This window comes from Aedes aegypti, chromosome 3, assembly GCF_002204515.2.
Source record: "Aedes aegypti strain LVP_AGWG chromosome 3, AaegL5.0 Primary Assembly, whole genome shotgun sequence".
Classification (NCBI taxonomy): domain Eukaryota; kingdom Metazoa; phylum Arthropoda; class Insecta; order Diptera; family Culicidae; genus Aedes; species Aedes aegypti.
In genome coordinates, this window is record NC_035109.1 from 41,382,040 (window position 1) to 41,526,218 (window position 144,179).

The 144,179-nt window shown below is 39.3% G+C and overlaps 5 protein-coding genes and 1 long non-coding RNA gene across 13 annotated transcripts; 3 read left to right on the forward strand and 3 right to left on the reverse strand.

Moving 5' to 3' along the window:
- Positions 1-939: 939 nt before the first annotated feature.
- Positions 940-2,128, forward strand: LOC110679278. Its single transcript, XR_002502354.1, has 2 exons — positions 940-1,103; positions 1,950-2,128. It is a non-coding gene; the product is annotated as an uncharacterized LOC110679278 (long non-coding RNA).
- A 5,152-nt stretch (positions 2,129-7,280) lies between these two features.
- LOC5570550 (transcription initiation factor TFIID subunit 12) lies at positions 7,281-16,686 on the forward strand. 6 transcript variants are annotated; one of them, XM_001653162.2, is made up of 3 exons: positions 7,281-7,389; positions 7,791-8,175; positions 16,381-16,686. In XM_001653162.2, the coding sequence occupies exons 2-3, from the start codon at positions 7,812-7,814 to the stop codon at positions 16,506-16,508; spliced, it is 492 nt and encodes a 163-aa protein (XP_001653212.1). In that variant the 5' UTR covers positions 7,281-7,389; positions 7,791-7,811; the 3' UTR covers positions 16,509-16,686. The 6 variants fall into 6 exon arrangements, with proteins under 6 accessions (XP_001653212.1, XP_011493437.1, XP_021706979.1 ...); XM_011495135.2 differs by having other exon boundaries at positions 7,287-7,389; positions 7,788-8,175; XM_021851287.1 differs by having other exon boundaries at positions 7,306-7,389; positions 7,653-8,175.
- LOC5570554 (peptidyl-prolyl cis-trans isomerase FKBP2) lies at positions 16,649-17,339 on the reverse strand. Its single transcript, XM_001653160.2, has 2 exons — positions 17,071-17,339; positions 16,649-16,986 (listed from the first exon to the last, which is right to left on the reverse strand). The coding sequence occupies exons 1-2, from the start codon at positions 17,230-17,232 to the stop codon at positions 16,729-16,731; spliced, it is 420 nt and encodes a 139-aa protein (XP_001653210.1). The 5' UTR covers positions 17,233-17,339; the 3' UTR covers positions 16,649-16,728.
- Positions 17,340-23,697: 6,358 nt separating this feature from the next.
- LOC5570553 (E3 ubiquitin-protein ligase Nedd-4) lies at positions 23,698-89,879 on the forward strand. Of its 3 annotated transcripts, none has more exons than XM_021851284.1 (10): positions 23,698-24,665; positions 57,375-57,536; positions 58,334-58,657; positions 58,722-58,976; positions 70,205-70,320; positions 70,416-70,677; positions 70,997-71,470; positions 87,919-88,217; positions 88,281-88,973; positions 89,028-89,879. In XM_021851284.1, exons 1-10 carry the CDS (start codon positions 24,480-24,482, stop codon positions 89,128-89,130), a joined length of 2,874 nt encoding a protein of 957 aa, XP_021706976.1. In that variant the 5' UTR covers positions 23,698-24,479; the 3' UTR covers positions 89,131-89,879. The 3 variants fall into 3 exon arrangements, with proteins under 3 accessions (XP_021706976.1, XP_021706978.1, XP_021706977.1); XM_021851285.1 differs by lacking the exon at positions 23,698-24,665 and adding an exon at positions 57,056-57,264; XM_021851286.1 differs by lacking the exons at positions 70,205-70,320; positions 70,416-70,677.
- Positions 67,404-69,337, reverse strand: LOC5570557 (leucine-rich repeat-containing protein 23). Its single transcript, XM_001653158.2, has 2 exons — positions 69,055-69,337; positions 67,404-68,996 (listed from the first exon to the last, which is right to left on the reverse strand). The coding sequence occupies exons 1-2, from the start codon at positions 69,069-69,071 to the stop codon at positions 68,000-68,002; spliced, it is 1,014 nt and encodes a 337-aa protein (XP_001653208.1). The 5' UTR covers positions 69,072-69,337; the 3' UTR covers positions 67,404-67,999.
- A 7,748-nt stretch (positions 89,880-97,627) lies between the features above and the next one.
- LOC5570555 (enhancer of mRNA-decapping protein 3) lies at positions 97,628-115,039 on the reverse strand. Its single transcript, XM_021849561.1, has 2 exons — positions 113,360-115,039; positions 97,628-98,372 (listed from the first exon to the last, which is right to left on the reverse strand). Exons 1-2 carry the CDS (start codon positions 114,612-114,614, stop codon positions 98,059-98,061), a joined length of 1,569 nt encoding a protein of 522 aa, XP_021705253.1. The 5' UTR covers positions 114,615-115,039; the 3' UTR covers positions 97,628-98,058.
- Between the last annotated feature and the right edge of the window lie 29,140 nt (positions 115,040-144,179).

Consider the following 144,179-nt stretch of genomic DNA (forward strand, 5'->3'; position numbering starts at 1 on the left):
TGGTGTTTTTGTCGAATAAGCGAACGTCAAACATGATCAAAAGTGTCAAGGTTCATTTATGGACCAAATTTTTAAATTAAAGTTTAAACATGATATAGCCATTATTTGAGCGGGAAAAATTGCTAAAGTAGTTACAGTAACATGCTTTTTCATGTTATTAAATAAAATCAAGATTTCATTAAACATTTTAGGACCCAATTGATTTGATGACATCTCTGGCGAACTTGTTTGTGTCGTCTTGAAAATCTCGTCAGCGGGAAACTGACAGAACAAGGAATCATCTGAATGTTTTCATTGGTGTGTTTAGAAAGAAAAACACTGTGTATTTGGCGTTTGAAATTTGGTTGCCGATAATAGTCGCATGGTGCCGAAGCCGTAAGTCTCCCTATATATATATATATATATATATATATATATATATTTTTTTTTTATGGTATTCAGTTGGAGCTGCCTGACAGCTTAATTTGTCAAGGCCGAACCCTCGGTCTGGCTTTTGCCAAGCTTCCCCTCTACCAGGACCAATAGTCAGACGGACTAGGCTATGATGCCCACATGAACACTGTTTTTTATTAGTATTGTGACGTGGTAGTTTTTGAAAAATTCCCATATTCCCTGGCTTATTTCCAATGGAAGAGCTTTAAAATCACCGAATCCGTTGCTTTGTACAAGTACATTGCGTGTTGTTTATTCGTTCAAACCGATTTTATCGTCATCTTTTAGTGTCTATATGAGTCTTTGAGAGTTTCTGTTGTATTAACCAAGCCGCGATGGATAAATAATGTTGAGTTGAGAAAATAACAGTTGCTAATTAGAAATTATTATTGCTAGTTGAGTTGAAAGGTGTATTTGAATATTATTTAGAAGAAACGAATTAAGCTTATCTGAAAATAAAATTGAAATCCAGAAATACTGAAAATGATAATCTCATTGTTTTCTTACCTTATGTCGTTTTTCTTTATTTGCACCGCCTGCACCGTTTTCCCACCGGTGTAGCAAAAGTTGCACCCAAACCGTTCTTTTATTCCGCAGGTAGCACACCGTTTTTACACTCGATTGCCACCGGTGCAGAAAATCCTACACCCTGATCGAGCTGGGTGTAGCAGGTAATGCACTCTTTTTACCAATACATGTATGGTTTTTAACTGTCAGTGGTGTTCTTGTTTTGGTCGTTTTGGTAGATTTTGTTGTTTTCGGTAACGAACAAGCAAGATCTTCATTTGCGCTCAATTTCGACTACGCAGATAAAATGGATTTATTTCGGAATTGAATATTCTTAGTATTTATTATTGCTACAATAAATACAGGTTTTATAAGAATAATAAGATATACTGAGTATGTTTCATCAGTAGAAGCTTTTACGGCTTATATTAAAAAAAGGAAGGCTTCTCTCAGATGTTTGGATTGCATGTATACCAGTACTACAGTAATACATTAAAAACACTTTATTTCGGTCAAATTTTCCGAAATTTGCTCATGGATGCCAACAAAACAGAATAAGCAGCGGCTGGAGCTGTATGTTCCCGTATCTTAAGCACGGAATTCAAAATCTCTGGTTCTATGTTTTTCAAAAATATTGACGAGTAATCGACATTGATTTTCCAATAGAATTAAATTCTAATGATGATTGATTTCCGTTGCTCTCTTCGCCTTATTACAAAAAAAAAAATCAGCTTTTGCATCGTGAGCTAGAAACATTGCGGAAGTATGAGTTTTGGCGAAGTTATTAGCCAGAGAGATGATCGATGAAATTAAATAAATCCTTACAGTATTGAAATATGAAAATTCTGATTTTTTTAGCATATATTCATGGTATCAATTCCCAGGAAAAATAAATAAATGTTCATATGCCAAACATTTATTTAAACATTTTACATTCAGCCAGTGTTGTAAACACCATTAACAAACTATCCAAAACCCGAACGAATCTAATGTTTCCGAATCCCTTACAGCAAATCATGAATAACAGAAACAGCTGTTCTATCTGTTTGAAGAATGACATTTTGTTTTGATTGACGCCTTCACTAATACTATCATACGCTGTCAAAATATTGCACCGAAACCGTTCTATTTTCCGGTGTCAATTGTTACACTCGCACGGTGCACCGTCGGGAATAATCGAAAACGACATTAAATTAATTTCATATTCTCTCTTGGGTGTTGGATTGTTAGATGCAGTTTATATTGATTCGTTGTGTAGTGTTTTAGTTCTCATCCTCTCCTTCGTATGATATTTCTTCTTCGCTGAATCCATAAAAGACCGAGGGTGTCAACGAACTATCATCACTGTCCCAATCTGATCCACTGTCTTCTCCGTACTCCGACTCGACCAGTATATCGTAGAGCTTTTTCGTCTGTTCTTTGATTTTTGAACGATCTAAAGCTACATCTTGCCAGTGGGGTAGGGATACACCAGTTCTTTCAACGTCTTGTCGAATACAGGTCCTCCATGTATAAGCCGGTCTTCCGATTTTCTTTGGTTTGTCGATCTTATACTCTAGTGCTGACTTTAGGATTCCGCCATGTTCGCTCCTAATTATGTGCCCGTAATAGTTGAGTCTTGCTACCCTTATTTTGTTGTTGATGGTGTACCCTTTCAGCAGTTCAGGGGCTTCTTGCTGGAATGTGTCGTTGTCATCATTTTCGATTTCAGACTGGTCATCCGATGAGTCTCTGGGATTTGATGTCTCCATATTCTCATGATTACGTTCCTTGTCCTTTTCTTCCACACTTAATCCTTTTAGTGTTTTTAGCATCTCATTTTCCATTTTTCGAAGGGCATCTCTATTGCGTTTAATTATGGTTGAGACTTCCATCGAATACGTCACAACTGGAGTTATCAGACAGTGGTACAGTTTCAGTACTACCGCCAATTTTAGAGGGTGTTGCTTCAAAAAGCTACAGAGATGATGGAACGCTTTCTGGGCTTTTCGTATACGATCAGCCGTCGTTGCGCCTCGTGTTAAGCTGCTAGTTATTTGTGCCCCTAAGTTTTTAAGTGTGGTAACCACTGGAAGTTCATATTTACCAAACTTTCCCATTTTCTCCGGAGCTACATTGTTTGTCAATTCTGGATCTCTGTACAGCACTTTTGTTTTTTTGACATTTATTTCCAAACCAACCGAATGTAACAATGGTTCAAGGATATCTAGCAGCTTTTCTACTTCCTCTTCGGATCGGCATATGAAAGTAACGTCATCCGCATATCCCAAGATACACGGTGGTTTTATTGATCCCTCATCCCGCATAGAAAATTATGGTTTGCCTTACTTTCTGAACAGTATGGTTCTTTTATCTGTAAAAGTTAGTGTACCACAAACATTTGCTTTGATGTTGGACAGTATGAGACCGAAAACTTTCGACTGTATAAAACGTTTTTCGTAACCTCTACCAAATAGTGACAGTTCGTTACAGTGTCCAAACATTGTATAGAGATGTATGCACGCGAAATATTGTTATAATATAAGATCACAATTTGTCATTCTGTTTGTGCCTATTTTTGCGGATCAAACTTACACAGATAACTATCACTATTTGTTACTCTTATCCGACAGTTCGACAAATAGTTCCAAGTATTAATACACATCTGAAAAATACTACAGCGACTGAGTGAATTTCATACAGTGATTAACAATAATTTGCATTCTCACACAATTTTAACAATAAAATTGAACAACATTGTTATTCAATCCGCATTGTTTAACTTTTTTCAAATGAAAAATTCTTTTATTCATCCTGCATGAAATACTTATATTCAAAAACCTGTGGACTGTTTTGAGCGTGTATGTTTTGGTTTGTCTGAGAAAAAAATAAAAAAAATAATTGGCCGATTGCACAAATCGAAAGTATTGAAATGTGTTGAAAGTAATGTTTTAAAAATAATCCCGGTTATTTTGGTACGTAATACAGATTCTGATGGGTGCGCTAAAGCTATTATCAAAAGAAAATTATGTGAAACTAGCCCGAACGGTGGTCGTACTGCTGCCTTTAATGTGCCCCCAATGGGAGAATCACTACGGAATCCGATTTCAAATAGGGTAAGGTTGATCGCGACCGGATCAGCCGAAATCATCGGAAATAACAATCAGGTAAGTTTACGGATCCTATCAATAACTAAAATAAAATGCCCAAAACTCGATGTCCCTATTTACCATCACATTTTCATTTCTTTTCACACCGGCAGGACAGGTCCCATCTGGAGGATTTTCCCAAAAAGAGCTGAGCTTTGCTGCGGAGAAAATTGCAATCACCCGCCTCAGAATGTTTAGCTGTCGAATCCGATGCGATCATGTTGCATTTAGAAGGGGAAGCTGTGTTCGGTTAATCATACTTCTATTTAAGCAGCAATAATTCGAACACCATTGAAAATACAATAGCATGGCAAGTTTATTCTACGCTTAATCCTACAGCTGAATAAAAGTAAGATTCATTTATTTAAAGATGGTTGATTGTTTCTTATTTGTCATATTCGTGTCGGAAAATGTATTAGGCAAAGTGCAAAAATAGTATTTTTGTTCGTTTTGTTGCGTTTCAAACTTTTAGTTTTGATGTTTGAAACTTTTTTTTTTTGAATTTATATGCATTACCGCTTTAACGCAACAAAATGTATAAAAATCTATTTTTGCCCATTGCATAATCCATGATCCGATGCGAAGAAGGATATTGTTTCTTATGTTTTAAGCACAAAAGAACATTACATCAAAGAGTGGAAGTACTGTATGACACCGTATATGAATAATAACACATACACTATTCGGTTTGAATCCAACTTAATGGTTCAAATGTATCAACATTATTTGGTTTACAGTAAACAGGTCAAAAAATGGAGAGTATACCCACCGTTTCGTAAATTGTAAACGAAAAAATTTGTTCGAGAAAATCGTCGTTTTTTTATGGTTACATAACTTAACCGCCTATTCCCCATACTGTTATTTTTTCAATTACCATTTATGAAACTGTGAAACCCGTTCGTGGTAGGGTTGCTTTATTGTTAATTTGCATCTCATACTAAATTATTCTGGTATTGTTACAAATGGTTGTGGATGTTTTGGGAAATGACTCTTGTATGGTTCCCAATTATGCGGGATGTGTTAACTTCAGTTCAGGGATGAATTGTTGGACAGACACCAACACATGGTGCAACATTAGGATAAACAACTGTGGACTCAGGGGACAGCCTTGCTTCACCCGCATAAACAAGAACTATATCAGTACAGTTTCCCGAAAGGTTCACAACAATTTGCAGCAATATCTGAAACATTTTGGTTACAATGAAAAAAAACAATATATCCACCATACCCGAAACGTTTTTAACAATTCGACAAACGGTAAATAGGAAAATCACAATGTGGGGAATAGGCGGTTAAGTTATGTAACCGTTTGAAAACGTCGATTTTCTCGAACAAAATTTCTCATCAACAGTTTCCCAAAAGGTAGATATACTGTCCATTTTCTGGCAAAATTAATGTAAGCCAAATAGTTTTGATAAATTTTGAACCATATGTTTCTAAGGGAATACCGGATACATAATATTATTGCTGAGAATAAGCAATGTCCATCTCCAGGAATTTTCTTCACCATCACGGCTCCTCCTTCGTAGTACATGTGTTCCATTTTAGCACTGCTATTGTTTACCGAATACTGATGTTATTTTACTGCTACCCTAAATAATGTCGTTAGTTCAGGAATGTATAACTCGAATGACTATTTTATTGTATATTTGGCAAAAGCGTTTCAGAGCTGATTAAAAAAAAAGTTTATATTATTATTGATCATGCATTACCTTAGTATCAATCCTGCCGGTCCGATTCAGTTCGGTTCGCCACCACTTACCACTGCTTTTCGATCAATATGTAACATACGACTTGCAGTTGCACTTTTCAGTTTCGTAGATATCCGTGTCCCGGGTTAGTATACAGATGCAAATGTTGATCTCAAAGTTGCGTTGATTTACATGCAGAAGTAGGGAGAGAAAAAAGATATTAGTTTTAAGGATTAACAAGATTTTGGATTAATAACGTTAAACCACTAAATGTGGTCTAACGACATCAGGAGTCATCACCGTTCTTTTAGTTGTCCCTAAGTCCTTGTGTTATTTTCTGTCCGGCTAGTGTATTAAACGTTAACTTATATCCCTGTAATTGTCACAACTCTTTTCTTAGGTATATGCTAATGTGGGCTTCCTTTGTCCATAATTTGTCTTCTAGGCTTTGTATTTGCTATCTGTTCTTTTCTTCATTTGTCTACCATTTCGTTATTGCTAATAATTACTGTATTCACGTTAAGATCGTCCTATTTAAATTATTGTATTTGATTCTGTGGTTTCCATTTGCAGTGACAATTGAATTTTTACTCGTGATTGTGTTATAGATCTACAGTGGGAGACAGGTCAGGTTCTTTACAGTGGGAGACAGTGTCAGGTTTTACTAGGTGAATCCTTAGTCATTGTTGTGGATTGTTGTGGTTTTATGATTTGTATTATATACCTGCAATAATTGAATTGAAGCGTGGCCGGTAACAGCATATCTGTTGGTTCACATCCGTGAAATTCATGCGTCTATGCCTGATGATTTATGACGCGGCATTGAAAAAAACCTATCCTGATGTGATACCACCACTAATTGACATGTCTTTGGTTCCCATATAAGTGCTAATGGGGTAAGCCCTCCCATCGCGTCAAGATTACATATCCGTGGGGAGGGCTGTACAGTATAATATAAATATATAATAATAACATCACAGATTATGTCTGTAGTAACATCATTTATATTAGGACTTAATCCTGGTAAAAATTTGGGCGCAATTATTTTCGTCTACGGTGTTTTTAATAGGAAGGAAATCGTCATACAGACTTCTCAAAAGTCGAACCTCTGCCGACTCTCCTTTTTCCGTAAATTTTATTTGACCGGCCTTTTTGTCCACTTTTTCTCCACTAATCCAGTTAGCGTATAACTAGCTACAGTTTTACTGTTTTCTACCATGCAAACATGGGCAATCTAGCCCAGTTCCATTTATAGCTGAATGGTTTTGTTCACAGATTTTTAACTCGTCATCTCACATGAAGATACTTGTAATTGCTTACTCGACGTGTTGGCATTAAAAATGTGTTTGTCATGATTTCTACCAGATTCATAATTATTTTTCATTTTTATGCGATTAGATTACAATACTCCCTCCTTGCCGACCAAAATCCTTTTCGACTTTCGTAACCCGAACCCTTTTCTGGACGCGAACGTCACCTTTGTTTATCACTAACACATCTACACGCACATCGAATGTGTGCGTGAAAGCTGAACATCTGGTGGTTTGACAGTACTGTTTTTAGCTTGTCCTGAAATAAGAATCTGTCCTGTTGTTTAGTGGTGCTTCGGACGCGATCCCCGAGGAACATAGGTTCTATAATCTACTATTTCAATTGATTCTCTGTCGTTCTCTTCACTCAGCACTTTGTAGTGATTGGTGTTATCGTTTTAGTTTGAAATTAGACCCAATTTAGTGGGGAACGGCTATATGTTGTTCCGTGAAAATTGACCCGAGGCCAAACCTCTACTCTTTAGAAGCTCTTCTCCGTAGTTCGGTAGATTTCTGATTATGATTTTGGAAACAACAGGTCCTATTCCACTATAACCGGTATTTTTCTTTTTTGGATTATTTAGGTTTTGAGTTTACGCACCTTCTGTCGCTTAAAGTACACATTCAAAAAACACGAAATCTAGTTTATATTAACCCACCCACCAACCAAAAAAAACACAAGCACAATGTCCATAATAGGCAATAATATCGATTACCAGCAGAACGCTGACTTTGACCAGAACATGGCATCGCCCTCGCAGGCCAGTCCTTTGGCGGGAGCCGGCGCAGGAACCATGTCCGGAGTGGCGGGAATTCCGAACAGCACCGCCGGAAACAGCAGCAGTCAAAAAGCTTCGGCAGCGGCAGCAGCTGCTTCCGGTTCCAGTGGAGCAGCTCCCGACATGGCAACACAAATCCTCACCAAACCTCGTCTCCAGGAGCTGGTCAGGGAGATTGACCCCACCGAACAGCTGGACGAGGAAGTAGAGGAGCTACTGCTGCAAATCGCCGATGACTTTGTCGAGAACACGGTCAACGCGGCTTGCCTGCTGGCCAAACATCGGAAGGTGGCCAAGGTTGAGGTTCGCGACGTGCAACTGCATTTAGGTAAGGTTACCTTAAGGATTATTGATTTTATAAAGTGGACGGACACCTTGTGCATGAACCAACTCAATAGTACTATACTAGAGAGGGAGCTTAAGAATCATTATCAAAATTTTATTTTGAATCCTCTGCAGAGCTTTCTTTGTGGTATTAAACAGCTAATCCATATTGGTACAGCACACAACATGGCTGGCCTGAAAATTTGTTTGAATATCAAAAGCTTGTTCTTAAGATAAAGTTTTGATTTTCTATTAATAAGGGGATAGAGACATTTTACATATTTGTTACATTTGGCTTGAATGCCCTCAATGTGATTTTTGAAAGTTAAGTTTTTATCTAGCATCTGACCAATTTGTTGGAATCCCTCTCATCGTAACAACATGTCTACTTTTAGGTTTCAGATCAGGAGTTTTTATGTAGGAATATTATAAGTTGAGTTTTGGAAGTATTAGGAGAAATCTTCCATTTTTGCAAGTATGAAGAAAAAATATCCAAACTTTTTTGCAATCTACTACAGATGACACGCAGGATTCGTTTTTTGGCGGAGATGCCTGTGTCATCCGCAAACAAAGATTTTTGACATCCCTGAGGTAATTCAGGTAAGACAGATGTGAAAATATTGTATAATATTGGTCCCAAAATGCTGCCTTGGGAAACACCAGCTCGTACAGGAAGTCTTTCAGATCTGGAGTTCTGATAATTAAACTGAAGTGTACGATTTGACAGATAGCTTTGAATTATTCTAACAATGTATGTTGGAAAATTAAAGTTTTTTTTTAATTTTACGATCAAACCTTCATGCCAAACACTGTCGAATGCTTTTTCTATGTCTAGAAGAGAAAGACCAGTAGAATTGCCTTCAGATTTGTTGGAACGGATCAAATTTGTTACACGTAAAAGTTGATGAGTGGTCGAATGTCCATGGCGGAATCCGAACTGTTCATTGGCAAAAATTGAATTTTCGTTGATGTGGACCATCACTCTGTTCAAAATTACCCTTTCAAAATATTTACTGATGGAGGAAAGTAAACTTATTGGACGATAGCTAGAAGCTTCTGCAGGATTTTTGTCTAGTTTTAAAATTGGTACAACCTTAGCATTTTTCCATTTGTCAGGAAAATATGCCAACTGAGTTAAACATATCAACTAAGAATGATAAGCTACTTTCTGAAAGTTTCTTGATGAGGATGTAGAAAATTCCATCATCGCCAGGGGCTTTCATATTTTTTTTTTTTAAATTTTTAATATAATAGTTCTCACTTCTTCCAAATCAGTCTCCCAGGAATTTTCGAAAACGTTCTCTTGATTGAGAATATTTTCGAAGTCCTGAGTAACTTGATTTTCAATTGGACTAGTAAGTCCTAAATTAAAATTGTGCGCACTTTCAAACTGCATAGTTTTTGAGCTTTTTTGCAATTAGTTAGTAATAATTTGTTTGTTCCTTTTTCAATGCCGGTATTGACTTTTGAGGTTTTTTTTTTCCAAAATTTTATTTAATTTCCAAAAGGGCTTTGAGCCAGAAATCTTATTTTCAAAATTTTTGTTTCTCAATTGAGAAAATCGTTTTTTAATTTCTTTCTGCAAATCCTGCCATATAATTTTCATAGCACGATCGCGAGTGCGTGGAAATTGCCTTCTCCTCACGTTTTTAAGGCTGATCAAGAGTTTAAGATAATCACGGATTCAAATTTCAGCATTTTGGAATTGCAATGCTTCTGGCTTCAATATTAAAAGCATTGTAAATATTAAGTTTTGATTGTAAACATATGTTAACATCAATATTAGAGTCAATATATGTTTCAAATATATTCCAGTCGACTCGAAAATAATTAAAAGTGGAGTTCATAGGATTGAGAATCGCTTCATGGGATATTTGAAACGTAACAGGGACATGATCAGAATCAAAATGAGTGACCAGTTGGCTTCAAAGGTGGCTAGAGTCGGTTAAGGCCAAATCAATCGTAGATGGATTTCTAGAAGAGGAAAAACATATAGGGCTACCAGGGTATTGAATTGAGAAATATCCTGAAGAGCACTCATCAAATAAAATTCTGCCGTTGGAATTACTTTGAGAATTATTCCATGACCGATGTTTGGCATTGAAGTCACCAATGACAAAAAAAAATGACTTATTGCGAGTCAATGTTCGCAAGTTAGTTTGGAGCAAATTAACTTGCTGTCCAGAGCATTGAAAAGGCAAATAGGCAGCTATGAAAGTATATTTTCAACCTTCAACTGAAACACCTAAAGTTTCAAAAACCTTAGTTTCAAATGACGAACAGTTGATTATACGCCTATGAATGATGATTGCAATTCCCCCACATGCTCCATCAAGTCGATCATTACGATAAACAAAAAAGTTAGGATTTTTATTGAGTTTGGATCTAGGTTTTGAATATGTTTCAGTAATAACTGCTATATGCACGTTATTAGCTGTAAGAAAATTAAACAGCTCGTCCTCTTTACCATTCAGAGAACGAGCATTCCAATTTAAAATATTTAAATTGTTATTTAGATCCATTAGAAAAACGTAATCCAATAACAATTTGATTAGTAAATTTTACACCAACTTGGACTGCTTCAGTCATAGTGGTGGCTTTGAACATTGCATCAATCATTAGATTCAATTGTTCAGTTAGAAAATTAAAATCAGAGGCAGACATATTACTTGAAGTGCATACATTATCTGATGATTTTCCGTTAGAATTTTCGGTAGACGAAGAGGCGGAAGTTTTTTTTTTTTCATTTGATTTGAAACAATTATAACTGGTACTCGTAGTATGAAAAGGGGAGGAGTTCAAATTACCTGCTACGATATCGGCAAAGGATTTTCCATTCGAAATTTAAAGATTCCAACGGGTACCGGACGGATTCAAATTAGTTTGTGAATGAGCATGATTATAATCTTCCTTGCCTCCGCAATTTGCGCATACAAACTTTTTGGTATCTTCCTGCACAGGACAGACGTCCTTAACGTGAGAAGAACCTCCGCAAAACAAGTATTTAGCATCCATGCGGCAATGTTTTGTTCCATGACCCCACTTTTGGCACCGACGAGTGGGGTTCTGGAAAGTTTCTTCCAGGTTTCTGGAAATGTTCCCATGTCACACGGACATCAAACAAAAGTCTTGCTTTTTCTAAAGCTTTAATATTATTTAGTTATTTTTTGTTAAAGTGAACTAAATAAAATTCTTGAGAAAGTCCTTTTCGAACAATGCCAGATTGGGTTTTCTTTTCATTATGATTACAGGGTGTCCATCCATCCGGGAAATCCGGGAAAACCGGGAAAACCCGGGAATTACAAATCACCGGGAAAAATACGGGAAATACCCGGGAATTCAGAGGACACCCCGGGAAAATATGTATTTCAAACGTAAGACTACACGCTCAAAAAAGAGTTCTGGAAAACGTGAACTGTCAAAAATACACCGTGAACTACCATCATCGTTCTCGGAACTATGCAACGCGTTCATATAAACATGATCTAGTTCACGGTGTATTTTTTGCTTGTTGACGAGTTCACGTCTGCTGTTCACGGATACAAGAATGGATTTTTTTCTGTGTACCGGTTTGTTTAAATTTCAAGTCGTATGTTATTCGTACTTCACATTATGAATAATTTTTGATAAATAGGATCTTTGAAACATTTCTAGAAGGGTACTAAGGATTTCTTTCAATCATCCAAAACAAATTTCGTGACTAGATCTTTGATAAATAAAAAATTAAAGAGGCCATTCTTGACTAGATTTTTGTTAAGTTTTTGACAAGATTCTTGATGTCTTCATCAAATCTTTTGAAGATTACTTGGAAAATGCAATCTTGGATTTATGTCAGAAGTTTTAGCCAGCTTCATAGGAGAACAGTAACATGTATTTGGAAATATCGTTTCTGTGATTTTTTCTTGGATTCAACATGAGTTTCATCAGATCAACTACAGTATTGGACGAAACATTTGCAACTTTTTCGATTTTCCATACAAAATGATCAACTTTGGTAAGCTAGAACTCAGTTATTTATGGACCGATTCGTATAACATTTTTCACAGAACAGCAGCCATAACTTGAATTTTAACATATATTTTTTAATGATTCTTCCAATCACGAGGGCTTTTAGTTTTAACACTGGGGTTGTTCCTATCTGACATTTAGGAAGGGACACGGTAAACAAAATATACCCAAGATTTGAGTTTAAACCAAGGGGTCTGACAATATCTCAAAAACCGTAAAAAATGTTTTTTGGACTCAGCGTTTGGTACTAACATTGGCACAGGGCTTTAAGACCCTATTCGAGGGGGTCACGATCTTTTAGATATTTCAACAAATATTTTATATCTTTCGATCTTTGATAATTCATGAATAAGTTAGTTCAAGTCTACCAAATTTTTCCATATCGTATGAAAACCAATAAAAACAAATATACAGAGCTCTCATTTTGTGGCGTGTGCTAACGTAAGAACTAAACGACACAAACAAGACGCGACGCGAGACAAGACATAACACTTATCGTTCTTACAATCGATTACAATCAATACGATTGTAAGAACGATGGTGTTATGTCTTGTCTCGCGTCGCGTCTTGTATGTATACAGAGCTGTTACAAAAACTTCAAAATGTTATCCGCGAAAACCGCGACTTCTGAAATTCGATCCGCGTCTGGAAGCACCAATCCACGCCAAAAATATATTCCATTTGTCATTGAAATCTTCATGTCACAATATCCAATCAATTTTCGTAAAAATATCTTAACATTGTTGTGTAAACTTAATTGTTTTAACAAATTTCTGTGTTCTTACCGTAATCCAGGGGCGAAATAATCATTATAACTTTCTGTTATATTATCCTTAGAAACTGAGATATTGTCAACTTAATTTCGGCAAAACCAGTACTTCGTTGATCTCCATCAGTGCATGTAACTATTTTTTAGGAAATAATATTGAATGTATCATAAACCTAGCATGAAAATTAGAAATTGAAAATGGTCCCCTGGGGCGAAATTTATTTTCATATAATAAAGTAAAAATAAGAATAATAAATGTCTCCATCTACTAAATGTGGGTCCCTTAATACAGAAAATGACGTAAAAAAATCTTACAGCTTTTGCATTTGACCATTTGATTGCAAAGCTTAACTTTGGAAACCAGAATAATATACTTGAATGTAGGTTATTCACCTTGTAATAAGCACGTTTTCCTAAAATAAACGGTTTGAAAAACTACGCTAGTTATGCAGTATGATTTTAAAATCGAGTTCAATAGTTGACATTAAAGCTGACAATTGCATAGTTTAGTAATGACTTTTCCAACAGTGCTTACACCTAAAAAAACTGTTATTATTTCTGTGCAAAACTATCCTTATGAAATAAAAACTGTTTGAAATCTTGGCACATATGAAGCATCCTTAAAAGATATTGCTCTTTGATACCGACCAAATTCGCCAAATGACCTGAATTACGATAATATGTCATTAGTCCGACAGTAATTGGCCAATATACAGTACATTGCATTAAACATTTAAAACTCTTTCGACGTTTTATAAAAGATGTGTGAATATTTTAACTCGCAGATCCTTTCCTTATCCCACAAACCCAATGTTCTTTCCACGGAAACTGTGAATATGCAGAGGTATACTCGGTCTCTAGTAACAATGGTTGTCTAACATTCTTTCCCTTCCTCGATAACCGTAAGGACGTGGCCGCCACCGTTATCGACTTTTAAATTATGAGCTTTCGGATTGTGCATTTTGAGAATGGTAGCAAATTGTTTAACTGACATTTTTTCAGATATTATATCTAGATACACAATGAATCCTAATCATCTTAGGAAGTGCCTTTAGATTTTATATTCTTTAATGTTTTTTTATTAAATGTCGAATTACAGACGAAATGTTATCGCTTTTTATATTTTCCTACACCACATTTTAACTTTCAAGAATCCGTCATCGTAATTATTGCCATCATCGAAACTTCACAAACAGTTTTTCTGTTTAAAACTGAAACTTATACGATGAAATTGTGTTCACTGTGTTTCAGTCGGAGAATTGAATATATTGAAAGCATTTTCTTATAAGTAAACTTTCTTGATTTTGAACAAAAAAACACGCTATTTTCTCAAATCAATGACGGATTCTGACCCCTTAATATTCGAAATGTTTCAAATTATTGGAGAAAAACAAAAAAAAAGACCTGCAAAAATTAATAACTTAACAGCAAAACTGGGCCATAGTAACTAAATTATAAAGTGCACTTTACAGCACTCAATGAGATGACGAGAGTTTACAGTTTTAAATACAAATTTCCTAATGATGAACTGCATAACTTGTGTCAAAACAATTTATTGGCGATTTTTGTAGCATTATTAGGAAAATCCGTGATTTGCCCGACATAATTTTAGTCATTCGTAATTCTCGCGCCTGGCATACCAAATCCGCGAAAATCGTGAAATTCGCGACTGGTTTAACAGCCCTGATATCGAGTCGCAGGACTTTTTTGTAATTTGTTTTGTAATTTCTTGGACATCCGGGAAAAATCCGGGAATTTGAAAACTGATTTTGAATGGACACCCTGTGATTACTTGGACTGGAGAAAATCCAAGTAAATCACTTATTCCATTTTTGATCTCTATAGTCACTTATAGACCAGAGGCGCGTGCACGTTCGAAACCATGGGTAGGACAAACGTTGGTAAATATTTTGTGCGCAGTGAAGCTAAAAAATGTCAAACCCTGGACTGTAAATTGAAAATCATCATATTTGAGGGGCTCACACACAAAGGGATGTAAGTGATATTTTGATCGGTTTTGAGTAGAGTTGAGTTGAAGAAATTCTACTGTTGCCAAGCGTTCTAACGATACTCTCAATTGATTTTTTCGCTCAACAAAAAAAAAGTTAGAAGCTTGTTTTTATTGGTTTCAATACAATGTGTATAGAATGAAAAATTGCTGAAAATACTTCAAAGTAGATTTTTTTAAAACTGGGTTTTGTCACTTGTCATACCCCTTTGCTTCTTTAATTATCCCTAATTTTCATGCCAGTCCTTACCACAAGACTAAGACCGTTTTTCATCTTTTAAGGGCTGGTGAATGCCTTAAAAATAGAAAATTTAAGACCTCTTGCCAGAAAAAAGACTAAAAATAGACCTTAAGGAAACCAAAAAAGAGGCCGAAAATAGACCAAACAGAAACCAAAAAAACAACACGAAACCTAATAGAAGCTAGGATAGAGGAGTCCTATTCTTTAAAGCTTAAGGGCAGACATTTATATGAGATCTAAGACTTTTTCTTTAGAATTCCTAGTGGGGTTTGGAAGGAAACATTGATTCCCCTTAATTCAAGATATTTTGCCTAAATCTACCAAATTCGGAACAACTGACCACGATAGGCGGCACTCTTTGCTTCCTCACTTGAATCAAAGAGCCTGGGTGTTCGGAAAATTTGTCTTAAGTATCGAACTGAATGCTCAATTCGATGCTGATAAAATTAATCATTCCACCCTTGGAAGAAATCGCGCATTCCGGAGAATTGTCCTTACTCTCATTATTGCCATTTTCATGGTTTCAACCATGTTTAGTGAATAAACGAAAGAAGTAGTGACCTTCTAAGAGGTTTTTCTTCCAAGACGGTGTCCAAGAAGAATACCACCGCTAGCTTTCATCAACAGGTCCAACGGAAAATCGAAGGCACGGGTCCAAACAAGGATCGTAAAGGAGTCAATAATAGGAAAATAGAACTGAAAAGTACAGTTTTCTTGCTTTAGGTAGTTTTAAAAACGTCCAATAGCAGATATAATTTTTGTACGCACAGCACGAAGGTACGGTGCGCACTCCTTGTGGGTATCTTTTTCCCAGAAACTTCGTCAATACTGTTGATTGAAGAAAGATACATTTTTTCTTATAACTTCTACGGTAAATCTTCTGAATAAGTTTCAAACTACCAAAAGTCTGTTTGAAACTTCATTAAATCTCTTAAAACTAAACCCCATTCGAGAAAATTTGAATATTTTGTTTCAATATTTTGCTGTCAATAGGGTCCTGAAGCCCTATCTCAATTTTGTCCTAACGCTCGAGGCTTGTAGTGTGAAAATATGTTCAATTTACTTATGCTTTCTATTGATTTAAGCCCAGAAAAACGAATTCGGTGTCCACTTTACAAACTGAACAATCCTCCACTCATTCAATCGTTGGCGGAATAACTCAAAAAACATTTTTTTTTTTCAGAGCGAAATTGGAACATGTGGATTCCAGGATTCGGAACGGATGAGTTGCGACCTTACAAACGAGCCACGGTGACTGAAGCCCATAAGCAGCGTCTGGCGCTGATACGGAAGGCAATCAAAAAGTATTAGATTTAGTTTATCGAGTTTCATGTAGAATCGCATCAGACATTACCCTCAAGATCTACTAAATAATCTGGAAGTGTTCACCATTGACAAACTTACACATACAAAACAGCTACCAGATGTTCTACCGAACTCCCGGCAAAAGATTTGAAATAAATTACGGTTTTATTCCATTGCAGTAAAATCTCCCCCGACTTTCTTACTTACCTTGTACGCCCACCCCCTACTAGAGCTCCGTTTTGCGTTCGATTTTCACCAGTTCCACCTCGAAAACCAGCACGGAATTGGGTGGGATCTTTTCACCGGCACCGCGTGCTCCGTATCCCAGCTCCGGAGGAATGATCAGCTTGCGCTTCTCCCCTTCGCACATATTCAGCAGACCCTGATCCCAACCCTTGATAACCTGGCCCATGCCAAGGGTAAACGTGAGTGGTTCCCCACGTGGAATGCTACTGTCGAATTCGCTCCCGTCTTCCAGTGTGCCCTGAAACAAAACCATCCGTTCAGTGTGCAGATCAGCTTAATTGATAATCCAATTTTGTCCGGATGTCGGAAGCAAGATACCCACCGTGTAGTGCATGTGCACCAAGTCTCCCTTCTTGGTGCGGAGAGTGCAATTTTCTACCCGCTTTTTGACGCCGATTTTCAGCTTTCCTTCGGCACTGGCATCAGCTAAACACACCACTGCTAGCAGGAAAGCTATGGAAGTTTGAACTGCTGAGATTCTCATTGCGGTTGAAGATATTCTGGATCGAAAAATGTTTCTTTTGAGTTTTGCGGAACCGCTCGGTAGAAAACAACGAAACGAACGAAACACACGAACGCGTACCCGTGTCGAAACGTCACCGGTGTCAACGTCGAGGGGGTACGCGTTGAAACAGGTTAGTCTCATTTGGCACTGCCATGGATATTTGGTGGTGCAGTACTAGAAGTAAATCGAGCAGTTAAGGTATTAGTACACGATGATAAATCTTCTTCCTTCCCCGATCAACCAGAGATTTTTGATACACTGATAAAAAAAATATGTACAGTGACTCAATCTCATTTTCGTACGGGGCACTGTTTCCATATCAAGTTGGTATAAATCTATTAAATGGTGCATGGACTTCGATATACTTTATCAATAATGAAGGTTATAGGTGTCATCTATTGTTTGACAATGACAAACTGTATTCATTTGCTTAAATCTTCGGAATAATGGAAAAGTATTGAAATTGTGTCTATAATTGACCCAATTCCATATTCGTACACCTAACAAAAAAGAAATATACAGCATTCAAAACTAATTTTTAATGGACTAGATGATTACTTAAGCTCTTCGTTGTGTTGTTCAGATGCAGTAGAATACATTTGGAAAATTTAAAAGCGGACATATTTGAAACTTAAGTAAATTTAAGAAAAATACCAGTTTTCCCATGTTTTTTGCTAAAATATTCGGTAAGTCGAACAATAAATTGCATTTTTTCCAACATCACTTCCTTAAGAATGATAACTGCGAATATTGCACAAGTTTTAAAAAAATATAATCAGTTTGAGAGTAGCTAGGAGTGGATATCGACAACTTATACTTTTGAGTCTTAGGTAGTATAACATTTATAACAAATCCAAAACCAAAAATTTTAGTCAATTTCTTTATGTTTGGCTCCCAAATGTATATACTTAATCCATAGTTAATGTTCCTATCAAAACATTGCGTAATTATCATTTTTTATTTACATTTTACTACCGAACATGATTATAGAGATTTAAAGGATAAATATTATTGCCATAACCGCACCACAAACGATTTTTTTAAATGATGAAAACAACAGGATATATTCTATTAAATAGTATATCAATGCTCTCTGCTCATTCAAGTTATTTTGTATTTTTCTAATAAAATCAATAAATTGCAAAATAGGGTGCTATTTTGAATACAATTTGAATGTTATTTCAAAGATAATTGAATATTACGATGACATCAATTATGTGGAGGTATATACAGCGTAGTTTAGAGTACTTTATTGTAAAACGAAGTTCGTAGTTCAAATTATTTTTACAGACAAATTCAAAATTAACATTTACCTGTTGTTGAGAATTAAAATTTGGTTTACATTGATTAAAAATATAATTTTAAAAGAGGTTTGAACTTATGGCATAATAATTTTCTGAACTCAAAAGGGATGAAAACTGTTTATGATTTCTGTAAACTATATATATTTCAACTAAATTTCTATCAGAATTTACGAGTATAATCTATAGATTGGATCCAATGACAAAAATAAACGTTATCCAGCCTTTTACGAGCGCTAATGGCTGCCGCAAACAGGCTCACTTTCTGGTAGGGATTAAACGATTTCACGTTTAGCTTGGGTCCGTTTGATAGAAAACGACCCAAGCCAAACGTCAAATCGACATGTCCCTACCAGAAAGCGAGTCTGTTTGCGGCAGTCATTAGCGCTTTTAAAAACCTGGATTGTTCGAATTATAGGATTTAATAGCAAAAATCATTGGAAAACTGGCATTTCTCAGAACTTTACCTAAATTTCATATATGTCCACTAATAAATTGTCCAAATGTATTTCACTACATCTGAACATCATAATAAAGCATTTCAGTAATCAAATAGAGCTTCTAAATTTAGTTTTGAACATTGTGCGTATGAATTTTGGTAGGTGTAGGAATATGGAATTGGGTGAATTTTAGACATCAATTCTCGCATACTCTAAGATAACGCCCTAAAAGCCATTGGTAGCAACGTGTGTAGCTCGTTGTTTCTGAGCAAAAGAAAGAATAAGCATCAAAACCAACATCACGGACAGGTAGATAATGATCCTTCCTTTCTCATAGCGTTGTTGAATAACATGAAAATCCATTCAAATGCTCAGAAACAACGAGCTACACACATGGTTACCAATGGCTTTTAGGGCGAGATCAGAAGTTATGCGAGAATTCAATACTCGCATAGTCTGAGATAACGCCCTAAAAGACATTGGTAACCATGTGTGTAGCTCATTGTTTCTGAGCAAATTAATGAATAAGCATCTGTAATCACTGTAATCACCACTGTAATCTCCTTATTATTGACAAAACATAATGGCGAATACTAAGAGACGATAAGTTTTTTCTAAAAACATTAATACGTTTTAAAACAAGTTCAAAGGTTGCATCTTTATATAGAATAAGATAAAAACAGGTAATTGCTAATGTTCATAGTCAAACAGTGTGATTTGCTCGTCTTGAACAGCGAAAAAAATGGCATCCGTAGAAGCAAACAGTTGTTATCATAAAAACACATGCCCGCGTTCAATAATCATGCTGCGTATGGATTAAATTATTTAGTTATTACTGATCACAAAACATCTCTTCTGTGTCGATATCTCAAAAAGTTCTATTCAAATTATTGCAGTCAACGAAATTCTTGGTAGCCAGAAGCGAGAGCGTCCGGAAGAGTAAATTATCTCCTGGGGCTAGGACTTTCAAACTGGAATTTTGCGGCGCCCCAACCTTTCGGCGTTCAACCTCTTTCTCGTTCGCCTTTCATTTTCAGGGACTAGGATCAACAAGAGCACCACGTACACGCTCAACTAGTGGTGAAAAGAATCATGTCGTTTACAAACTGAACCAATATAAAGGTGATTATAAAACGAAGCCAAACTTTGAATTTTCAAGTGCACAAGACTGGAGAATCTGACAACGGTTCGCGTTGAAAATCAATCAAATTGCTTGCTTGCTGGTGGTGACCAATGGGATAAATTTTCAACGCGGAGTGCTGTTTGGTTCTCAAGTCTTGTGCTCTTGAAAATTTGAGAGGTGGCTTCAAACCAACAGCGACCGATTTGCTCACAGATTCTTGCATCGGAGAACCAGAACAAAACAAATGTAAAAAGAGCGTGATAGCTGGGCGGAGCAGCTCACAGGCGTTCTTTTTTCCGTTCGTAGCTATTTTTGTGAATAATTGAGTGGACTATGCTTATAATAGATAGATTGCGAACTAATGTACGACAGTATTGAGAAAATTGACCGATGTTGTGCTCTGCAAGATAAATCCACGTAATGCGTTTATATGAAAAGGTCGATATACCGTCGCAGTGATAATAAAAATCACCAAATGAAGAATGAAAAAAATCCAAGCCTACTTGAGTTTTGACGTTTCGTTTGAATTGCGCGCATATCTTCTGCGCGTTACCGCCGCCACTAGATGTGGATTTAAAATGAGCGCCGCAATAAAACTTTAATTTAAAAAGGTTGATTCATAAATGCACCTTGACACTTGAGATCATGTTTGACGTTCGCTGAGTCGACAAAAATACCACAGGGGTTTTAGTTTTAACACTGGGGTTGTTCTTATCTGACATTTCGCAAGGGACATGGAAAACAAAATACACCCAAAATTTGTGTTTAAGCCAAGGGGTGTGACAAAATCTATAACATAAAAAAAGTTTTTTGTACTTAAAAAATGAAAAACATTAAAAATTGAGTAAACATGTGTTTTTGGCCTAAACTTAAGCGTTTGGCACTAAAATTGGTACAGGGCGTTAGGACCCTATTGAGAATCCAAGATGGCGAGTTCCGGTTTGGGAAAATCACTTGGAGTCTTTTGGAACGGGGCCGACGAGTAGATGCCGGAAATCGATGTCCGGTGTCAATTGAGAATCCAAGATGGCGACTTCCGGTTTGTGAAAATCACTTGGAACTAATGCAATATGGGTATTTTGGGAACGGGGCCGACGAGTAGATGATGGAAATCGATGTCCGGTGCCATTTGGGAATCCAAGATTGATTTTATTCATATTTTTGACGAAGTCTTAAAGTCTATGATAACACGGATTTTTGTTTGCACGGTTTCTCGAAATAGCACGGATTTTTTTTTTCACGGTTACTTTCACGGATTTTTTTGCACGTTTTTTTTTTACACGGTACGTATCGCCCGTGCAAAAACAGAATCGGGTGTATTGAACTCGGGTGGGTTTTCTTGGTCAAACCTGTCACAAATGTGCGGAAAATGGCTCTGTGGGTTTAGGTCGTCTGATAAAGAAGACTAAGATTATGAGAATATAGAATATAGCATACGACTGCTTCCTTTGAACCTTAGAAATATATGATGCATTTGACAATATTGCTTTCCTTGCAAAGAAACTACGTTGATAAAAGCAGTTGGTTTCCATGCAAAGGTTTCGTTTTATTCCTGGTTCAAGCAAAATTTTCAGACATCTCTGAATATATTTTATTGAAAACAATTCATTAAAATACGAAAACCAGCAGACAATTTGTTGAAGAATAAGAATCTTATGTTTGCATATTGTATTTTTTGGTTAAATCCAGAATGCGATCGCAGCTCTGTTTGGAGCTGCGAACTTATTTACACAGTGAGAGAAAATTGCTCAGAACAAAGTCTAGAAACTCTCTTGATCTCTAACACCACATGCAGCAAAACAAATGAGACTTCACAAAAATTATCAATACTCCTTGCCAAATTAGAGTAATGCACATCATAATTGATCAAAATAAAACAGTTTTCAGTGAAATTTCGACGTCAGAAATATTAATTTCACAAGCTGCATAACATTTCATTGAAGTTCGTCAATAATGACTTAGTGTGTAAGAGGTCAATTTAGCCGCTTATTTACATCTGTGGAAGCCGCCCGAAGTCGTCACAGCCGCCGTCCCATTGTTTCGACTTTGACATTAGCTTCGCATTCAGAAAACTTCGCATCACATGAGCAGGTGCGATTACGGTTTAGTGCTGCGAAGTCAATATATCTCAGGAGCCTGACCATTTAGAAAGATAGGGCCCATTCACATATTTCATAACGCTGAAGGGGATGGGTGGGTGTCTTCAAGATGTTACAGGTCATACAAAATTCGGAAAATATTCTTATAAAATGCATTATGAGGGGGTGGGTGGATGTTGAAAATGGCCATTTTTGGCGTTATGAAATTTGTGAATAAACCCATAGTGTCTTCGGCAAAGTAGTTCAGTAACTCAAGGGCTATCATTATTTGAACCAAGAAATAGGCCACCAGGCGGTGATTTTTTTGTTTTGCGGATACTGCAGGATCGTGACTTTTTAGACAGGCGCCTTTGGCAAAGTTGTTCAGAAGCTGTCATTATTTTACAAAATCTCAAACTTTAAAGATTAAACAAAGAAAGAATTTGAGCTACTGAAACTCTGCCGAGGATGCCATTTTTCGAAGTGATCAGGTTCCTGAGATATTTGCAAAATAAATGTTTTATGCTCACTAGCGCCGCCTAGTGGCCAAATCCCGGTTCTTTTGGCTAAAATAATGATAGCCCTTGAGCTACTGAACAATTTTGCCGAAGACGTCATCTTTCTAAGTGGTCAGACTTCTGGGATATTCGCAAAACCAAGGGTGTTGTACAAAGTACAACGCGCGACTACTCACGTTACAAAAATTTGCGCGATGACCGAAAGGTTAAAAACTTGTTCACACGCTAAACTTCATCCGCTCAGAAATGAGTGCCGAGTACACAAAATCGGCCTATCTTCATGCAGCACAGATTCTGTGCAAAGGGGGCTGTACACAGTTTTGTGCAAACGGTGGTAAACAAACCGAATGAGTGAAATGCGCACAGAGGAGGAACGCTTGGAATGCGGAATACGCTTCCATTTTTGTTTTTGCTTCTGAAAACATTGAAAATACATTCAAATTTTAAAGTTTTCAGAGATTTTTTCATTTGAATAGCCGAAGCGGAAGCAAATGGGGAAAACACTTCCGCATTTGCGACCATCTTCAGCCTTTTCGCCTGAAAAAATCCCGGAAAACTTTGCATCCTTCCAATGGCCAACTGTTTGCTGCCGCGCGGGAGATGACTGACAGTTCCATTTCAATCGATCCGCGCACAGCCAATGGCCAACACATCGGTTACACATAGCATGAGTGCGACTTACACAGAATTTTCACTCAGCCAGAGAGTCCTGCATTGGTTGCCTCATTCTGTGTAGTTTTAACACATGCGCTGCGTTGAGCAGGCTTAGCGTGCATGGTTCTCATTACTGCAACGCTTGTTTCAGTGAAGATGCTTTTCCATTTTTCTTCTATCTTGTGTGCCTAACCGTATGTGCCCTTAAACTGCTCGAATGCGCCAGTTGAATGTGCAGTTCAAAATGATACCAACCTATACCGCTTTCTGACAGTTTTCTTTTTGCGACTTTGCGAGAGTGCGGTCGGCGAGCGATCAGCAGAGCAACCAAAACAGTAAACAAAAGTCCGCAGACGACATCACACAGTCACAACGCGAAACGTACGCAAACGGAACGAAACTGAAAAAGTCTCTTTTGTACGGTACTATCCGCGGTTCAGTCAGAGAGTGGAGAAGTGGATTTTGCAGCTTGGGTGATTAATCTTTCAGCTCTTGTGCTCTGTACGTATAGGTTGGTACCTGCCTGCGAACAGGTTCAGCTGGTGCCCTCTAGTAGAGCTACACGGTTCGGTCGTCGTCTTCGTTGTGTCGGTAATATTCTTTCTCGCGTTCGTACACGCCTTCTGGAAGTGGAAGTGCCATTCGATTCGACTGGTTAGAAGACGGCGGATAACTAGTGTGAAAAAGTGTGAATTTGACGTAGCTTTTGTGTGTTTTGCATTCTTGTCGAACTGTTCTGCGATTTGCAGTTTTCCTCATATTTTCAGTGCTAAAAGTCGCTTTCTAGTGTCCAGTTATTTCGGTGGGGAGGGGGATTGGCTTTGAGTGCTTCCGGACGTGACAAGATGCGTCATTGTTTTGGGTTCTGATTCTGGATACGACGTAGAACCGGATTTGGCAAGTGAAAAGGCTAATAAGCACGAGGAACGGTCCTTGAGAGTTCGAGGGTGGAATCAGGCAGATTTTTTTTTCTGCTGGCGACGAGAAAAGTGATTGAGTAATTTTCTGTGCAATCCTCCGATACGGGAACGAAGTGAATACCGAAGAAAAAGATAATCACACATGTAAATACAAGCTTGGGCTGGTTGCCTCGAACCGATACTCCTCCGGTGATGAGATCGCAGTTTAGCAACTTCAACGCATCGCTCATCATGCCCAGCGGAAGTTCCGCCTCTTCGTCGTCGGCGTCGATTCCAACGCGGCCTCCCCGGCGCAGGGCTCAATCCGTGGGCAATTCGGGATACGGCTCGTCGCTGGCGTTGGCCTCTTCTACCCCGAGGGGTTCCTTGTTCAATGCGGTAAGTTGCTTTCGGTGCTTGTTGTTCTGCAATTGGTAGGGATTTTCCAGGCTTTTATGTTACGACATTGGCGTTCGTGCAACAAAATAGGGACCGTGAAAATTAGCAGCAGAAGCAGAACAAAGAGCCACGATGTCATTCACTTTCGTCGTTTGCGTTTGGTCGCAGATCGGCTAGAGAAGTCTTTATCGAGCTTGCTCTCGTTGGTGGTCGGGTGATTATGATTGCATTGAATACAGTGGGATTCTGATTTTGGCGTGCTCCATTTTTGACATCCCCGCAGTCAGTTTTCTCGACCTGGTCACTATAGGTATCCATTTCTGTACGGGTTTGGTTATCCGTCCTTATGCACTGTGTCGAAATTATAATCGCATTCCAGTGTCCAAAACCTTAATATTGTCGTATTTTGCAATGCGAAGTGTTAAAACCTGTGAGGAAGGCACAGATACTACAAAGAAAAATAGGAAACAATTTTTTTTTCAAACTGCAAGATAACTCCAACTTGTCAACGACACTCAAGGCAGATTTGAAGAAAATCGCAAGTTTTCTTGTGTTGTGTACCTTCGATCTTTCCGGACAAACATGGAAAAAGGGCCATAGTTTTCTATGCATTTCTGGACAAACATTTCAAAAGGACACATCGACATTGGTAAACAATGGTTTTGCAAGACGCTGTGGGGCCCAATTCAACTCGATCACACTCACCAATACCACTATCAGGAAGAGCTAACACTAATCTTCTTGATAGTGGTGTTAGTTTGCGTGGGCGGGCTAAAATGGGCTCAACAGCAACGTTTCCGAAAAAAGGCTCAAGCCCTCTTGAGTCCTTTTCAAATGTTTGTCCAGATTTAATTTTCATTTTCATTATTTTTATTGGAAAAAGTGAAAAGATGCGTATTTAAATAAATAAAGTATCATCAATCCGAATACAATCTCGTGACATTACTTTTGAATAAGCATGAATTGATTTTAATTCGATTTTAGTCACCTATAATGAAATGCGAAAAAGTGTTTTGATCAATTCAAGACCAACAATTGAAAAGGCATCAAGTCCAAAATGTAAACAAATCGGGTTTCTGCTGATTTTAGTGTAAAACAGTCTATTCTTACTGATACATACATTAGCCATTCAAAAATATGCATGGAAGTTGAAAAAATAACATTTTTCTAAAAGGCCCCATCTCATTTCCCACTAACTAGGATATTCATCGCAAATGCGGCCTTTTCCTAAAAAGGCCTCATTTCTATATTCAACTGGAACCGAGTTGAGGCCCATTAAACAAACTTTCAAATTGCAATTAAGATCGCGAAAAACGTTCCAAATTCATTAGGCAGATGCAAGTTATACTACAGCCGCTCCGCTCTTTATATTATTTTACCCAGCGATTGTCTCAACGGCGAACATTATCAAGTTTCCCGTCGGGTTTCTGTAGAGTGATGTACGTTGTATCATACTGCTCAATAATACCTGTGTCCGCCTGTCTGTACTTCACGACTTGCTAACAAAAACACGACTTGGTTATAATTGCATGAAATATAACGTTCAATTGAAATATCAATTTAATTGAACTAATATTTCCATACAATTTCTCGACGACACAGTCGCACAGAACATACATTATGTTCATGGATGACGATGATTGAATAAATCACATATTTAATTGACCGCATGAATCTTTTCTTGCTGCAGACATTCCATGTATCTTACTTTACCACTTAACACTCTTCTACACTTCAATTTTATTATTCTATCATCAATTTTTAATGATTTAAAAAAGGCAACATCTGAGGATGGTGAAAAAATAAGCCACAACTAGAAGGCCTCAACACATGTTAGAGTAAACAAAGGCGTCGCCTCATCAGCGTCGGCCGGCGTCTATGGGCATAAATCGAAAGGGCTGCATAGCTTTTGGTGAAATAAAAGCCTCATTACTTTCAATTCGTTTTTTTAGTAGGATTTTTGGCTAAAATGATAGTAATGATTATTCATTGCTATAAATCAATTTGTTCAGCGACTTTCTGGACGATAAAATCACATACAATGTTTCAATTTCTAATATAAATTTGATTCATTGTTTGACAAACTAAGATTGCGGTTTTCTCATTGTTTACTTTTTGGAGATGGGGCCTTTTCAATTGTTAGTCTTGAATTACGCGCTTTTGTCATGTTTGTCCATTGTTTAAGATCCCGGCTCATAGTGACGTACAGAAATTTCGTATCGATTTCTCTCTCCTTCATCATATATCTGGAGTATAGTGAAGTAAAAAAGTTAATTTTGAAATCAAACTCATAATTTTTTAACGTTTAATGATCCATTGTCATCATCGAAACATCCAAAGCACTTCTTCTATTCAATACAGAAAAAAAATGTTGAAAATGTGTACACTGTGTTTCGGTTAGAGAATAGAATACAGGGTGATTACTATATCCTGTCAGTAAAATAAGTAATCATAGAAAAAAAAAATGGTTAAATGAATTTTAATTACCAGTGCATATCCAGTTTAGGGCATCTATAACATTTGTCTTTGCTATACGTAGATAACAAATTAATTTTTTCATCTCAATTTCCAGCCACAAGCATTGTTTCAGAAGCATTACAGTTAACACGCACGTTATTCAAAAGCATATATTTTAACCAAAAAATACATATTTTTTTCGCTAAAATTTTCCATAATCAGTCTCATTCTATTCCTTAGTAAGTCTAAAAGATTGTGGTAACATGTTGTTTCAATCAGCATTTTCAGCGAAGTTAAGTCAAAAATACATATCTGTGGAAAACGTGCGTGCCAGGTGCAATGCCTTTAAAACAACACATATGACTAAAAACTAAGGTAAATGAAAAAAGATTTCATCTTTAATTTGTCAAAACAAACTTTATAGATGCGCAAAACAGGATGTACACCGGAAATTAAAATTCATACATACATCTTTTATCTACGAACATTTACTTTACTGACAGGAATTAGTAATCACCCTGTACAGTGAACACATTTTCATGTAAATTTTCTTCATTTTCCTGTTATTGTGACATATCATCAAAAACATATATTTTATTACATTCAGTATACCTATATTCAATGTCACACTATGTTCGAGCATTGAAATTAAGCTCCCTCCATGTTAATGACACTGCACGGTACTCTCAGTTTGTGTGACGCTGGACATATGTATAAAGAAAACTAATTGATGTTCTGTCACGATTCGCAAACATATCAACATAATCGAATGATTTTTTGCCAGTTTCGTTTTCTCGTCTGTCGTAGTTGGTCAATACTAATATAAATGAACCAGTGTTTTCCAACTGAGCCAACTAGTCGCAAAATAAGGAATGAATTTGTTGATTTAAGTATACCCTACAATTTCCATGCCTTGTAAATAAATTTCCCACGAATCTTCACTTATACGACGCAATTATCATAGATAGATTTTTATGCTGATGTTAAGTATCTAGTATAAAAATTTGGGAAATTTTACATATAATTAACACTATAAGAATAATCTTCTGAACTCCCCATGTCATAGAGTATGAGCGTACCTGCCACACTATATTCGAATGCGAAAATAGTCTATTGGCAATGACAGCTCTCAGTTGATAGCTTTGGAAGTGCTTAGAGTTCTAGCTGAGAAACAGGCTCAGTCCCCGATGTGACGTAAAGTCAGAAAAAAGAAAAATATGAAAGTATGTATTCGCAGCATAGTTCATGATCATCGTATGGTTCACTAAGAATAACGTAACGACATCCTAATTATGTTCCTAAAACCAATTATTTCTAAATAAATCAGAGAAATTTAGTTCCGTTTTTGGCAACTGAGAATTTTGATTTTGTTTCTAAAAACGTAACCCCACTATACCTCATTTTTGTCGGTCAGCCAGTAGATATCAGGACGACACGGTTGACATCATGGGCTTAGCAATTGAATCGAAAAGGGGATTCTTCTTGATGTCGCTACTGCTCTTGTAGGCGAACGTAGAGAGTTATTTAGCTGCAATCGTCGCAGGTTCGCCCGATAAGATAACAGCTACTCGCATTCATCGTGCTTGAGTGCACTCTTAAAGGCACGGAACGACGCAAATGTGAAAATTTGTAATTACTGAATTACTATATGGAATTTATAATACAGTTAATTTTGGAAGGAAGGGATTTTCAAAGCATTCATCTTAGTATTTGTCATAGAGCTAAATCTCCAGGAATGTTTCAACAGATTCCTTTTGGGATCCTTGAAATAAATTTCTGCAGAAACTATTTCCTGAATTTCTCCAGGGATTGTCTCAGGGACACCGTCAATTTTTTTCACGAATCAATTCATGTTTTTTTTTCTTCAAGCTTCAAGCAATTATTCCTTTCAGATTTCCCTTATGTTCTTCTTTAGACATACTCCTTGTAATTCTTCTGTGATACTTCCATGAATTTTCTATGAAATACATAATTTTTATTTCGTTTAGAATTCAAAAAACATTTAAATAATTTTCAGGATAGAGTTTCTTCAAGGATTTTTCTTGAATTAGTCAAGAAATTCCAACAGGTACTCTTCCAAGGATTTGTCGAAACATATTTTTAAAAATATGCCGTCGTGTTCCAGTAGTGGATCAACTGATGGAAGCATTTTTTTAAATAGATGTATACAAATAAAGAAATATCCCAGCGATGGCTTTTATGCTTTATTCCAAAGAAGTTAGTTGTTGCTCCGAGGGAAAAATGTTGAACCTATGTAAAAACCAACTATTTAGTTTAAAATTCTTTGCCTAATTATCACTAGCAGCAGTAGCGCAACTACTGGACCAAGTGTACCAATGGTGGCACAAACAATTTTGTGCTCAAAAACTATACTTTTCTCTTATAGTAGAGGTTAAAATCTTTCGATTGAAGCCGAATAATCCCTTTTAGGACTTTTGATTATATTGTTATGTTTTTTTTTCAAGTTGATCCATTATTGGCATTTGCACCCTACCACCAACAAAGTAATATTTTTAACCCCATCCTTCTTTCCCCTCCTCACCCCACAGCTCATAACGTCTTATCAGTGCGTCTCGCTGTGTCTTTTTTCATGATGTATGACGACTTGCGTCTGCTTTCAAGGTCGTTTTCGTCTCGTAAATTAAGGCTACTGTGTTAGTCGTTGGATGTTCATTCGGCATTGCACGTAAATCGCCACCCGTTCACGTAGTTCCGTCGTTGTTCGTTTGGCGTTCACGGGATTGGGAGCTAGCACTAAGACTGATTGATTATGTTATCATGGGTAAATACAAATAACTAGTAGGGTCACCACACTGCAGGGAGACATGATACGGTGTTGGCCCAGTTCTAAAAACCTGACTTAATCCACCGATGGTGAGACTGAACCCTTCTTACATTTCCATACAGGTATGAGATAATTATTATTCATCATTCATTTGGAACCTTGTACCAGTACAGTGGGGATTCGCTCGTTGGGGTTCCGCTACATGGAATGACTCGATGGTTAGATGTTCGCTGGTTGGTAAATATTCCAATTAAAAGCACTCAAATGTCAACAGAAAATGTCAAACTGACTTTGACGTCTGAGTATAGGCCTATTCACATGACGTCTCAAATCAGCTGATCGGGAAGCACTTTGACAGTTCTTCTATGAAAATGACAGGCCCGTGTTAGCACCGGTCCTCCACTGATGTAAACAAATCTCGCGTAACTTTTCAAAACGTCCTAAGTAACAAATGTAAACAAATCGAGATTATCATTGCAAATCATTTGCGTTGCACCACTTAGCAGCACACTAGAACACTCGTTCTGCTATATTAACAACAAATTTATCTATTAAAAGCTTAACAAAATGACCAATGTTCAAAACTGCATAGCTTTTAATCAATTGTTACATTTGACCATTGATCAGAGAACCAACCACATGTCCTATGTAACATTTATGAATAAACACGATTCTAATGTTACATTGGACATTCCTGAATAAAGCTTTGTAATGGAGTTTAAAAGGTAGAATGATTTGTAGAAGCGTGTCTGAGACACTTGGGTTTATTCTACGACTGGCGTGAAGTGACAATTGTCGGTCTCGTATAGCGAGGTGACAATTCTCGACTCGAGTGAAGTGACTCTCCATTTGATTTACACGGCGAGTCACTTCACTCGAGTCGAGAATTGTCACCTCGCTATACGAGACCGACAATTGTCACCTCACGCCAGTCGTAGAATAAACCCAACTACTTAGATGTATAGAATGCCATAATAACTGCTTCTCAATCATTTCAGACGATATTTTCAGAGTCGCACTGCCTCGCAAAATTGAAAACGCTCAAGTGACAAAAAGTTGCCAAACCATGTTTTACCGTTTCGCTGGATTGGATCAGCTGCAACTTCTCTTTTTTTATATTATTAGCGCATTGCGTGCATAGGGAAATTTCTTGTTTCAACCGACGGCTGGTGCTGATTGCAACACAGCCGTCACCACCACCACGTCATGCAGTGGGAAACTCACACATGATCATGTGGGCGAAACCGTCATAAAAATGGGGGGAAAATTGAGGGAGAATCAGTGAGAGAGCAAAATGTCCTACATACAGCTCAACGTTTCCCCTCCTTCTGTTGTTACATAGGACACATAGACGGAGGTGAAGAAGTGACGTCGTGGGATTGAATGAATCAAAACAAAGCACAGCTGGTGTCTCCGATTAGCACACCGCTACAAAATGTCGATATTTTCAGAGTCGCTCTGCCTCGCAATATTGAATACGCTCACGCATGCGCGACTTGCGCACATATATTTGCAGAGCAATCATTCACCGAAGAGCGGAGAAGCTGTATGTATTTGTTTGGCATTGGTTTCCTACAACAAAATCGACGGCGCCGTCATCGTCATCATTTCCCACCGCTATTTCTTGTTTGCGCCGACGGCTGGTGTCGAACACAACACAGTCGTCACCACCCGTCGTGCAGTGGGTAACGCACACACGAACAAGTGTGGGCAAAACCAGCATTGAAACGGGGGGAATATTGAGAGAGAAACAGCGAGAAAGCAAAAAGTCCCAAATACAGCTTAACCTTTCCCCTCCTTCTGTTGTTACATAGGACACATAGACGGAGGGGAAAAAGCGAATGAATAAATGAATTTTCTTTATTAAAGAGACTTTCAGCCCTTGGCTGGTTCGTCTCTCAGGGGGAAAAAGTGACGGCGTGGCATTGAATGAATCAAATTGCTGTTGCTCGTGAGAGACTTTAACCCGAAGGTCATTCGTCCCTTCTTCAAATAAATCAAAACAAAGCACAGCTGGTGCCTGCGATTATCACACCGCAACAAAATGAGCAGTTCAACTTGAATGTTGAAGCAGTTCAACGCACGTGGATACAAAATGAAATAAAACATGCTTGTTGTGTGCTCAAATCAAAATGTCCGATGTTACTATAACTGAAACAATATGACCAAAGTGAATGTCCAATGTAACAATTGTTGAAGCAGAACGACCTATGTGATTTATCCTATGTACATATTTTTGGTCAAAACGTCCTATCTGATGTTTTTAAAGATTTCAGTGTAATTTCCAAATAAATTGACAAAATTTCATTTCATACGTTGAACTCTATTACACTGCTTCCCTCTACAAGCAACACAGTGGGGAAAAATTGTTTCATTTTGATACAGTTTCAAAATATATTTTCACAACCTTCAAGCTCGATTTACTCGAAATGTGTGAATTGTTAGATAGGCCGTTTTGAAAAGTTACGCGAGAAATGCATAGACGGATCTGTCACATGAAAAGGCCTATCGTCGCTTTGAAGTCTCCATATATAGAATAAATGCGTATGTATATGTGCGTTTTGTGGCGATTTGCTGTCCAGATGCGTTCGTGTGGAGCATTTTCACCAGCTGTCAGTCTTTCCTACTAACGGGTCGGATTCGCTAGATGGAAGGCAGTCGTGTTCCAACCAGCGAATCCCCGGTGTATAACTAAACTTTAGGATGTTGTGACTATGTTCTATCTGCCCTAATAGTTTAATGGTTTGCGAAAAAGTCCAGGAAACTGCACGTCAAAAGGCGGATATCGAACTTTATTAGTTTTCATACGCTTATTATCATAGTTTAAGAGGGTCTATAAACCCATGTTGCCATCCTGTAAAATAATATCGAAAAATGAAAAATTGATGTCCTAAAATGATTTTGCCAGCGATTTTTTTAAGATTTATGTGCAGGTTTAAATTAAAAAAAGGGGAATTTTAGAGATTTTTGAAAATAATGATTTTTATCTCTGTAATTTATAATTCGATTGCAATATGGTTGTGAATGATATTCGAGCTTTCAATCGACGAAAAAAGAGCTTAAATTGGATTTAAAATAGCTGAGAAATTGATCAAAATGTAAAAAAATGAATATTTCAGAGAAATTTTTTTTTTCCAGTACTTAAAAAAATTCTTCCAATGATATCTCTGAAACTAGTAATCCGATTTCAATGAAAATTTGAAGGCTTATGATTGAATGTCAGAGCTTTCATTAGCCGATAAAAGAACTTAAATTGGTTCAAAAATGGCTGAGATATCGATCAAAATGCAGACAGTTGAAAATATTAGAATATGCTTTTTCTAGTACTTCACGATACTGTTTGAATCATAACTCTGTAACGAAATGTCCGATCGCAATGAAATTCAATAGCGTTCTATGGGAATGTTGTAGCTTTCTTTTAGAGCTAAAAGTGTTTAAATCGGTTGACAAACGGCTGAGATAATTGAGTGACATTTTTTGTAACACACACACACATACACACACACACATACGCACACACATACACACACACATACATACGCTATAGATGCCACGAGTACGGCCATCTTGCTAGATTCTGCAAGGGGCCTGACAGAGGTAATTTATGCAGAAGGTGCGGAGAAGAAGGCCACAAGGCGCAAGCCTGCCGGAAGCCTCCAAAGTGCATGATCTGCGCTAACGGAGAGAATAACAACCACGTTACAGGAGGCCTGCGATGCCCGGCCTTCATAAAGGCGACTGCTACCAAACCACAGTGGAGGTAATTCAAATTAACCTCAACCACTGTGACACAGCACAACACTTGCTGAGGCAATCTGTGGCGGAGTACAAGTGCGATGTGGCTATCATCTCGGAGCCATACCGTGTCCCGGCCGGCGATGGGAACTGGATAGCAGACAACGCAAAATCAGTGGCGATATGGACGGTGGGAAGATATCCTTTCCAGGAAGTGGTACATCGTGCAGATGAAGGCTTTGTTATAGCCAAAATTAACGGAGTCTTCTTCTGTAGCTGCTACGCACCCCCGCGATGGTCTATTGACCAGTTCAACGAGATGCTCGACAAGCTGACGGAAGAGCTCACAGACCGCAGACCAGTCGTCATAGCCGGCGATTTCAACGCGTGGGCCATAGAATGGGGCAGTCGCTTCACCAACTCAAGAGGGAGCAGTCTACTGGAGGCCTTGGCAAGGCTAAACGTCGATGTCGCCAACGATGGTACCACCAGCACATACCGTCGGGATGGTCGAGAGTCAATTATTGACGTAACTTTCTGTAGCCCTGGGCTGTCAGGAAGTTTGAACTGGCGAGTGAGTGAGGAGTATACGCACAGTGACCACCAAGCGCTTCGATACAATATTGGTAGCGGACGGCAGTTGGAAGCGCGTGCGATTCCATCAAAGGAGCGAAGGTGGAAAACGTCGCAGTTTGACAAGGAGGTGTTTGTTGAAGCGTTGAGACTGGAGCGCAATGCTCAGCACTTTACTGCGAATGAGTTGACAGCGGCATTAGCACGAGCGTGCGATGCAACCATGCAGAGGGAAGGTAAACCGCGACATGGTCGCCGCCCAGCTTATTGGTGGAACTCGACGATTGCCGATCTGCGTACAAGCTGCTTTCGGGCTAGGAGAATGATGCAGAGAGCCCGCAACGACGCTGAAAGAGCAGATCGAAGACCAGCGTACAAGGCGGCAAAAACCGCTCTCAACAGGGAAATCCGGCTCAGCAAGAAAGCCTGTCTGGAGGAGCTCTGTCGCAACGCCAATTCAAACCCGTGGGGTGACGCCTACAGAGTTGCAATGGCGAAGTTGAGGGGCCCAGCTGTACCACCCGATAGGTGTCCGGAGAAGATGAAGACCATCATTGAAGTGCTGTTCCCCCGGCACGAACCGACGAGCTGGCCGTCCACACCTTACGGAGCACAAGAGAACGACGAAGAAGAAGCCCAGGTAAAGAACGATGAGCTGATCGCGGTGGCAAAAGCCTTAAAAACCAGGAAGGCTCCGGGACCAGACGGTATCCCCAACGTAGCTCTGAAAGCAGCAATCCAAGAAAACCCGGATATGTTCAGGATTGTGCTGCAAAAATGTATCGAGGAGGGTAACTTCCCCGACATTTGGAAGCGACAAAAGCTGGTGTTGCTGCCTAAACCAGGCAAGCCTCCTGGAGATCCTTCAGCATATAGACCGATATGTCTGCTGGACACAGTTGGCAAAGTGCTGGAGCGAGTAATCCTAAACAGGCTTACGAAATACACGGAGGGAGAAAACGGCCTGTGCGACATGCAGTTCGGCTTTCGGAAGGGTAGATCCACCATCGATGCCATCCGAACGGTCGTGGAAGCTATGGAGACGGCGCGGAAGCAAAAGAGGAGAGGAAATCGGTACTGCGATGTGGTCACTCTAGACGTAAAAAATGCCTTCAACAGTGCCAGTTGGGCTGCGATCGCCGAATCGCTGCACAGATTGGAGGTTCCCGAGTACCTTTGTAAGATTTTGAGGAGCTACTTTCAAAATCGTACACTGATCTATGAAACAGACGCTGGGAAAAGGTGCACGACAGTCACAGCGGGCGTCCCACAGGGTTCTATTCTTGGCCCGACTCTCTGGAACGCTATGTATGATGGAGTGTTGAAGCTGAGCTTCCCCCGGGGTGTGAAGATCGTCGGCTTCGCGGATGACGTGGTGCTCGTAGTCATCGGCGAATCACTAGAGGAAGTAGAGATACTTGCTACCGAAGCAGTAGACGCCGTGGAAGAATGGATGCGAGGGAAGAAGCTTGTGTTAGCCCATCACAAAACCGAAGTTGTGATGATAAGCAACCGAAAGGCAGTGCAGAAGGCGAGAATCTCGGTTGGACAGTGTACCATCGACTCAAAGCGGGAAGTCAGACACCTAGGAGTGATGATCGATGATCGGCTGAGCTTCAACAGCCATGTCGATTATACATGTGAGAGGGCCGTGAAGGTGATATCAGCTCTATCCCGGATCATGCCCAACAACTCAGCGATCAGCAGCAGCAAGAAGCGACTACTGGCGAGCGTGTCGACGTCGGTACTCAGATACGCTGGCCCCGTGTGGGTGACAGCACTGCAGACGAAGAGGAACCGCTCCCGGCTGAACAGTACGTTCAGACTGATGGCCATGCGTGTGGCGAGCGCGTATCGTACGATTTCATCGGAGGCAGTCTGTGTGATTGCAGGATTGATCCCTATAAGCCTTCAACTCGAAGAGGACAGCGAGTGCTACAGGGACCGAAGCACGCGGGGAATTCGGAAAAGAGCCCGGGATGAAACCATGAGGAAATGGCAACAGCAGTGGGATAGCGCTGAGAACGGTGGATGGACCCACCGTCTAATTCCGTGCCTGTCGACGTGGGTAAACAGAAAACACGGAGAAGTGAATTTCCACTTGACGCAGTTTTTGTCTGGTCATGGCTGTTTCAAGAAATACCTCAATAGGTTTGGACACGCAAGATCGCCGTTATGCACCGGGTGCGGCGATGCTGACGAAACCCCTGAGCACGTGGTCTTCGAATGTCCGCGCTTCGAGCATGAGCGAGCCGAGATGACATCCGTCGTCGGCAATGACGTTAATGTGCACAATATCGTCCAACGAATGTGTGCCGACGAAGAGAAATGGGACGCGGTAAACACGACTATCGTTCAGATGATGTCTCTTTTACAACGAAGATGGCGAGAGGAGCAGCTGAACTCAACACAGCGGACAGCACATGGCTCTGAATCGTTGGGGCAGCCGGAATCGGCGGACCGACCTTGGCGCTTGACAAGCCAGCCTGTTGAAGCGAGCATATGAAGGAGACCTACTGGCGCGACCGGAGTAGGCTAGATCCTCCGCCGGGGACTAGACCGAGTAGAGCGGGAGTAACGTAATATCGGTAATAAGTCGTCGAGGCGCCTGCAAACCGGAAGTCATTCTCCAACCGGAATTGCAGGACCGACCTCGGCACTTACCGACCAACATCGCGTCGGAGTAGGCTATGTCCTTCCGCCGGGGACTAGCCGAGTAGATCGCGAAACAGCTCCGGCAAATGGTCGTCGGGGCGCCTGTGAACCGGAAGTTTCCCTCCACCGGAATCGCAGGGCCGACCTCGGCATCTGCCCGGTCAGCTTCGGAGTAGGTTAAGTTCACCGTCGGGGACTAACTGAGTAGAACGCGTAGTTGCACCGGCAAATGGTCGTCGAGGCGCCTGTGAACCGGAAGTTTCTCTCCACCGGAATCGCAGAACCGACCTCGGCATCAGCCCGGAAAGCATCGGTTCGGGAGATCTTCCGCCGTCGGGGAAATCTTCGTCGGAGTAGGATAGATCCACCGTCGGGGACTATTCTGAGTAGTCCGTAGCGAGTCACCGGCTTAAGTCGTCGGGGCACCAGTGAACCGGAAGCCATCCTCCAACCGGAATCGCTGGATCGACCTCGGCACTTCACCGGTCAGCAGCAGTGAAGCGGGAACAAACGCGTAACGTTAACGGTTTCGGGAGACATTCCTACGTTAGGAACTCTCCGCTGGTGTAGGCTAGATCCACCGTCGGGGACTATGCCGAGTAGCGATCGTGACAACCACCAGTTTTGGGTCGTCGGGGCGCCAGTGAACCGGAAGCTACCCTCCAACCGGTATCGCTGGACCGACCTCGGCATCCAACTGGTCCAACCTGGAGAACTCGAGAATCGGCGAATTAGCAGCAGGCGCAAAAGTTGCGCAGGGCTCTGGCGAGATGCCAGCCCCAAACACGTCGCAGTAGAGCAACGAAGCGTAGCAATGACAGAAGCGGCAGTAGAAACATGGCCCTGGCGTGATGCCAGCAGTACGAAGAGAGCAAGGGAAGTACAGGAGCGTAAGAAGCAAGGAGCAGTGCAGTGGTTAGCACAATAGCCTCCCCCATGAAGTAATGCCAAGAGGCAGTTCCGGGGGGAATGGCTCGTGGGCGAAGGTGGACTTTAGTCGGTATAAAAGAGTCCGACACTCTGGCGCACGATGGAAAAAAAAATCGGATTACTAGTTTCAGAGATATCATTGGAAGAACAGACAGGACACGGATTACGGATTACACACCACATTGCGACACAGAGCTGACAGTCGTGTTATTCTATTCCCCGAGTAAGGATGGGTGATACCATCTTGAAACGGCGAATAGGCTAATGGTGCGATTGCCCCCGTCCCGGTAAAACCTTGGCAGGCCTCTGGATACGTTCGGATCCCGTCCATCTTAAGTGATGAGTACTAGGCTCGGATGACTAAACCCCGATCTACGCCGATCCGGCTCTGAACACGATTCTCATAAGGGATCGTGTCAACCCTTGCATGGCCTCCCTGCTTGCAAAGATAACCATGGGATCATGAAAGGCGACTACGTACGGCGGGAAATGATAGCGGCCCAGAGGGGGGACCCTGAAGAATGGAAGAGAGTATAATTGAAATCGAAGAAGGCGCGGCGAACCCTTTCGCCAAAGGTGGCTTAGTACGGTCACCACCATCGCAGCTAGGGCAGCAGCAGCGCAATCAGGAGGAGCAGCAGATACAGCGGCAGCTTCAACAGCAGCAGCAGCAGCAGCAGCCTCGAGAGCAGCAGCAACAGCTTCAGCAGCAGCAACAGGCTCAGGCCAGTGCATGGTCGAAGGTGCCAAAGCTACCGAGAGTTGTAGCAGCCAAGAAACTGGTGGACGAATTGCACGAGTTCGTCGATAAAAGAAGTAATGTGCACAAAGACATCAAGACTTTGGTGTTGAAGATCCAAGGAACCCTTGGACTAGCTGTCAAGGAATGGACGGCCGTTGCACAGAAAGTGGAATCGACTGAGAAGGAGTTGTCGGCGGCCAAGACTGCCTTAGAAATAAGGCAAGTGCCGATTCAACAAACGGCGGTGCCAATTACTTTTGCGAGCGAAACCAACGCAAAGAGGGACAAATCCCAGAGGACGGAGAGCGTGCCCTTCACACCGAAGAGGCCAAGAGCATCACCAGGAGATGCAAGACCGGGTGGTTCCAAAAAACATAAGGACACTCGCGTCAACGAGTCAGGCCCAGCGAACGCAGCAACCACCAAGGAAGGCAACGATACCCCATGGGAAATCGTCAAGGCAAAAAATCGGAAGACGAAAACCAAGAGCAGGTCCGAAAAACAAAGCCTCTTCAAGGGCCGGAAGAGAGGCGAGGCGCTTATAGTCAAGGCAAGCGATGACTCGTACGAGAAGGTTCTCCGTGCAATGCGGACAAACCCGGAGCTCGAACAGCTGGGGTCAGACGTGCGGAAAGTCAGGCGCACCCGCACCGGAGATATGATCCTGGAGCTAAAACGAGACCCGATGGCCAGCAGCTCTTCCTACAAAGAGCTCGCCGAGAAAGCCATGGGTAATACGGTAGAAGTGAGAGCCGTGTGTCCGGAGGCAGTCCTTGAATGCAAGAACTTGGACGCACCCGGGTGTGTGTATGTGTGTGTGTAAAAAAAAAAAACACACATACACACACACATACACACACGGACATGTGCTCAGTTCGTCGAGCTCTATCGATTGGTATATGAGACTTGGCCCTCCGGGCCTCGGATCAAAAGTCGGTTTTTCAAGCGATCTTTATACCCTTCTTATGGTTGTAAGAAAGGTAAAAAGGGGAATTTTAGAGATTTTTGAAAATAATGATTTTTATCTCTGTAATTTATAATTCGATTGCAATATGGTTGTGAATGATATTCGAGCTTTCAATCGACGAAAAAAGAGCTTAAATTGGATTTAAAATAGCTGAGAAATTGATCAAAATGTAAAAAAATGAATATTTCAGAGAAATTTTTTTTTTTCCAGTGCTTAAAAAAATTCTTCCAATGATATCTCTGAAACTAGTAATCCGATTTCGAAGAAAATTTGAAGGCTTATGATTGAATGTCAGAGCTTTCATTAGCCGATAAAAGAACTTAAATTAATTCAAAAATGGCTGAGATATCGATCAAAATGCAGACAGTTGAAAATATTAGAATATGCTTTTTCTAGTACTTCACGATACTGTTTGAATCATAACTCTGTAACGAAATGTCCGATCGCAATGAAATTCAATAGCGTTCTATGGGAATGTTGTAGCTTTCTTTTAGAGCTAAAAGTGTTTAAATCGGTTGACAAACGGCTGAGATAATTGAGTGACATTTTTTGTAACACACACACACATACACACACACACACACACACACACACACACATACGCACACACATACACACACACACATACACACACACACGGACATGTGCTCAGTTCTTCGAGCTCTATCGATTAGTATATGAGACTTGGCCCTCCGGGCCTCGGATCAAAAGTCGGTTTTTCAAGCGATCTTTATACCCTTCTTATGGTTGTAAGAAGGGTAAAAAGGGGAATTTTAGAGATTTTTGAAAATAATGATTTTTATCTCTGTAATTTATAATTCGATTGCAATATGGTTGTGAATGATATTCGAGCTTTCAATCGACGAAAAAAGAGCTTAAATTGGATTTAAAATAGCTGAGAAATTGATCAAAATGTAAAAAAATGAATATTTCAGAGAATTTTTTTTTTTCCAGTACTTAAAAAAATTCTTCCAATGATATCTCTGAAACTAGTAATCCGATTTCGAAGAAAATTTGAAGGCTTATGATTGAATGTCAGAGCTTTCATTAGCCGATAAAAGAACTTAAATTAATTCAAAAATGGCTGAGATATCGATCAAAATGCAGACAGTTGAAAATATTAGAATATGCTTTTTCTAGTACTTCACGATACTGTTTGAATCATAACTCTGTAACGAAATGTCCGATCGCAATGAAATTCAATAGCGTTCTATGGGAATGTTGTAGCTTTCTTTTAGAGCTAAAAGTGTTTAAATCGGTTGACAAACGGCTGAGATAATTGAGTGACATTTTTTGTAACACACACACACATACACACACACATACACACACACACATACGCACACACATACACACACACACATACACACACACATACACACACACACGGACATGTGCTCAGTTCGTCGAGCTCTATCGATTAGTATATGAGACTTGGCCCTCCGGGCCTCGGATCAAAAGTCGGTTTTTCAAGCGATCTTTATACCCTTCTTATGGTTGTAAGAAGGGTAAAAAGGGGAATTTTAGAGATTTTTGAAAATAATGATTTTTATCTCTGTAATTTATAATTCGATTGCAATATGGTTGTGAATGATATTCGAGTTTTTATAGGACGAAAAAAGAGCTTAAATTGGATTTAAAATAGCTGAGAAATTGATCAAAATGTAAAAAAATGAATATTTCAGAGAAATTTTTTTTTCCAGTACTTAAAAAAATTCTTCCAATGATATCTCTGAAACTAGTAATCCGATTTCAATGAAAATTTGAAGGCTTATGATTGAATGTCAGAGCTTTCATTAGCCGATAAAAGAACTTAAATTGGTTCAAAAATGGCTGAGATATCGATCAAATTGCAGACAGTTGAAAATATTAGAATATGCTTTTTCTAGTACTTCACGATACTGTTTGAATCATAACTCTGTAACGAAATGTCCGATCGCAATGAAATTCAATAGCGTTCTATGGGAATGTTGTAGCTTTCTTTTAGAGCTAAAAGTGTTTAAATCGGTTGACAAACGGCTGAGATAATTGAGTGACATTTTTTGTAACACACACACACATACACACACATACGCACACACATACACACACACATACACACACACATACACACACACGGACATGTGCTCAGTTCGTCGAGCTCTATCGATTGGTATATGAGACTTGGCCCTCCGGGCCTCGGATCAAAAGTCGGTTTTTCAAGCGATCTTTATACCCTTCTTATGGTTGTAAGAAGGGTAAAAAGCGAATTAGCTATCCGAGAGTTTGTTGGTGCTTTTGGTTTATATTTTGGTTAGACGGTATACGGTATCAACAGATTCAGGTACTCCATGATCGTCGTTTATCGTCTTGTTTGGTGGTATTTAAGCAAACCAATTTTTTTTTATTATATTTTAACGATGATTAGAGCATGGTTTCCCCAGCATGATGCAGTGTTTTTTCGTCCTCTTCTTCCACATCGGCTTGGTGCGTTAGGAGTTAATCATCAAAGTAAACTTCCTTCATTATTCTTGCTGGCTTTACGTTCCAACCAGCTTCTCAGTGTTCTTATGAGCACTTCCACAGTTATTAACCGAGAGCTTTCTTTGTCAATGTACCATTTATTGCATTCGTGTATCGTGTGACTAGCACGAAAATACTCTATGCTCTGGGAAGTCAAGACAATTTCCATTACGAAAAGATTCTCGACCGGTGGGATTCAAACCCACGACTCTCAGCTTGGTCGTACTAAACTTGTTGTGGCCTAGATCAGGATTGCTCAACCTTTTTGAGCCGTGTGCCAAAACCTAGAAGCAACTTCGTGCGGAGGGCCAATTTTTTTTCGTAAAATCGAACGGAAATGAAATAAAGTTTCATTGTTTGAATTGAACGAAAATGATAAACGCTGCTTCTTCTTCTTCTTTCTGGCGTTACGTCCCAACTGGGACAAAGCCTGCTTCTCAGCTTAGTGTTCTTATAAGCACTTCCACAGTTATTAACTAAGAGCTTTCTATGCCAATTGACCATTTTTGCATGTGTATATCGTGTGGCAGGTACGAAGATACTCTATGCCCTGGGGAGTCGAGAAAATTTCCAACCCGAAAAGTTCCTCGACCGGTGGGATTCGAACCCACGACCCTCAGCTTGGTCTTGCTGAATAGCTGCGCGTTTACCGCTACGGCTATCTGGGCCCTTGATAAACGCTGCTAAGGATCGTGAATCAGAAGAATGCAAAAAATGCTCGCAGAAATGTTAAAAAATTCCATAATAATATTGCCAAGGATTTTGCAAATTTTGCGCTTAAGATTATGTCACAATTTACTCGAGGTTTATTTGAAAAATCCTTCTATAGACTTTGTGAAAATGGTATCCTAGATTTTATAAGAATCCAACTTAGAGTTCTGTAGAGTAATTTGAAAATTTGGCCCAGGATACCGTGACAAACCTGTTCAAAATTTTGCAAGATTCCTTCATATGGTTAAGTAGAAATCCTTTACATTCGTTGAAATTGTTCCTGGAACTTCGACAGAATCTCGTACAGCATTCATTTCAAACTACTGGAATATGTGAAAATGTTGTCTATAGTCAAAATGCTGCGTGAATTACGTTCTGGGACCAATGGTAATTTTGGCTAGGATTATGTAAAATCCTTCCAAAGATTCTATCAAAATCTTGTTCAAGTTTTCCGTGAATTCTGCACACGTTGATAATCGTGAATTGTCCTGCACACGTTGATAATCGGCATAGAAGTTTGTTTCCTTTGTAGTTCTGATGAAGATATCCACTGTTTAAAATATTATGTTACCTCGAATTCTATTACCAATTCTGATTATCAATTTGTTACTAGTGGCTTTTCGTACACATGTTGCGTACACTAGAGCAGCGAGCTCGATTTGGCGCATGGAGGTCATCTACACCTAATACCTTTAAGGGGGACCACTTAGCGTCCACGTACGGACTTCAAATTTTTACCTGATTTATTTCTTACCAAAACGAGCACTTTACAATGACGAACTTATAACATTTTGCATTTTCGAAAAATAAGGGACGGCCTAGTGTACAGCCTCGGAGATCGCGCTTTGGCCGTCGTATTTTGCTTATCATAGTTATTTGGAGTCACTACCTTCTTGTAAGTCGACAGTCACACTCGTTTTTAGCTCTATTTGCGGCATCTCGGAGAGAGAGGTTACGGTTCCGCTTGAAACTACGACTACTGGCTACTATCTTTGTCGTCGCAGCGGCTTCCGGTTTTCGATTTCCCGATCAAGGCTTCCTGAATGTCGACAAACGTTCCCCAAACACTTTAATTACATTTGTAACGGTTGATTTGACAACATTTAGTGGTTTGCTAACTTTACGTGCGAATAGCTCGGATTTTCGCGATGTGCGAGCAAAATTTTGATGCACTGCTCTTCTTGCTTGGACGGTAACAGAAAACTGAAGATTTAATTTTAAAACCCAAATAGGAGCAACATTTTTTAAATGCAAAATTGAAAGAAGTTAAAAGTTAAAATTGACCAAATTTTGACCGTATCACCCTTTAGTTCAAGGATCTTACTTTCTTAAGGAGAAGTTCTATCTTGATAGCCTTGTGAACCCATGTTTTGCTACTCTTTCAGCAAATATGAAATGGTACATGATGAATCATCCTCTACGGTTGGTTTCAAATGAATTGTCGTAATTCAAAATGAATTGGCGCAAATCTTGGATTATATAATATAGGCAATCACTAAAGCTTCATAGTGTCTACTAGAGCAGAAAAAACACTTTGCTTGAAAAGAAAGTTTACGAATTGTCATGTATCAAATGAGGATGCTTACCTGTGAAAACTACAAGAGGGACTCCATGGCCGTATTTTGATCGGGCTAGATTCACAAAACAAGGTAGACAAAATTGAAACAGGGACCAAGCATTCCACTGGACCAGAGTCGTTCAAGTTGACTCGCAAGGCTTGAAAAAAAGCTTTTCGATCTGCTGAACGATCCGGTTAGAACAAAAACTTTGTTACCAACGGTTCCCATGACTGTGCTTAAGGTTCTACTTGATGTTGCCTCACTATACATTAGGGCGGTTCAACATCCAAAAAATTTAAAATCTCCCATATCTGTTTTTACCATTTTTCTGGGTAAAAATAGTGTTCTGAAATTTTCAACTTTTTGGAGGTGATTAGAAGGTGGCCCAAACATGATGTTGGTTTATAGTACTGTAATGTAAGTACAAACTTATTATCTTATAGTGAAAACCTATTCTTCAAACCCTATCAAAAGAAGTTGCTGAAGATTCAAAGCCTTTTTGGGCTAATTTTGTTTGGGATTTTTGCAGAAGCTTGCAGGCCTAAAATCATATATGGAGCTAGATAAGAGCAAACAAATTCATGAATAGTGCTTCTCTCATTCGTCATATTGAATTGCCCTCTTAAGTAACTTCCTTTATTAATCTTAGAAGAATGATTTTTCACTAAGAGATGATTAGCTTCTACTTGAAGTACAATAATAACGTGTCTGAGACATATTTCAAAATGTCTCCACAGTGATTTCAATATAAACCTACATACCATGCCCACACAGTTACGGATCACCCACAGTGACGGATCACTTTGGCGTTCAACATCGGATAACTCGCTCAAAACATAAACGTTGACGTAAAACATATTTTTCTCATATTATACTATTTGTCTTCTACCATTTGTAATGTTAAGCATAACATTCAACCGCTAAATAACGGTGTATTTGACAAATGTTTAGTTGGTACCACACAGCTATCATTATATGGTCGTTTTCTGTAAGAAGTGCCGTCAGCATTCATAAGCTCCCACAGGTGATAAAATTCAAATGTTATAGCATGTTTTATGCTCGTTCGCTTCAATTTAGTATGATTTCATCTTTGGAAAACATTTTACTTGAATTTTTATTCTAAATACCAAATATTAGTACTTCTAACTAGTGATCCATAATATGGACCAGGATAGTTATGGATCACTTCCAAAGAATGTAGATTTCTGCTATTTTATGCATTGGATTCGACATTTTCGGACAATAGCACTAAGGATAAAACTAATAAAACATCAAGGTTTGTAAATTTCATTTTTTTGCAAACAAAAATGGGTGGAAAACTTGGTGTGGAGCGAAAACAGTTCATGTCTCAGTTACTACAATGCAGTATCACAATAAAAAGGGCATTTTACCCTTGTTTCCAGCTCTAACACTGCTATTTTTGGCAGTAATATATGACACATTGTTAACATTCGCCATACCATGCAATACAGATGCATTGAGTTGAAAATCTCTTGATTTTGCGCACTGATCCGTAATATGTCACAATTTGATCCATAATATGAAAATTGATCCATAATATGGTTTTCAGGAACCGACACAATTTTTAATTTTTATGCAATCCTATGTAAAAATTACACTTAAAACAGTTTACTAACCGAAGTTCCAATTTGAAATGATTCGATTCATGCTTTTAAATTACAATCTTACGTTTTCCATGTCGTTTTATTGAATTTTATAGGTTGGACTCCACACTATTTGATCCATAACTGTGGGGTCATGGTATTATATGCCAAGGGTGGAGGGCGGCTGTCAACTGGGAGTAAAATTGAAAAGCCGCCAACCTAAGTCCAGAACCAGTTTTAAGGCTTAACGCGGAAAAGTAAAAATCATTCTTCGCAAAATTACAGGTAATCAATGCGCTTGAAAGAAATTGTTTGCAAGCAGTTATTTGCTACGTGCTACTGCAGTGCGCTGTTGGCAATTTAATCAGAAAATTCTGCTAAATTCCCGAAAAAGATGTTTGCGAGAAAATTGATTACGCCGTCACCATTGTTTGGTCGTTATTTTGTATGGTTGTTTACATTTTAGAACCAGCGACACGTCGGGGTAGCAATAAAGAGCCGCCAGTTCCACCCTTGTTATATGCGATCTCCTATATACATGGGACTGTTATGCGAATATGAGCAGTGTTGTTGGTGTATACTCTCGCTAATATTGCACTCATTTGGTATACACTTCACTGTTTTTCAGGAACGGCTCAGAATTTGCTCATATGCGTGTTTCAGTCAGCACTTAACCCTCAAGAGCCCGGGATTAGACTTGACTTCTTCGAATGGATCGTTCTTAGAAACTAGCCAACCGAATTACGAAATTCTTGAAGCTACAAGGAAAAGAGTGGGGCCCAGGGTAGAGGCCACCTGTCATTGAAATGTCGTATATTGACCTTGTTTTGCAAAACCATGAAGTTTGTGCTGTGTCGCAAGGAAGGTTTCGCAATTATTCAAAAGGAGGCTTCTTCCCTAAGGGCACCACATTCCAGGACTATGCCAAGAGGTGGCTAATGTCGCCAGAAGTCTTTGAAATTGAACTTGTTTTGCAAAATCATGAAGGTGCGTCGCAAGGAAGCTTTTAACATTATTCTAAAAGTAGCCAGTTTCCTGAGGGCATCGCATCCCCGGAATATGCCAGGAGGTGGCCAATGTCGTCAGAAGCCATTAAAATGTCTTCTGTTCATGAAGTTTGATGTGATAAGGAATGTTTCAGAATTATTCTAAAGGTAGCCACTTTCCTGAGGGCACACATCCCTGAAATATACCAGAAGGTGACCAATGCTAGAGGTCGTTAAAATGTATTTTATTAAACTTGTTTTGTAAAACCAAACAAGGTTGTGTGTGTCGCAAGGAAGGTTTCAGAATTATTCTCAAAGTGGTCACTTCCCTGAAGGCCCCGCATCCCCGAATCATCCCATTGCAATCTTTCTCAATTATATTCATCATGCAATTTTCTTTGATTCACTTCAACAATTCTCTTAAGGGGACAGGATTCGTCATTGATTTCAGAATTTTCGAAAGCAGTTTTTTCGTTCAAAATCAAGAAAATTTACAGTAAAATGTATTCAAAGTATTCAATTCTCCTATCGAATTCTTCTTCTTCTTCTTGGCATTAACGTCCCCACTGGGACAGAGCCTGCTTCTCAGTGTAGTGTTCTTATGAGCACTTCCACAGTTATTTACTGAGAGCTTTCTATGCCAAAGTTACCATTTTCGCATTCGTATATCGTGTGGCAGGTACGATTATACTCTATGCCCAGGGAAGTCAAGGAAATTTCCGTTACGAAAAGATCCTGGACCGATCGGGAATTGGACCCAGACACCTTCAGCATGGCTTTGCTAGCCGCGAACTCTAACCACTCCTATCGAATTACAGTGAACAAATTTTCATCGAATAATGTTTGGTTTTGAATAGAAAAATTGCTTTTGAAGTTTCGATGATAACGATGATTACAATGGCGGAACGCTGAACCTTAAGTATTTTTATTCATTCCCAGACGATCTTCAAAGAATCAATCTTTTGATACTTCTCAATCTAGGAATTTCCTCGAATACTCGTACCAAAAAGTACAGTGAAGTGTGTAAGTGAATTTTCCAAGGTGTTTTCTTCCATGTCCAATTCATAAAAGAGTAGTTTCTTAAGAGTTTTTTAGTAAGTGATACTGCAAATCTCAAAGATTTTCCCAAGAAAAGCTCTACAGATTTATTTGAAAATAACACCAGGTATTTTTCATAGAATTTTATTAAGGAATTTGCCAAGAATAATTCTTGAAAGTTGTCTGGAAGCATTAATGAATTCCTAAAGTAGTTTTTAAGGAGAGGGATTCCACGGAGGCATGCAAGTCGATTCTGATCGACCATTTCAAAAATATCTGAAACTTTGCACAGTTTTTCAGTTCCATCTAAATCGTCATTTTCCGATATCAAATCTTCAAGTTGAGTCACGACTAACTTTTCAAAAGGGTGTATGTGAAAATGGTTCAAAAATATTCAAAAAGCTGCACAGCAAAAACGGTTCGTTCGATTGTTAGACAACTAAAGAAACAAAGTTAGACAACTAAATAAAGATTCCAAAAAAATACACACAGTAAAAAAAATTTTTTTTGCATTAAAAAACATCATTTTTGTCACAAAAACTCAAATATCTCAAAACCCTATCGGACTACCAACGTAATTTTTTGAGGGAAAACGGTCCATTATACTAGCTATCTACCATAAAAATTTGGTGATGGTAAGCCAATAAACAAAAAATTTATGACATTTCAAATATTTCACAAATTTGACACTTAGTGAAACATTTTTTTTTTTCATTGTTAATTTTTTTTAGGACCGCAGTTTGTTGCTGAATTTTTTGTTAAGGGTACCACATGAGGTTAGCAAGTTGTTTTCATGATATTTTATTTAATTATTCATAACTATTATAGCATCTATTAGAAAGTTAGACGCGATCCAGTGTTGTGATCTAAATAGTGTCATATTTTTTATTGTACGTAACTGAAGAAAAATTCTCTCAATAGTGTTGAAACCTTTTGATAAAAGAAACCTATAAGAAATCTAATATTGAAGACAAAAGCTACAAAAAAAGTTTTCTATACAGGTATACGACTAGTTTACCTGCAAAAAGTTTACCTCGTAGAGAACAAGGCGGGTCTATACCCAGGTGATCTAGTATACGTAAAGCAGGTCGGTTTTCTCGGCGCTGGTTTTCTCCACATAGTTAAAATCTGATTACACCTGGGTATAGACCCGCCTTGGTAGAGAATAGACTTTGTTAATCATATTTGGGAGAAAGCGAGTAACTTCAACAACATCAAAAACATGATAGGTACATACCATGAACATACTCACGAAAAAGCTAAAAATATACTACCACTATGGTTATAAAAGATTTAATTGTAAAATTTTTCTTCAGTCAAGCAAACGACACCAAACTAGTCAGTAAAAACTTAAAAGTGATTTTGTTTATTAAAATCTAACGAGCAACATGAGTAGTCGCTTTCTCAACTGTTGCAGGCCGTTTGCAGAAAAAAAGTGTTCGAAAGAGCTACGAAATCTCACCGAAAGCACCATAGATAAACTGAAAGCGGCTGGTTATGCTCCAATGTCTACATTGAATACAAATTTACGCATTTGTACGTCCTGCCGTTTAAACGTTGACAAACGGGCAATCTGTACATCATCGGTGGATCAGGTTGCAGGAAGTTCGAAAACAACAACAACTGAGGAATTACTAGATGCACCGACAACAACTGAGGAGTTACCAGAAGTACCAAGTGCAGATAGTCTTGCCACGGTACCATCAGCGACATCTGTTTCAACAAATCAATCAGAAGATGAGTGCATCCAGAAGGTCAACATCGAACGCTTCAACGAAGGGATAGCTGGAATAAAAGTGAGTCCGATTAAATGGACGAAGATGGGTTACGTCAATTATCCCGAGCCTATGTCAATTTAAATCAAAGTACGGAATTGATGCAGAATGGCATTTCTTTGCTACGTCACATGGCAAAGGTCCTTGTGATGCTATTGGAGGAACCATAAAGCGCATGGCCACAAGAGCAAGTTTAGCCAGAGAACGTGAGCATCCAATTAAAACTGCAAAAAAACTATTTGATTGGGCGAATCGCAGAAAAGAAGAAGATTTAACAAAATTATCATTTTGTTTTACTACTACTGAAGAGTACGAATTAACGGCATCAGAGCTCAGCGAGCAATATAATAACGCGAAAACGATCCAAGGAACCCAAAAATTTCACTGTTTCATTCCATTGTCAGAAAATAAAATTAAAGAAAAATTATACTCGAACCGTACTGATAATGATGCAAAAGTGTTCGGTATTGTAAAAAAATTGAATAACAATAAATAAATAAATAAGTATTAATAAAATGTTTTCATGATCTCATAACGCATACCCAAATCCAAAACTTTTCAAGTTTATAAATAACATTTAGAAACTCATCGATCATACTCAAAAAAAAATATCCTGGTAAAAAAAAAATTTATTTTCGTGTAATCTGTTAATTTATTTTAATTTATACATATATACATATACATATAATATTTATACATATACATAATATTTATACATATAATATACATAATACTAATGAATACATGAAAACGACTTGTTTAATTCACGCAAGGCCCTTAACAATAAAATCAGCAACAAACTGCGGTTCGCGTAATAATTTACACCGAAAAAAATTTTTTTTTTTCTACTAAATGTGAAAATTGTGACATGTTTGAAATGTCATAACTTTTTTGTTTATTGGTTTACCATCACCAAATTTTTATGGTAGATAGCTAATATAATGGACCGTTTTCCCTCAAAAAATTACGTTGGTATTCCGATAGGGTTTTGAGATATTTGAGTTTTTGTGACAAAAATGATGTTTTTTAATGCAAAAAAAAATTTTTTTTTACTGTGTGTATTTTTTTGGAATCTTTATTTAGTTGTCTAACTTTGTTTCTTTAGTTGTCTAACAATCGAACGAACCGTTTTTGCTGTGCAGCTTTTTGAATATTTTTGAACCATTTTCACATACACCCTTTTGAAAAGTTAGTCGTGACTCAACTTGAAGATTTGATATCGGAAAATGACGATTTAGATGGAACTGGTAAACCGTGCAAAGTTTCAGCTCAATAGAAAAAAATGAATTAAAAAATTTACCAAATTTTGGTGATGTTGCTTGGAATCACTGAGGAGTTAATACAACAATTATACAAAATGAGTCTCTCTAAAGGTTTATCTAATAATTCCGAGAGAAATTCTTGAAGTTGAAACACTACTTAAGATTCAATAATCAAATAAATGAATATCGAATTTAGTACTACACAATTCAATTCCACTAGAGTTTGTATCCTTTGACTGATACGTATTTCGACTTTAACTGTAAGTCTGTCCTCAGTGTAGTGTACTAGAAACTCTATTTTTTCAATCATTCCTTAGAGGGATTTTCTTCTTATTTCCTCATACATATCTACAGTATTTTTTTCCCGCGAAGGTTTTTAGAGCTCCATGTCGAATTCTTTCTGGATTTAATTATTTTTTATGAAGGATTATTTAAAAATCCCCTTTGAATGTCTGAAACTGCTCCAACTAATCCTTAAGGAATTTCGGTAAATTAATTTCAAAAGATTTCTCATAGAAGTCATGCTAAAAATCACAAGAGAAAATTTCTTCAATTATTATTAAAAATACTCATGAATACTTTTTTTCTTGAATTTTCCTAATTCTACTAAAAATTAGCCACAGATTTTTTCAAAAGTTCCTTAGGGAATTGTTCTTCAATTTTTCATAAATTTCCCCAGATGTTATCATAATTGTAGTTATACTTATTCCTCTGTATTTTTAGTTTTCTTCATGGAATCAACAATTTCCTAATTCTTCACAATACCTGTAAAAAAATCTATCTAGACATTCTCTAAGGGTTTTCTTTGAAGGCGCTCTAATTTCTTTTGAAAAGTTTAGAATCTTTCCATGTACTTTTTATTGTTTCCTGTAAAAATACTCACTTAATCTTGTCATGGAATTTCTTTTGAGATACTTCTAGGAAAACCTCTAAATTTTCGTACAAAAATTCCTTTAGAAATTATTTCAATGTGGGACTAATTCCAGATTATTTCCGAGAATTCTTTGAAAGATTTGTTCAGAAGATTTATAAAACTAGTAATTTCTCTTGTTATTTTTAGGGACATAGATAATCTTTGGTTTATTATGTTTTGAGCAACTCAGAAATTTCTTTTAAAGTGTGACTACAAATGTCTTGAATATTCTATAATTATTAAAAAAAAATCCCGTATTTTTCCAGAGATTCTTCCAGATTATTTCATTTATTTACTCTTTTAGAATATTTTCCAGAGTTTTCAGAGAAATCAATTTCAGGGTGAAAAGGAGATTGGGCAAATCTGGGCCCGGAATGTACACTGATGACTCATATGTCATTTGAAAGATCTGAATGAGACAAGAAAAAGTTGGTATGGGGTCAAAAATATCCGTCGTGGGAGAAAAAAGTTATTCCGCATGGTTCGAGATGGATTTTCTATGTATTTTATTATATTTTTGGTATATTTTTTATCGATTAAAAATGAAAACATATATTTTTCTGTACCTATATGATGATTAGATGTTCTATGTTTTGAAGAAGTGAATTAGGACTTTGATTCAAAGATGAAAAACATTACATGTTAGACCGTAATAACATTAAAAATCATTTTAAAATACATATGTTTATTCAGTCAAGTTTTCTGCCAGACCCTGCTATCCACATTATACTAATCACAATTCCTAACGGATTTTTAACCGACCCATACGATATTTTTTGTTCGTAATAAGGTAATATTACGACTTGTATTCTAAAAAAAAGTCAGCCTCATACGATGAAAAGTAATTGGGAAACAGTGGTGAAAGAAAAGTGTGTGGTGTCTTATAAAAGAACTGCCTGTTTTGTGTTTGCTGAAGTAAATATTTCTCCAGGATGAATTTTACGAAGAGATCAATAAAACCATCAGCTCAACCCACTCAACCTCAATGAACAACATCATCAGCATCAAAAAACGTTAAATGTGAGTTGACATGCTTATTGCTAAATGCTACGCAGTAACATATGCGTAGTTTTAGGATTTCATGGGTTTAAATCAATGGCAATCTAGCTCACTAGTATAAACCATCTCGCGCTGTATACCGCATACGTGGATGTTTAGTATCACCTGAGCTCCTACATTATTCAACCAGTCTTAAGTTAAAATGTCAATCATTATCGTTTCACGAATTGGTATACGAATGCCGTGGAGTCCAATGAACTTATTTTTTTTTTTGTAATGAGTGCATATCTTATATTATCTCCTATCTCTCTCCGTCTGTTACCCTCCAGTAAGTTGTGTACAAGCCCTTGACAATTTTTATGCAAGTTTTACAGATAGAAAAAAAGACAGATAGATAAGCACTAACGTTTTCTGTAGGCAGAGTATTTAACCCCTTGGATCTACTCTTCTTGCAGATGTTATAACTGCCAGGTTCTTAAGAATAGTAATTACTATCAGCCGATGCAGACAAGCAATCAACTTTTTCGGGATCATCTTGATGAGTTCCACTCATATACCATCCTCAACAATTGCTGTGTTGTTCTTGAGCTGTTGAACGTCATCCTTAGCTTCACTCAAAGTGGAATCTGGTTGGCTGCTTTTGTCCAACATTCGAACGTTGAAATGCTCTCCTTTGCCTTGAACCTCCGGTCCGGTAGTACAATAGCCAAGAAGGGGTTCAGCAAGCAAAACCTATTCCGGTTACGCTTGCTAGAGATGCTGTGGCGACATCCGTGTAATTCAGACGCTGAAGGTCATGCTGAGGTGGGCGTCGGTACCGTTCATTGTTAACGATAGGAAGTTTGGAGCGCATTTTTATAATTATCAGGTAGTGGGTAGAGTGAATGTTAGCACCACGATATATTTTGACGTTGATTATGTCGGAGATGTGCAATCTATCAAGCAATACCTGACCGATTCGAGATTTCATTTGCTGTGGATAACTAGCGATCACCATTGGTACGGAAGGTTATCTTGGAAGTAGGTGCTACACCATAATGACCATATTCTTAGAGGCGGCAAAACAGTCAAGCATTGGACATGCATGTTTGCCAGTCCGACAGCACTGATCTTTCCAATAATCCATCTCAAACCTTGGCGTTCTTATCTCCTACAATGATCTTAACGTGGAAACATGGGTGGCGGTCCTACTTGCGTTCCAGCTGTGTCTTTGTCATCCGTTGATCGACCGTTGATCCTCAACATGCACACTCTTTTGTAGATTGACCACCATCCGATCTCATGTTTTTGCATGTCGTTCATCACGATGAAAGCTGTTCCCAGCTCAAGTGTGTCGCGCAGCTCTGGAAGATGGTATGATTACTTCTAAAAATCCACATTATTGACATCCTCATGAGTATTTAGCGATTTTAGCGAAGCATTTGTGGAGCCACATGTGCTCAGGCGTCGCCAATGGAGCTGTTTGAATTATTGGCAGTTTGTTCACAGCAAACAGTCAAACACTACAATTACTACTAGTTCAAATGATCTCCTACTCTGAGAAACAATAGCATGCTAGTATAATGTTATTGATATCAAAAATATTAGTGAGGTAACTGACGCGCGGATTTCCAGCACGCTGAAGCTGTGTACGACAAGCGAGGTATTTCTTCCAGTGCAGTACAGAATACAACAACATAACCACTGTAATGGTAAAACGGATATAGTCTGAAAAATCCTTCATGAGTAAACCGCCGTTTTATACAAACATATTGCTAGAACACTGAAATAGGATAATACGATTTGATATTTGTGTCCAACTGTTACCTAAAGTGACGTGTTTGTGAAACGCTCATACCTATATCTTTATATATTATTTATCACCGTATGTTTCAAGTATTCACATTTCAGCAACTCAAAACGTTCTGAAATCTGTGTCAAATCACAACATTTTTAAAATATTTACAATTAAGATAAAAACATACCTAAGCACATACATAGGCACGAATTCAAAACATTTGCGCAAGTAAATATTATTCAATAGGAACTGTCCAAAACATGCCTCTTCTTACACCATTCCAGCACACATAACTTTTTTCTCCCACGACGAATATTTTTGGCCCCATATCAACTTTCTTTTGTCTCATTCAGATCTTTCAAATGATATATAAATCATCCGTGTACATTCCGGGACCAAACTCCATACATTTTTGCCCAATCTCCTTTGAAGTTATATTATTGGTAAGTTTTTGATCCATCCAAGATTTAATATTCCACTTTAATATAATTTGTTTAAAAAATCTTCTATGAATTGTCTAACGGAATCGTAATGATCAAATCAGAAAATTCTTGAGATACTTAAAAAGAAATTACTGTAAAAATACATCGTAGAATTTATCAAGTAATCTGTACACGAATGTCAAGAAGTTTCTATGAACTATTTCGGTAGGTATCCTTGGAGTCATTTCTATACTAATCTTTTGAAGAAATATCTGGAGCTGTATGTTATGGAATTCTTGTAAAAAATACTGAAATAATTCATAGAGTAGTTCATGCAGGAATTTGGGTGCGAATCCATCAAGAAAATCTATGATCAATTTTGTTCTTTCATTTTTCAGAAATTTGAATATTTTCAGTGCTAAGGATTTGCATAACGTTAATAATGCTGGCCAAGAAGAAGGCTGTGGTTAATAGAACTTGATGTACATTTTAACTTTAAGTGCCTTTCAGTCAATTTCTAAAAATATTGATTTTTCTTACGTAATTCCTTCTGCTATTTCTGCCTTCGGGTTATTTCGGGAACCAAATTTGACCACGTGAATCTTCAATTCCGATAACAATCTTTACTAAGGCGCTGTTTTTATTGTCATTACTTCAACTAACTTTGGAAACTTTCGGTACCAAGTATTTTATATTTCAACGGGAACTCAGATGCATGCTAGTCCACAGATGGACCAGGACCAGGTTCCAGTGAACTAGAACAATTTTCTGAACATAGTTATCTTTATTAAGTTAGCACTTGTTGGCACTCTATCAGAAATTCCTGGGTATCCTGGTCCAATTTTGTGCTCTCTAGAGTCTAGACGGTTAGTATCAGTCTGAAATTATGATTGACCAATTTTAGATTAGCAAGAAAAAAAAAACATATATGTGTTATAATGTTACCAATAGGCCTCTAGGAAAAAAGGAGAATCGTTCATCCCTTGCAAAGATTCCAGGACTACCAGAACCTGTTTTGGTGCCTCTGGACTACCAAAATATGCCCCTTTGATAAGTATTACTGTTCCTCTAGAAAACTATGAACTTTTTTGCCATATACCACACCTACATCCGTCTCCAGAAAAAGGGGAGGATTTAGCTCCACTTTTCTCCTTGAAGTAGCTTCAAAAATTCGTAATTCGGTTGTCTAGTTTCTGAGAGCTAGAGAACAAGTTTTTGAAGCACTCCAGTGTTGTCCCAGGTTTTTGAGGGTTAATGAGTAGGTGATATATGTAAATATTTCTCTTCAGATAGTCACGCTACTATCGAAGCTCTTGCTTCGGTCATCTCAAGATCCAAGGTAATAATTGGAATGTCGAACTCAGATTGAGAAATTTCAAGTCAACTCTGTTAACCTTGTATGGGTACCAGACCATTCTTGTATCATTGGAAATGAACTGGCTGATGTGTTAGCTTCCAATGGAGCATCCTTGACTTCATTGGCCCTGAGCCAGCTTTACCAATTCTGAAGTTCTGGGTAAAACTTCAGATTAATTTTTGGTCGGCTATTCAGCGCAAACATTTGTGGAACAGTTTGAATTTATGTCGTCAAACAATATTGTATATTACTGAGCCATCTCTAGTCGGGAAACGTTCCTCGAGATGATATCTGATGCCTGATTAAAATTTTTGATCACATCGCTGATTTGCGGCACCGTCACAATGTGTACCCTATCGTTAGAACGTTTACAAATTACGAACCAATGGAACCGACTCGTTCGCCAGAAATGTTACTTTTGAACAGAAGCTCTCACAGTTAGAGTTCCAGTTGTCTATCTGGTCACTCACTTCTGTTCGGCTACCTAATACCTGTAAGGCCCGAACGCCATATCCTCGTCGCAAGTTCGTCAGGGGTAGATATTCGCTCCGTCTTATCTTGTCAGCACCGTTATCACCGTGTTGTGGTGGGAGCTTATCAGCGATAAGGCAGTATACCTCAGTTTATCGAACGGGAACGGGACTCTGATGGAGTTTTCCTGACGACGAAGTCGCTGGTTTAGTTAGCACACATCGATCGGGCAGCGCCAAACGCGAACTGCGAACGGATAGTCTTGTGATTGTGCAATGTGAATTAGGGATTGCTGTAAGGTAGTCATTGACGAAGAATTTTTGCGTTCATTTTCCGTGGTATGCAACGACACCAGTCTCGAAGAAATAGGATGTTGCGGGTAAATTAAACTTATATCTTTCCTTTTTAGTAAGCTCTCGAATAAAAATGACGACATATTATAGATAATGAATTCAATTGAATATTTTCTTCATTTTTTATTTTCCGCAGAACGACGAAGATACCAGTTTGATTCGGATCAAAGTGGTGGCCGCTCACTCGCTGACCAAGAAGGACATCTTCGGCAACAGTGATCCGTACGTGAAGGTGGACGTCAATACGATAGTCGGCGATGTCAACATTGATTCTATGGTCACCAAGACCAAAAGGAAGGTAATGGCCCAACATTTACTGATAAAAGCTGACAAAAAGTAAATTGATACGCACTAAAAGCTGAATTCAGGATTCAATAAGTCCATTAATCATTGCTTTACAGCTTATAGATGATTATATTTCTACAATTCTTGATGGTGCCTTCTAAAGCTCGCACAGTGAAATCAGCATATTTCTTCCATTTTGTCCGCATTTGCTGGATGTTCTTGACTACCTCGCCGCTTTGTCGAAGTCGCTGCTTTGAAATTGTCCAGTATTTTTAGGTTTGACGAAATTCCGGTCAATTCAGAGGATTCATTAGCTTGGGGACAAAATCGATCTTGCTGACAACATACCACTCCAGAAACCACCTTGGAGTAGTAGCAGTTGGCCAAATCGAGCCAAAATATGACTTTGCCCCTATGCTTGCGGATGAACTGGAATGCACGCTTTTTCAAGCATCTCAAGTAGACTTGGGATATCACCATCAAAGATGTAACCGGGAACCTTTTGACCGGGAAGCTGATTTTTAGCAGCTGTTTGACGTATGTTTCGTCATCGTTCAAAGTGCAGCCTTTGTGTTTCGAAGAGTCTTGTGCGCTTTTGGCCTCAGATTTCTGCTTCATGTACTGGTTCGGATGTTTACTGGCTTTGTATGATATGTATTCTTCCCTGGTAACTGGATTTAACAATCCACTGTCAATGATTTTCAAACCCCAAACTGTGCAAATGGTTTAGAAGAGGCATACCAATTTACCTTTAGTCAGCCTATAATGAAAGATGGTCAGAGATCTATTTCTCAATTTTCTCCATTTCAGACACTGAATCCGACGTGGAACGAAGAATTCATCTTCCGAGTGAAGCCAAACGAGCACAAGCTGGTCTTTCAGGTGTACGACGAAAACCGACTAACGCGCGATGGCTTCCTGGGCATGGTCGAGCTAACGTTGATTAACCTTCCCCGGGAGCAGGAAGGTCGGGCCATTGCTACCAAAAACTATCCGCTTCGGCCGAAGAAGATCACCGGCATGCTGCGGTCGAAGATTCGCGGTTCGTTGGACATCTACCATGCGGTGATGCGCGATCAAGACGGTGCCGATCAGAACGCATGGTCCCTGGCCGATCAACCTTCCCCGGCAGCGGTGAGTGCCACAGGGTTACACTGAGAACTAGGGATCTCTTATTGAAATTCTAATCTACTCGTAGCTCCGCTCGGCTCAGGCGACATCGTCCAACGGGGATGCGTTGCCACCGGGCTGGGAGGAGAGGCAGGACGCGATTGGGCGCACCTACTACGTGAATCACATTGCCCGGACGACGCAGTGGGAACGACCAACGGCAGTGCCCACGCAGCACGGTAACAACGAATCGGCGGCGGCATTCCAGCGTAGATTTCACATCAGTAACGATCCCAGCGACAGCTCGGGTGCCGGGGGCGGCAGTGCCAACAATAGCAACTTGGTGAGTAGCGCATTTTCGGGGGCTCGTGTTTTAATTCTATGAACTATGGTACTATTTGATTAGGGATCATAAGGGCTAAGTGCTTAGCGTTCTAAAGTTTTTCAGCTAGGGCATCGGAAAAACAATGAATCTCACTGCTTTGATTGGTCTTTTGAGTTATCGCGTATTTGATTAGGGTCCACAGATAAACGGATACATGCACGGCTACAAACTTTAACACAGGTTGGAAATTGTTATACTCAAAGGTTTCATAATGAGCTTCAAATTATACATACATTCGCAATTTTCCAATAGCCATACTGGTAGCAACTCTCTTTTTAGATACAATATAATTACTTTAGTGCAAATTACTATTCCAAATAACTATTCTTAATGCTAGGTCTCTAATGTGTCTTTTTTTACCCAAAGTTACTATTTTCCACTTTCTCCTTGCAGTAAAACCTGGTGCAAACCCCTATAGGTTCCAAACAAATTTTATGAGCCTCTTACGCGAATTCTCTTAGAATTTCTTCTCAGATTTCTCAAAGGAAATCTTCTGGAATTCTTCTATCGATTTCTCCAGAGGATTGTTCTGAAAAATTGTCAGGGACTCTAGAGCTCTTGCTCAAATTTTTCCAGAAATTACACAAACAAGTTTTTTTTTTCAGGCTTTGCTCTATAAAATCCAACGCAACTACCTTCAGTTGTTTGCACAGGATTACTCTCAATTTTTTTTTCAAACTCAGATATATACGAGTTTGGTGAGATGAGACGCCCGCATTTGATTAGTATTAGTCGTCTCACGGCACTCGAGGTGAAAGCGAATCGTCAAGACTCATCCGATTCGCAGAATAAACTATTCCAGTCTCTAGAGATTACTCATCAAATCTTTCACCGATTTCTCCAGTAGTTTGTTCAGCAGATCCAAAGCTTCATACAGGTTTGAAATGAAAATTATCAAAGGTTTATTCCACAATTTTTAAAGAAGAAATTAGTTGAGTGATTTTTCCACGAAACTCTATAAGAATTCTTCAAGCATTTCCTTCTTCGCTTTTCCAGTTATTCTTTCAGCCATTTCCATATGGATTGCTTAATGAATCCGTTCACGGTTTGCGTCATAAATTGCTCAAAAATTCCTCAAGGGATTATTCCAGGAAATCTATTAAGAACTCTTACAGTAAATTCTCAATATATTGGACCAGGGGTTCCTCATCGAGTTCCTCCAAGATATATCACCCACATTACATCCACGAATTACTGCAGTACTTTGAAACAATGCTAGAGTAATTTCTCAATTAATATCTCCATGGATTCTTCTACACTAGTAGATAAGCAGGCTCTGTCCCAGTGGGGACGAAATGCCAATAAGAAGAAGCAGAAGCTACCGGCTATTGCAGCTAATTTTGTACTGCCTCAGAACATAAACTTCAATTGCTGGGTAATGCACAATTGGCCAAACTATAGAACTCTAGACCACTGTCAATACTTTTGTGATCATTTGTAGCATACATTACTACATTTATATTTTTCAAAAATCTACAATTTTACCTTTGGGTTTCTCGGTTTTTTCGATTACACAAACACGTTAGATCTCTGTATAAATACAATAGTGAAAAAAATTTATATAAATCAATCAATCCATTCACATGCTTATTCGTGAAGAGAAAAGTAAGAAACATTCGTTATTACTTGGTTTCATTGAATTTAAAATCATAACACTTTCAGAGCTTTATGTTACATGTCTCTCTTGAAAATCAAACTCTCTTGAGAAGACTCTATATCTTAACTCCGAATTTCATTAACCCGATTGTCATCACCCCCCGAGCAGAAGAAAATAACTACTGAATACCAAATTGAGGTATTCCATACCAGATAATTTCCAATACTTACAACCTGAATGAGGTATGAATGAGCCCTGCATAAGAGGTAAAATACCTCAAATAATACCTTCTGCATATTCTACAAATACCAAGCTGATAATTAGATCAGGTATTGTAATACCTCAATAATACTTGATGGATTTTCATATAAAAGTGAAATTTTTCAATAGTAGTTCAATACCTTCAGCAGTCCTCAATAGCTGTTCAATACCTCAATGAAGTATTTTTAATTGTTTTCAAGATTTTTTTCAATACCACTATAATACCAAATTGAGGTATTGACAACTGAACAATACCTAATTTTGGTATGATACCAAAATATGGTATGCATAAGTTATTGGGGAGTTATTTGTTCCTCCTCGGGCCTGAACGCACTATTACACTGAATGCTATTGTCCCGAATATATAATTACCTTGCATGACATTGTCCCGTGATAATGGAATTCGAAGTAATGCCATTCAAGAAACTTGAACTTGTAGAGATGGTCTTCAGGAATTCGGGGTGATAGAATTCAAAGACAAGGGGTATAATTTTGAAAAGATTTATAAAATATGGTTAAAACAGAGTTATTCATGGATTTTACGTAAGTTTTGATTACCGGAAAATCGTAAATTGTTCTGTGGCCCTGTTGATAACCTGCTGGTCTACCTATCGGATTATGGTTTCAATGCTACACAAACTGAAGATTTCCATGTAAACTTTTATTTGTTTTCGATCGCAGGCTGTGCTTGTGAAGTAAAGACTCACCAGCTGCTATGACTCATCACAAACGAAAAAAAATCATACTTTAGGAGCTTCACAAAGTTTTCCAAACTGACAAAGAAAAACACTTAAAATTAAGCTCTGTAAATGCTACAACTTTGAACTCCATTGAACAAAATAACAACGGATGTTCTAAACTTTACATTGTTTTCTTCCATTTTGTATCGCTGCTTTCTACGTTGTTAATTTTATTTTATTCCATTCACTGCTACCCATAACCGAAAACTGAACTCATAAAGTATTCCTTGACGTATACTTCGCTTCGATGTACAACAGGTAACAATCAATTGCATGTAAAATAATATGAATCGTGAGTACATGGGTTCACCAAACTAGGCAGAATATTGTGCTACAAGAACTAATTTGGTTACATGTTGAAATTGGCTCCGTAATGCCTTAAAACACTCGAGCCTATGGAAAATCAGTTGATTGTGAAATACTTTGGCGGCATATAAGTGCAATGTGCCATTGAAAACATTTGAATATGCCCAGAGGTATAAGAATGCCAAATTAATCTATGGAAATTAGTGTTTTCAATGGTTACGCTTCCAAAAGAACGTAACTCTAAATTTCGTCTATCTTCTCATTTAAAACTCCTCCCAGCAGTTACAAATAACTATATATTCTGTAATTAAACTTAAAAACGAGCCCCACTATTTTTTAAAATTTTGCCCAGACATGCAGCTCAGCTATAGAAATCGACTGGTGAGCACAGGTTTGATGGAGATTTTTTCTGATAATAACGGTCAAGGGAGCACCGTGAGAATCATTTATGAGTAGGGAGACGTATTCTGCCCATAAACGCATAATTTTCCCATGTGAATGGGAGTAAAGGGGTAACAACGCTAAAGTGTACAGTCAACCCCAAGCCACATACGCTTTTACTGGAATCCATCATGCCCCCTAGATGGTACTGTAAACGAAAGCGATTTATGTTTTGGAATCCTCCATAATGCTAATTTTAGCGTGTACTTTAGGCTTCTCGGTCGATCCTGGCTTTCGGTATATTCTGCCTTCCGGTCTCTTCTTCCTTTCGGATCTTTTCGCCTTTCGGTACTTTCCGCCTTATAGAATTCTGCCTTCTGGTTTTCGTCCTTTCGGGATAAGATCGGAATCTGCCAAAAATTTTGCTTGAAACCTCTGCTAAGAATATGTGAAAATTATGACTGGAATTCGATGGTAATACTGGATAGGATTGTGTGGAATCCTGTTGAAGATACTGTAAGCATCCTGTTTAATAATCTCTGAGATTCCGTCCCGAAACTGTAAGATATCATACTTATAATTGTGCGTTTTCCAGAAGTGCGAAAAGTATCCTTCTATGAATTCGTTATGAAACCCGAAAGCAATCCAACCATGATCTTGCAAATAGTTTGCAAACGAATGCAAGAGGAATTTGCTCTAGAATATCGCCGTGTCCTCGATTGAAACCATCTAAGCTTTTTTTTAATTCGCCAAGGATCTGGTACAGAATCTATTATGGAATGAATCGAAGCACCGCGAAAAATTTACCAGAAATTCGTAAATACCCAATAGTTACTCGGTATTATCTTTCTTTCCCACGCAAAAAGAGGAAGCTGTAACACCCTAATAATTGTTAATTAGCCCAATAAGCGTAGTGTGGTCATCAATCAAGATTTGAGTAAACCTTCCTTCAGGGAACTCTGGTAGTTCATACACCAGGGTGGCCACCGAACCGGGCAAAACGAGAAAAGCGTTTGCTTGATTATTGAAGCATCGGTAATTTTGGACAAATAACTATCATTGGAAATTATTTATTTAAAAATTAATGATTTAATGTTTACTTTGCTACTTTATGCTTTTTAATAATGTTTCACTTTTGTCAATGGTTATCAACGTTTCGAAATGTGTATCAACTTTTCGCTAACATGTTTGCCTCGAAATTTAGTATCTAAGTTTGATAACTTCTTGCAGGAGGTTTTAGCACTCCGAAACACTGGATTACACATGGTGGCCACCGAACCGTGAAAAACGGGAAAAGCGGGAAAAAGACGGAAATTTTAATCCTTCGGGAAAAACCGGGAATTTGAGTCACCGGGAAAACCATTTTGAACGAACATCTTAAAGCTCTAAATTTACAAACCACCAAATATAAGTTGTAGAAAATTGATATGGTTTATTATATTTCCATTAAGAATCCGTATTGATGGAAAAATAACATTAAATAGTCTACTTTGCTACACTAAAGTTCTTAGAAGTGTTTCGAATTGATTGGTAATGTTTCGAAATCGTTTGTTTTTTTTCTCTCATTACCAGGGCTTGATTTTTTTTACTAACTTATGACTCAATGTTTTGAATCAGAGTTTCAAAACTCCTGGCAAAATTAAGCCTTGGACATATTGGATTCATAACTTTCTTTAGTTTAGTGGGGCTTTGTTTCATCCTCACCATAAACTTTATTTGCTTTAGTGAACTTTTCTTTTGTATGAAGAATCGAAAGATTTTAGATTGAAACATTTGAAATAGTGTAACAGGATGCACAAGAGGGACACAACTCAGAGGCGTCGCGTGGTTTAATTATCAACCTGTGCGCTTTAAATTTACTGTCATATTATTTTTGCATTATTGGATACAAACCATTTTTTTAAAATTAATAAAAATGTGTAACCACTGGCTATCTCTCAGTTGATTCAAAATATTTAAGATTTTATGTGATAATCGGGTTGTTTTGTTTGATTTATTAACTCAACCAACACTTTCTCAATTTTGATGATTAGTCATCATTATGGGCAAATTGTAAAATTGAATATTATAATTATGTGGGTCATCAGTGAAGACTTATAAAACACTGGATTCTAGCTAATATTGCAATACTACAATCATAGCTTACATATCTTTACATATAGTTAATTCAAGATCGGTATCATCGTGTAGTGCACACCTTTTGAAAAATTCTCGCTTTTAAAATACACCCCTCTTGAGTTTATTTTCTGTTTATCATCTAACTGACCATTGCAAGTACCCCCGCGCTGTATGTGCAAAGCGAGATTTTTAATCAGTTTACTGCCGTGAATCGCAAGTCAGTCCCATCTGCATTTTAGTCAAAATTGAGTTGAGTTCAGTTTTCAACATCTCTTCCAATGCTCTTTCAGCTGCACTAATGAAATAATATGATTTGTTCAGAAAAATTAGGAAAAAACAGCAAGTCAAATCGTCCCATAATGAAAAGTAACCGCATATCAGTCCCACTACAGACTTTCGCACCGTGGAACACAAAAATATAAATTGTTTTGATCATCTTTATATTTTTCTCGGAAAGATATCGTAGTGATAAGCAAGTTGTGAAAGTGTCATCATGATAGGAACATATTCCAATCCTCTGGAATTTTTTGAATATTCGCATGGAAAAAGAGTTTGAAAACTTCACAGCCCATTTTCTCAATGCCTACTTTTTACAGATGGGACTGACTTGCGATTCACGGCAGAATTTAGTTAAAAAAACAGCAGCGCGAGTGCCAAACGAGAAGAAACTTCCTAGTAGGAAGTTCCTACCGTCAGCCGCCCGAAAAATCCACCTGACTTCACACCACAAGCTTGGTGATGCTGAAGACGCCAAGGTCAAAAGAGAGCAAGCAAAATAGATCTCTCCAGTAGACTGATTTCTCTCTTATCTCTCCGATTCGCACGCTAGCACCGATCGGATTGGTAATGTAGCAAAACTGTGCACCGGGCAGAGTTGACGCTTTGGCAATTTACACACTCGCATTTGTAGTTCAAAAAGCTTTCTACCACATATACAGAATTGCGTGTACGATGCACGGCAGCCCGTTTCCCGATGAGAGTGCACGCGTTGGTCTTCATCGTCACAGCAGCGAAGTGTAGCGTGGAACAAAATGTTGCGTAGCATGCAGCATGCTTAGCGCGTAGAGAAAATGTGGTCACAAATCGCGCATCGCATCAAACAGCTTTTGCATTTGATTTGCATAGCAAAAATTAACCAACAGATATTTTTTCAGATGAAAATTGCGTTACAAGCTATCAATAACAAAGATAACGAAATAGGCTAAATTTAATATTATTAAGAGAATTATTGAATTGTACTTCAAAAGTAGTACATATTGTAGGCGGTTAGGATGAACAAGTTGCCACCTGTGCAGTGCACATGTTGCACATGTGGACGCGACGCCTCTGGCATAACTATCTATATAAATGAAAATGGAATGGTGTTCGTATGTTACGAGTTGGCTTGAGCGAGACGACCGATTTGAACATTTTTTTGTTGTCACTTTTGTTGTCCTCAAGAGCTCCGACGTGTTTGAGTGGAATAATATTTTTGAAAATCGTCCAAGAAAGTTGAGAAAACAGGTAATGTAAATTTGACATAATCTTCGGTATTATTTTCAACGCTTCTACGGCCTACTGGGCATTACAACGTTTGCCGGGAGTGCTAGTTTTTGAAGTGAATCAAAAATGCCAAGAGTAGAAACTATCCTATTGGCACAATTGAGGGAATTAGAAGCAAATAATGACTGTAAGTGACAGAAACCTAGTTTCAAGCATTTTCAGTAATTTTTCGTACTAACTGTACGGGAACCAAAAAAACTAACCCGAGTATTATTATTTTTCTTATTGGACGGAAAAATCACCTAAAATTCCAGATGAAAAGCTTGAATTAGAATTTTTAGTATATTCAGTTGAAAAGCCGACCAAAGGGTCATCCTTTTGCGCATGGGCCTCTCAATTAAAAACCGGAAAAAAGTGAGAATTTCAAAATCGATATTTGGTGACCACCCTGATTACATTTTTATGGTAAACTAGTGTTCCCGGCAAACTTCGTTTTGCCATCAAGTAGGCTGTTCAAAACGCTATAAATCGTCCCATACAAAATGACGGTTTCTTTCACGCTTGTTTTTCCGACTTTCCCGGTGAATATCCTGGGATTTTTATACACACAAACACGTCGGAACACTTGATGAACAAAACGGAAATATAATCATTCAAATCCGTTGACCCGTTCGGAAGCCATTTCGTGACATACAAACACCATTCCATTTTTATTTATATAGATAGATGTATTCTATTTATATGACAATAAATCCGATTATGCTTGAAAACAATATAAGAGCTTCAAATGTGTAGCCTTCTTTTATCTTCACTTCAAACTTCACTTCAAACTATAAAGAAAAAAATCAAAGGATTGGAAATACTTTCTGTTAGGTTTATTTGTCTAAATCTCGGCAGAGATACACTTAAGTAAGGCACATATTGTTGCAAACTATGAGTATCAAAAGCTTTCGAACTAAAAAAAACTGCTGAAGAGAATTGAAAGTGCGAATAATAGGATCCGTCCGTCTCCATATTAGCACAATTAAAAACCGGGAAAATTTATAAGCTTGTTCAAAAGTAAAGTTTTTAATTACAGGACAAAAGCGGGAATTTCAAAAATGGATTTTAGTGGCCCCCTGATAAGCCGATTTCTCCATTTCACAGAAAATCTTCGATTCATTCAAACAACTTTTTTTTTTTAGAAAAATCTACCATGGCTTATTCCAGAGTTTTTGAAGAACGTATTTTAGGGATTTTCTGTTTCCAAGTGAATTCCAGCAAAAATCTTAAATGGATTCACACAGGAATTGTTTAGAAATTTCTCCAGAGATTGTTTCGGAAAATCCACCAGGAATTCTTTCAGAAAATTTACCATAGATTCCTTAACAAATAATTCAAGATTTTTTTACGAGATTATACATAAAATTCTTCAGGATTTCTCAGTAAATTTGTCCAGTGGTTTTTGATGAAGTTCCTCCATAGGGTACTCTATGAAATTCCACGGTATTTTATCCAGTAGATTTTTCTTATTGCTTCGTAAGTAATTCAAACCCACAACCTTCAGTCCAGTCGATGTGGAATTCCTACAAGTTTACCACTACGACTTTTACCTTCTCAAGGGTCTTCTTTTTTAGACACTTTCTTGTTAGTAGCTATGGGTTGAGGGATTTAAGTTTCAATATCTTTTGCTATAAACCATTGCAACACATTTCAACAGTTTTTTTTGGCTGATTGTAGTTTTTCAATTTCATCACGAATTATGCATAATTTAAATTTCAGCTATTCAAAACTAGAGGACTTGCACTACGTTACAATTACGTCAACAGACGAAGAACAACAGACAGGAACTGATAAATCTAAATCATTTCCGACACGAGATTACACTTTATTTGCATTTCGATTTCTACAGAACTTCACCATTCAGCTTTTCCGCCATTTCCGTCCAATTCAATGACGCTGTGATTAGTACCATGTTCCCCCCATTTGATGTCATGTTTGGTAAACAGCCTCTTGGTCTTATCTCCCTTTGTCTAATTCGCAAAGGTTTGCACCACCGCTTCCTATTAATAACGCGAAGCTTTGACGATAGCCGCCAACGCCCGATTAAGAGTTGCTCACTTGTTCATGGCGATGAACACCCAGCGCACCACCAGTACAAACAAAACAGCAATCACAATCGTCAGGATGCTGAGAACGACTGCCTTTGGCCATCCGCTGCCCATCGTTTGGCGCTCCATACAAACGCCTTCAATCTCCTCGGTACTGTAGTAGCAGGCAACCTCCTCCGATTCATCCCGGAAGCTGACGTTGTGCTGCTTGAGCACTTCCAGCGCCGAGTAGAGTGTCTCATGGGACAGTGAATTGTGTCCTATGCGGAGCATCCGCAGTTTCGGTAAACCGAGAAGCAGTCTGGCCGCATCAAACGTGCTGAGATAGTTGCGCTCCAGGTTGAGTAATTCCAGCGATGGAAGCTGAAGGGCACTGTAGTTGAGGGTTTTTATATCGTTGTTGTAGAGTCCCAGGTAGGTCAGGGAGGATGGAAAGTAATCTCCGGTGAGAGCAGTGATTCGGTTGTAGTTGAGGTTCAGGAGTTTGAGTTTAGCAAAGTTCTTGAACACGTTCAGCTCGAGGGCTTCTATGCGGTTGCTGGACAGGTAGATACTTTCCAGGTTCACGAAAACGGAGATGTTAATCAAATTGGATATACTGTTCCGACTGAGATCCACATAGGATAACAGAGGTTCATCGGTGCCTTGTTCAATCCAGAATGTTTCCAATCGATTATCCGCAAAGTTCGCGTGGCGTAGTGCTCGTGGTATCTCCAGCATTTCCACTTCGGAGTCCAGGATCTCTACTGCTGGTGGATGGCCGAGTTCTGCATACAGCTGTCGATCGAATACTCGAATGACGGAATCGATTGCCTTCGACCAACCATCGTTGCCAATTCGAACTATGGAGTAGTTCTGCGGAAATATGTGCCTGGTATCGTGAGATCTGTTGTAGAATACATGGCCCAGGATGCAGATTTCTTTGACGCTGCCCGGAAAACACGTATGAATCTTATCGATGGCAATCGCTGACTGGTAGATCATGGATATCAAGAACAAAGCCCTGAAAAGAATATCAGTGAGGCGTTGATTGGGAAGCGACAATTAAAAATTTCCATTACCCGTATATGAGTTTCATCTTGTCTGGCTCGGTGTTCGGCTAATTACTAATTAGTACCATAGGCAGCAGAATAATGTTTCACAGTGCATCCACGCGGGATCGCGGTTTCAAGAGAACTACGAGCAACTGATAACACCGGACGAAAAACGTAGTTCATATTTCGCAGCTTCGTACTGGCCAGTTCGGACACATTCACGCTTGCGAGAATGTGAGATCATATGAGCTGGTTGTTTGGCTTCGATCGAAACGATTGATATTTGCTGCTCTCGGTACGGAATAGGGAAATTTTGCGATCGCTATTAACCAGTTTGCAAATTTGTATTTTAATTATATATGCGCGATGTAGGGGTAGGCGGGGCATAGTGAGCACCCTGCTCTATCTCCGTATGTTTCTTATCATTTATTTTTAATTTATTTGTGTTTGTTTCTTTACAATCAATACTATCAATGAATGTTAAATTTTGAACTAAAGAAGTATACTTTGTGAAATAATGAAAAGCGTGTTTGTTGGCCATTTTCTGGTTCTACGCTATAGAAATTAACTTTTTAAAACAACTTGAAAAAAAAATAGTGGTTTCAGGGAGAGCATAATGCTGAATTAAAAAAAAATAATGCAATGATGTAATGCTTGTGATTACTAGGGTATACATATATAGTAAAGTGCCTATTTCAGCACGTTGCCTGATTCAGCGCATTACGGCACTCTATGGTACTTGTAATATTTATTTAGTTAATTATAGAGGTTTTAAACTACGCGGTTCATTCACCTCTGACAACTTGTAATATTATGCAATTGGTAGTTTTAAGCTTTTATGGTTGAATGACAACTATTTCAAATATAAATGGAAGATCTTTTTAATTTGAATTTTTCGATTTACCGAACATTTAGTAATAGAAAAATTCAAACCGGAAACTCCGTAGTCCAAAATTCCAGTAAAATTTAACCGATGTTGTTAATCTTAACTAGCTGTGTAGGTAACTTTTATTCAAAATACAAATGCTTGACATGCTCAAAAGCCTCCACCTACCCCTAGTATATGTGGGATCAAGGTTTAGTTTATTCAATATCACTTCTCGCTGGACCGCCATGCGGCTTATGCCTAGTTATCCAATTCAAAACCAACTTGTGTTCTGTTTTTCGTTCATCATAGGATAACCTGAGTATCACTTCAGAAAACAATGCTAATGTCCGGTTGGATCGATCGTTGAGTGGATCCGTTACCTCCCTGAATACCACTGGCGGCAGTGCCACGAACAACAACAGCAGGTTGACTATCACCTTATCAAGTACCACGTTCTGACCTAAATCTTATTTTATGTTTTATTTTGTTGAAAACCCTCCTATCTACCCTACCTGCGAAGAAATGGTCTATCCCCGTCGCCATCGTCCTCGTCGCTATCGAGCGGTAGTAGACCAATCCGACCTGCCCCATTGCCACCGACAGCAGGCGATACCCCGACCAGTGGCAGACGTCTAGCTCCACAGCCTCCAGTACCTGCACCCAGAAGTTCGCTGGAAAACGGACGACACTCGCCGGAAGACAACAATGCCAGCGACAGGGTCAACAACAACAGCAATGATAGCAGCTCGTTACTTAACGATACCGGAGGCAGCAGTAGGGAGGTACGGGTTCATAACCTTCAACAGTTGATCCGTCTTCTAATTAGACTGTCCAAAAAAACTTGCTTCCCTCACTGCTAGTTAGGACTTGGTTGAGGAAGTTTCCGCATTTACGCACTAACTCCGGGTGAAAGTTTTGCACATTTTATTAATTCCACAAGATTGGTACCTCGGTCAAAGACTAATATAGTTCTAGCAGTAGATAATCTACACCTTAACAGAAATAACAAGGTGTTGGTAGTGCTTTGATTTCTTTTCTCTTAACAATCACAAACCATCAAAAAATCAGGTTCAAATTTTACCTCCTCTACTGTTTTTACAGACAACTGACGGACCCTCGAGTCTATCCGGTCCAACAGCTCCCGCCGGGCAACCCCCGCTGCCCAGTTCGGAAGGCCTGCCACCTGGTTGGACCATGCAGTATGCAGCTAACGGGCGATTGTTCTTCATCGATCACATCAACAAGAAAACCTCTTGGGTGGATCCACGGACCGGGGTGGCAAGCATTATACCAAACGCGGCGGCCAACGGTGGCGGCCAAGCGGGTGGCGCGGCGGGCGCTGGTGGGGCCAATGCTAACGCACGGCACCTGGACGACGAACTGGGACCGCTGCCCGAGGGATGGGAGGAACGGGTACACAACGACGGACGCACTTTCTTCATCGATCACAATACCCGAACGACCCAGTGGGACGATCCGCGGTTGTCCAATCCAAAGATTGCCGGCCAGGCGGTGCCTTACTCGAGAGACTACAAGCAGAAGTACGAGTACCTCAAGAGCCAGCTGAAGAAACCGGTGAGTAGAGGCGAATACATTTCATGTGTCTTCGGCAGCATCCATTTATTACGTAACGCTAAATTTGCCAATTTTCGACCCCTCCCCTCGTCCGTAACGCTTTTTGTATAATTTTTTTTTTATTTTTTGTATGAGCCGTAACGCTTGAGCCTACTTCCCCCCACTTCCCCCCACCACCTAGAGCGTTACGTAATTTGTGGACGGCGCATTCATATAATTGATTTAAGGATTTTGAGAACATTGTAATATATTTAAAATTTCAAGCAGGTTTATTTCAAATTCTATTGAGAACTATGAATTTTGCATGTTGGTCAGCTGGAAGTTCTGCCAAAAATCGTGTAGTAATTTTGATAAGCGTTTTTGTAGGAATTTGCTGCGAATTCATCTTGAACTTTCGTCAGTGGCTCGGCTAAATGTTCTCCCAGAATTTTGTCTGTACCCCTGCGTCAGCATGAATTCTACCAGAAGCTATATCGACGGAAATTTATTCAAGAATTTTGTAGAGTTTTCACAGAAGAATTCTGACAAGAAAGTCATAATCCATTGATAATCACAACTGAATTTACTTAAAAAATGTATACAAGGATGGCTCAAAATAATCAAACTACAAAAACCTCAATCAACCCCCCCCTTCTCAAACACTTTTTTGAGCGAAATTCGTCAACTCTAACGGGGATTTAAAGGACCTTGAAGTTTGTAACTGTTCTAATTTATTTTTCGACCATAGAAGGCGCTGTGGCCTACGATTTTTTTATTGATTTAAAGATTCTTTAATCTATAAAGAGACTGCAACAACTGCAACGGAAGTCTTTCCGTTTAGACACAAAAAGTGATACCTTGAAAAACTTAACTTTAGGTTTCCTCTAGGGTAGATAGGGCGGAAAAAAAAATAACGGAAGCAGCAGACCTGCTTCTTTTAGAAAATAAACGCAGATGAAGCAGCTGTGCCGATCGGAAAAGGCTGCATTCCACGATTCGAGATATCCAAGGATCTCTTTTTGCACCTCTTCTCGGAAGAACGTGAGCTGATCGAAAGGTGGAAGCAGCACTTCGTTGAACATCTAATTCAGGTCAGGCCTGCCCAACCTTTTTGAACCGTGGGCCATGTCTTAGAAATAATAATGCGCGGCGGGCCAAAACATTTCCAACATTTTTTTTTTTGACAAGATAATCGTTTTCGAGCAGGACTAAGGATTCAGTAAGAATTACTGTAAGAGCGGTGTTTAGAAATCGTTGAAAATCTTGTTCTTAATTTCGTATTAGAAACATTACAAAGGTGTTATAAGAATCCTACTAAGAATTTTATTACAATCTCATCCATTATCAATCATTATTTGAAAATCTTGCCTAGAAATATGGGCGAATCCTGCTTGACATTTTGCTAAAATCCAACGTAAATTTCTTTATGAATTGTTTTAAGGACACCCTTAGAATCTCCATTCTAAAGTCCTTTTTAAAATTTGCAAGGTAATTGTGCAGAATTTCATACGAATCCGGCTAAGAATTAAGTAAATACACCCTGAATTTTGTGAAAAAAAAAATAACCTAAGGAGTCTGAGAAATTCTGCTAATGGTAATAAATCTTCGAGCTGTTTAGTAGAATACCTATAAGTAGATGAAAATTCCGAATTTAGTACTATACCATTTAATTCCACTAGAGTTTGTATCCTTTGACAGATACGCGTATTTCGACCTCAACTGTAAGGCGTATCTGCCAAAGGATACAAACTCTAGTGGAATTAAATGGTATAGTACTAAATTCGGTTTTTTCATCTACTCTGCTAATGGGTTTGAAGACAATTTTGCCTAAGTTGTCCGTAAAATTAATGTACAGGCTTAGTAAGAATAAATTTTTCTACTAATTTAGCATTTTCTCATCAGATTTTATTTCTACTTGATAGAAGTACAGTTTTTTTTCCTATCAAATATTGTAGAAAGTAATGGCAGAATGTTCTTGCAATCCTAATAAAGTTACTATTATTAAAGAGCATAATTTAGCATGAACCTGAACTGACTGTTGCAAGCTAGATTTGTGTGTAGAACAATGTTTACGCTTGACTTCAAAGAAGAATGTTGTCAAATTTTTCAGTATTATATAAATTTGAAAATAAAAAGCTTTGTGTGATTTATGAAATAAAATAAATTTGGAAGAATTAAAAACTCCGTCCGTTTTATGTGAAGTGATTCGGGAAAATGAGTCATCCATTATTAAGCGACAAATGACCTATACTTTCTAACGTCGAAAAGTTTTTCTTGTCCCTCTTTGCCCCTTTTGCATCTGCATTCTGTTTCATAACTCGTTTGAAATTTTATTGAAATTACTAAAAGGAAGTTGAAGTTGTATACCGTCAGACGGGGCTACTTTTGATTCCGGGGGCTACTTTGGACACTCACGTTTTTGATTTATTCGCAGCATAAATATTAATCTGAGCTATTTTGTGTCTTCAGCACTTTTATTAACCAATATATGCTCTACAACCAGAGATGAAAAATTTTTGGTTCAACATCAACAATAACAGGATAAACAAGCAAATATATTGAAAAGTTCCGAATACATATTCTCAAGGCACAAAACATTTGCTATGTAAACATTGTTTGAATTTTCCACATATCGTGGAAACTTGTTGGGAGCGTCATAAAACTATCGAATCATCATGTTTCATAGAAATTTGTGATAGTTTTATGTGAAAAATTGTTGTTTTGCAAAAATAATTGATCAAAGGTCTTAATTTTACGACTTTTTTTTATTTTAAATGATTGGTTTGTATATTTAACAACACAAAATAAAAATAAACCAAGGATTCGGAAAAGTTAATATATATAAAATATGTATATTTTAGTACGTATAAATAGTAAACTCATAATATTTTTCTTTAAAAAAAAAATAATTCACGGTCATATTTTACATGAATCTGTAGTACAAGGCAATGGCATCTTTCATCTGCTAAAAATAAACTACCCTTAAGCCATCTCAAAACTATTGAGAACCAAAATACTTCTAACAAAAGTAAAATTTAAATTGTTTACGGTCTTGCGAAACATTATTCTTGTACTTCATGCGTTGCACTTTATATAAAAATTGCTTTCAGTTACAGGAATTAATGCGATCCTTCTACATATCATTCATATAATATTAAGAATCAGAACGAATGTTAATCATTATTATTCAGACCTTCTTAATCGTCGCTGTACTTGGTAGTTGCATAATTCGTATGTATCCACTTAAACAATCAAGCGTTCGTAACTGACGGTTTCATTTAAAAGGAAGTAAACTTTAAATTTCTTACTGGAAATTAAAAACTATGAATAACATGTTTTGCGGTAAAGGTATGTATATGTTTACACATTTTACAATTTTCTGAATTATGTTGATCAACAAAAAACGTTCAACAATGTCTTAATAGCCAAAAAATCTATATAATTAGTTCAAAATTCAGGCGAAATAATCATTTTATTAACAAATCGTATTGCTCTCTTAAAGTGTCCAAAGTAGCCCCATTTTTGTCTTGAAAGACACATATTTTTCGCTATCCAAGCATTTGTTTTATTCCTTGATGGATTTGCTTCATATTTTGCACATTTGTTACGTACATATACAACTTTGATATATGCAAGAATTATCTAAATCTATCCACAATTCTTAGAGATAAAAATCTTCAAAGTTGAGGAATGTGGAAATAATGTCAAAAGAAGCCCCGTTTGACGGTATCTATTTTAGGTTTATGTACACATATTGCATTACAACCAAAATTTATGGAAAACTAGCCTTTTTGTTTGATTGGATGAAAAATCTTAATCTGGACGAATAATTCGAAATTATTTCACTAGAAAATCGAATTTTCAGTTTTAGGGAGAAATCCCCCAGTACCGAGCAGCACGCAATACTGGACAAAGTCGCAAAATTGAGAAATCATGATCCAATAAAAAAAAAAATAAAATAAAAAATAAAAAAATAAAATAAAAAAGTAAAGCTATTATGGAGAGTAATGTTTGCGTAAAATCACATTCAAGGATGTACATTAGAGTGATGCAAATTTTGAAATGATTGCTCCCCTATGCTTAAACGATTTTTACTATGGTAAATAGCATCTTCCCAAAGTTTGAAGTGATTCGGAATAAATTTGACTGTGCACACGCCGTTTGAAGTTTATATGGAGATTACTATGGAAAATGCCAATCTTTTGTGTTCAGCCCTCTATCTCTTCGTCATGATATTTTATGGAAAAGTGAACAAATTCTTCAAATGGGGAATCCTCCCAGCTACAACTTTGCCGAAGACCACTTTTTGATTGGACCACAGGATAAATTGTTATTCATCATCATAAAGTTGGTTTGCATGTAGCATGCTTCACCAACTGTTCGGCAGGTAACAGTGGTGCTCCTGGCGGAAAGAATAGATCAAAGTAATCCAGGCTACTATGTTCTAAAGCAAAAAAGCAGTGTTGCTCTGAAATTAATTGAATGATCATCTCAGCATGATTTACACTTTGTTATCAAAAATAACAAATTATCATTACGTCCCATCGAAATGTGGTCTTCGGCAAAGTTGTAGCTGGGAAGTTTTCACATAAGATGAGTGTGTTTACTTTTCCATATATTATTATGACGAGCAGTTAGAGGAGTGAACACAAAATATTTGTTTTTTCCATAGTAATTTCCATATAAACTTCAAATAGCGTGTGCACAACCAAATTTCTTCCGAATCACTTCAAATTTTGGGAGGATCATTTTCATCATAATTGACATCGTTTGAGCATAGGGGAGCAAAAACTTCAAAATTTGCATCAGTCTAATGTACATGCATGTCCTTTTAAAAAAGTAGAGATGTTTGAAAATCGTTGAAAAGTTGACGTATCGCCTTAAATATGAGTCTAATTTGTAATTATTTTGAATATGGCAAAATAGTTTGGATCATGTAAGCATGATCGAATATAATCATAATTTGTAATTTTTGAACCAGTGTCTCAAAATACATTAATTTTCCATAGATTCTGACGTGCATGGTATCAAACATGCAATAAAAATAAGAAGAATGAACATTCAGAACAACATCTTATTATTATTTTTCGTCATATATGAAAAAATGTTTTTGAAGGACATCTTGCAAACTAAGTAAGACTTAAATTGTTCTTATAAATGTTGCAAATGCATTATATTGGCTATGAAATACTATTCCTGAAGTGAAAACTTTCGAAGTTGTACAAATTTACAGAAATCGAGCCTTTTGCAGATTGTGTCCGGTATTGGGAGCCACATTTTATGATTAGTCAATTTGGTACTAGAATACATCATCAAAATGTAATGACAAAATTTATATTCAGAGAGCGATACGAGGGAGATTCTCTCAATTTTCTCAGAATTCAATCCCTGATGATAATACTTATCATAAATGGGTAACAGGATCACATGAAACCAATATTTTTGGAATTATGTATTTAGTGGCTTAAGTGTCCGGTACTGGGGATCTCCCCCTATGGTTATTTCCAACGGAATGATATCTGATATCGAAGAAAGTTAATAGGATATCATTTTCATTCGACTTCGGATGCATTTAAGGTTTTTCCGACATTTCTATGGAAGCTCGCCACTGTGTAGCGATGAGAGTCACCATATAAAAATCAACCAGTTTTTACTTTGTGGAATGTTAAAGATGCTTTTCAACGGTTAAAAGACAATGAAGGGTAAGAATGATGTCAGCATTAAACTAATCAAAATAAGCACATCAAAGTTGGACATATGTTTGTACCGTATGATAGGCACAGTATTTTAATTAACCTTTGCATCCCTGATTTATTTTTCAGAATCAAATTTTCGTGATCGTTTGGCTCTAATTTCCACAGTTTTCAGCCGATTTCAATGAACTTTTGATATAACACTTTTAAATTTTCATTAATTCAGGGCTGATTGTAAGTCACTTTTTTCGACCTGATCACTAAAAAGTCACTATTTCCAACAAAAAGTAACTAAAATCACTTTTGTTCAGAAAAATGTTCAATAAAGTCACTATTTCTGGGATCAGATGATAATGAAATTTAAGGCTGGGTTAGCTTTTCAAATACAAACAGTAAGAAATAGATACTTGTTGTAATAAGGTTTTGAAGTTTTGAAGTTTACGACGAAACACGTGTCAAATGTAAAAATTTAAATTGAAACTGCCAAAAGAAACCATGTGCTCCGGTGGGAATCAAACCCACGACTCCTTATTTGCTACATGGGCCCTTCAAACTACAAGCTAGGGAGTCCCTTGAGCGACCCCGGCGCTCGGAGGCGAACTGAACTCGATTACCCCAAACCACATGGAATCACCATTGCGCAGTCTACATTTGACGCATATATCGTTGTGTACATGTAGACATCAAAGCGTTATTTTTAGACATTGTCATCGTGACCCAACGCTACCTACCGATCAGGAAATTTAGTGTGTGGTCTTCGTCCGATATTTGTTATAAAAACAACTATAATGTGATTTGGAAACCAAAGTGTCAAGATCCTTGACTGAAGAAAAAGTAGGGACACCCAGCTAACTTTCTGGAAGAGTTCAGGTGAATATTTCGTAGACATTTCCAATGGAAAACGTACGTAATCATTCATCAATAGTAATATCAGCGGCTGTTCTCTAGCATCAAATCCACCTGTTCATGAATTGATGCAAATATGCGATTTCAATCGTTTACTGTTACTTCATAATCTAAGTATACAAGAAAGCCATTTTCAGGGACGTGTATCAAAAAAAAACGTGAGGCTAGGAGTTGCCATCAAATGATATGATTGTTTTTGAAAACGTTCAGTTGAAGTTTAAATATTTTAAGTATGCATGGAATCATTTTCTAATTGCTTTTGCATACCATTCTCGTTTGTCTCGAGTTCGTCGTTTTCTGGAGTTATTGTTTATTTGAAAGAAAGGGTTTAATTTGACATAAATTTAGCCTGAGTTTCCATTTTTTGCTTGGTTTTGATATCTGAATTCCGTCAGGAGTTTTCTGTAATTCATTCACGATTTTTGCCACAACTTTGTCTAAAACCATAAATTTTCCTTCGATTTATTGAGAAATTCTTCAAGTAATTCGTTTTGTATCTCTACTTCAAAATCTTCAATGAATGTTTGCCAGTAAGTTCCTCATGAACAGGAATTTTGCTTCAAAAAATATTCCCAAGTTTGTTTTCCAAAATTCATGTAGTTCAACTTTTTTGACCCCCTCCCCCCCTTTGTCACGTTTTTTGTATGAGTTCTCCGAAATTTTTGTAAGGCTTGTCACGCTTGGCTTGACCCTCGCCCCCCCCTCGGAGCGTGACGTAATTTGTGCATGACCCCCTATTTTGACCATTTTGGTTTAGTGACCAAAATAATACACCCGATTCTGTTTTTGCACGGATTTTTTTACACGGCCGTGCAAAAAAAGTTTCCATACATTTTTTTTCGCCAAAACCTTATTTTTGCATGAAACGTCGAGAAATGGTGTTCCTCTTCTTGCACGGTTTTTGAAATTTTGAACTGAAAACTTTTTTTTGCACGGTACGCATTCCCCGTGCAAAAACAGAATCGGGTGTATTATTTTGCTGTCTGACCGCTACCAGCTCTGTGAATTGCGTTTGGAAGCAGAGCGTTACGTTTATTACATATGATTAAAAATTTGATGATTAAACCGCAGACAGACGTTCAAGTTAGACTCAGCCACTTGTGTAAAAACATGGCCGCCACAAATCGCCAAGTGGCAATAAGCTAACAGATGGCGTTAGTGGCGTATGCGTCCCGCCACCATCCTGATCACATTTCGTTGACAGCATGACACACAACCGCTCCTACAGTCCACGTGCTCAACGCTAAACACTATGCACCTTTTTTTCGCGCTGGGTGGGTGATGTTCCCTTTTGGTTCTAATTTTTCATGTAAAAGTTAATTAAATCCATTGTAATTTTTACCACAAGTTGGCATTTAATTTACTCACAGATTCATGCTAGTATAACACCCTTGAATGATCGTAACTCATGTAAAATAAATTGGCGTGAAAATATCACAATTGTGTGAATCATTTTTAAAGTGATTGTTTTGATATTTTTGTTCAGTGGGTGGTGGACTGGGTGGTAAGCGAGAAGATGAAGCCACGTGCTTTTACGAACTGTCACTGTACTGCAGCAATTTGCTCCCTAGGTGACACCACGGTAGAATTTACACAGGAATTTTGAATAAATTTGTTCCTGCTTAAACGTCTGTCTGCGATTAAACGATGCAAAAAGCTTTTCGATTTTATTTTTTTCTTCAATCATGAGTAAAGTCAATCATTTTGAAATGTAAGACATATTCGCTGCATAATTTAAGACGTTTAAGGCATCCCCAAAGTCATTTAATAATTGTTTTTATGATTGATAATTTATTAATGATTTTTACGCCCAAAAGTATGCACGGAACGCCTTTAAGCATACAACGAATTGGTTATACCCTGGGAGGGAGGCACAGATACTACACACGAAATATAGAACAACGTTTGTTTGAAGCGCAAGATAACCCCAGCTTGCCAACAACAATCAAGCCAGGCTTGGGGAAAATCGCTAGTTTTCTTTTGTTGTGTACTTTCGATCTTTTCTGACAAACATGGAAAAAGGCCACAGTTTTCTATGCACTAAAATAATATTCATTTTCATTGGAAAAAGTAAAACGATGCGTTTTTCAATGCTTTTTGGGTAGTATCCACTTCGTAAGTACTGTGCTAAAGGATAGGACAAGTAATAGAGCTTAGTGACATTTGAACACACGTAGACTAGCATACGCTCGTCATACACAGTTTGTTTTTGTTTTCCTCAAAAAAACTTGCACACGCTTTGCAGACTCATCAAAATGCATATGTAAATCTATAGCTCCGTTATGTTAATTGTGACAATCGTTTTACATAATTTTTTCGCCTAAAAATCATCAATAGTTTTTTGGAAGCTTTTTGTACACTATTAGTATAAGTGGTCCTCAAAACCAATAATCGCATAAGTGACCTGTATTCAAATACTACATATTTTCTTAAAACTGTGTAAGAATACGAAAAAAAAATTAAATGTATTACTGCGTTCATACTAAGACGTATTTACAAAACAAAAGCGCTGAGTATTGCAAAACGGCATATTTTTCTTTTAATTTTATGAACATTGAAAATCAGTGTAACTTTTAGACTGCAGCAGAAAATTTTACAAAAGTCAATAAGTTTAGAATTGGTCCTTTAATCTTTGTTTTTCGATAAAGTAAAGCATTTCATAATGAATGATTGACTGTCGTCAAAAGGGCAAACATAAAAAAAAACTTAAACATGAGGTGATCTATAAATGTGGCTTGTAATTTTGTAGAATATATTTTTTACTTGATGTGAGTTATAATTGAGCTTGATATATGTTTAACATTTACTTTATGAGATCAACAAAAATTTACAGGACCCCGCTATGAACCCTCAATAGCCTGATAGAAATCTTCAGGTGCACGTAAGGAATCTATAGGAAAACGCTAGGATTCTGAAGCATCTTGCTAGGAATTCGTAGGATTTTTGGATTCCGCTGCGGTGTTGCTGAAAACTCTCAAGTCTCCGATGAAAATTTTCAAAAGTTTATTATTATTGGGCTACCACTAGCACTCCTCAAATTCCTCTAGAACACTTTTCAAAATAATCAAAATTTTACCAAAAATATAATCGTCTCTTAACAAATCTAGCGTCTTACAGAATCTCTAACAAAGAAGGAACGCAGCTATAAATACTTGACGCAGAGAGATCAATATACCTACCAATACCACAGACAAAAAGTTAAACACTGTCAATCGTTTTTGTCGCACGCTTCAATAATATTATTGAGAATAAAGTATAGTTTGGACTGTGCTCGTATTTGTCATGGCGCCGGTGGAATTCTTAAAAAAATAATAAAGAATGTAGTAAAATATGCATTCTTTTCATGGATTATATATTGATACCTCTTCAATTCTCTAGAATAACGCTATTTATTTGATGAATTTTCTTAAGACTTATGATATACGACATTTTTCTGTATTTATATCTTTTAGCGCGGCATGTTTTTACATACGCAATATATGTAAATCCATAATAATAAAAACATTGAGACACAATTTATGATTGTAACTCTGTGTGAGTCATATAATTTTTGTTCCTCTTATGTCGGTGCTTGTGCTCAAACAAGCTGTTCCAAATATGAAGAAATGTGTATTTTAGAGTATCGCCTACTAGCAGACCCAAGTGGGCTGGTCACTCAGTATTAATGCCTAAGAAAAAATATTGGTCTCCAGTTGCGATACTAGTGGAGCTTATTGTCCTTATGAAACGTTACAAATGCATGACCAATGACCATACCGAAGTAAATAAGCGCGTACGGGAGCCCTAAGTAGTTGGTGTGATTTGGGGGAATATCGACAAAAATGGAGCTCTGGAATGTTATCGGTGTGAAGATGACCTGTTATTCAAATGACTAAACCAACAGACAAGAAAATATTTTCAAAAATTCACAATTTTTAATGGTATTCAAAAATGTTGCCAAAAACGGATCCATTTTGTTGCCATAATCGGGGGGGTGCCAAAAATGGAGCATGCCAAAAACGGAATCCCACTTTACCCAATTTGAAAAATTTAAACCCGGTTTCTGGGTGTTTTTCGAGACTGAGTGCATATTGTTTTCCTCTAAGGTTCACAACTACATCTACACTAGGGCACCCATACCATTAGGCGTGATAACCACTATGGCCAAGAAATACTTCAGCTGTGCAAATTACTTGAGCTGTATCCAGTTGACAAATAGAGCTGATTTCGTAACATTGGTAACGCCTGCCGTACTAATCAAATGGAGCTGTCACTATTGCGAATCTTTACTTAAATCCGCAGACTGTCCAACAAGTTGTGCGCCGGTGGCCCATGCGCCAAGTTGTGCGCCAGGCAAAAAGTAAATAAAGAAATGTCAAAATATCTCGCCAAGGAAGTGAATTACTTTTAGGGCTCGAGTCCTAAACTGGAGAGCGATCATAATTGTTTTATCGATATAAAACATATGGAATAAAATTGTTTGTACCTTCTTGTGTTCAAGTTGCAAGCGATTGAAATTGTTTTGACCGTCCCACAACTCGGCGCATAATCGATCGGCGCGCAACTTATTTGGTGGTCTTCGGTTTTGAGAAAAGATTCGCAAAGTGCCCAACTAGTTTCAGACCATGGCGCGTAACATTCGAAGTAAAAAGGAAGTCATCGAAATGCTAAAAATTCTCGAGAAGCTCTATTCCGTACGGAAAAATGTGCCGCTCAATTATTCCGCAAGTAAAAGTGACACTTCGCTCATTCTGGATCAGCTGTCAAAATTGCTTTGGTAATTAGCAACAAATTGTACTTGACCACTCTACTTAGGATATGGATACCAGGCTTTATATTCAATCAGATTGAAAGGTGCTCACGTGATTTTCATTCCATTTTTGTCACTTTTGATGAAATGCGAAAATGTGTTTTAATCAGTTACGCGCTTTTTCCATGTTAGTCCGATGTTTGAGATCTGGGCTCACAGTGACAGTTCGTGACAGCGGAATCCCGGCTCACTATGACGTACAGAAATTTTGTTTTGGTTTCTCCCTCCCAGGTTATACCATACACTGAGCCAGAAATTGCGTACGAATTTCATAAGAGAACGCTTGTGAATTGATTTCTTGACTGGTTTTCTCTCTTTCATAAGACTCTTATGAAACACAAAACGTCCGATATTCACAAGAAATTCTTGTCGTTATCATTAGAGATCTTATGAACATCTTTATTTTCCTAAATTCAAAGAGCGATTCTCTAAATACATAATGGTCCAAAAGAATTCCATAATTGATATCTATGATCCTTCATAAGAGTATCTTATGATATTATACCTATTTGTATTATGAACGCAATGATCGATGGAAGTTCACAAGTTTTTCTTATGAGTCTCATTAGATGCTTCTTATGTCTTTATTCCAAAAGAATTTCGTATGAAATTCTTACGTGGTTTTTGATAGGAAGTCGACTGTTTTTCACAAGTGTTACTAATCATTGTCATACGCGCGCTTATGAATCTCAATCGTGAATATTTTGTTATTAGCATCTCTCCACGTAATTCATAAGATTTTCGTATGAAATTGTTAAGAAAATCGTACTCCATTAGATTGTCTTATGAATGCCAATGATCAATGCGTTTGATATCCAAAAAGAGTTTCTTATGGAATTGTATCTGTCTATGTAATGAGTGTTATTTCATAAGTCTGTTGTGGAATGTTATAAGATTCTCGAATGAAGAACAAAATACTTCTTATTGCGTAGTATGCACCTGAAACGTAAAGGGCTCAAGTAAAATTTCTCCTTTTTACCGAAGTAATTTTGACAACTGATCCAGTATGAGCGAAATGTCACTTTTACTTGCGGAATAATTGAGCGACACATTTTTCCGTACGGAAAAGTGACAGCTCCATTTGATTTGTACAGCAGGCGTTACCGATGTTATGAAATCAGCTCTACTTCTCAGCAGCGTACAGCTCAAGTAATTTCGGTAGCGGAATCATTCCTTGACCGTTCCTTGTCCTATCCTTTTGCACAGTACTTATGATCAGCGTACCGGCCATATGTCGTTATTCCATAGGAAATTCTTATGTACCTCATACGTTCCGTTTCCTCAGTGTAAGTAATGATGAATAATACTCATAATAAACGAAGAATCACATATAAACATGTTTTGAATTTCCTTAGGCAGCGTCCATTTATTACGTAACGCTGGAAATTTGTGATTCCCCCTCCCCCCTCTGTAACGCTTTTTGTATGAAAAATTTAAAATTTTTGTATGAGCCGTAACGCTTGAGCCTACTCCCCCCTCCCCTAGAGCGTTACGCCTTATAGCTAAATAATCACAAATCGTTAATTAATTTATGATTGATTATTAACGCTCTGCTTGGAAGTTATGTCGGACGATCGGTATCAAAATTATACGGATGTCCCGTGAGGTTTGTCCGAGGTTCTTTTGAGACATTTCCATAATTAGTTTGAATGGATCAAATAAAACTATAGTGTTTGTAAATGAATCATAAGCCATTAGCAGGGTGTCCATCCATCCTGGAAATCCGGGAAAACCGGGAAAAACCCGGGAATTACAAAAGGCCGGGAAAAATACGGGAAATACCCGGGAATCTGAACAACATACCGGGAAAATATATATTTTAAACATAAGAATACCAGCCGAGCACGTGGATTTTTTTCATAATTTCACCCATAATTTGTCCATCTTTACCACGCGTAATCAGTTAATTAATTTTATAAGAATACCGGTTTGTTTCAATTTCAAGCCTATGTGTGAAATAAGAAAACTGTCTGTCAACTCATAAGTTATTTGTTTTATCAAAAATCCTGTTGAAAAAAAATCGTTGGTTTCCTAGGGAATTGTTTGGTAGTTTATTCTAATAATTTCTATCGATTTTTTGTGAAATGCTTCATAGATTAAATGTGGAAAGATATCGAACAAATTCAAAAGAGAGTTTATAGAACATCAACATTCTTTGAAGGGTACAGTGGTCACACTATCGTGGGTCACCCACTATTAAGGTGACCCATAATAGTGATAAAGAATCCTGAGAATATTCTTGGAGAGATGCTCGATAGATTTTCATTTAGATTCATGGCAAATTTTTAATAAGATCTTTTCAGGAGTCTCCACAGGAGGTAAAATTTGTTAGTTTCTTGAAAGTTCTTTGAGAAATCGCTAAAAATGTAATTGAGGAGCCCAAATGCGAAGGGTTGTAAATGACATTTTGGTAGATTTTGAGTTGAGTATAATGAATTAATTTACTGTTTCCAAGCTTTCTAACGGTATTTTAGGTGATTTTTCCGTCAAACAGAAAAAAATACAAATACAAATAATTCGCAGAAGGTTGCTTTTTTGGCTCCTACACTTCTTTGCTTCTAACCCCCTCAATTAGTAGGTTGCTTATAAGGTTTTTAGTGATTTCTAGGAACCTAAGCTGATTGGTTTTGAATTCTTAGTAGATTCGTAGCGTTTGTCGAAAAAGTGAGTCAAAAACAATGTCAAAATTATTCGGAGATCAACTAACATTTTGGGAAAATTTCTGGAGTAACCGATGATACTGATTCTTAAGGTGAAGATGAATCGAGGCAAACTTCAAATTTTCAAGAGCCCAAATCTGGAGAATCAAACACCCGTTTGAGCTGAAAACATAATCGATTGGTCACTAGCTGGTGGTGACCAATCGATTAAGTTTTCAGCTTAAAGGGATGTTTGGTTCTCCAGATTTGTGCTCTTGAAAACTTGAGGCTTGGCTCCGATTCATCTTCAGCTTAATGAAGCCTTGTCTGTATTACTAGTTTGAATAATCCTTATTTAACACAAAATTTTATGAGCAATAACTTTATTACATAGGCAGCATCCATTTATTACGTAACGCAAAATTTGGAAATTTTCGACCCCCTCCCCCCCGTCCGTAACGCTTTTTGTATGAAAAATTTCAAATTTTTGTATGAGACGTAACGCTTGAGCCTACTCCCCCCCTCCCCCTAGAGCGTTACGTAATTTGTGGACGCCCCCATATTAGCGTTGCATTATCATTCGCTCTGGATGGCGTTTGAGTCTGAGCCATATCTAACACATAGTTCCGAAGGCATTCTTAGAAGGTAACGGGTTGGCTATTCAACTTTGCCGTTTTGTGAAAATATATTGTAAATTCCACAGACCAGATTTGTGTTCGAAATTCTTTCAAAATTCAAACCGTTTTAAGTTCACAGTATTTTATAAATTTCTACTAATATAATCTATAAAAAAGTAAATGTAGACCTTAAAATTTGACCATTTTGTATGAAAAACATAAAATAAAACTTACATGTCGCAGGGTCATTATGTCCTCCGTGTTTAATTGTTTGGGCATCCGGGAAAAATCCGGGAATTGGAAAAATGATTTTGAATGGACACCCTGCATTAGTATATTCCGACTATTCCAACTCATTTGGAACCATTCTGGCCGGTTCAGGATTCTCTAGAATCGGTTATGTGGGCATCACTTGGGGACCAAAACTTGACCTGTCCAAACCAGATCATTCGACACATCAATCTTTAAGATTTACTACCGGAAGTGTTATACAATGCATATTGGGAAACTGTAGGCAATATAAGGCCATTTACAAGTACTTTCGGTATATCCTAAAGCTGATTCCGGTACCCTAGAAAAGGACGTAAATCCGATGAATGCAATCCATATCATGTGATATCTCAATCTTCAAGTTTTTTCGCTGGGAGTATAATATGATGTATATTGATCATTTACAAGTACTTCCTGAAGCCGATTACGGGACCAGATCTTTACAGTACAACAAATTCTTCATAAGTATCGTATAAGTAAAAAAGTGTAATACGCCCCCCTTAAGGAAATACTGCTCTATCGCAGTAGCAAATGCATCACTTCCAAAGCTTTTCATGTTAAGGTGTTCCTTATTTTGTTGGTCATGCTCTGCACGCAACTTTCTCCTTTCATGTTGCTTCAAAAAAGTGTACAAGATTTTTTTTTGTAAACGGTCCCAATGTTGACGTTTCAAAACAACCAGGCCAATATGCCCCTCCCATAGAAAAAAGGTGGTCCACTGCGTTGTAGAAATGTTTCCAAGGAGAATTCCACCATCTGCTAAGCTTAAACGGGTCTATTAGCATTCGTCTTCCGGTAATAGTTTTTGTAGTAAGTATAAGAGTAAATAATGGGTTTCATTCACCCTGAGGCTTGCTTATCAGAAGCAAAATTTTAAACCAAAAACCTGATTTTCGATATTTTTTGAATTTATATTGATTGTTTATACTTCTCAAAGAAAATTTATGCGCAACATCATTTTTTCGCGAATATTTAAGAAATGTGATCATATTTACGTGTAAAAGAAGTCTCAATCCCGTGAAAATGAAGAGGGACGTATTGCCCCGTTGGGGCGTATTACACCGAGTTACCCTATACCACTTTCCACGCATCAATTTTTCATCGATTTCAAGGTGGCACATGATAGTATTCATCTTGGAGAACCTTGGGAATACTTAGACGACGACAGCTATCCCTAAGACTGATAAGATGGACAATGGCTACGATCTGGGCTATGATGGATATCGTAACCAGGCTACGATGGATGGTTTACGAAATAGTTAAGATCTCAGACAAGCACTTATTTGAATCTTGACGAGAGCCCAAGCACTGTGTCGAAGTGATCGACTTTCGCGACTTTTTTTTTTTAATATGACTCTTAATTGTGTTATGCTAGGAACAAATTCAACAGATACAGTTAGTTTGTTTGCTTCGCGAATGCTATGCTATGAAATAGTAAGTTGCCATATGTTCTTTTTCGTCTTATGGAAATCTTTCTTCTGATCACTCCGTTTCTTTAAAAATCCATTATAAGACACGCAAAATTTCATAACGCAATTTTTGCTTCCGATTGCAGGCCAACGTACCGAACAAAATCGACATCAAGGTGCGGCGGGCATCCATTCTGGAGGATTCCTACCGAATAATCAACTCGGTGACCAAGGTGGAACTGCTCAAAACCAAACTGTGGGTGGAATTCGAAAGCGAGGCCGGCCTCGACTACGGTGGACTTGCCCGGGAGTGGTTTTATCTGCTGTCGAAGGAGATGTTCAATCCCTACTACGGGCTGTTCGAGTACTCGGCCATGGACAACTACACGCTGCAGATCAACCCGTACAGCGGGTTGTGCAACGAGGAGCATTTGAACTATTTCAAGTGAGTGTGGGGTGGTTTGCGTGCTGGTGGATTCAGGATAACGATTATGGGCTATATTTCCAGATTCATTGGACGAATAGCGGGCATGGCCGTGTATCATGGGAAACTGCTGGATGCGTTCTTCATTCGACCGTTCTACAAAATGATGCTGCAGAAGCAAATTGATCTGAAAGATATGGAGTCCGTCGATACGGAGTATTACAATTCTTTGCTGTACATTAAGGAAAACGACCCGTCGGAGCTGATGTTGACGTTCAGCGTCGACGAGGAGAGTTTTGGTACCACTAGTCAGCGGGATCTGAAGCCAAATGGGGCCAACATCGAGGTCACCAACGATAACAAGGACGAGTACATTAAACTAGTGATCGACTGGAGGTTCGTGGCCAGGGTGAAGAGCCAGATGCATGCATTTTTGGAGGGATTCGGATCGTTGGTGCCACTGCATTTGCTGAAGATCTTCGATGAGAACGAACTGGAACTGCTGATGTGTGGTATCCAGAGCATCGATGTGAGTGACTGGAAGAAGAATACGCTCTACAAGGGCGATTACTATGCGAATCACGTGGTGGTGCAGTGGTTCTGGCGAGCGGTTCTGTCGTTCAACAACGAGATGCGATCCCGGCTGTTGCAGTTCGTGACGGGAACTTCGAGGGTGCCGATGAATGGCTTTAAGGAACTGTACGGCTCCAATGGTCCACAGATGTTCACTATTGAGAAGTGGGGTACGACCGACAATTTCCCGCGGGCCCATACTTGGTAAGTGCGATGGAATTTCTATGCGCAATGATTTCATCAATTTATTCTTTCCAGCTTCAACCGATTGGACCTCCCGCCTTACGAGAGTTACTCGCATCTGAAAGACAAGCTGGTAAAAGCCATCGAGGGTAGTCAAGGTTTCGCCGGAGTAGACTAGAGTCTGAATCCTGAATTCACGCCACTGATTACAATACTACATTCCCCCGCAAAAACAGTAGTCGAACGCAAGCAAGCAAGCACACACAATTTGCAACACTAGAAGCGAATTTTCTCGGGAAGAGAAACGAGTCGTTCTTAAATTATATCTAGTTGTTAACGATTATGTACAGAAGCGCGAGCAGATATGAAGTGCAAGCACTCTCGATTAGGACAAGGGAAACAATTTTTCAGCGTAAGGAAATGCTACAGGAAGTCTGCCATAATATGTAACCGACCGATAATGCGAGTCTCCTCGTTCCAATGATTCACAAACACATACACGAACACTTACAATTAAACACACGCACTAGGAAGTTATTCCCACACTCAAGTTTTACTAGGAATGTTTTAAAAGGAATTTAAATCCGGCTATAGAACCACGGAGAGCAGGAGAGAGTGAGTGCCTTGCCGCTATCGAGATAAGACGAAAGTTTATGCGAAGCAAAATGCAAAATTTTTAACTCATTGGCACAAGAAAGGTATAGAAAGTGGGGCACATATTTACAATGAAATTGGCGTTGTCCAGTGAAGGGATTACATTTGGCGGGATTAGTTTTTTTTTTGTTTCGCAGAGGGTATGCGCACAAGGGAAGTGATTATTTAGAGCTGGTCAACCGACGATAGTTCAATGAATTATATTGTTGAAATCGGAATGATGTATGTATGTATGTATGATTATTTAATTTATAGTGAACATAACTATCAAGATTGAGATTATTATATTTGATAAAAATTCGAAAGCCTGTCTGTTTACTGCATCTCTATAACTATCAACTGCCTCAAGGTCTTAACTACTTCAAGTTCGCTGTGTAATCTTTTCAGATATGAGCTATTTTCTTCTCCGGTTGGCGATTCACGAAGTCGTCGTATTCTACCCGGTTCCCTGATATTTTTTTTTGCAATTTGTATCTGTGCAACATCTTTTTTCTAGAGAAACAAAAAAGTAGATTGGAGTACATTGTATCTTTTAAATTTTTGAAATCGATGAACAGATGGTGCGTAGGGACCTGGTGCTCATGGCATTTCCGGAGGATTTGCCGCACGGAATAAACCTGCTTGATAACTTCCCACGAACTCGTTTGCTATAGGTGAAAGACGACGGATGAGAATCTGGAATAGCACTTTGTAGGCGGCGTTTAGGATAGTGATTGCACGATAATTTTCACACTCCAGTTTGTCGCCCTTTTTGTACATAAGGCATATAACGCCTTGCTTCCACTCATCCGGTAGCTGTTGCGTTTCCCAGATTCTAACTATCAGCCGATGCAGACAAGCGGCCAACCTGTCCGAGCCCATCATGATGAGTTCGGCTCCGATTTCTGAGCTGTTGAATGGCATCCTTAACTTCCCCAATCGTGCGAGCTAGCTGGTTTCCACAGTCAGCTGTGCTGACGTAGCCATCGCTTTCGTTGTCTTTCTGTGCCTGTGTTTTCTGCGCCATTCTGGTGTTCATCGTAGTGCTGCCTCCACCTTTCGATCACCTTGCGTCCGTCCGTCAAGATGCTCCCATCCTTATCCGGGCACATTTCAGCTCGCGGCACGAAGCCTTTGCGGGATGTGTTGAACTTCTGATAAAACTTCCGCGTTTCTTGAGAATGGTACAGCAACTTCATCTTTTGGCACTCCACTTCTTCCAGGCGGCGCTGCTTTCTTCTCCTCTAAAACCTCCTGGCACTCCTGGTCGAACCAATCGTTTCTTGAACTCCGTTCCACATATCCGACAATGATTTCGGCAGCGTCGTTAATGGCTGCTTTGACTGTCCTCGCCTGAAGATGTAGGGTGACCATATCTCGGAGATTCAAAATCAGGACATTTTGTAATTTTTAATAATTTTCTTGTGCAAGAATGTTTTTGTTTCAAATATTGAACATGCCTTATATTTCTAACGGCAGTGATAACAAAGATTTATTGTCGATTTTTCACGTTGACGGCTTGTAATGTACGATCTCGAGAAACTTCTAATGAGCGGGTGTGAGCATATCAGGTATCAGAAGGCCGGCTCCAATGGCACGTTCCCCACAAGTTGGGAGATATGTGCCATCGTCATATTTGAGCCTATTTCATCATCTACCCGATGGGAGAGGAAAGGGAAGGGAAAGATGGGAGGAAATAGGAGTGGGGTCCCTTGAAGAGGTAAAATCGCATAAGCGAAATGAGAGCATGTAGCTCCATACCACAATGGGTTCGAACAGCGCCCTAAAAAGGGCACTGCAAAACGAATGAGCGTAGAGAGCCTATAGCTCATTACCACAGCGGGTTAAGAATAACAGAATGTCCTGAAGATTCAGGCTTCTGAATTCAGTTTCACTTAATAAGTGTTTACCAAGTAATTGGAATCGCATTTGCGAAAAAAAAAACTGAACAGTTACATATCAGGTGATACGAAGTTCCAAAAATCGGAGTCACAACTATCACACACAAATGAGTCAGCACGCTGAATATTTGCCATGTGATAGTTGAGTCGGCAGTGGCCTGTCAACGCTCTGACCAAGAGACTGCAATTCTGCTTTGACAGATTTGTTAAATACTTCGCCACCTTTGGAGATGGCTCAGTAATATACAATTTTGTTTGACGACACGACTCCAAACTATTCCAATATTGCTTGTGCTGAGTTGCCGCCCAAGAATTTATCTGAAGCTTCACCCAGCACTTCGAAATTGGAATAGCCGGCTCAGGGCCAATGAAGTCATGCGATGCTCCATCGCGAGCTAGCTCATCAGCCAATTCATTTCCAGCGATGGAAGAATGGCCAGGTACCCATACAAGGTTTACAGAGTTGACTGAATTCAGTTCCTCAATTTGAGTTCGACATGCGATAACAAGCTTCGACCTTGAGTTGGCCGAAGCGAGAGCTTTTATAGCAGCCAGACTCTCTGAACAGAAGTATATGACTTTACCCATTACGCGCTGTTGAAGTGCTGATTGCACTCCACACATAAGAGCAAAAACGGTGAAAAACGGTGCAGTTTCTACCAAGTAAGTAAAACTAATTCAGCCTCAGCTCACGAGAATATACTCCTGCACCAGCTCTACCTTCAAGAAGGGAGAAATCAGTGTAACATATTATATTGTTTGATATACTTCTTTCCAAATAGCCAGACGTCCACTCTTCCCGTGAAGGGAATTGTGTGGTAAATGTCCTGTAAGGAAAGTGACAAGCAATTGTGAGATCACTTGGAGCAAGGACAATTTTGTCCCATTTCACCAAAAGTGGAAACAACGAAGTGTGTGTAGATCTACGATTCACTGGATTTTTCTCCAGTAGATCCAGTACCCATAAACGGTAAGAGCAAGAAAGTGCTTCTTGTTTAAGATGTAGGGGTAGTCGGGGCGGTTTGGCCAATGGGGTGGAATGAGCACCCCTTGAAAACTGCACAAATTCTTGAAATTTCATCTGAAATAACATGCAACCCCAAAGCTGACAAGGAAATGAAGCAATAGACATCCTAGAAGTCAGTGTTCTAAACTCTAAGAAAAATAAATAAATGAAGTTCGGAAAAACTGCCCATATTGCCCCGAATGGCTCTTTCAAATTCCAACATTTCAGAATTTTAAAATTTGAGTGTAAAAATAATTTTTAAAATTCAATCTTTTTGCACGGAGTGTTTATAAATACAAATAACTTTCAAGTGTGGTGAAAAAAATAATTGATTTTTTAGAATATCTGAGATAATTTTACAACCAAAAATAGGGTGCTCATTTCACCCCATCGGTGAAAAATCGTCTAAAAAAGATACAAATTTTGAAAAATCTCTCATTCATTCGGGAATATTATAAGACAACGGAAATCATACAGATCTAGTGTATTGATCTAAGAATTGTTGGAAATCACGCAAAAACCCAATAATGTTTCCATAATATTTTCAGCACTTTTCTTGACTTTTTCTTAAGGTGGCCAAAGTGCCCCATTTTCCCCTATGTGTAGTGGCGCAACGTCGAAAAGGGCCACTTCCCGGTCAACCAGTCAGTGATTTCCGATAGCGATCGATATAGATTCGTTTTGAACCGTTAGCGATCGCCATCGTTGGTCAAAGATCTATAAAGAATTATGAAGACTGGTTGGTCGGGTTGACTCTGAAATCAATGTGAGGTGTCCATGAAAGTTTGGAATCTACAATGACTCCGACATTAATCTCAGTGCCAAAAAGACGTAAAGGTCGAATTCCATCGCGGTTTCGTCTTTCTGTAAAAAGAACAATGTTTTATTCGGGTTAACCGAAAGGCCATATTGGCGACACCAACTCTCGACTACCTGAAGAGCACTTTGCATCAGGTCGAATAGGGTGCTTATGCACATACCAACTATCAGAGCTAGATAGTCGTCGGCAAATCCATAAGTTGGAAAATCGTAATTATTGAGTTGCCTCAATAGCGTATCTGCTACGAGATTCCACAAAAGTGGTGACAAGACTCCCCCTTGGGGGCATCCGCAAACACTCAATTTTCGAATCGCTGCCTGACACAATGTCGAGAAGAGATGTCGGTTTTTGAGCATTTGATGAATCCAATTGGTAATCATTGTAGGTAGCCCATGGTTTCGTGCGGCTTCCAATATGGCATCGAAAGACACGTTATCAAAGGCACCCTCAATATCCAAGAAAACACCCAAGCAGGATTGCTTCTGAGCGAATGCTTTCTCGATATCGTATACAACTTTGTGTAAAAGAGTCACTGTGGACTTTCCAGATTGGTAAGCATGTTGATTCACATGAAGAGGCATGTTTGCCAAATAAACATCACGGATGTGATGATCGATAATGCGTTCCAGACATTTCAGAAGAAAAGAGGTCAGACTGATTGGTCTAAAACTCTTCGCTTCCTCATACGACGCACGTCCTCCCTTTGGTATAAACTTTACAGTAATACCACGCCAGGATTTGGGAATGTACCCGGTAGCAAAAATGCTTACAAGTAGCTTTTTCAAAACATGTTTGATAAACTCAAATCCCTTTTGGAGCAGAACAGGATAAATCCCATCCGCTCCTGGAGATTTGAAAGGAGCAAAACTATTAAGTGCCCATTGAATCGATTCAGTAGTTACGATACTGCGAGCCGAGGCCAGAGACTCGTAACTACATGAAAATACATTTGGTTCATCCGTAGATGCTATGTCCACACATCCGGGGAAGTGTGTATTGAATAAACATTCTAAAACTTCTTCATCGGAAGAAGTAAAGTCATCATTAGGTAAGCGAATTTCGTTCACTTGGAAATCCTTAAATTTTGCAAGGATTTTGTTCAGCCGACTGACTTCACTCAAACTGGAAACATTTGTACAAAGGTTTTTCCAGCCGGATCGTTCAGCAGAACGAAGAGCCTTCTTGTAAGCCTTGCGAGCCGACTTGAACGACTCTGATCCAGCTGAACGGCGTCTGTTCCAACTCCTTCTATATTGTTTCCTGAGTCTAGTCAGATCGGAATTCCACCATGGGGTCCCTCTTGTAGTCTTTACAGACCGCAGAGGACATGCTTCTTCAAAAGCTTCCATAATGTAGGATGTTGTAGTATCAACGGCATCATCCAGATCACTTGGATTTTCAATGGACGGAGAATATCCATGAAATTTGGTCGCAACCAATTCAATATAGAGTTCCCAGTTTGTTGACCGGGGATTCCTAAAACGCATAGTCTGCGCAGTTACATTTGAATGTTCAAAGAAGATGTAGCGATGATCAGATAATGATTCCTCATCGGATACATGCCAATTCGTCAAATCGTGACTGATTCTATTCGAGCAGAGCGTTATGTCTAATGAGCGGGTGTGAGCATAAGTATAAACTCTTAAATAAAACTAGCCTTTTGTTACGACAATAATCTATAACTTTTCAGAAGACACTAGGGTGTCTTGACTTTATATTTTGCTAAGTATCTGACAAGTATTTTCTCAAGATTATTGTTTGAAGTCTGTCAAAAATCACAGTACTCTTCGTCAGGCTGTCGCTTAAATTACATGAAGCACCTTGACAGGAATCTTTTAAAATCTATAGAGGGTCTTAAAACATCCAGTTCAGGACATACTGCAACAATCTCATCAGCAATTTACCGCTGATTTTAACAGAAATATGCTTTGTGTCTAAGATCTAGGAATCTAGGAAATTGCATAAAATGATTAAAAAAAAACAGCTTAAGAATGTCAAAAGTGTGTTTAATAGAATCTAAAAAAAATATTCGAAATCTGCGTCAAGTCTTTTTGGCGATTTATAAAAGATTATTCATGGAATTACCGCTTGAGTCATGGTTCTACAAAGAATCTTTTTAGAAGTTTCATAAAGATGCCTCCGTTAAGTTTTCATTCAGATCTCGTGATAATTGACCAAAGATCTCAATAGGAATTCATGGAGTGTCCTACATTAAATCAATAAAAAATTAGGGGGGATATATGGCAAACATTTTCACTGGAAACCGACAGTTTTTTCAATACGGTTTTGAGAGAGAATCGTTCGTTCCAGAATCTCATGGAGTGCAAGATGCTAGTTTAATTTTGTCGTGCTCCGCTGGTTTAGTTTTGTAGTTCTGGCCATGGTTTTTGTAAACATTAATTCCACTGAAAGATCAATCAAATGGTTGCAGTGATAATACACCCAAGCCAACCCAACCCAAGGAAAAAAACTCCACTGAAATTGCAAATTGAGCATTTATGGAACATCTTCAATGATGGCAGCAATCGTACAAGTTTTCTCATTTGATATATCTTTGAGTTCCAAAAACATGGCAAAATAATGAGAGAATGCCTAATGGTGATGCATCAAAATATTGCACCAAGATATTAAACAGTTTTATGCTCCCATGATTGCTATCATCTGTGCTGAAACTAATAATCGCTTTCATTCTGATAGAATTCCGTAGACGTACACCAACAATGATAGCTTGTGTTTTAGTACGTGCCCAAAAGATTCTATTAAAAACATCAGAATCTCAAAAATCGACTGAACCTGAAAGTTTTTTTAAGATACAGTATGGAACGCATCCCAAACTTTATATGCAGCTAAAAGTCAGTTTCTTCCACGAAACTCTTTTTTTTTAAATTGATGCCATTTGAGCATTATTATTGTGTTTTGGTATTAGGATAGCTTTTCCTACTTCAAAATATCTCTGAGATCTCACATTGTCCGCCAAGCAGGAAAAAGCAGGACAAATCTTGAAATATGAAAATTAAATCAGGACACCTCAAAAAAAGCTCAAAATCAGGACATGTCCTGCTGAATCAGGACGGATGGTAACCCTATCAAGATGCTGCGCCTACGAATTGGCGACATCCGGTTGTTTCAGTCGCTCGAGATTGTACCGAGGCAGGTACCGTACATCGTTGATGACGGAAATTTTGGGCACAGTTTCACCAGGTAGTGGTCGGATTCAATGTTAGCGCCACGATAGGTTCTGACGTGGGTTATATCGGAGAAGTGCCGTCCATCGATCTAAACGTGGTCGATTTGCGATTCTGTCTGCTGAGGTGAAAGGTGGTACGAATGCCCATATTCTCGGAAGCGGCAAAATCTATCAGTTGTACGCCGTTCTCGCTCGTCAGCCGGTGGGCGCTGAACTTTCCAATCGTCGATCTGAGCTCTCCTCCTGACCAACCTGAGCATTCAAATCTCCTATGATGATCTTGACGTCGTGGCTTATATATCCATTCAGAATAAATCTTTTGCCAATCTCTCAACTGCAATCAATAGTTACGATACCAGTACTTGTTTGAAAACATAAATTATAAATCTTTGAAACAGCATGCATCAACATTCAAGTTTTCTTCGAAAAAACTATCAAAGTTACCCCGTTTTACGGTACCGCGAAGTAGATTACCGCAAAATGTTGTACAATCAATTGAAGTGCGAAAATTTCCTGACCACGAGTTGTACCGGTGAGCGTGCCGACTATGAGGTTTTTGGCTTAGGGAGACAATGGAGTACTCAAAAGTGAGTTTATTCCACTCAATTCCGGGAGTTCGTGCGTGAACCTAATTTTGAGTTGATGGGATAAAAGTTGTTTTCATTTGCAGCCACGCAAAAAAATACCTTGGTACTGGTTAAGTTCTTTTCACTGAACCAGCAGATCAAATAACTCAACTTCCAGTACTACGCCACTTACTCAAATTTGAGGTCACGCACCAAGGTTCGGTTTTTAGGTTGTTTTGCTCTTCGCTCTCTGCCAACAGAAGGAGCGAATGAATGAGGGAGAGAAAAATAACTCAAAAGTTAAAAAATACTCAAATATGGATTTTCCGTTTTCTCAGTGTGAGGTGCGCCCGACTGACTTACCCGATAATTACATGTCATTCAAGACCATGGACCATTCGAGGAACTGGAGTTTGGAGTAATGGCATTTGAGGCTAAGGAATTCGGGGTTATGTAATATAATCCAGGTTTTGAATTACTGTATCTTCAGCTGAGTTAATAGACGCGCTGTAAAGTGACCCCCCTATGGTGCTGTGATATCAATAAATATAGATTCTTCAAGTTTTCTCTTTCCCGGCGTTTATATATAACCTTTCTCCGTAGGATTTATTGCAATATCCGTTTTGTCGTCTGCTGTGGGATTCCCCTACCGGAGAACCAGTACTGCAACAATATCAAACGGCACGTCCGAACAGTAAACGCCTCCTTAAGAAACTGCCTCCGTTGGCAGCTTCTTCCATCTCTCGTTTCGTACTTTGCTGTCTCTTCTGCTGTTCCGCTTGGGAACTCGTCCACAAAATAAAAAGGTAAAATCTCTAAAAACATCCGTCCCAGACAGATCGCGCTCTGCCGTTGTTCCTTTGCGTCACACAAAGAGACACAGTTTTAAAATGCTTCCGCGCGCGATATCTCCAACACTTCTCTCGCTTTCTTCATTTGGCTTGTGGTTGATGATTATGATGATGGATGACGGTACCGGCGACCCGGACCGGGTTAATCCTTTCGCCGGTGGATCGGAATGACTGCTTTGTCGAAGGGTGATTTGTACTTGATGCCCGAATCGGTGAAGAACTTGTCCGGAATGCCCAGGCTGCACAGGTACAACCGACCGGTGGCACTCTCCGGGCCGAGATCGTTCAGCGGCAAGATGGGCAGAATTGAGCATTTGGCCGAAATGGAGTCGAGTCCTCCGGCTGGCGGATCAATCACCAACACCGGAGCACGGCTCTCCGAGAGCCACTTACGTAGGGGTTCGGCTGGGCGGTGCGATTTGATGGCCGCAATGACCAGGTCCGAAGATGGAAGCTCTGGAAGGAAAAAAATAAACCGTTAGAGCATGTCGAGGTTGCACTAGAGCGTTAATGATTAATAGGTACCATTGATTAAATGAGTGATTAAAGATTAAAATCAATTTCACCAGTGCTTATTCCAGAATGGTTAAAAAGGGTTTAATTTTAACCATAGGCATACAGTATCTTTTAGCTTGCCACATTAACATGATCATTAACATGGATTTTCAGTTGCTTAGATCAACACCCCCGCTCAACCGAAGAGATTAAGTTTCTCCCAAAGATGTGCAAATGGTCCTACTGGTAGCCCCTTGGTAAATATTTCAGCAACTTGTTTTATTGTAGATACATAAACTGGTCCTCTTGTTCTGGATGCATTCTAGAATAAAGTTCTCGAATATTCTCTTCGGTTCGGAAATATCAACGCCAAATTCTTTTAGGGCATTTGGCATTTAAAGCCAGATGCCGGTCCTCACTATCGTTTCCTCAATCTGCACCTTCGTATTTTTTCAGCGAACTGGAATAAGCTCTGCGGCGATACACTAATCCATAACCTCTGGTCCCTTTAAGGTAGCATAATCCCCTTTTCAGGTGGTTCCAGTGCTCATCTGTAGGTGTTGCTTGATATCGGCTGAATGTATTGACTACGGCTGCGATGTCTGGTCTGGTTGATAGCATCAAGTATGATAAGCGTCCTATCAATTCCTTGTAAGAGTGCTAGGCCAGTTCTTTGTTTCCTTGATGTTCAAACTGCGGTTCAGGTTCTATCGGGGCACGGTGTGCTGGAACACACATATTATCGAACTTGCATGAACCTTATATCTTTTTTCACTAAAAGTTAGCCTTGGTAGTCAAAAAAAGTTTGCGGCATATTAAAAAATCTTTTATCGGCAAAAAATTGAAAAAGTCGATTTTTGTATTTTTGACCTTTCCCTATATATGGGTGCATAGAAGAATATTAGAGTTACACTAATTTTGATGAATTTCAACGGATAAAAATCAATTTGACATATCTTGAACATAAAATAATTATTAGACATTTCAAATTGAGCATAATTTCTTCCTACAATCACACAATATGACCAGCCCATTGTGGTATGCCGTTTTTCATCGACTTTAATAATTGATATAGAGTTATAAAAATTTGGAGTTAACATACTACAACTCATCAATCTGAGCATGCTAAATAATTTTAATTATTGGATTTCTTTATTGTATATGAAACTTTATGAAGATAGTAGAAACGCAAATAAATTATACAATTATATAAAGCTAAAAATAAAGAGCATTACTCTGTTTTGATCTTGTAAATCATTTTCACTCTTATTGGGCTCGTTGTTTAAAATTTTGAGAGAGTGGAAAATAAAGAAAGATTTTTACGTTGAGCTCTATGCGATATATTTACATCCAAAATTAGAGCTTATACATTTTTTTGTACAATAACGTTACATTTACAGAAAAATTAAGGTTTCGATAAAGAACATGTAAGATTTCGAACCAAAAAAAATCTATGATAGCGTTACATGTGTAACAATTTTATGCAATATCTGTGAAGTTTTCACGCAAAATTGTATTGAAATCTTGCAGCCGCTGATTGGGTGCATTTCATCATTATCGTATCCTTTGTGACATTCACCTACCTGAAACTAAATACTTAAATTTATAAAAGACAATTTCCACAGTCTTCAGCCAAAGGCTGCACAGACTACGATCACTAACATTAGGCAACGGACAACACGAAGCACCCAGTAGCCTAGCGATGAAATTTTCGTTTGACGAAAAGTTTTCACCGACTGGGGCGGGAATCGAACCTACACTCCGTGGCACAATACGCCTAGACGACTGACGCCGCTAACCGCAAGGCCACGAAGCTCACATGTTTCATGTTTATGACATAATCTCGCTCTTATATTACAAAGCCATCGTGTTATAGTGAACCCCCTTTCAAAACTTGTGTATATAAAAACATGAATAAAGGCTATAAACTGCAGTGTGTAGCTTATGTGCTTCCATATCTAGGATTTCATATTTTGATTGAGAAACTCGGTCGCATACGTCAAAATATGACAGACAAAATAATCCATGGGTATGGAAACACGACACCAGATGTAAAATATATTCATAATTTGTGATTTCTAAAGAAAACATTGATTTTCATCGCATTTTATCATCTTGTTGCTCATATTGGGCTTATTATTTAGATCTTTTTTTTTATGTAAAACACAACAAATCAAGGCTTTCTTAAATCTACAGAATTCCAAATCGTTAGATCGGAAATGAAATATTTAAAATAGTTAAAACGATATGCTGAATGACTGAAGTGCTTATGGAACAAGCAGTCTCCATCCCAGTTGGAACGTTTCACCAGAAAGAATACAATGTGTTTTTATGAATAGAATACTATTCTGAAGGTCAAAGTGAAATTTATGGTTATATAAAATGCGGCATACCGCCATGGGCTGGTCATATAGTGTTAGTGTACGTAGAAAATGATACTCAAATTTAAACTTCGGATAATTCCTTCGTCCTCAAGATATATCAAATTGGTTTTTATCCGTTGAAATTCATCAAAATTAGTGTAACTCTAATATTCTTCTATGAACCCATATATGAGAAAAGGTCAAAAATGCAAAAATCGACTTTTTTCAATTTTTTGCCGATGAAAGATTTTTCAATATGCCGCAAGCTCTTTTTGACTACCAAGGCTAACTTTTAGTGAAAAAAGATCTGAGGTTCATGCAAGTTCGATAATATGTGTGTTCCAGCACACCGTGCGGGGTAGATGTTGGGTGACATTCTTCCATCCCGAATCGTTTCAGTATTCCATCTACACTGAACGAAAACTCCAGTCGCACATTGAATGATTTGTAATTCATATGATTATAAAACTATACATTCCACATTTTGAATGACTATGAAAGAATATGATGTATCCACAGTCTGTTGAGCAAAAATCATCCAATTCAGAGATGAATTTTAGATCACAATAGAATGGTATTAGGCAGCTAATCAAACAATGATAACACAAATGAATATCATGCAACTTATGACGGATTTTAATTTCTCTTATGTCCCAAACCAAAAATCATTCATTTACTGTCTGAAGTACTAGACGAAAAGGGGATGGTCAAATGTCAAATCAATCTTCTAAATCTAAACGTAAACATAACAACGGCAGCGTGATTTTCCAAGCGTTTCTGGGTGAATTTAACAGGTAATTGCACTTGAAATCTTACATTAGTCTCTTTGGTATCATTTATTTTACACTTCTTAATGGTATCTACCATTCACAGGTCGCTAATATGCTGGTATTTTGATTCCATGGAGCTCATACAATGTGTTCGGCAGGATGTTCCCGGAGACTGACGAATAATACATTTTATAACCTCGTAGTGGAAATAAATAATAATGTACATTCATCAACAAAGTTCTGAAGTTGATTTTTTTATTTGAATTCTTTTAAATTATTAACTAGAATGGAATAGGGATTGTTTACATGTGTGTATGATAATCCTTCAATTTAAGGCATCTATTTGAAAGATAAAAATCATTCCAAGACTGGATGATTTTCATTCGGAGTCATTTGCAAACAGATGATTTTCGCGCAGATGAAAATCATCTTGATTGGGTCTGAAAATAGGTATGGGGCTCGGATGAGTCAATAATCATTCAATGTGCGACCGGAGTTTTCGTTCAGTGTATGTACTTGGGCTGCCCAATCTTAATTTGATTATTATCTCGTTAAAATTTGATTCTAAGGAACTGCTTAACGGTTCCCATTTCTGTCGTTTCAAATCTTTCGGAATGTTGATTCTTGATAAGTTTAATTTCTTCAAGGTTGTTTGAAGAGATGAGCCAGCCTCGGGCTGCAAATCTCTTAAATAAAGATATCTATCTATCTGTCTAAGGTTGTTTGACATCTGCTAAATATCGTCTACATACGGAAACAAGTATACGACCACTCCTCCAGTACGCTACCAATGTAAACGCTTCACTCCAGATTCGTGGTGCTTGCTTAGGTCCACAAATCGATTTTTGCAAGCGAAACACCATGCTCCGATCTCCTTCCTCGAATTTTCTTCCTTCAAGTTCCCATTCAGGAACGCCGTTTTAACGTCCAATCGATGTATGGTGTACTTTAATTGGTTCGCTGTAATCCGGAACGTTGTTATTAGTGTCATTGGTGCGTATGTTTCTGTATAATCGTAATTCTTCTCCTGCGAATATCGTGCAACGTATCGTGCTTTATAACTTTCAATGTTGCCGTTGGCATCACGTTTGATCCGGAATACCCATTTACAATCAACGATGATTTTCTCTTTTGGCTTCGGATGCAAGGTCCAGGTTTCGTTTTTCTTCAAACTCTGCAATTCGCTTTCAATCGCTTCCTTTTATCGGTCTCAAACATCTTTTTTTTTCAGCTCAGTAATGTTGTTTAATATTTCTTCAACAAAAGTTTCAGCATGGGCTATCGGGGTTTTCACACTACTGTAGGACACGTGGTAGTCATTCATCCATGCAGGAGGGTTCGTCAATCGCTTCGATACTATTTTTATTTATTTATTTAGTTAACATCTAAACAGATAACACTGAATCAACAATTTTACGCCACAATATTCGGTACGTGGCCGCATCTCTCCACCCTCGGTTCTGCCCCAGGCTCGCCAAATCGATACGCACTTGATCCGCCCACCTAGCTCGCTACGCTCCACGCCTTCTTGTACCAACCGGATCCGAAGCGGTTGCTGTTCGGCGTTCTTGCAACATGTCCTACCCATCGTATTCTTCCAGCTTTGGCCACCTTCTGGATACTGGGTTCGCCGTAGAGTTGGGCGAGCTCGTGGTTCATCCTTCGCCGCCACACACCGTTTTCCTACACACCGTCAAAGATCGTCCTAAGCATCCGACGTTCGAAGTGGTTGCAAGTCCTCCTCGAGCATCGTCTACGTTTTATGCCCGTAGAGAACTACCGGCCTTATGAGCGTTTTGTACATGGTACATTTGGTGCGGGTGTGAATTTTCTATGACCGCAGCTTCTTGTGGAGGCCATACTAGGCCCGATTTCCACTGATGATGCGCCTCCGTGTTTCACGGCTAACGTTATTGTCAGCCGTCAGCAAAGATCCAAGGTAGAAGAACTCGTCGACCACCTCAAACGTATCCCTGTCTATCGTAACACTGCTACCTTGGTGAGCCCTGTCGCGCTTGGCTCCACCAGCTGACATGTACTTGGCTTGGCCGCATTCACCACCAGTCCAACCTTTGCTGCCTCGCATTTCAGGCGGGTTGCCACCTTTTCAAATGTTCGGTCGACGATGTCCATATCATCCGCGAAGCAAACAAATTGACTGGATCTCGTAAAAATCGTACCACGGCTGTTAAGCCCGGCTCTCCGCATAACAGCTTCTTGCGAAATATTGAACAACAGGCACCTTGTCGTAGTCCCCGGCGGGATCCAAACGAACTGGAGTGTTCGCCTGAAACCTTCACACAATTTTGCACACCTACCATCGTCGTTCTTATCAGTCTCGTGAGCTTCCCGGGAAAGCTGTTTTCGTCCATGATTTTCTATAGCTCTACGCGGTCGATACTATCGTATGCCGCTTTATAATCGATGAAAAGGTGATGCATTGGGACCTGGTATTCACGACATTTTGGAGGATTTGCCGTACAGTAAAGATCTGGTCCGTTGTCGATCGGCCGTCAACGAAGCCGGCTTGATAACTTCCCACGAACTTGTTTACTATAGGTGACAGACGACGGAAGATGATCTGGGACGATACTTTGTAGGACCCATTTAGAATGGCGATTGCTCGAAAGTTCTCACAATCTAACTTGTCACCTTTCTTGTAGATGCGGTATATTACCCTTTCCTTCCACTTCTCCGGTAGGTGTTCTGTTTCCCAGATTGTGCCTATCAGCCGGTGCAGACAAATGGCCAGCCTCTCCGGGCCCATCTTTATGAGTTCATCTCCGATACCATCATTACCAGCAGCTTTATTGTTCTTGAGCTGGTGAATGACATCCTTAACCTCCCTCAAAGTGGGGGCTGGTTGGTTTCCATCCTCCGCAGCACTGACGAAGGCATTTCCTCCGTTGTCCCGTCCTTCATTGCCTGTGTTTTCAGCAAACATTCAGATGCTGGTCGAAGTGCTGCTTCCACCTATCGATCGCCTCACGCTCGTCCGTCAAAATGCTCCCATCCTTATCCCTGCACATCTCGGCTCGCGGCACGAAGCCGTTGCGGGATGCGTTGAGCTTCTGATAGAACTTTACGTGTTTCTTGAGACCGGCACAGCTGTTCCATCTCCTCGCATTCCGTCTCCTCCAGGCGGCGTTTTTTCTCCCGAAAGAGGCAGGTTTGCTGTTGCCGGTTCCGTCTATAACGCTCCACGTTCTGCCGGGTCCCTTACTGCAGCATGACCGCCCGCGCTGCATTCTTCTCCTCCAGAATCGTTGCTCTCAGCTGCATTGTTGATGGCTGCCTTCACTGTTCTCCAGCAGTCCTCAAGAGGGGCTTCATCCAGCCTTCCGGTAATGCAGCCTCGAGATGCTGCGCGTATGCCGCTGCGACATCCGGTTGCTTGAGCCGCTCTAGGACGCAGTTTAACCATCACCAGATAGTGGTCAGAGTCGATGTTAGCGCCACGATAGGTCCTGACGTCGATAATGTCAGAGAAGTGCGTCCATCAATCAGAACGTGGTCGATTTGTAATTCTGTCTGCTGTGGTGATCTCCAGGTGTATCGGTATGAAAGGCTGTGCTGGAAGTAGGTGCTACAGATGACCATGTTCTTGGAGGCGGCGAAATCAATTAGTCGCAAGCCTTTTTTCGTTCGTCAGCCGGTGGGCGCTGAACTTTCCAATAGTCGGTCTGAACACCTCCTCCTGGCCAACCTGTGCGTTTAAATCTCCTATGATGATTTTGACGTCGTGGCTTGACCAGCTGTCGTACTCGCGTTCGAAGTGCGCGTAAAACCCGTCTTTTTCATTATCAGTGCTTCCGGAGTGAGGGCTGTGCACGTTTATTATGCTGAAGTTGAAGAACCGGGCTTTGATCCTCAACTTGCACATTCTCTCATTGATCGGCCATCACCCGTCACGCGCCTCTGCATTTCACCCATCACTATAAAAGCTGTTCCCAGCTCGTGTGTGTTGCCGCAGCTCTGGCAGATGGTATAGTTATCTCTAAACGTTCGCACCATTGCTCCTTTCCAACACACTTCCTGCAACGCTACGATGCCGAATTCACGGTCCTTCAGCACGTCGGCGAGTATGTGTGTGCTCCCAATGAAGTTGAGAAATTTACAGTTCCACGTACCGAGCTTCCAATCGCTAGTCCCTTTACGTCGCTGTGGCCTTCGCCGATTGTCCCGGTTCGTATTCTCTCGTTGATTATTCGTTGCTGGATGTATTTACGGCTGGCTTGCAGGGCCTGACACCAACCTCCTTGATTTCCGGAGGACCTTTCCCCCTAAATGTTCGGAGGACCATAGTGCGCAGTTTAGCTTGGAGTCCTTCTCTGGCACTCGGACGATGATCAGCCGCCGCTGACATGGGGAACAGACGCTGTTGTGAGCCGCTCCTAACATAGAGTACAGACGCTCCAGGTTTGCAAGCAAAAGCAAAAGCAAACCCCCCTTCCCTGTCAGCATACGACCAAAGTTCTCACCGGGGGTTGGTTACCCGATCTTCCTTAATGTTACTCGTACCCCGTCCAGTACCGAAGGTAGGGACAGGAGTTGCTGGGCAGGAGGCTAAGGACCGCACAGAGGGGTCTATTTTATTACTTCAGGTACGCGAAGTATTGGTACGTCATGCCCTGCCATTTACCGTGCCTGAGTTATCTCTGATATAATTCTTTGAAATTTACTTCGTAAAAATAAAACAAGGAGAGAAATTGTTTTAGCAATCTCTATTGAACAGAGGCGTCGCGTGGCCTAATTATCAACCTGTGTACTTCTAATTTATGTTGAATTCGTTTTTGAACCTAGGTTGGAACTGGCGCAACCTGTTCTGAAACACAGTTTCAACACCAACCCGATTCAAGTTCGACCGAACTACAATTTGCTTGACGTTGGTTTAGTTATGTGCTGATAACCGACCCAGTTTCTAAAAACGGAAACAACATTAGTGTCATTTTATATATGTCATTATTAGGTACACCTTGGATTCAAACCATTTTTTTTTCTAAGGTAATGAAATGTATAATCAATCTTTACTAACCTTCGTTTTCAAATATAATTTTTTTCTAGTCTTTCAGTTGATTAAAAACATTTATGATTGCAGATGCTAATCGGGTTGTTTAGTTTTATTTTTTCTATTTTCAATTTTAACGATTAGTCATCATTATGGGCAAATTGTAAAATTGCATATGAAAATAATTCAAATTATGCGGGTCAGTAGTTTCGATTTATAAAACACTGGATTCTAACTAATATTGCAATATAGAGTTAGTGATCATAACCCACATATTTTTACATAGAATTAATACAAAATCGTTCGTTTCGTGTACTTGGTGCACGCATCAAGAAAATTGCTCGCTTTTAAACCACACCACAAGCGTTATACTGACGATGACGGTACGGAGGGCACGACCGCTTTTGAATTCATTTTCTGATTGTCTTCTGATTGACCATCACAAGTACCACCGCGCTAATACTGTATGCGAGGTTCTTAACCAGTATTGTACAAAAAAAAAACGCGCGGGCCCTGAGTCTCAAACTTACAGAAACTTCTTACCGTCAGCCGTCTAAAAAATCACGCCAGTACTCCACACCACAAGCGTGGTGATGTTGAAAGCGCGAAGGAAAAAAGAGAGCAAGCCAAATGGATCTCTCTCGTGGATTGATATGTCTCTTGTCTCCCCACCGCACGCTCGCACAGATTGATGTGGCAAGACTGTGCACCGGCCAGAGTTGACGCTTTAGCTACTTACACACTGGCATTTGTAGTGCAAAAAACATTCTACCACATATACAGGATTGTGTGTACGACGAAAGGCAACGCGTCTCCCGATGAGAGTGCACACGTTGGGTTTCATCGTCACAGCAGCAACGTGTAGCGTGGAACAAAGTGTTGCGTAGCATGCATCGCACTGAGCGCGTAGGGAAAATTAGGACACAGATCTCGCGCCGCACCAAACAGCTTTTGAATTTAATTTGAATAGCAAAAATATAACAACAAATATTTTGAAAGGTGAAAATTGCGATGATCAATGATAAAGATAATTGAAATAGGCTAAATTTTGTTGAGAGAATTAAAGAATCATACTTCAATAATAGTAGAAATTGTTGGTTGTTATGATGAACGATTTGCCACCTGTGCAGTGCACATGTTGCACATATGGACGCGACGCCTCTGCTATTGAAAGCTCTGGAAATCTTGCTTGCGATTTTAAGAAAATCTACACGATGTAGAAATGCAAATACTATAGTTAATTGGAAAGGAAACCACTCGGTTAATAATAGTGTAAGTGCTTACACTTAGCTGAGGAGCATGTTCCAGTTCTTCTTCTTATTGATATTAACGTCCCCACTGGGACAGAGCAGGCTTTTCAGCTTAGTGTTCTCATGAGCGCTTCCATAGTTATTAACTGAGAGCTTTCTTTGCCTTAGTTGCCATTTTCGCATTCGTATATCGTGTGGCAGAAACGATGATACTCTATTCCCAGGGAAGTCAAGGAAATTTCGAAAAGATCCTGGACCGACCACTCGGCTAAGGAAGGCCCCAATATCATATTATAAACCAGCCGTAGCGGTAATTGCACAGATATTAACACTTCAGTCGTCGCGCTGTTGTATTTTGTACAACACTGTTGAAAAAACCTCGCATTTCGTTCACAACAGCACGGTGACAAACCGCGCGACGACTGGAAGGTTAAGCATGTTGCGGAGCCAAAGCAGCTTTCAAGGTTCACAGTGAACCTGGGAACTTTGCTGACAAGTCTTCTACTGATTACTTTTATGCATAAAAATTTGGTAATTATTGATTGGCATTTTTGATTACACTGCGGAACACATTTTTGTCTCAAGCACCAAAATACCGCTATTTACTCAATTAAGGGTTGCTGAATCCATTGCCATTTTCAAAAATATCATAGTACATCTAGGTTTTGAGATATAGGCTGTTGAAAATTCACAAGTTGACTATTTCAGCCAACTTGCATGCAAGTTTGCCAGCTTGTAAGGTAATTTCTTTGCTTAATTTGTCACAGAATGCAAACTTTATGTGTATAACAATATTTATCAGCAAAGTTTATAATACTGTGGGAACCGATAGGCGTATTTTCCGGGACAGAATAAACGGAGAGACGGATTAGAAAATATAACGCGTGTTTATTTTTCTGGTATCAGCAAAAACTAAAACAAAACATGGCCGCGCTTACGTTTGCGGTTTTTACTCTTCAGGGTGGTATTCAGGGGTGCACGCAGTGTTGGCAGAGTGCGCCACATAGTCCCCTCCCAATTACACTAGAAATCGGACCCTGTGTCCCGAGGGTGTAATTCTGGTCTTTCCATCTAGTAGCGGATGCTCACTAATTCCTTGGTCTGCTGTAAACGCTGGCTTGATACGATCAATTGAAATCCGTTGAACCTTTCCGTTGATGCTCACGTCCATAAATTTTTCGAACCGCTTCACTACTTCGAACGGGCCTTCATACGGTTGTACGAGCGGCTTTTTGACTGCGTCAATCCTGATAAACACGTGGCTGCATTTCATCAACTGAGGATTTATAAATAGCGATGGTTTGGCATGGTGTGCCGGGTCGATTGGCTTAAGCCTGCTGAAAGTGTCCCTTAATTCATTTGCAAAATCTGTACGGCTTTTCTCGTTTTTAGGGCAGTCCAGAAATTCTCCAGGCAATCGTAATGATTGTCCATAAACCAATTCGGCGACTGAACAATCAAAATCTGGTCGGAAAGCTGCTGGCAACCCAAGGATGATTGTGGGCAACCGGGAACACCAGTGCTTCGAATCGACAGCCATTATTGCCGCTTTCAAGGAACGGTGAAATCACTCCACCAAACCATTCGCTTGTGGATGATAAGCTGTTGTACGGATATGTTCCGAACCCATCGCTTCAGACAATTCACGAAATAGTTCTGATTCGAACTGTCTACCTTGATCGGTAGTGATGGTTTCTGGCACACCAAAACGAGCAATCCACGTTTCATAGAATGCTTTTGCTACGCTGTGAGCCGTCATGTTTTCTAACGGAACTGTAGAACTGCGCCTGCCGCGGTGTTAGAAGCGTCTATGAGCAGGCTCAGCGGTTTCGAAGAATCGGGGTAATGCAAAAGAGTTGCTTTTGCTAAAGAATGCTTGCACATTTCAAACGACTGCCTTGCTTCATCGTTCCACACAACCTTTCGGGAGTCGTTCTTCTTATTACCTGGCATCAGCCTCCGAAGTTCATTCTGCAAATCAGATGCGCGGGCAATGAACCGTTTGTAACAGTTCAACAGTGCCAGGAATCGGCGTAACTCCTTAACGGTGCTAGGTTCTGGAAAATCTGTTACGGCCTTGACACGATCAGGTAGAGGAAGAATTCCATCCTTATTAACGATGTATCCAAGAAATTGGAAGCTGGTCTCGGCGAAATGGCTTTTTGCTACATTGATAACCAGGCCGTACGCTTGCAGTCGCTCGAAGACGGCACGCACATGTGCTTGATGCTCCTCCGGTGTGCTGGATGTGATGCAAATATCGTCCACAAACACGGCAATGAAATCCATGCCATTGCTTTGTTTACCCTGGAAAGCATTTAACAAGTCGTGTATGTGAGGAACTGGGTAACGATCTGGTATAGTTACTCTGTTCAATGCTCGGTAGTCCCCCACAAATCTTTAGTCTCCGCTTTTTTTGGGAACACAATGGAGCGGACTGGCCCAACTGCTACTGGAAGGACGGCATATACCGAGATCGATCATGACTTGAAATTCTTTCTTCGCAGCACTCACCTTATCTGGAGCCATACGACGGCATTTACTTGCGACCGGGGGACCTTTTGTCTGTATATGGTGAGACACATCGTGTTGCACTGCCGTTTTTATCATCGTCGGTAGGGTGATTTGCTAGAACTCGGCCAGCAGTTCCCGAAATGGATGATTTGAATCGACCAGCGTGACACTATGTACTGATGTATCGGTCACTCCCCCTGTTGACGACAGTTTCGTTAGTCCATCTATTAGACGACGATGGTTCAAGTCCACTAATAAACCGTTTGTAGCGAGAAAATCTGCACCTATAATTGCCATTCCCACGACCGCAACGAGAAAAAGCCAATTAAACCGTCGGCGTAATCCTAGATCCATTGTGACGTATTTCTTGTCGTACACTTTTATTCTTGTCCCATTTGCAGCATGTAACATGAAATTTGTAGGTCCGTTGTTCCTATCGCGATTTGTTGCCGGGATTATCGACACGTCCGAGCCAGTATCGATAAGGAACTTCATTTACAACAGTATACGGCGACTTACTAAAGCTGCGTTCGCTCCCGCCGTCTCGAGCGAACGAGGATCTAGTTTTTTGGAGTGTATTTGCAGGGTTCACGGCATTTCAAAGCTCGGCCAGCAAACTTCCGATGGTACCAGCAGATCTCGTCCTCAGGAAACCGACTGGACGACCGGGATGTTGATCGGCTTCTGGATACTCCTCGTGTTGCTTTTAAGTTTCTTATTTCTGCTGTCAAAGCCGCAACCTGGTTCTGTAACTCGGATACGGCGTCGGATTTGGCCACAGCACTAGACGCAGCGGGAAAATGTGATGATGGTGACTCGACCATTTTGTCCGCCATCTCGGCCAGCTTGCCGATAGTTCCGTCACTGATTGATAGAACAACTTTCACGTTTGGCGGCATCCGCCACAAGAACAGCATCTTCATCAAGTCGTCTGTCACGTTTAGTCCGGCGGTGATTTCTTGCATTTTCGCGAGCAAATGCGTGGGACGCATGTCCCCTAAATCGCAAGCACCCATAAGCTGTTCTAGTCGACCTTGCGCTGACACTTGGAATCGCGAAATCAAACGCTGTTTGAGAGTGTCATATTTGTTGTTTTCCGGCGGATTTGTAACCAAATCGGACACATGGCAAATGACCGATTGATCGATTTTTGCGATGATGTGGTAAAACTTCGTATGGTCGCGCACCACGTTGGCCAAAGCAAATTGTGCCTCGGCCTGAGCGAACCACATCACCGGATCATTCTTCCAGAAGTCCGGAAGTTTGACTGCTACTCCTGCAACACCAGCCGCAGCAACAGTATCATCCAACGGCAGGTTTTCTTGGGACATTTTTCCGGATTTTCGACTATAACGATAACTATCGCGACGAACTCGACGGGGTCACCAATGTGGGAACCGATAGGCGTATTTTCCGGGACAGAATAAACGGAGAGACGGATTAGAAAATCTAACGCGTGTTTATTTTTCTGGTCTCAGCAAAAACGAAAACAAAACATGGCCGCGCTTACGTTTGCGGTTTTTACTCTTCAGGGTGGTATTCAGGGGTGCACGCAGTGTTGGCAGAGTGCGCCACAATAGGCCTATTCCCATGACGTTCAAACACAGCTGATCGGAAAGCTCTTTGACAGTTCTTCTATGAAAATGACAGCCTCGTGTATGCACCGGTCCTCCACCGATGTAAACAAATGCATAGACGGACCTGTCAAATGAAAAGGCCTATACTTTCTACGCGGAAAATTTATTTTTTGGGGATTGGAAAAAGTATTGTATTTTCCTATATAAGAAAAACGAAGAATTTTGTATAGCAAGCATTTTAAAACAAATCGATTTAATCTAAATTTAATCAGGAAATTTCAACCAAATTATATCATAAAATGAAAGTTTAAGTTCTATTATGCATGCTTAGTGGATTAAATCACAAAAAAGTTTGATACATAATGCTTTAGATTTTAGATAAACACCGACAAAAACAGTGTTTTATACAACTTTGGCAACAGCTAAACTAAAAATTGTGACGTGCTGAAACACTCAAAAAAATCCATATGTCATTACTACGTGAAAAATCACGTAGATCCACAAAAATGAACTATCCTCTGACTTCACCTGACTAACGTAACAGTTACCGGTCCTCTGGTGATTTTCATTGCGATGAACCCATCGGTTCTACGTGGAATTTACGTACATGATTAAATTCATTACGATCGTGTTCATTCCTCGATTCATTTTGTTTTGTGATGAATCGTAAAGATGGCGTTAGTTGAAAATCAACGTAAAGATTTGGGAGACTTGCCATCAATTTGATTCTCTTCCTGAAACAGGAAAGTAACCTGGAACTGTTTGAAGAATGATTTGAGGATAACGAGCCGAAAACCCACACCAAAAACAGGCAATCGAGTACAAGACAAACCTTAATATCAGATGTTTCGGCATTGCTACGCCCAATGTGTACAACTTAATATGTGCTAAAACGATGGTTCAATAAATGTTATGTTTTATTGCTAACAAGTGTTTTTAGTGAAAGATAGTTCGATTTAAGAATAACAATGCAAAGGAAGACGGATAGCATTTATACAAAAGATTAAATTAATTGGAAACATACCATAGGCTCCATGCAACTACTTAATAAAATGTACGAACAAATCACGTAGCTATGGACCAATGCACGAGTTCACTAATTTGACGTTTGAGCGGTGCCGTGTTATTTACGTGACCATGGGAACGAGTAAATTCGGCACCGCTCAAACGTCAAATTAGTGAACTCGTGCATTGGTTTATTACGCGGTTTTCCGATAGAATGATACGCATTCATTAGTTCATTCTTCGTCATCTATGGTTCCCGTAAAAGCGACGTGAAAAGTGGGATGGAAAAAAAACCACGTATGTTTTCACGTAACAATGACGTTTGGATTATTTTGAGTGCAGATTCAGCAACCCCAAATCTACTAGAGACACATAATTTGATCTTTGAGACACGCAAACATGACATTTTTGTTACGCTGCATTGATCTCATATCATGATGAATCATTAACATTGTACTTACTATTAACATTAAACGTGAAGAGATTCCCGGTGGCCGCGTACAGTTCCAGCTCGTGGCTGGTTCGCGTCGAGTTGGTCGCACAGGACACGTAAACGACCACCTTGAGGCCGTGGCAGGCCAGCAGCCGGCCTGTGGCAATTCCAATCTCGCTCAGTCTTGCATTGAACGGTTCATCACAGACGATCACAATCTTGGGCCACTGGTGCTGATTGTTCGGCGTCAGCCGCCGTGACCCTCCGAGCAGTTGCAGTGCTATTTCGGTGGCACCTCGCGCCAGGAGATCATTTTGCCGCTCCATCGCCAGGCCGTGGTTTTCCGCTAGTTGCTGGATGAGGTTCCTGGTGGTGCGTGGGATCGAAGGGATGACCAGGCCTTCGTCCGTTACGTATTCCTGGGTGGAACCACCGCCGGCGACGGCCGTTTCTACGACTAAGGTTTCCAGCTCGATCTGCCGATACTGGGTCGGTTCGGATGCGAGGACATTTTCGTCATGGCGGTACTTCCTGTTGGCAGCGGAATTTGTCTGACGGAGTAAATCCGGCTTCTGCTGAATGGCATCAATCTCGTCCCATATGGCCTGTTTGTCGAACAGGGCCAGGTTCTTTTCGAAATCGAACTCCTCGTCCATCATCGGATCGTCCACCGGAGTGCCGAATGCGGAATTCTTATTGGCATACCTGTTGTTCCCCCCGTTTCCATTTCCGTTCCCATTGCGGGGCTTCTTCTTCTGGGGGTCATTTTTGTACGGGGCAAAAGAATTGTTCCCCGCTTTCTGCGAGGAGGGTCCTCCTCCTGTTCCGTTGATTTCAATCGGACGACTTGTACTCTTGGCTGACCCATTCTCAAACCCATTCCTCTGCTGTTGGCCATTTCCGTACTTGTTCGGTCCCGGAGATTTCGCCGACAGCTTTCCATTTGGAGGAGTTTTGTTCCTACCGGGGTTTCCATTCGCCTTTCCTAGTTTTAAGCTATCAAACCCATTCACAACGGATTGGTCCAACTGGTTTGACACTTGCGGCTGCTGCTTCACCGGAAACAGATTCGGAACATTCGAGCTGGCAATCAGTTCCAGTCGCTCGATGTCTTTACAGGTAAATGTGACCTCAACGGTGGTTTTCTTCAATGGAATGCCATTTCGCACGGCTTTCGTTATCACAATCTCTGCGGGGCTGACCTGTTTTATGACGCCCTGGAAAACTCCAATGTCCTCCCGGCACTGGATCGAAACCGATTTGCCGATCCAATTATCGCTCATAGTGCTTCAAAGCCACCAGTTTCCAGCTGATCAACTTTTTCCTTCACCCCCAAGGCTGGTCGGTGGCCTGAATTCGTGTACAATAAAAGAAAATCCCCTCTACTCTTCCGCCGTCGTGAGATTGCGTATTATTGTACTGCTGCTTCTTAGCTTCTTATATATGGAGGCCAGCTGCCACCCTATTGTTGTTCCAATTTCACCAAAAACTTTCCGTCCTTCGAAATGCACAAAATCCGCGAAATTCACATGCACTTTCAACTCCACCACGTAGTTCAATGAGTTGGCAAGATTGTTAAGTTAGTTATTCACAAATTGTTACGATTATTTCAACACAATTTCACTGCAACCGTACACTCGCATTTTTGCCTTCGACCTTTTCAATCATTTTCCACCATCATCTCGAGTCGACTTTCGGATGAGAGGGGAGAGACAGAAGTTTGACGTTTCGATTTCGAAGTTCGAAAATACAACGGTGTTGGCTGCATTTACCAACCAAACATTTTACCGATTGCTCGTTGTAGTGCCTAAACAAGAGTGACGCCATGTTCCAGTTAGGCCCCAAGCACAATGTGAACGTAGAGTGTAGCACGAGATGGGCTTGCCGTTTTGCCGTTGTACCGTGCTGCCGCTCACATTGTGCTTGGGGCTTTAGAGGTGTGCGCCGAATCAAATTTGATCGGCGGCGGCGTTTGAGACAATTTTGCTTGGCGGCGTGATCGGCGACACGCTGAATAGACACAAAAATGTACAAGGTGCATTGTGCAAAACAGCGTCATGAAATATACCGTAATCCGGGGTAACATTAATATTTTTTTTGAGTTTTTCTTGAATTTTTCATTTCACAAAGGGTTTGTTCATATATTTCATAACGCTTATTGCGATTTTTTTCACCACTTAGACTTAAGTGATTTGAATTTCGTCTTTCTCAGATTTCGCCTTCGATTTCGCTGCCCCTTTTCGATCACCACCGCCCATGCAATTATCCTGATGTTCATGACAGATTTCTCCGGCCGGCTCAATGTTTACCATTTTTCTTTGTTCTCGACTCACCAGCTGGTCTTGTGTACACAACAAAACCAGCTAGTCCTCCGATGTTTACAGTCATCGTCATTGTTCTCATGCTCCAGCTGATCGTGTTCTCGTGTAAAAAACAGCTGGTAGTGACTGAAATCAAGGATGAAAGGTGAATGGTGTTTGAAAATGTACCAGAAGTACATTATTGACAGCTTCTCAATTTCGTCATGAAAGTCTAATCATTCGTGAAAATTACAATAAATAGGGTCCTAAAATGGTTAACGAAATCTTGTTTTTATTTAATAACACGAAATAGCACTTTACTGCAACTACTTTAGCAATTTTTCCCGCTCAAATAACGACTATATCATATTTAAACATTAATTTAAAAATTGAGTTCATAAATGAACCTTGACACTTCTGATCATGTTTGACGTTCGCTTAGTCGACAAAAACACCACAGGGCTTTTAGTTTCAACACTGGGGTTGTTCCTATCTGACATTTCGGAAGGGACACGTAAAACAAAATACACCCAAAATTTGAGTTAAAGCCAGAGGTGTGACAAAATCCAACAAAAACATAAAAAAATGCTTTTTGGGCTTAAACAAACGAAAAACATTAAAAATTGAGTAAACATGTGTTTTTAGCCTAAACTTAAGGGTTTGGCACTGAAATTGGGACAGGGCTTTAGGACCCTATTGGCCATTTTGAACACCCATCCACCCCCTTGATGTGGGCAGAACCACTGCACGCGAAGCGAACTAAACGGGAAAAGGAACCGAAAGGGATTCCACTGAGAATAACGAACACGAGACACGTTCGATTTAGGAAAATATTTAATCCACGTGTTTACTTTACAAAGTACAGGTTGATAATGAAAAACGGAAGTTCACCGCGCTACTTCAGTGCGCTTTATTTTGTTTCTGTTAGGTTGGCAATAGCCCACTGCTAAAAGTATGGATGATCAGCAGCAAGGTAGTTAGTAGTGATCCTATATAGAGAGATACGCGGAAGTAAAATGGAAATATTAGGCAACAAACCAGCAGTGCTGATTTTGCTCGGCGTCGAGAACAATATTGTAACACGGACATGACTTCCTCATCGCTAAAAATATTATTTTGTTTCGTTATAGATCTTTGAGCTACGCATTCAAACTAATAAACAGCCACTCCTCCTCAACACGTATATCGAATCTCCTTAGTTCGACACTCCGAGTTGTTCCAGCAGTTGCCAGAATCGTGTGGCGCCCAACGGTTTTGTGAGCGCATCTGCTGTCATTTGCTCCGATGGACAGTACAATAGCTTCACTTCACCTCGTTCGCTCAAATTCTTGATAAAGTGACGCCTTGTATCGATGTGTTTGGAGCGTTTCGTTGCCCGCTCCACATGGACAAAACTCAGACAACTTTGATTGTCCTCGAAGACCGTTGTTGCTCCACGCTGTTGTTCACCAAGATCCGCCATTAATCTCCGTAGCCAGGTCAGTTCTTGACAGGCATCGCTCAGTGATATGTATTCTGCCTCCATAGAGGACAGGCTTACGCAGGATTGCCGACGGCTGACCCAGGCTATAGGTCCACAACCTAAGAAGAAAACAAATCCCGTAGTAGAACGTCGGCTTGCCGGATCGCCGGCCCAATCGGCGTCCGAGTAGCCAACAAGGTTCCATCCGCCATCACCAGGTCCAAACTTCAACTTCATCTCTTTGGTCCCCTTAAGGTACCTTTGAATATTTATTTATTATTAGTCAACAGGTAAAATGGTCACCCCAATGACAAAATTCTTAAAACTAAGACATAAAGTGATGAAGTCAAATTTTTACTAACATAAGACACGTCTAAAATTACACTTATTTCTTTCACGCGATACATTAAAGTCAAATACAAAATAACACTGATCGAATAAACGCGACATGCTTCGGACTGGTTCGTGAAGGCTATAATTAGTACGAGTGACAGAAAGGTTGAAAAACGAATGCGTTCGGAGATTGCGGCGCCGTGTATTGATGTCTAGCATGTTGAGCATCGCAGGGCAATCCATGTTGCCTTTTAGAAGATCGCCAATAAAACAGGCCTTGGCAACGTTGCGCCTTGCTTCGAGAGAGTCGAGGTTAATCAATTGACAGCGGCTGCTATAACTAGGCAGGTTCAATGGGTCCCTCCATCTGAGATGACGTAAAGCGAAACGGATGAATTTTCGTTGAACAGTTTCGATGCGCTGAATTTCATTTTGATAATACGGTGACCAGACAACCGAAGAATACTCTAATATAGGGCGTACTATTGAGCAATATAATGATTTCAGACAGTAGATATCCTTGATTTTTTTGGCGAATCTAAACACGAAACCTAGCTGTGCAGAAGCCTTCGACACAATGTATGAAACATGGTCCTTAAAAGTCAGCTTGGAATCTATCATAATTCCCAAATCCTTGATAGTCGATTCGCGTTGCAGTTGCTCACCTGCCAAGGCGTAGGCAAACGGGATCATAGATTGTTTGCGCCCAAAAGAAATTACCGAACATTTCGAAGTATTCAGCAACATTCGATTTAAGCGGCACCATTCAGCAAATGTTTCGAGTTGTCGTTGCAGGAACACAGTATCTTTTGGCTGCTTTATCGTGTAGTAAAGTTTTACATCATCAGCATATGACAACTTCAAACATTTGAGGACGAAATTGACATCGTTCATATACAAAAGGAACAAGAATGGGCCAATGTGACTGCCTTGTGGAACGCCGGACCAAGCAGGAAAGGGCAACGAAACATGATCTGCAATTTTTACCGACATGCTACGACCAGTTAAATAGGATCGAAGCCTAGTGAGTAAAGTATTATCACCTTACGACTCTTTTGGCAGCTTTCCAGTCCTGATCCGTTGGAGAGCTTGATTTCCGCCCAAGAAGTGATACGCTGACTGCCACGTCGGGTCTGGCATTGACGGCAAGACTACGGTACAAAGTTATATCTGCAAACGGTTTACTGTCACCTTCGGATCTTATGTAACCCGCATCCATCGGTGTCTTCGATGCCTTGCAGTCTTCAAGATTGAAGCGCTTCACCAGTGCCTCAATGTAACTCTTCAGCCGCAAGCTGTACACTCCTTCCTCGAACTGAATGTCATAGCCAAGGAAATGCTTTACCGCTCCAAGGTTGACTATGTCCAGTTCTTTCTTCAGTGTTTCGTAGACCTCGTCGATCTTCGCTCGATCAACGCATCCAACTAAAAGATCATCGACGTAAACAAGCAAGAATATTGTGGTCTGCCCATCACGTCGAGTATACAAGCAACTGTCGGACTGACATTGCCGGAATCCAAGCTTGACTAGTACCGCATGAAGAGCCCGATGCCAACACCGAGCCGCTTGCTTGAGTCCATATATGCTCTTGATGAGGCGGCAAACGAGGTGCTCCTTTCCTGCCACTGCGTACCCGGGAGGCTGACGCATGAAAATTTCCTCCTCCACCTTCCCGTGCAAATAAGCCGTTCGGACATCAAAATGTTGGAGGCTCATTTTGTTCTTTCCCGCTAAGGCCAGAAGTGCTAACAAGGTCTCATAACGCGTAACCGGCGCGAAAACACCCAGGTAGTCAACCCCGTAACGCTGGGTGAAACCCTGCGCTACCAATCTTGCCTTGTGCTTGATGACATTCCCGTTTTCGTCCCGCTTAAGCGAGAATACCCACCGTGAACCTATTGGCTTCTTTCCATTTGGCAGCGACACAAGTTCCCATGTATTGTTCTCCTCGTGCGACCGCATCTCGGAATCCATGGCGTCCTTCCATTCCTTCACTTCCACTGCTGCGCGGTAATCTGCCGGCTCGTCCGCGGCGCACTTAGCAACACTCACTACAAAATCATTCAGACGTTGTGGCAGCACACCCCTGGTTCGCCTATCCTGTCTTCGCATTTCCTGCTCCTCCTGAGCGTGACCGTTGTCGCCTTCTGCAGCATCTTCTTCTGAACTATCATCAGCACTGACGAAACCTTTGAATTCGGAACCGCTAACATCGGAACCGTTATCTTGCACCTCAAAGGTCGGCCGGTGTGGCCTTACTTCTGCTATCTCCTTCTTCGATGAGCTCAGCGGAATTTCGATTTCACTATCCAAATCCGCAACCGTGGAAGGCTTATCAGGCTTCTTCTGCATCTCCGAACCATCATTCAGCTCCAGAAACTTCGCGTCCCGACTAATAGTGATGCGGTTCGTCGAGGGGTCGAGGAAACGGTACCCCTTATGCTCCTCCGAATACCCAACGAATGTGAGTTGAATAGCCTTGGGATCCAATTTAGAGCGCCACGCATCTGGTACCCGCACATACGCCGAGCAACCAAACACTTTCAGGTGCTCTACGTCCGGCTTACGATCCATCCATAGCTCGTACGGCGTTTTGCCAATCACCCGCGAAGGAACGCGATTTTGGATATACGAGGCCGTCATCACGGCTTCGCCCCAATACTGCTTGCCCATGTTGGCATCTGCCACCATGCAAATCGCCATCTCCTGGAGTGACCGATTCTTACGCTCGGCCACCCCATTCTGCTGCGGAGTATACGGTGTAGTGTATTCCGCTTTGATTCCCTCTTGCTGATAAAACCTTCGCAGCTCCCGGCCGATGTACTCGCCACCTCCGTCCGATCGGATGGCAACCGGTTTGCTTCCAAAGAGATTCTCACAGCGACGCACGAACTCCTTAATCTTCCCGATGGCTTCATGCTTGGTTTTGAGCAGGTAGACGGTGGTGAAACGGCTGAAGTCGTCTATCAAGGTCATGATGTACCGGTTTCCCGATGGAGTAGGAGTTTCCATAGGTCCATAAATCCGTATGGATTAACTCTAGTGGTCGTTTCGCTTTCCGTTCGGTTACAGGGGGAAAAGGTTTCCTTGCTAGTTTCCCCTTCAAACAACATTCGCACGTAGTGCGAACACCACAATCGGATAATTTAAAGCCACTTACCAGATCATCTCCTTCCATCCGGCGTAAGACATCTGGGTCACGATGCCCCACACGACGATGCCATGTGTGCTGGCACCGGTCGCTATGCTCACCTTCAGCCTTCAGCGATCTCTGCTGAACACGCAGCCGATAGAGACTGCCGACCTTGTCGCCGACCACCACCGTCTCACCAGCGGCGTTCCGTATGGTACATTCCGACGCACCAAACACCACGATGAAACCTTTCGCTGCTAGCTGACTCACTGATATTAGGCCCCCGTCCAGCTCGGGCACAAAAAGCACGTTTTTCAGCGTAATTTCCACTCGGCCGCCACGTCCGTCTTCACCAAAAACAACACCATCGCCAATTCCGTTCACTTTTGTCTTATTTCCATCGGCTCGAGTCACTTTCGATTCAACACTTGTGCGCAGCGAGTGGAAAAACGCACGATCACTTGTCATGTGCGCCGTAGCGCCACTGTCAATTACCCAGCTGACCGACATCGAATCACCAGCCATGAAATACACCGCACTGTTTACTCCCTGCGCTTGCTTCGCTTTCGGATTGTCTTCCTTCGGCCCTCGTTTTTTACCGAAACCACCACTACTGGCACTGTTGCTCTTCGCGAACCACTTTTTGCACTGCGCCTTCACATGACCGGGTTGTTTACAGAAAAGCACCGCCGCTCTTCTTTACTGCTTTCCGCGGCCATCTTCATCGCCTTCATACTCTCCGAAAGCGACGTACACTGAGAAAAATCTACACGTCAAGGTCGTGTGTTTTACTTATAGATTTGCGCAATGAGGAAAACCACATGATTTGAGTGTGGTAGCCATATGGATTTCATCATTGATTTCACGGTATAATAACATGTGTATCAACATTAGGTTGTCATGTGAAACAAACATGAATTTCCAAATATTAAATCATGAAAACCAACTGATTTGCTTATTGAATTCGAAATGTAGTAGCTTTAGATAGTCATGTGTGATAGAACATAAATGTCATGGGACTGAAAGAAGAAATTTGGTAGAAAAACTTTTGCTCCCCAAAATATGGATCCGAGGCTCCTCTGCTTGTCGCAAGCTCTCTTGATTTTTTTTTTCAAACCCGTGAGCCAGCAACAAGCGGGGCGCCACAAATCCATAATTTGGGAAGCCAGGGATAAGCATATTCCATTTTTTTTCGAAACTGAAAGCCAGGAAAATCTGTTAGTGGAATCCGATTTTTCTACTAAACTATACATAATAATCAATGTTTTCTTATAGAAAGGTAGAATTCTCGTATATCGGTCAACTTCACTAATAAAAGAAAAATCGAATTCACAAATTTTCATCTAACACTTTCAGCTTCAAAATTTGCTTCTTCTCTTTGGAAGCATGATGATGACTGTCGTTCGACACGAGGTCCAACCGCAATTCAGATCACTATGCATCCCATGGGTTGATCACAAACAATTTAGAAGCTTTGAACATGGAAATCGATAGCATAGCTCATGGATTTCATCATAACAATCTCATTGCGCAAATCAATGAATCGACCAACTTGAACATGATGATTATGACACAAGATAACCATAAGCAAAACACACTGAATCCGTGTTGGGGTGATGATCTATGCGTCCATAGGTTGACACATACGAATCTGAAGAGAAAGCTTCGGGAACTTATGTGGAAAAAATATGGAATCCCTGTTGTCGGTTGATGAATCAATCCATGAAGCAAAACACAGGAATTTAATGTGTAACACACACGAAGTTTGCAAGAAAATCATAGCAAATCGATATGGACGTTCATGAATAAATCCATAATTTTAAACACACAGATCGAGCGTGTGGATTTTTATCAGTGTACCCTGCTGCTGCCGCTGCCGGAATTCATTCAACAGCCGAGTTTTGACGGAAACCACCGTCCAATCAGCATCAGCCCGGCACTGAAGGGTTTGCACCAAAACACGATACGATTGCGGAACACTTTTGAAAATCATCGCGATTTTCAGTGACTCTTCCAAATTCTGGCCCGCGGCGGCCAATTTATCGAACAAATCTTCCATTGCTGACAAATATTTGTCCATATCATCACTTTCCGCCATGTTCGCACCACACAATTGTGTCAGGTAAAACACTACCGTCGACATAGTGGCTTTTTCATGGTGCTCCTTGAGAGCAGCCCACATGCCACGCGCACTTTCCGCAACTTGCACAATCTTGAATTGGCTCTCTTCCAAGAAAAGCCCAATGTTTGCACGAGCCTTTCGATCGCGAGCTAACCAATCCGCGTCGGCTTCTTCTGGCTTTTCCTGCCGGATCACGTCCCACAAGTCTTCTTTCTCGAGCAACCACTCCATTCGCTGTTTCCACGAACCCCAGTTGCTCGAGCCCAACTTCGGGAATGAAACTTTGGCACTATCCGCCATTTTGCCACTCGCGCGAAAAATCACTTCACCGGATTTTCACTCGCGACGAGCACACGCCAAATCAAACGCACAATTCTCAATCCTTTCCGGGTTTTCCGCACGCTGGGCCCATTACCTGTGGGCAGAACCACTGCACGCGAAGCGAACTAAACGGGAAAAGGAACCGAAAGGGATTTCACTGAGAATAACGAACACGAGACACGTACGATTTAGGAAAATATTTAATTCACGTGTTTACTTTACAAAGTACAGGTTGATAATGAAAAACGGAAGTTCACCGCGCTACTTCAGTGCGCTTTATTTTGTTTCTGTTAGGTTGGCGATAGCCCACTGCTAAAAGTATGGATGATCAGCAGCAAGGTAGTTAGATGAAAGCGAGGTAGACGTGTTGCCAACTCCCACACTTAAGACGCTTTTTGTATCAATATTCTACAATTTTTGTATGAACCCTAACAACGTTAGGACACCCACCCACCCCCAAAAGCGTTATGAAATTCGTGAATAGGCCCAAATGTTACAAGTTTTATATTTTTTAAACAAGCACTGACACCCACCGCTCCTAACTATATACTTTATTTTGTTTTTCGAAAGATTTAAACATATTTAAATAAATGTTTTAAGTGATTTTTTGATTCGGCTGATATGGGGTAACATTGATCGCCCAAGTAAAAAACGTTCGGTAATATTATGAATGTCGTTACTTACTAAAATCATGGCCCCTGAAGCCGAATATGAAGACCAAACTCTTACAAGTCATTTACTTTTTGAGTTATTTCGAAATTGAAAACACCTTGAACCGCGGAATGCGCCCAAAAGTAGACAATTTTCTAAGGAATACATTCTTAATGTAATGAGTTAATGTTGTCTAATTGAATAAACTTATAAAAGATTTGACAACGGAATCGTTTTCGGCGATGTTATATTTAGTAACAACCGAAATAAGAAAACTTTGATTGATAACGAAATTGATCATGAAATGAAATTGATTACCATATCACTTTTTGTTCTAATAAATCTAGGAAGCTCATTTCGCCATTGGGCATCACTTGAGCGAGGATCGATTGAAATGTTGTACTAGAGCACAACGCCTAAATTTATACTATTTTATTACCCAATCTATTTTTAGATCTGATGCTACGCTGTCTCTTTGCGCTCTTAGAAGAGGTAGAAGGTAGAAGAGCACGCAGGGATGCTTTCTCAGTCCGAGAGTGGTCCATTTGTTCATAGCCGTTTTTGTCGATTGACGTGTTAATCGGGGTGCAGTTGAGCATTCGCTCAGAGAAGGGTCAGATGTCCGTCCGCTTTCATACGGCTGTGATGTTGGACGGATGGCCTCCTGTTGTTCTTGAGCGGACTGACGAAGTTTTTTGTTGAGAGGGCTGGGAATCAAACCCATGACCATCCGATTATAAAGCGAACGTGTAGCCAACTACGCCACGTTACCCCCTTATCATAAACAGATATTTTCTATCAAATGTGTTTCAGTGCTAAAGATCATCTCTGAAATAAGATAATCGGGGGATCCAATTTCTGGGTGAAATTAATCACTTGGCAATGCGATAATTGTTCAAACGATACATAAAGCGTTCGTATTCCAATAACCGTTCCTTTTCATAAGGCAAAATGTACCGGGTACCCGTTGGTTTGACCATTAATCTGAACACTTTTTAATTTGTACACCGCTAATTCAGATTAAAAATGGTTCAAACGTCATTTAGCTCATGGAACGGAGTAAAGTGAAATGGAACGCTGTGGAACGGAACGCAGAATCAAAACAAAACAGTAAAAGAGGTAACCAGAAACACGTTTCTAGGGTGACTAGATGTTCAAATTAAAAATGAACCCCGATGGTTTGCATGAGGTACCGTTAAAATTAACGGGAGTGTACGGTATGCATTTCGATAGTCTAATTCACAGCGTGAACGAATAGGATTCTAAAATGAGAGTGATAATATTTGGTAGCTACCGGTAGTTGATTAACGGCTTACTTGAGGCGCTCGCATCGATTTTGAGGTTTGCACACTACCGCCATCTAGTGTGCGGTTGGTCAATTACTGTATTTTTAGCATTGGGCCTTTAAGGCTGAGCTACAATTATGTGAGCAACCTATGAGCGATAAGAGTGTCTTTAATGTAAAAATACATTTATTCCGATGTTGAAGATATTTAAGTGAAAGATGTTTTCATTCAGAACATTGGCAGATGGAGCATGGACTGTTCAGTGCTACCACAAGTGAATAAAGTTGGCAAGGATTGTGAGTGGAAAACAAATTTTCTATACTTTACAACGCCCTGCTTCTGAAATGAATAATGAAATTGAAAGAAAACAGTAAAATTGAAAAAAAAAACTAGTCAACCCATGTGATCCTCGTTAAAAAGAGTATTTTTTTTTTGGACTTTATTCCCAGATAGTATAAACGGTAGTGAAGTATAAAACCCAAACAAACTTGCCAGCTGTCACTTCTCGATTACTTTTTCAAATCGACGTAAGTACCTTTCATACGGGTTTGAGAAAATTAATTAGGAAGAACTACAACCTGTCTTCTAAAACCAGTTTTTGGAGTTTGATCCGAATAAGCTGATCGAACCATATTCGGAGAGTGTAACAGTTCGCGAACCATAACAGTTCGTGGCACATTACAATCGGAGAGCCCTATAAATGTAAACATTCACTCTCTCGTTTGGTACGTGGCACGAGAGCGTTCAAGAGCAGCAACTCTCACAGAGTGCAACAGTAGCGAGCCATTTGGGTGATTTATGTTTTGCATAAAATTGGTAATAACTTCCATATTTTCTGGTAATGTAGCCTTTAACAACCTAATTATAATCTATTGGATCATCAAACATCCCATTGGTTGTAAACATAGCACAGAAAATGGAAAATATTCGCTTCTGTTTCTTGATCACAATGAGAGTGTGTCAGCGAATGTTACAAGTGGTGACACACGTTAAATTTTCCAAAGCCTGTCTGAAACACTTTTAAAATGAATCACCTTTTTAACATTTTCTCGTCGTGTAAATCGCTTAGATTTTCACACTTAGATTTTTTCTCGTTGTTCGGTAAATTTTATACCGGAAACGTACTGTAAATAAATATTTAACTGAGGTTTCGGTATGACCAACGAGATTTACCGAACAACCTTGAAGAAATAAAAAAAATCAAAACAATACTACTCCGCTTTTACCGATACCGTCGTTTTTTTTTTACCGAAAAAACTGTAAATCTTTTTGATTCGCCGAAGACTGTAATTTTTTACCGTACTTCAGTTCATAGTGCTGAATCTGTTTTTCCAAAAACTACAGCAGCGGGATGAGTGACTAGTACGTATTTTCTGTAAGTATGACCTGCGGTTTTCTACCGTGAAGCTTATTTTTAAGATGGTATAAAATGTTTTCTTTGTAGTATACAACTGAAAGTGTACGTTCCGGATTGCAGCATCGCATTAACGAGCATGACCACCCATGACGGAAACGGTGGCGGTTTTCTTCATAAGGGGTGAACAGCCAGGATTGGCGTTCAATGTCCCACCTGAGCCTGCTGATGATGTTTAATTTCCTGCCTTAATTTACACAAACCAGCAGAATTAGTAAAATAAATCGATTTGTTGCATTTGATTTCAATATGGACTTCATTATTTTTATTTTTTCGGTGATCCGATTCTGCCTGCTGTTACGAACATTGCGTTCGGTAATTCATTTAACATTTTGTTCGGTAATAGTTAACGAACATATTGTAATTTTTTTGACAGCTGTGTGTCGATTGAAATTACAGATTGTTCAGTAATTCTTAACTTTACCGAAAGCATTACCGAGCGCTCAGCGGTTTATATCGCGGTAAAAAAATTACCGGAGTCGGTGATATTTTATAAGTGTGTTGCATACAATCAGCGTTCAAAAAAATTGTAGTTTCCTTTATTTCCCCCAAAAAATGTGACAAAATGATAAGCCGTTTTGAACCCGACAGAACGTGGGGCGTTATAAAGGGAAACGACAACAGCAGAACCGCCTCTTTCGAGAGAAAAAACGCCGCCTGGAGAAAAGTGTCTCAAGAAACACGTAAGTTCTATCAGAAGCTCAACGCACCCCGCACTGGCTTCGTGCCACGAGCCGTGATGTGCAGGGATAAGGATGGGAGCATTTTGACGGACGAGCGTGAGGTGATCGAATGGTGGAAGCAGCACTTCGACGAACACTTGAATGGCGCTGAGAGCACAGGAAATGAAGGACATGACAACGGAGGAAATGTTAGTCTTCATCAGTACTGCGGACGATGGAAACCAACCAGTCCCATTGAAGGAAAGGGATAATTTGCCCTATTTACAAGAAAGGCGATCTGTTAGATTATTAGAACTTTCGAGCATTCACCATTCTAAATGCGGCCTGTCGTCTGTTACCTGTAGTAAACGAGTTCGTAGGAAGTTATCAAGCCAGATTCGTGACGGCCGATCGACAACGGACCTGATCTTGGCATACGAGAACAGTTTTCCCGGAAAGTTCACGAGACTGACAAGAGCGACGATGGAAGGTGTGCAAAATTGTGTAAATGTTTCAGACGAACATTGCAGATCGTTTGGATTCCGCTGGGGGCTACGACACACAGTGCGTTGCTCCATAGACAAAAATCAAATTTCAAGTTTTTTTATTCGACAATAATAAGTATCCACAAGTGCTTATAGATGGCATCCACTATTGAAATATGTATTGATGAGATATACAAAGCACTGAAACTACTACAACAAGCGTCGAAAGTGACAGATGTCGGAGTGATAGAAAATTGAATTTTGTCGCATGTTTTCAGCATTCCTTTCAACCAGTACGGAGAATGCTGAAACCAATCTATTCAATCAAAATCAAAAAGAGAACATGACTAAAGTTTGGTAAAGTATACTTGATGGGATAAGCACGCCAATTTTAACTTTGAATATGAGAAATCGGCACGTTTAGTTGGCTATTAACAAAACTTGTGAAATACTTACATGTAACTTTGATTATCGATTCAAAAAAAGTTCCACCGAGTTCCACCCTAAATCACGCACAGATACGTTCCTTAGAGTGTCTTCTAAGAGGTCTGAAAGATACAGCTGCAACTCCCTGCAACTCTTCGAGATTTTTGACTAATTTTAGGTATACTCCTTAATCAGCACAAGTATGAAAATGAGTTGTTTGTGATAAAAAATCCGAAAATCTTGCAACGCTATGTGGTCTCGGCTCAACCTGACAATACATCATAGCAAGTTTATGCTTAAAATAATATGTTTTAAATGTATTTGTAGAGATTTCATTAAAATTTGATATTGAAAACTTGAAAATTAAAAAAAATGCTTTCTTTTTTTTGCATTCAGGCGTATAAGTCACTTTTGCAGCTACGAGTGAGATGAGACATATTTGCATATAACTTCTTACATCATCATGCGCAATAAAAGTTCAAATTGCAAGGTTTTTCTTGGAAAATAATGAAATTGGCACTTAGGACAGTTTTGCGATTATGCGTATATTATTTGTCATTTATGCAAATTGTAGCTCTTTCAAACAGAAACAACTTTCCCTTCCATACCAAGGTGCTGAAATGGCTTGCTCTTCCAGTTTTGATTTTTGTCCCGCATCTCCATATATTCAACGCACTGTGCGACAATGTGATGGATTTTCGTGCTTGTTGTTCAATATTGCACTAGAAAGTGTTATGCGGAGAGCCGGGCTTTACAGCCGGGGTACGATTTTAACGATATCCAGTCAATTTGTTTGCTTCTTGGATGTTATGAACATTTTCGGCCGAACATTTGAAAAGGGGTCGTCCATAAATGACGTAGCTTTTTAGGGGGGAGGGGGGTCTTCACGAATTTGTGACGATGTGTGACGAGGGGGAGGGAGGGGTCCTAGCTAGTGGACGTAGCATTTTGAATCACGTCGGTAAAATGAGAGGCGCTGAAAATAATGACACGCAATTATTTTTTTATCAAACTTTTTTTTTTCTTTCTTTGACTTATAAAGTTGGGTTCTAAAACGATGATTCAACTTCAAAACATCCATATGACAAGATTGAAAAAAATCTAGGAAATTTTTGATTTTCTGTATTGCAATCAAACAGATTTTTTTAAAACTTTAAATAATTATGTGAACATTATATTCATTTATAAATCAATTAATTTATAAATATATAAATTGAAAGATAAATAAATTAATTACAAATCAAGGCTTTAACGACTTGGAAAACATTGTTTTAGTTTTATTCATATTTTCTGTTGGAGCTTATTTCTTTAAAAAACATATGATCTCTCTGGCAAATATTACATTAAAACAAGATATTAATTCCATGAATTATGCTTCAATGTTGCAGAAGATCTCCACCCAATCAACTCATCGATTTGCTTTGATATATCAATGCTCTTGATGGAATAGCCTGAACAAAACTTGATGGAAAAGCCTGGACAACAGATTCGAGTGTTATCGAAATTGTTCTATCATTCAATTTTCTTAATAACTCGGTAATTTTAAGAAAGATTATTTTTAGTATTTAATTGTTGCGTTATAGGTTGTGTAAGATTATTTCAGTATGGGGAACGATAGTGAAGTTAAGCTGAAACATTAATAAAATTGAATAACTTGTATAATAATCGCTAAGATTTTCTGAACAATCCAAATATTACAAGTGTAATTTTTTCTACATCTGGCACCTGATTGCTAAATGGATTTGAATTTGGATAATAATGACGAATACATTTTCATTGAAATCCGTTTCCTAACAACGAATAATTAAAAAACAATCCTCTTATATAACTAAATGTCTTTTCAACATTCAACAATTCTATTGTACCCTAACTCGTTACTGAAGCTATCAATCCAATCAAAGATTTTTCCTTGTTATATTTTCAGCTGTAAACTAATTTTTCATGGTAACAACAGCAAAAGTAATACAATTTAGCCAACAGCTTAAACAGGAAAAAGTTCATTTAAAACTGTTTTCCAAATTACTTTTTTATTAATTAAAATTAAATTTAAAATTAATCAAATAATAATTGTATTAATAATAATTTACTTTTGAGCGCTACTGCAAATCAAACATTCGTTTGATTATCCTTACGGTTCAGTCAGTAATTAATATCAAAATCTGTATTGAACTTCTGAATTTCATTTTTTTGTTTTAACCCAATTGCCAAGGAAAACAAATAAAATAATTGAAGGGGGGGGGGGTTGCTTGATATGCTACGTATTTTCCAACGGGGGGTATCAGCATTTGTGACGAAATGCTACGAGGGGGGAGGGGGGTGTAAAAAATCAGTGAAAAAATGCTACGTCATTTATGGACGGTCCCAAAGGTGGCAGACCTGTACACGCACCTGAAACGCGAGGCAGCAAAAGTTGGACTGGTCGTGAATGCGTCCAAGACAAAGTACATGCAAGCTGGTGGGGCCGAGCGTGAAAGGGCTCGCTTAGGTAGCAGTGTTACGATAGACGGGGATACGTTCGAGGTGGTCGACGAGTTCGTCTACCTTGGCTCCTTGCTGACGGCTGACAATAACGTTAATCGTGAAATACGGAGGCGTATCATCAGTGGAAGTCGGCCCTACTATTGCCTCCACAAGAAGCTGCGGTCAAAAAAGGTTCACGCCCGCACCAAATGTACCATGTATAAAACGCTCATAAGATCGGTTGTCCTCTACGGGTATGAAACGTGGACGATGCTCGAGGAGGACTTGTAAGCACTTGGCGAAGGATGAACCACGAGCTCGCCCAACTCTACGGCGAACCCAGTATCCAGAAGGTGGCCAAAGCTGGAAGGATACGATGGGCAGGGCATGTTGCAAGAATGCCGAACAGCAACCCTGCAAAGATGGTGTTCGCGTCGGATCCGATTGGTACAAGAAGACGTGGAGCGCAGCTAGCTAGGTGGGCGGATCAAGTGCGTATCGATTTGGCTAGCGTGAGGCAGAATGAGAGATGCGGCCACGAACCGAGTATTGTGGCGTGGAATTGTTGTTTCAGTGTTATCTGTTTAGATGTTAACTAAATAAATGAATGAAATAAAAATAAAAACTATTGGAATAACAACAAATCAAACACATTGAAACATCAATCACCATAACCGGTGTGGTGACATATTGATTCAGAAATCAAATCAGACCTGTTGTTCGTTCAGGATAAATTCTCGCATCAGATATGAATTTGGGTGCCGGTTATTATTTTACATACCGCATGTTTGTTAATGTGTGCAGTGCAGCCCTTTAGTTGTTTCCCTACAGTCTCACTAAATAGATAGATTGTATACAATGTTTGAGCGTGGTCAGACTTTGATATCGAACTTCCGCACAAATTAGCATTACAACCGTATCTAGGTGACCAGATAAATGAAATCATCGGTGACCCCGGTAGAACCACACTGCCTGAAAATTTCGCATTCACCGTGCGTTTTCGCATTTATGGTTTTGGATGCCTGGTAATATTCCTTCACAAAAGGGTTTTTGACTGGCGGCGCTTTCATCTTTCGTGATAAGCGCAACATTCGCCTGAGTATTCATCCCTTTTCAAGATAGACACCATACCATTATACACGGAGACGAAATTCAACTCAATTTTGGGTTGTTTCAACGCAATTCCGTAGTTGAGCCCAATAACTCAATTTTGGCTAAATTTCCAAGGTCCTCACTAGGTAGTTTGGCTTTAATTCCATTAGAAAAATATACTAAATTTTGGGTTGATTTAACGCAAAATTGAGTTCTTTCGACCCAAACATAAGAAAAGTTGCACTTACCCAAATTTGGCTTATTGGGCCAAAGTACCCCCATTGGGTAGATGCAGCTCTCTCTATTTTTGACAACATTTTTGTGGGAGAAAGAGAAAACCGAGAGATTTTGGGTTGAAACTATAATCGATATACTTAATTTTGGGTAAAGTAAACTCAAAAATTAGGTAAAAATATTTCTCCGTGTAGTATCGATGTAGTTTCACTCTCCCATTGCTGGTTCGGTGTACTGTAAAATGGGGTAACTTTGATAGTTTTTTGGAAGATAATCTAATTATTTCTGCATACTGTCTTAAAGATTTCTATTTAACAATTTTAAAACAAGTACTGGTATTTAATTGCAGTTGAAAGATTGCAAAACGATGTATTTTGAATGCACCTATAATTTTTCGTATAATCAAAAGTCGAATTTCGATTTTTAAATAACTTTAATAATGAGTATGCAAACACATATGTGTCCATATGGAAATCTCCAATCAGACATTTGTTTGACATCCATGTTAATAAAGAACGTAAAGTAAATTTTATGCATTGAATACAGGTTTCTTTGAAAAAAAAAAATCATACATAAAAAAATGACATGCTGTAGAGGTCGATGAAAAATTGTTTAAAATAAAACTTCTGAAAAGATATCGATGAATTCGATATTGATCTCAACATAATTTTCCAATTTTTGGGAATGTTTTTATATTCCAAAAACGATTGTTTTATGTTGATAAGTATTTTACGAAAAGTATAAAAGGCGTTGCATACTTCTAGGTATTTGACGTTGTAAATGTTTTTCGTTGATTTAAAAAATAGCCGCAATTTGTAATAATCAAGGATAAGTGACGAACTTTTGAAACTTCATCAAAAAGTGATCGATGAATAGATTGTTTGTGAGCGTTTTAAAAATGCTAAAATCTCATAAATTCTCTAATATTTGAATTAAGAGCTTCAAATGTCCCCGATTTTATCGAAAATAGCTTTGACATGAAGTGGCATATTGATACTCTTAACTTTTGTCTTCGTTTAGCCTAACTGATTGATATGATAGTATGTTGTGAGTCCCGCAATAATAACATTACCCGTTTTATCGAAGATACCCCGTTTTACGGTTCACAAAATGCAGCATGTGGCATATCTGCAACGCAATGATGTTTTGTAAATCACCGTACTGCGGTAACGAGGAAGGCACTCATGTCCTGTTTTACCCAAATGGTGCACTTGTTGTTGCTTCTGAGTGCAGCTTGTGTTTGTTCTTCACAAAGATTGGTTTCAGAAGTTTTTAATTGATAAAACTTTTATCTAGAAATTTCTCAACTCTTGGAGAAATTCCAAAACAAAGCCTTGAGAATTTCTGTAAAAGTCCCTTGAGTAATCAAGATATAATTACTACATGAATGCGTGAAAGAATCTTTGCTCTGAATCTTGGCAAAGGTCTTAGAGGCTCCAGAGTTTCTTACGCAACTTTTTAATTTTCCAGGAATTCCTCCCTTTTACGTGCCGGTCTTCAGCGGCATTTTGCAGTGTTTGAGCGTTTCCCAGAAACTCTTTGAGGAATACAAACCTAAGTAACATTGGCTATTGAATAACAGCCTATTCAGCAAAAGCCAAGTTTAGGCTAAAAACTCAATTTTTCAATGATTTTCGTTTGTTTAAGTTCAAAAAACATTTTTTTACGTTTATTTAGATTTTGTCACACCCCTTGGCTTAAACTTCAATTTTGGGTATATTTTGTTTTCCGTGTCCCTTTCGAAATGTCAGATAGGAACAACCCCAGTGTTAAAACTACAATCCCTGTGGTGTCATCTAAGCGAACGTCAAACATGATCAAAAGTGTCAAGGTTCATTTATGGACCTAAATTTTAAATTAAAGTTTAAATATGATATAGTCATTATTTAAGCGGGAAAAAATGCTAGAGTTGTTGCAGTAACATGCTCTTTCGTGTTATTAAATAAAAACAAGATTTCATTAAACATTTTAGGACTCTATTTGGACTTTCGAAGGATAGAGAAGATATTTTTTTAAACATGCTCCAAGAATTCATCCGGGGATTTCCTCTAGAAATTTCTTTGGAGATTTTCTCAAGGACCTCCTCCGAATTCCACAGAAGATTCCAAGGATATCTAAAAACTCCTCCGAGGAATCCCTCATGGAATTTCCAATAACAAATCCTCTCGGTGTTTTGTCTGTAAATACTTCTGGGGATTTCGTTCAGAAATTCTTTCGGGGATTTCCTTCAGGAATTGCTTGGGGATTTCCTCAAGAAGCACCTCCAAGGAGTTTCTCCCAGAACTCCTTCTGGGATTTCCTCCAGGAATCTCTCCGAGGATTTCCTCCAAAAACTTCTCTGGCGACTTGCTCCAGGTGTTCCTTTGGAGATTTTTTCCAGAAATTTCTCCGGAGATTTTTTCCAAGAACTCTTCCGGGGATCTCCCCTCCGGGGTTTGCTTCAGGAATTTCTCAGGAGATTTCTAATAGCATTTTCTCCAGGGATTTCATCCAAAAATTCTTCCGAGCTTTCCTCCAAGAATTGCCCCAGGGATTTCCTCCAGAAGCACCTCCGGAGATTTCTTCCAGAAATACTTCCGGGAAACTCCTCTCGCGATTTGTTCCAGCTATTCCTCCGGAGATTTTCTCCGGAGATTTTTTCCAAAAATCTTCCGGGGATATCTCCCCAGAACACCTCCGGGATTTTCTTCAGGAATTACTCGGGAGATTTCGTCCACGATTTCCTCTGGGGATTTCGTCCATAAATACATTAAGAAATTCTATCGGGCATTTGTCAGATAATTTATCCGGAAATTTTATCTAGGAATATCTCTGGGGATTTTCTCCATGAACTCCTCTGAGAATTTCCTCCAGGAATAAATCCGGGGACTTCGTTCAAGGAATTCTCCATAAATTTCTGCGGGGCTGTCTTACAGCAACTCCTTCGCGGGAATCCCTCCAGGAATTGTTTCGGAGATTTACTCCAGGAATTCGTCCGATGATTTCTTCTAGGAACTCCTCTTAAGGTGTTCTCAAGGATTTCCTTCAGAGATTTCCTCCAAAAATTCCTCCGGAGATTGTTTCCACGAATTCCTCTGGGAATTCTTTTGGTGCTCCACCAAGAATTGCTTCGGATTTTCTCCATAGTTCCTACTGGATTTTTTTTTTGATTTTTTTCAGGAATTTTTCAGAGTTCCTCAAGCAATTCCTTGGAAATGATCCGGAGTTCCACTAGGTATTCTACTGCAGTACCTTTGAAAAATGCCATACATTTCCTCCGGGAATTCCTCCAGGGTTCTTCCGGATTTGCTCCGGTAATTCCTTTAGACTTCAAATTCATCAGAATTTCCCCCAGTAATACCTCTGGAATCAACCAGCAATCCTTTGAAATTTGCTCCGGAGATTCTTTCAAAGTTCTTCCAGAAATCCCTCTGGAGTTCCTACAGCGATTGCTCTGGATTTTATCCATTAATTCCTGGAAAGTTCCTCCAGAGCTCCATCGGAAATTCCTTCAAATTTCTTCCATAGTTTCTCCAGGAATTTCTCAAGCAATTACCCCGGTGTTCCTCCAGAAACACATCCGGAGTTTCTCAAGGAACGCCTCGGAATTTTCTCGAGGAATTCCTTTGGAGATTATCTGGGAAATCTTTCAGAATTTCGGAGTTCCTCTAGGAATTCTTTTGGAGGTCCTCCAGCAATTCCTTCTGATTTCCTTCGGAGCTCCACCGGGACTTCTTTCGGATTCCCGCCATAGTTCGTCCAGGAATTTTATCGGAGTTCTCGCAGCAATTCCTCTGGATTTGATCCAGTGTTTCCTCGGTAGATCCTTTGGAGCTCCACTGGGAATGTCTTCGGGGTTCCTCCATAGTTTCTCTAGGAATTTTACCGGAGTTACTCAAGCAATTACTCTAGGATTTTCCTAGATATCCTCCTAGAGTTCCTTCTGAAAGTGCTTCGGAGCACCATCAGGTGATTCCCTCAGATTTTCTTCATGGTTTTTCCATGGGTCTTCCAGGAATAGACCATTTCCGTCAGACCTTACCCCCTATTTTTATATTTTTCTTCGAAAGACGATTATTTTTAATGATTATTGACGCTTTCAGATCTAACTTATATGCACTCCTGATTTTATTGTAAATTTTTGAAAATTCGAGAATTTATCACATTTTGAGTAGTGCGGCACAGTTGTTTCAACCCTGTGGGTAAACAAAGTGGAGATTTTCCCACAACTTTCAAAACCCCTGCGCTGAGTGTTTGTAGATATGACGAAATGTCAATGTCAAATCAAGCACACGAGACGACACGACAAAATGGAGAAATCTGAGGTCCGATGGGCAAGCTTCGTTGTAAATGAAGCCCATCCTTTACTATTGTACTTATAACAAAAACTTTTACCAGAAGACGACTGCTAATAGACCGTTTTAAGCTTAGCAAGTGATGGAATTCTCCTTGGAAGCATTTCTGCAACGCTGCGGAACGTTTTCTACAAGAGGGGCATATTGGCCGGTTTGTTTTGAAACGTCAAGAATTGGACCGTTTGCAGATAACGTCTTGTACTCGCTTTAGAAGCTACCTGGCAAGAGAAAGTTGCATGCAAAGCATGATTAACTAAGTAAATAACACTTTGACACCAAAAACTGTATAAGTAATGGATTTGCCACTGCGATAGAGCAGTTTTTCCTTAGGGGGCCCATACCTGTTTACCCTACCGTTTGATATCTGCTGCTTATGTCGTCAAGCTGTTCCGGAACCATATGACCAATGGATTATACATACTTCCCCATTTTACCATTCTCGTAGGTCTCCCCGAAAAATCTGCAAACGGTCCAATTCTTGACGTTTCAAAACAAACCGGCCAATATGCCCCTCTTGTAGAAAACGTTCCGCAGCGTTGCAGAAATGCTTCCAAGGAGAATTCCATCACTTGCTAAGCTTAAAACGGTCTATTAGCAGTCGTCTTCCGGTAAAAGTTTTTGTTATAAGTACAATAGTAAAGGATGGGCTTCATTTACAACGAAGCTTGCCCATCGGACCTCAGATTTCTCTCAGATTTCTCCATTTTGTCGTGTCGTCTCGTGTGCTTGATTTGACATTGACATTTCGTCATATCTACAAACACTCAGCGCAGGGGTTTTGAAAGTTGTGGGAAAATCTCCACTTTGTTTACCCACAGGGTTGAAACAACTGTGCCGCACTACTCAAAATATGGTAAATTCTCGAATTTTCAAAAATTTACAATAAAATCAGGAGTGCATATAAATTAGATCTGAAAGCGTCAATAATCATTAAAAATAATCGTCTTTCGAAGAAAAATATAAAAATAGGGGGTAAGGTCTGACGGAAATGGTCTATTAAGAACTGCACCAACGATTTTCAACCGACTACAAAAATCTGTTAAGTTTACTATAATCTGGTGAAAATCACTGAGCAGTGCAGTAAATTTGACTATGTCCATAGTAGCATCCACTACAAAGCATTGTATTTCAATCCGTGACACCCACCATACAACACAGTGTGGTCAAAAGTATGATGCTAATCTTCTCAAATCAAGAATGTTTCTAGTCAAAAATACTACAACTCTGGTTAAATCAACAGAAGAAATTTTCTTGTGTAGTGATGTTGACTATGTTTTAGTAGAGTTAACAGATTAATGTAGTCGGTTGAAAATCGTTGGTGCAGTTCTTAATATTACCATGGATTCAGTAGTTTCTACAATAAAATTTATTTCAGTGAATGAAAGCGGGAATGAAAGTGTTTCATCACCAAGACCGAAGGATTCCAGGGTTGCCAACTGACCATCGTGTTTGCTTCGAATGTGGTAAGGCTGGCCATATACGAAAAGGATGCCAAGAATATCTATCGAGACTTGCGAGAGAACAACGAATGGATGAACGATTTAATGGGAAGGTATCGAATGCGAAGGTAGCAGTTCAGGAGGAGACTGGTCGTTCGGTTTGTTTTTCTGCAGTTGAGCACACACACGTGGACCATCAATGGATAATAGATTCTGGTGCATCACGTCATATGACATCAGATAGGAAGTTTTTGACAACTATCAAGAGCCAGAAGGATGTGATAAAGCTTGCGGACGGAAAAGAACTGGAGTCATCTGGAATCGGGAATTGTATCATTATTGGCGTTGGAGACGATGGCAAAGCAACCGAAGTCAGACTGAAAGATGTTCTTTATGTCCCTGGAAAGAACAATAATCTAATTTCTGTTAGTATGGTTACAAAATCAGGTGCTAGAGTTGAGTTTGGATCATCTGACTGTTTTGTACAAAAAGTCAAAAGGATTGTTCTGGTAGGCACTAAGATAAATGGTATATACAAACTGAAAGGCAAAGCATTGTCAGTGCGCATCGTACCTTCGTGCTGTGCTTACACGAATTCTCTCTGCTCTTGGAAGTTTTCTTAAAAACTACCTAAAGCAATAAAACAGTACTTTTCAGTGCTACATAAACAGTACTTTTCAGTGCTAAAATTTAAAACGGTACTTTTCAGTGCTACTAAAACAGTATTTTTCAGTACTATTTTCTACTATTGATCCCTTTACGATCCTTGTTTGGACCCGTGCCTTCGATTTCTCGTTGGACCCGTTGGCGAAAGCTAGCGGTGGTAATCCTTCTTGGACACCGTCTTGGGAAAAAACCTCTCGAATGTCACGTCTTTCTCGTTTATTAACTAAACATGGTATCAACAACTAACAAAAGGAAGGGTGAATCTCTGAATTCACTACTTCCTTCCAAAAAAGTGGGTTTTAAAACTGTCACTACACGTGGCAAGAATGGAAGTAAGGACGTTTCTCCGGAATGCGAACTTTCTTCCAAGGGTGAAATGAATAATTGTATCGAAATGAGCAATCAGTTCGATGCTCTAGACAAATTTTCCGAACACCAAATCGAAGCAGCCTCTAGCCCAGGAAGCAAAGAGTGCCGCCTATCGTGGTCAGTTGTTCCGAATTTGGGGGATTTAGGCAGGAGATCTTGAACTCCATTAGGGGAATCAAGGTCTCTTTCCAAATCGCAAAGAAAGGAGGCTGTCGCGTTTTGCCGGAAACTCTTAAAGATCGTGAACTTCTTCTCAGACATCTTGAAGAGAAGAAGCACTTTTTTCACTTATGACGACAAAACAAACTGAACATTTGTTCAGAGTTGTCTTGAAAGGTCTCTCAAGTGACTATAAGTCACCTGAAGAGATCAAAAATGGAATAAATGATTTACTTGGATTTTCCCCAGTCCAAGTAATCATTATGAAAAAGAGAACCCAATCTGGCATTGTTCGGAAAGGGCTTTCTCAAGAATATTATTTAGTTCACTTTAACAAAAAAGAACTAAATAATATTAAAGCTTTAGAAAATGCAAAACTTTTGTTTGATGTCCGTGTGACATGGGAACATTTCCAGAAACCTGAAGAAAAATACCAGAACCCCACTCAGTGCTGTCGGTGCCAAAAGTGGGGTCATGGTACAAAAAATTGTCGCATGGATGCTAAATGCATGATTTGTGGAGGTTCTTCTCACGCCAAGGACGTCTGTCCAGTGAAGGAAGATACCACCAAGTTCATATGCTTTAATTGCGGGGCTAACCATAAGTCCAATTTTTGGAATTGCCCTTCACGAAAAAGGGTCATTGAGGCTCGTGCCAGGCAGATGAAAGATAATATCCGTTACGATAACGGTCGTTTCCGGAATTTGCCTGGTAGAGTATCGAACAATGCTCATTTTTCAGTTAACGATTGCTTGATTACACTGCGGAACACGTTTTTGTCTCTAGCACCAAAATACCGCTATTCACTCAATTAAGGGTTGCAGAATCCATTGCCGTTTTCAGAAATATCATAACACGTCTGGTTTTTGAGATGTTGGTTGTTGAAAATGCGAAAATTGGCTATTTTAGCCAACTTGCATGCAAGTTTGCCAGCTTGTAAGGTAATTCAATTGCCTAATTTGCCATAGAATTTAAACTTTATGTGTATAACAATACTTATCAATAACCTTTATAATACTTTTGACGCGGAAAAGTTATATTTTGATGGTTTAAAAAATTATTGTCTTTTCCCATATAAGAGAAACGAAGAATTTTGTATGAAGACAGCAAGCATGTTGAAAAAATCGGTTTAATCTAAATTTAATCGTGCAATCCCAACCAAATTATCCCTAAATTGAAAGTTCAGGTCCTATGTTGCATGTTTAGTAGATCAGATAACAATTTTTTTTGGTAAATTATGCTTTAAAATTTATGTAAACATCAATAAAACCAGTGTTTTATACAACTTTGGCGACCTGTAGCTAAAAATTGTGACGTGCTGGAACATTTCTGAGAATGGCATCAGATTCAGCAACCCTAAAACTACTAAAGACACATAATTTGATCCTTGAGACACGCAAAAATGTCATTTTTGTTACGCTGTGTTATGAATCATACCCATCAGGAAGATCATAATCATGCTCATTCACAAAATAATTTTAATCCGTCGGGTAGCCGTTCGAATCTTTCAATTTCGAATGTATCTACCCACGGAAAATCCTTTGCCGATATCGTAGCAGGAAATTTGAACTCCTCCCCTGTTCGTTCCATGAGTACCCATTCTACTTGTTTCAAATCAAATGGAAAAAAACCCTACCGCCACAGGTAACTCTTACTCAGCTTCTTCGTCTACCGAAAATTCTAATGGGAAATCATCAAATAGACCCACTTCAAGTGATATGGCTGACTCAGATTTTAATTTTCTAACTGAACAATTGAATCTAATGAATTCAATGTTCAAAGCCACCACTATGACTGAAGCAGTCCAAGTTGGTGTAAAATTTACAAATCAAATTGTTATTGGATTACGTTTTTCTAATGGATCCAAATAATAATTTAAATATTTTAAATTGGAATGCTCGTTCTCTGAATGGTAAAGAGGACGAGCTGTTCAATTTTCTTACAGTTAATAACGTGCATATAGCAGTTATTACCGAAACGTATTTAAAACCTGGATCTAAACTCAAAAGAGATCCTAACTTTTTTGTTTATCGTAATGATCGACTTGATGGTGCATGTGGGGGAGTTGCAATCATCATTCATAGGCGACATCAAACATCAACTGTTTTCGTCATTTGAAACTAAAGTTTTTGAAACTTTTGGTGTTTCTGTTGAAACACAGTTTGGTAAATATACTTTCATAGCTGCCTATTTGCCTTTTCAATGCTCTGGACAGGAAGTTAATTTGCTCAAAACTGACTTGCGAAAATTGACTCGCAATAAGTCAAAATTTTTTGTCATTGGTGACTTTAATGCCAAACATCGGTCATGGAATAATTCTCAAAGTAATTCCAACGGCAGAATTTTATTTGATGAGTGCTCTTCAGGATATTTCTCAATTCAATACCCTGATAGTCCTACATGTTTTTCCTCTTCTAGAAATCCATCTACGATTGATTTGGTCTTAACTGACTCTAGTCATCTTTGTAGCCAACTGATTACTCATGCTGATTTTGATTCTGATCATGTCCCTGTTACATTTCAAATATCCCAAGAAGCGATTTTCAATCCTATCAGCTCCACTTTCAATTATTTTCGAGCCGACTGGAATATATATGAAACATTTATTGACTCTAATCTTGATGTTAATATTCCCTTACAAACAAAACTTGATATTGACAATGCTCTTGAAACTTTAACGAATTCCATTGTTGAAGCCAGGAGCATTGCAATTCCAAAATGTGAAGTAAAATTTGAATCCGTGATTATAGACGATGATCTTAAACTCTTGATCCGTCTTAAAAACGTGAGGAGAAGGCAAATTCAACGCACTCGTGATCCTGCTATGAAAATTATATGGCAGGATTTGCAGAAAGAAATCAAGAAACGTTTTGCTCAATTAAGAAACAAAAGTTTTGAAAATTAGATTTCTCAATTGGACCCTGGCTCTAAGCCCTTTTGGAAATTATCTAAAATTTTGAAAAAACCTACTCTACTGGTCTTGCTCTTCTAGACATAGAAAAAGCATTCGACAGTGTTTGGCATGAAGGTTTGATTGAAAAATTAAATAACTTTCATTTTCCAACATACATTGTTAGAATAATTCAAAGTTATCTGTCAAATCGTACACTTCAGGTTAATTATCAGAACTCCAGATCTGAAAGACTTCCTGTAAGAGCTGGTGTTCCCCAAGGCAGCATTTTGGGACCAATATTATACAATATTTTCACATCTGACTTACCTGAGTTACCTCAGGGATGTCAAAATTCTTTGTTTGCGGATGACACAGGCCTCTCCGCCAAAGGACGAAGCTTGCGTGTCATCTGTAGTCGATTGCAAAAAAGTTTGGATATTTTTTCTTCATACTTGCAAAAATGGAAGATTTCTCCTAATGCTTCCAAAACTCAACTAATAATATTCCCACATAAACCAAAAGCTCTTTATTTGAAACCTTCAAGTAGACATGTTGTCACGATGAGAGGGGTTCCAATAAATTGGTCAGATGAAGTTAAGTATCTAGGGCTCATGCTAGATAAGAATTTAGCTTTCAAAAATCACATTGAGGGTATTCAAGCCAAATGTAATAAATATGTAAAATGTCTCTATCCACTTATTAATAGAAAATCAAAAGTTTGTCTTAAGAACAAGCTTTTGATATTCAAACAAATTTTCAGGCCAGCCATGTTGTGTGCTGTACCAATATGGACTAGCTGTTGTAATACCAGGAAGAAAGCTCTGCAGAGAATTCAAAATAAAATTTTGAAAATGATTCTGAGACTTCCTCCCTGGTATAGTACCAATGAGTTACATAGAATATCCAATGTTGAAACATTGGAACAAATGTCAAATAAAATAATTAATAATTTCAGGCAAAAATCGTTACAATCTTCTATTGCCACGATTAATGCGTTATATGTTTAGGTTAAGTTAGGTTAAGCATATTAAAAACTTTTTTTCCTCTTATAAGCAGGTGAAATCAACTCACCTGTAAACAATCTGAACTGCTACGGTAAATGAAATGTAATATGTTGTTAACAAAATGTTAATTAAATCTTAAATTTGTTTTACCAAATTAGGATGATAGTGTTGTCTAATAACACAGAACACCTTGATATAAGAAATTAATGTAATGTTTGGAATGAAACTAATAAAGAAATTAAAAAAAAGGCAAAGCATTGTAAATTTGAAACATCAAGGAGTAGTGTAGAAATGATGATGATTTCAAAGATGGTTACTAGTTTGTAGATAGTATTACGAGTTGCTTATCGCAGCAACCTAGATTTCAGGTGGTAACTATAGAAACGGTAGACTGTTAAAGATTTTTCACTTGAGTTGTAAACTTTTTCAAATATAGACGTATATTTCTTTGCTCTAAACAGTTTTTTACTTGGCTTCCAAGTTGTACTGCTCAGCATAGATATCGTTTCTCCCTGGAACATCATGGCGCAGTAGTTTCATCCTTCACTCGAGTTGTTCGGGAATCAGGCGTCCGGACGTTATTTTAAATTGATTATACACAGCCTACAAACACACCACAAAGTTAAGCTTGTGTATAACTCATTAAGAAGATTAATTTATAGTACTTACTCGTTTTTGATATTTCGCACCATCTCTCCACATAAACAGACTGCTTCAGATCACACAGATGCCGGTTTTATCGATAATCATGCGTAAGACAATTTTCACCCATTAAAGGGTAACCTCAGCATACTTGTAAATGGGCACATATTACCCTTCATTGAAAATTTTGAATAACCCTCTATTTGACAGCTGCATATATCTGGAAAAAATGGACAAGTTTACAGTGTACGTCATATGGCAATATACTGGGTGTCAATTGAAAATCTAAAATGTTGCGACCGTCACGATATTTTGTAAGATTTTGATCTAAAGGAAGGCTACAACTATGATAATCGACTAAAATTCAAATGCAGAAAATCACTTGGCGTAGTTAACGTCATGTGGTCGTGTTTTGTACACAACCCCCTCTGATTTTTTGTACTTAAATCAACGAAAAATGTTTAATAAATGAGTAACCATGTGCTTCTGACATAAACATAAATAACTCACGTATTCGTTTTCATTTATTTTTTTTCATATAAAGTAGATTGTAATGGGAAATACTCTTCGGGTTAAGTTTGTGACTACATACTGTGTAATTATCAAAAACATACATAGGGCAAATGTACCATTAGTGGTGCACCTAAGGGAAAACAGCTGAAACTTATATCTTAACGTAAGACAATGTATGAGTGTAGTTCGAACCATCAATATTAAAAAGAAGGCACAAGATATAAACTGTCTCCAGCTGGTCTAGATTAGTTTGGTTCTGCTCACAAAACTCATCCAGCTTTTGCCCTGATTTGAATTAATGTTAACGACGGAGATTCCAGGATTCAATATCACCCCCTGTCAGGATTCATTCCCATCGCGTATGCAAAGTAAACTCTGCAAAGTAGCTCGTCCGGCTTCCAATCGCATAATCCCTTTCAAGAAGCAGGACTCCACCTCTTCCTGGCA

Excerpts from the sequence above, each read along its gene's own strand:
- LOC5570555 (XM_021849561.1), bottom strand. The coding sequence starts at position 114,614 with ATGAGCGATAATTGGATCGGCAAATCGGTTTCGATCCAGTGCCGGGAG. Across the intron at positions 98,373-113,359 it reads CTTCACGTTTAATGTTAATA|AGCTTCCATCTTCGGACCTG; the intron begins GTAAGTACAATG and ends TTTTCCTTCCAG.
- LOC5570554 (XM_001653160.2), bottom strand. The coding sequence starts at position 17,232 with ATGAGAATCTCAGCAGTTCAAACTTCCATAGCTTTCCTGCTAGCAGTG. Across the intron at positions 16,987-17,070 it reads TGGTGCACATGCACTACACG|GGCACACTGGAAGACGGGAG; the intron begins GTGGGTATCTTG and ends GTTTTGTTTCAG.
- LOC5570553 (XM_021851284.1), top strand. The coding sequence starts at position 24,480 with ATGAGATCGCAGTTTAGCAACTTCAACGCATCGCTCATCATGCCCAGC. Across the intron at positions 57,537-58,333 it reads TCACCAAGACCAAAAGGAAG|ACACTGAATCCGACGTGGAA; the intron begins GTAATGGCCCAA and ends TCTCCATTTCAG. Across the intron at positions 58,658-58,721 it reads ATCAACCTTCCCCGGCAGCG|CTCCGCTCGGCTCAGGCGAC; the intron begins GTGAGTGCCACA and ends ATCTACTCGTAG.
- LOC5570550 (XM_021851287.1), top strand. The coding sequence starts at position 7,755 with ATGTCCATAATAGGCAATAATATCGATTACCAGCAGAACGCTGACTTT. Across the intron at positions 8,176-16,380 it reads CGACGTGCAACTGCATTTAG|AGCGAAATTGGAACATGTGG; the intron begins GTAAGGTTACCT and ends TTTTTTTTTCAG.